Raw genomic sequence first — 144,179 nt, 5'->3', positions numbered from 1 at the left:
GAGAGCAGTAATGTGTCCCTGTCTCTATGGACAACCAACTCCCCTTTTTTCGGCCTGGGATTTTTTTTATTAGGGCTGGGTTGTCTTTCCTGTTGGGCATTAGAGTCCCTGTCAAGTGGCACTTATATTTTAGCAACTCCTTAGCAAGTGTTGCGCTTGTGTAGAACATATCAAGAAAGACATGAAATCCCTGAGCTTCAGGAAGAAATTGCTTCAATCTGCCATAAAGTTCTAGTACAATTTTTGAAGTAAATGGTAGGTTAGATCTAGCAAGGGAGTCAGACGTTACAGAACCGAAGTAAGGAATAAAAGAATAGGTGTAGCCACATCGGGAATCTGCGAGGACAGAGATACGAATTCCCCATTTGGTGGGTTTTTGGGGTTGTACGTAATGAAGCGCACTTTGCCCTTGAAACCCACAATAGACACATCCATGGCTATCTCGCGTCCTGGAAAGAATTTCACTCTGAACTTCATGTATAAATAATTAAAAAACGAAATGACCTTCTTTTTTCTGGTCCTTGTATCATTTATCCCCGCTTTTTCATTTTTTAGATTTAGCATCCAAAATATTTGGAAAAACCTTTCCCTTGTGAAGATTGCACGAAAAAATGGTACATGAGAGACAAACTCTAACGACCAATAATCCTATGTATTTGGTTGATGAATAATGCCCATTTTCAATATAATGCCGAGAAATCCTTCATTTACTTCGCGGTGAAGTCAGTCCAACTATTCCAAGTTAATCTCTTGGCTAGTATCCTATTTTGAAGTTTGCTCTGTGCATAGATATTTGTCTCACAGGCGATTCTTTCTATCAAGACTTCTGTAAAAAACAAACGAAAAATTTGAATGGGATTCACACCGTCATGCCTGTGGACCAAAGCACACTTGTCCAGTGGAGAAGGAAGGACCTTTTCGGAGATTGGTCATTCACACTGAAATCATTCCATTTTCGCGTCAGTTTTTTCACTTTGAATGCCAACGTCATCGCTTTCTTACTCATCCACGCAGTCACTAGAATAAGCAATTCTTTGTAGTTTTATACGTATTTTATGTGTAACTTGGATGTCACTATCACTGTCACTTTTTGTCAGTTCCAGCTGATGAAATAGGTGATTCCTCCTTTTTGCAGGTTTACTAGGGCCGGCAACAGGCTCAACTTGTGTAGATATATGACTGTTGGATAATCCACCTTCATCACTAGAACTACTTCCGGATGTATCTTCACTTCATTGTCACTGCTTTCACAAAGAATTTCATCAACAAATTTGCTGAACTTTTCCATGGCCATGGTTGAGTTTTGGGATAGGACCTACAAAAGACTACCTCCGTGATGGATTTAGTTCCCGTATACAAGGTGTCATAAAGGGAGTGTGTTGAAATGGTAACGAAACAAATGTGCAAAATGTGCACAAAAGAATCAAGTAATAGAGAAGAGTCATTCAAGCAGCGAGCGTATCTTATTCGGCGTGCTCTCGGAATAATATGCAGGCAAACAAAAAGTATCTATTTCATCGAAAGGTTTTCTTCGCTTGATAGGTATTAATAATCCTTATTTAAGCCAATCGCTACCTGCCAGCAAGGTGTTCTACGCTACCGCCATGCTGTGCTTTTCTTCAACTTCGGAATTTCTTTGCGCATGCGCATGCAAGCATTGCGTATAAAAATGAATAACGAAAAATTGTGTACCGGTAGTACCGTAATATTATAATACATATACCTACCATTGCAGATTCTCCCAATTTCAATGCAATGGATTTTTCAATGTAAACCAACCTCCTCTCCGTGTATGAATATTCGATTTACTTCCACTATTTTTACTACGGATTGTATAATACCTTCCGACCGCTTCATATCACAAAAGTCTCTTCTTCTCGCTCAGTGGTACCGTGACGAACGATTTTCCGCTAGCTTTAAGCGTTGTAGAACGACATTTTGGCACAAAACACACTTTATATGTAGATTTTTTGCTGGCATCCATGCTACCACGGACATTCAAGTCATTAAGCAGACGCTGTGAATCACTGGATTGAAGGACTTTGGGGAGGAGGGTGTTCAGTGTAGAGGAGTGCCCTACGTAAGGCACTGCATTATTGTTTCAATCATGATGTTAGCCTTCGTAGTCAATCGTTATTAATTACGACGCGGATCCAAGGCGGCTATAGCCATGTGAATTTCTTTTGCCAGTCGTAATAAATTGCTAATTATTGTATGGAAACTATTTGAAGTCACATCGTGAAGGTATTATGACCCAACAGTTAATATTTACATTATTGTAACTCAACACTAGTGTCGTAATTAATTTATTTAAAAAAGTCGATATTTGTGTTTTCCTTTGAAAGAAGAAAATATGCTTCTAGCCCTACCGCCAAACCTCGTCAGAATACTGTGAAGTATTTCTAATGAATTTTATACATTTCGACATGATATCCATCCAGCGTAATATTTTGCTATGATAAAATACAATGAATTTCCTCTTATTAATAGTTCTTCCAATCATATTCACTTCTGTATGTACCATAACCAATCGTTAACAATGCTTTTACATTTTTTATATTAAAGTAGACGTGCACCACTTTTGTCAATGCATTTAAAAATCTTGGAAGATCCATTACAAAGCGGTTATCTAAGATACTGTGCATTTGGAGTGCAGGTAAAACTTAGTTTTTCTTTGAGAAATATAGTTTTTGCTCGAAGCGTTGAAGGTATCCTCTCAGATGGTGCGTCGTCTGCATGCACACCTAGCAGCCTGCATCAAAGCGGCGCTGCGCTCTCTTACCAAGGTCACCTACCGCTGGCGTCACACGGCGATTACCCATCATTCATACTTATCGGTCGCGTTTTTGCGCGCTTGAAATTTTTCGCTTTTCATTTGAACGCGAAAAATATATATCTTCATTAAAAAATCTAAAACCGTGAAATACATACTCCATGAGTAAAAATCTTTCGATTAAGGCAATAAAAAAATTGGAAACCACCCTATTTTGCACTAAAACAAATATGCTTGTTTTTTGGGATGTTTCCGGGCGATTTGAAGGCTAAAGAGAAAGATCAACGTGTGTACAAAAATTAGAACCGAGGCCCACCATGGCCAAGAATCCTCATGGCTGATGGTGTAAATAAAATATGATATCCTGAAATATATTACGATTTACACTCTACACTTATTGCCCAATGAAGGTGTAGATTATCAAAAAATGTATATATACATTTATATACAAATAAAATGGGAATGGAACAAATTAAAATAATGGAAAATAGCGCGTGTCGAGTGACACTCGAGTTGGCAGTGAGCCAGGCTATGTCGAGTGTCACTCGACACCCGAGTGGAAAAGGAGTGAAAAATATGCCTTGAAAAAGCAAAATATTTTTCTTTTCCACTGTTTTATTTATAACCACATAAAAATGCCTAATTTAGTATTAATCATCATTATATAAATATTCATACAATATATAAACCCTTTCATATATGAAAATATTTTTTAAAAATTTGGATGTGAGGGCACATTACATTTTGCACAAACATATACTGTGTGGTTTTTACATGGCCTGCACCTTCTCCTTGACACATTTTTCTCGATAATATGGCCTACATTATCTTTTTTGATGTCTTCTGGTAAGAAATTACGAGATGGTCTGCCTTTATTCGGATTTGATTGTCCCTCTGTATGTGTATCTTCGCGATTGAGAAATCTTGTGCCTTGTAGCCTTCCTGTATATTTTCCATGAATTGGTGCACACACTATATATTAAATTTGTAAATTTCTTGTGGTACTTTATGATACCAAAGCATTTGCGGAGCTCGAGGAAAAGATAAATTATTATGAGCTCATAGGAAAAAAAATGAGCGGTAATAGGCCGCGTTGCGAGGTGGAAGAGAAGTAAAGGGGGGGAATTCTTTATTCTGCTCCTCACTGCGTGCGCCCATTATACAGTGTACTAATGTTTCCAGGTAAGGAATTATATACATATATAATATAGCGTAATGAAGCTACATGATTGGTAGTTACAGTTTAAACTCGAGACTACAAGACATTTGCGCAGACAACTCTCATTCTCGAAATCAACTAGGTAAAAATGGTTCACAATATTATGAATGTAGACTCTGCCTAATATGAATTATATTGGAAAAAAAACAATCACCCAGGTTCTAATGATGTAAAAAAAAAGTTAATACTCTTTCGGTTGATACCCTTTCGAGAGATTGGGAGATTCCATAAAATGCCAACAAAACACGACACTGACAGATAACTATTGATTCGCAGCTCAATACAGATGACTGCAACTCCATTTGGGTGACAGTAACACAGGTGGAGATATTAAACCACAATAACTATATACTCTAAGGTAACACATACGCTCAGAATGGAAATTGTTGATTTTTCCACAATGTGCCCGGAAACAGCGCGTGGACATCTTGTATCGATGGTGGTAATCAATATACGACTAAATCGCTTGCAGTAGATAGATCGATAACTATAAATCACGGGCGGGAGTTCGAAAATCAGCCCTCAGAAATAGGAAATAGAAAATCGAACTGATGACTTGAGTAATATCTATCGCTGGAAGAAGTACCTGATCTAGTATGTGTTCTTTCGCTCCAGTGGATCACGAAAAAGTCTTAAAACCACAGAGAGTTGATGCTGCTTGGGTGGATATGTGTGCACATTATAAGTGAATATGAAAAATGTGAATTTTTTCTTTTTAATACCTTATTCTATGATTTAATTTGATGAAACTGTATTCCATGCTGCAACTCTAATGAAAATCAAATATTCTCTGTGCTAGCTTGTGGTTTCGTAGCTGTTCTTGTCTTATTTTGGGGAATGATAATATTTCTAATCAGTCAGCCCTTAAAATTGACCAGATTCATCCTCAAATTATACTCATTGCACACTCTAAATGGAAGTTCACTTGAAAATTATGTGCGGAATCCCTTCGATCTTGTCTCTCAGCTGATAATTTCATTTCCTATAAAATTATTCCAAATTATTCATTTGCCACTTAACATCACTTTAATTACCAAGCTTCCAGTTTCATTGTTATCCAGAAATTATTTTTTGCACAGCTTTCAAACTGACCCTTTCTGTAAACCAATTTATATAAAAATTTTGTATAAATTTGTTTACATTGTATTAACTTGAGTAAATTGTCTACGGTGTATATATACACCTTGATGTAAACATTCCTTTAAATTGTATAGAAATGTATACAATCTACAAATTTTAAGCAGCCTACACAGCTGTATATAATTTTCATAAAATGTACAAACTTTATACAATGTACACATTTTATACAGCTTTATATGTACAAATTTATACAAAATGTGGACATTGTACACATTCTGTATGGAAATTATATACATTGTATACAATTTACACATTTTATACATTCTATACAAATGTATACAAAATGAGTATATATTATACATCTTGAATAGATATTGTTTACAAAATTTTCATTGGAGTTAATACAAAGTTAGTCCTTATTGTGAACAAAAAAAATCATCAATTATTACTAAACATTTCTGTGTTGTGTTATGTTGTATGTTGTTATCTCTGTAGAATCTAAAGCAAAATAAATTCTTGTGTTAAATAATATGAATGATCTGTTATTGATTAACCTAACTGCAGTGATGGCTGGCTTCAAGACCCATGCATGAACAATAAACCCTTCACCAAATGCACATGCATGTAGCAAACCAAATTTTCAAACATACACATTTAATTCCATAAACAACAAACTAGAATATCAAAAAACTTTGATTTGGTGTATTTAACTTTGCACCCGTGCGCGTGACTGCGTACAAAGTCACTTGTTCCTTCAGTGCTTTGAAAATCATGGCCGCAGACCAGCGGAAAATAAGGGTTTTTCACTCCGACAGTGGCTTAGTAAGCACGACCCTCGCCGCATGTGCCACAGTGTGGACTTGTGACGTCAACATCTTGTTTGCTAAAACCCATCCCGAAATTCACTCTGAGAAATAGCTTTGTGGTGTAACTGGTTAGCACGCCTGACCGGCAATCTAGAGTCTCGGGTTCGAATCCCGGCAAAGTCAAATATATTTTCATGGCGAACTTCATCCTTTGGTGTATTTAACTTTGCACCCGTGCGCGTGACTGCGTACAAAGTCACTTGTTCCTTCAGTGCTTTACTAATATGATGTTTGATAGCAGAAATAGTTCTAAGTACATAGCCTGGCATTTAACATAGATTGAACTTTTGAGTGATTGTTGGTTCTTTACAATTTTGACTTGACAAATCTCACAATGTCTTGACCCTCTATGAGGTCGTCAAGTTATTTATTCCATCGTCTTCGAAAAACTCCATTTTCTTGTATGGTTCCATAAATTTTCCCTAGGATCCTTCGGATCCAATGCTGCAAGATATTTAAAGGATGAGACACCCTCAAATTTATCTCCGTCGATATCTAATGTCTGAGGTCATCTTAGAGCTTCAGATGTGGACATCACATGTATTTTGTTTTGCTACAGTTAACTTTCAGTCCAATTCTTCCTGCGCTTTCCTTTAGTGATCCAAATATTTCTTTCAACTTCCTTGCAGATCTGGCTACAATGACTATATCATCTGCACACGCCAGTATTTGACTGCTCCGATAGAATATTGTTCCACCAGTGTCCACTCCCCTTACTGCCCAGTGCAAGGCCAATATGAACAATGTTGCAGACAAACCATCTCCTTGCTTTACTCCCATATTAAATGGAAGAGCACTACCCATTTTATTACCGACTTTGACCTTTGCTATGGTTTCCTGCATTGTCATTCTTACCAGTCTGATTAACTTCTTAGGCAAGCCTAATTCGTTTAGTGCTGCATACAGTGTGCTTCTCTTCACACTATCAAACGCTTGCTTAAACTCTACAAACAGTAAGTGTTAATCTTGGTTGTGCTCGAAGTGCTCAAAGTAAATATTTGGTCTGTTGTGCCCCTATCTCGTCGAAATCCACCCTAATATTCGGTAATGATGCTTTCAGCTCTTTTGCTAACTCTCATTTGTATAATTCCTGAGAGCACTTTATATGCAATGCTCAACAGCGTAATTCCTCTGTAATTGTTGCAGATCGTTTTGTCGCCTTTCTTGTGTATGGGACAAATAATTCCAGTTCTCCATTTTACAGGCATTATTTCCTGTCTCCAAATGTCTCTGATCAATTCATGCATGCATCTCATGAGTGTATTTCCGTCTTTCTTAATAAGTTCTGGGGCTATTTCATCTTCACCTCCATTTCAACTCCACACGGGACCAAACCCCACACTAATTTTCAAATTAACTCAGCAAGGTTCAACAATATTTTTTAAATTAATCCAATCGCCTAGTATGGGAACTGAAAATTCACGCTAGTCAATTCATGGCTCATATTTTCATAAGGTAGCGCTTAATGCTCCACTCACAAACCACTATCAATATTTATATAAATAATTAAAATAAATTATTAGCATTTCTTTGGTCAGTTAAGTCAAGTTAATCTCTGTGGCTTAAAATTTCCAATTCTTCTAAAGCGTCTAATCTCCGTCCTTTCTTCTCAAAATGCAGAATATATCCTGCTATATGTATTCTGTCAATTTACCTAAATCCTCACCTTGATAATGTTACTCTGAGCTAGGTTTACACCTGCGAGAAAAGTTGCGACATAAGTTGCGCGAGTGGTGTCGCATAGTGTAAACTCACAGATACAATTTTTCCCGAGAGTTGGACGCGAGTTATTTTGCGAGCTCTCGCGCGAGCCAGTGTCACTGTTGGTTGCGACAGTTGGTATGAAATCCGTTTACATGTGACAGCATTCGGTGCAATTTCAACTCGCGGAAGTGGTCCCTCCCGTATCGTGGTCAGTAGCTTTTTACAATGCCACGAAGTAGACGTGCGCAAACTGCCGCTACAATAGTGTTACTTTATTACTGGCATAGAGTACATAAACAGAAAAAAAGGAAGAGGAGTATCTGGGTTAAGGAATGGTTTGATAGAAGGCAACATTTGATAGCTTTCACGACTTTAAGTAAATGAGTTACAAATAGACGACTCTCAACAGTTTAGGAATTTCATCAGGATGTCTGCTACAGAGCTGGAGAATCTGCTCTACTTTGTTGGGCCATAAGTCCAAAAACAGGGCATAGTTTTGAGGGAATCGATATCAGCGAGTCAGCGGCTGATAGTTATAACCCCACGTTTTCTTGCCTCTGATAAGTATAATCGTTTTTATTCGTTATATTGGCCTGTTTACGCATGTGTAAATATCCACAGTAACCAAACGGATGGCACAGTGGTTCCAATTGCGAATCTAGCGGGACAAAATTATTTTTCTCAAAAAACTTAGATCTTTTGTCGTGAAAACATTCAGAAATGCCAAATTATAGACAAAAACACAAAATAACACTATCACAGGTCTTTTCAAGGTGGTTTTTATGAAAAAAATTAATTTAATTTGCAAAATAATTTCATGTTACTTAACAATTAGGAAATATGAAGAAAATCATTTTAAAAATTGTATAGTAATGCGCTTTTCTTAATTTAATGAACTAATTACGTTAAAAATATGCTCTTAAACACAGGATTTAAACGTAAAATCGTTTTTCACAGAAAGTGAACTGCGAAACGTTAGTCACCTTCATAATTATTACTCTCCCAACTCTCTTCATCTCCGACATTTACCGACTCCACGACCTCCAACTCTTTAACATTACTCATTTCATTAGGCGCAGGTAATATTGGTTCCCTGAGAAGCTGCCTGGCATCCATCGAGACGGAATAACAATTCCTTGGGTGCAACGAACTAATACTGAAAACATAAGGTCAGATGTGACTAATAGTAGGTTAAAAACATCTCTCATTGTGTCCTTTCTGGAGTATTTTAGCGCGTGATTTTCTTTGAATTTCCGAATATGCTTATTCCTTGCTTCTTGGGCCTCTTCGGAAAGCAATGCAATGGGGGCAATCAATCACTTTTGTCCCATGAATTATATTTTAAGTACCGTGAAAGGCATGTAATACCATGAGTATGACGCATGTACATTTCTTCTGTTTTTTTAGCATACTTCTCAAATTCACTTGTACTTATGGAGAAACCACAGGAAAGTGCCCTAAGAATTGTTCCAAACCAATGAAATAATTCCAACTCTACTCAACTAATGCCTGATGAAATGTCAGGATTCTTTTAACGTCAAAATTCTGATACTTTGTACAATTTCTTCCCGTTTATTTCGATGACCAAGGGCATCAGTGGAGATATCTGTGCCTTTATCTTTTGCACTTCTTTCCCAGTTACCTCATAACTTTCATCTTCCAGAAATAATTTAATGGGTCTACAATACCTGATCGAAGACGGCCTGGTATTCCGCCATAAGATGTTGTTTTTATCATTTGATTTTAGCGGAAGAGGTAACATAGAAATGGAGAACATATAGGAATCATCCACTGAACCTGATTCCTTCCGAAATACAAATCTCAGCTTATACTGCTTATGGCCACTACTTCCATGTTAACTCCACTTAAATATCATCGTATATTTGAATTCATTACCAGACCAAAGGAAGTTATGAATGTTCAATTATAATTTTCTTCAAATTTTATAAGAATACCTAATACTAGTAAAGTAGTAACATTGTCCATCCCAATCTACTTGAGAGAAAATTTGTGCCACTGAAGTGGTACCATGCATAGCTATATGTTTGGCGCTGTACTATCTATGCACTATCTTCGTCATACAATCTCTATTTTTAGGTGACTCTTATCATTCTCTGATGTATTTATTCTTCTTGCTAATGTCACGCAAAGATTCCTGATTTTTCACTCGGTTTCTGTAATCTTTCAGGGTCACATTCCACCATATTTCGCTGTCTTCATATAACGTAATAAGTTTTTTTGTCTCCAAGTCCGACCATTTGTAACTACTTTGCTCAGGGGATTTTCCATCCTTTTCCCTTCATCCATCAACAAAAGAACATGACACAAAAAACAAACAAAAAACAACCAATTACAGGAGACTCGAGAGACAACACAACTGCGCTTCAGCCCAACTTCCGCAAAAGTGTCGGGAAATATCTCCCACGGTTTGATCAGGCGACAGTGCGAGCGCGAGAAATTGCTAGAGCTTAGTTTCATGTTTAGACCTGCGAGTCGAAGTGTCAGACACTCCGCCGCCCAGCTCGCGACACTGCTCGCCGACCCGTTTACACTTGCAATTTTGACTGTCAGACAGTAAACTCGCGCAATTTCTCGCAGGTATAAACCTGAAACCATGGTCGGTGCTAATAAAATATTATGTGGAAATAGCAAAGTTGTTGATCCTTCAATTCGTGCTTATTTATATAATCATGTGTAGTTAAGAATATCTTTAAAGAAAGAAGTCACTTCATTCAAAGACTTTTCTACACATAAAAAATCAAGCTTCCTTACAATTCCCTCATTTAATGCGGGTGGACTGACATTCAGGAAAAAAATGCAAGCTATCTTAGCGGTTTCGATATGTATTTCCGCCAGTAGACGAATTTTCAGACCGGTCTAAAAATAACTCTTATGTCGCCCAAGCCCTTTTGTTGTTCATCCAAATGACAGGAAAATGCTATTTCGTTGCTCCCGTAGTTTGTGAATGAGAAATCATAACTGGCTTTAATTTGAAGTTCCCCCGGGGTATTAGCACCAAGCAGCAGTGGCGCAGCGAGGGGGGTTTTTGGGGATGAAAATCCCCAGAGCTCAGAGAAATATTTATTTTTAATCTAATTAACTTAATTGTATTAGGATTACTTATAGAATAGTGTTAGGATTAATAAAATATCCCTCAGAAAACCGTAAAACTCGCCATTTTGAACGAATAGTCTTAAAATTTTTCTGCAAGAGGGCCCCCACAAATCCCGCTTACCCTGGCGGGTATGCAATACCACAACATCCCTTAATATTTGTTGCGCCTAACCTCCCCCCAGCCTTAATTCTTAGCTGCGCCTCTGCCATGCAGTAACGTGAAACGGTCTTTAAGTGCTTTGAAACCTGACCCAGGTTTTTCTTCCCATGAACACACCGATGAAAAAATTATATACACCTTATAAATTTGCATACATTCTAAAACAATTGCCATGACAATGTATAAGAATGTATGATGATTTTATACAGCTTTATACAATATTTTCATAGGGGCATATATCAACAATGAATGTTTATGATTCTTTCCCACTATCGAGAGTTTTCACTTTCAAGACCATCCTGAGAAAAGAAAACCGAAATAAATCGACAAACCGTGATCGTTTCCTCCAGCCTCCCCAACTCTGTCACGGAAAGGACACACATATCCTTGAAATCGCGAAACCCTATCAGCTTTCTAACGCAGTGACAACACACTGCTTCCGGCAAACTGTGACCCTGTACAACCTGAAAAAGAAACGCCGATATCATTAATACAATCAGTGTTCATCTGTCGGGTCAGAATTATATACAATTCGACTATAGTTATCTGTGAACCGGTAGTTCTTTAATTCTATTCATTAACTACAATAAAAAAAGACTTTAATCCAGCACGTAAAGATGACTCTGGTAATTTAACTCTCTAAGTAATTTTTTCAATTCACTCATTTTTAATCCGTGTTGAAACCATTGATTCACAAATTTACTGCCGTACACCGCTTACTCTTATATCAAAGAAATCCTCCACAGCCTCGCTGATGGGCATGTTGAAATCTTCATTCGAGACGAAAAGGTTTAGGTAATATTCACGAGTCTTCATGCAGAGCCTGCAGGTATCAGTCTCTCCAACGTTAAATGGTAAATATCCAGAACCAGAGGTTTCCATGATTATCAACGTATCACGCATTCCACGGAGGGATGCTTGTTAAAATAAGAATTAGCGGATGGAGTAAACACTCACTCGATGGCGTGAAATTTCCCACAGGCAAATTAGCACGAGGACGAGATCATTCATCTTAATAAAAGGCGAGACTGAACGTAAACAGAAACATTTTATGCGACTTGTCAACATGAAACCACGTTTCTTTACTGATTGAGGAAGGAGTACGTAGCCGATTTTGCTAGGAAGCTACTTCCAAATTGCCCTCCACCAGTTCACGAAATTGAGATGTCCTCTGTTCCGGAGGTTTTATTTTTAATAAAATAAAAAAGCTATAAATATAATTTAAGAGGAAAAATTTATATAATTGTATTATAAATAAATTAAAATGTAGTTTTGGAGTTAAAATTTATTTTAACATGCGCAAAAATACTAAATGTATAAAATCTTGGCCTCATATTGGCGGCGTAATAATCGATAATGTTTGACCGGGCGACTAGCATAAAGGCGATAAAGGCCAATAAAACGAGGCAAAAATCCGAACTTCGAAATACCCAACTCGAAAACATTCTGCTTTGCTAATGAAAAGAAATGAAATGAATTGAAAAGAAGCAATACGAAAGTGGATTAATTTGTTTTAAAAGTAAGTATTTTCCGCAGGAAAATGAAAAAAAAACAATTCGAAGTGATGATGAAGTAAAAGGTGGGCAATTAAAATGATGGAGGAGGCTATACCGGGAACTGCGTACACGGCGAATTTTGTCATATTATATTTTAATGCTGTTTCAATGAGTGACTATCAATAGAAAACAATCGATAATAGTGCTAGAGCATCGGTCAGGTAAAATGGGTGTTTTTTATAAGGATCTCACTATTTTATGTGCCTTGCATTTTTTTCAATTTACCTGCTCAACAATGGAAAAAATGATTAAAAAATTGTTTTGGGAGATTTATAATCATTGAAATTTCTTGTTTCTTTGTGCATTGGCTTAGTGAGATATGACAATTTTTCTCGTGATATTGGTTTATACTTGATGTACAATGAATCCCTTATAGGTTTTGAATAGGATAGTTTCCTTCATCAAAGAAAACGAAATGAATTAGGCACTGATTGCGATTCGTGTCAGTTTTAATAAGTTATTATTAATACATGTTCCCCTGAGCTCTACGCCTCATACATGCATTGGTAACCTCAGACGATGCATAACTCCTATCCTCTCGTGTAGAAACTAGGTCCCTGTGACGTCACGTGGAGTGGAATCGCAGGGGCGCCAATGTGGCCCTTTTCAAATGAGGATAAAAATGGACCATTGCCATTTGTGTAAACCGGCATTTCTAAAACGAAATAATTTGTATATTATGAATACACTAATGGTAGGTAACGAATTGCAATTATTGCCTTTTGTTTTATTTGATGAAGGAAACTACCCTGTTTCCTTCATCAAAGAAAACGAGATAAATTAGGCACTGATTGCGATTCGTGACCCAACGTAAGTGTATTGTTGACATTTGTAATTTTCAGTTGTGTTTTGTCTCTGTTGGTTGGTTACCAAGATTGTTTATTGATCTGTATTTGTTAACAATCCTTATGTGTGTGAAGTTAAAATACGATACTACTATTATTGCATTTAATTCATTTACAACTACCAGTGCTTTCCAATAAAATACCAACAGAGGTTATGGGCCCAGCACTGGTAAATTATAAGAAGTAAGTGAAGTCTTCATAATGTCGTCTGACGCATCCGGTATATCGTCTCACATTAAGCCGTTGTGTGGGCGTGAAGGATATCCAACTTGGAAATTTAAGCTGAAGGCGTATTTAATAGATCAAAACTTGTGGCATGCTGTTGATGGATACCCAAATGATGATCATACTGATGCTGCTTCAAAGTCCAGGAAGGATGAGCGTGCCCTAGCTAAGATTTGTTTGTGCGTGGACGATTCCGCTATCATACATGTAAGAAGATGCAAAACAGCTGCTGAAGCATGGAAAGTTCTTGCCGATGCATATGAAGATAAGGGTTTTGCCCGGAGACTTAACCTTCAAAAGACTTTGTACCGGTTATCCCTCGGAGATTATACGTCCATTGAAGAGTACCTAACTGCCGTAATGGATACCGCTCAGAAGCTTGCTGATATTGGGAAGGAGATTCCTGATGAGGATTTAGTTGCTATTTTGCTTGGAGGTCTTCCTTCACATTACGACCCCCTAGTAATGGCACTCGAGAATTCAGGAGTTGAAGTAACGGTGAACATGGTGAAAACTAAACTCTTAAATGAAATGTCCAAAAATGATGGTGCAACTGAGACTGCATTTGCATCCAATGCGTCTCGAACTATTCCGAAGAAAAAGAAGTTCCCGAAACGCAACAACTCTCAAGATGGTATCGTCTGCTATGGATGCAACCAACCCGGCCATAAAAAACCAGACTGTCCAAACAAGACCAAGAAAACGGCACAGACATCGAGTTCAACCCACAAGCAGCTACACAAGAAACAATACACTTTATTCTCGGATTTAGGTGTTGGTGGTTGTGCTCAAAGCAATAAAAATGATTGGTTTGTGGATTCCGGGGCAACTGCCCATATGACTCCTCATAAAGATATTCTGTTCAATGTTAAAAGTAACTCTGGTTTGGAGATTGTGTGTGCTGATAAACGTAAGTTGCAGAGTGACAGTATAGGTGATGTCATGATTCACAAAAGTAATAACAACAACAGTATTAGTAGTATTTCTGAAGTTGTTCATGTGCCTAATCTTGCTACAAATCTTATATCTGTGTCAAAATGTGTTTCAAAAGGTTTTATTGTAGTATTTACGAAAGAAGGTGCTAAATTTTTTCATGATAATGATTGTAGTATTTCAGGGAATGTTTTAATGACTGCTCTTCCCAGTAACGGGTTATATAAGATAGAGTCACAGGTATCAGAAAAGTCCCTGGCTGCTACAACTAACCCTTCTCAGCAAACTCTTTGGCATTGGAGGTTGGGACATCTCTGCCGCTATGGTATGAATCTACTGAGAAATGGATTAGCTGATGGAGTTGATTACGCCCCTGAGGAAAATAGAACTGTATGTACTGCATGTCTAGAAGGGAAACAGAGTCGAGAACCTTTTCTTAAAATCAAAAGTAAAAGGGCGACTAAATGCCTAGAGTTGATTCATTCTGACCTCTGTGGACCATTCAGTGTAAAATCATTAGAAGGAAATAAGTATTTACTTGTATTTATAGACGATTACTCTAGAATGATATTTACCTATTTCATTAAAACAAAAGATCAAGTTAGAGTAAAGTTTCAAGAGTTTAAAAACCTCATGGAAAAGCAAACTGGCCAGAAAATTAAAATTTTACGATCAGATAATGGTTCTGAGTATGTTAATAGGGAATTCTCAGATTATCTTAAGTCAGAAGGAATTATTCACCAGACTTCCATACCCCGTACTCCTCAGCAAAATGGTGTTGCTGAAAGGGGAAACAGAAGCATTGTGGAGAAGGCTCGTTCCATGTTGCATAGTGCCAGACTACCTAAGTCATTTTGGGAAGAAGCTGTGAGAACTGCTACGTATCTCAAGAATAAATCACCTCATAGATCCGTTACAGGAATGACTCCAGAAGAAAAATGGACAGGTGAGCGTCCCAACTTGACACACTTAAGAGTATTTGGCTGCCGAGCTTTTGTACATATTCCAAAGGAGGAACGCAAGAAGTGGGATAGCAAAAGCAAGGAACATATATTTGTAGGATATAGTGAGAATAAGAAAGCTTACAAATTTAGGGATCTTTCTAATTATATGAAGGTAGTCCATGCTAGAGATGTTGTGTTTTTAGAAAATAATTTTTCCGGTGAGAGCAGTACTGATGCTCAAATTCCTTTGGATTCTTACAATGAAAATGCAGATTCAACAAAAGATGAAGCTGCGGCTGCTGTTAAAATTCTTTTGGATTCTCCTTGTGAAAATGCAGACTCAACAGAAGATAAAGCTGGGACTAATGTTCAAGAAACTGCTAAGAGTCCTAGATATCCTCAAAGGGTACGTAACAAGAAACAATTTCCTGATCATGTTGTTTTACAAGCAAAAAATTTCTTTGACAAAGAACCTACCACATTTGAAGAGGCTATGCAAAGTGAAGACAAAGAGCATTGGATGAAAGCAATGATGGAGGAATTAGAGTGTCTTAGAAAAAATGAAACTTGGAAGCTAGTGCGAGTTGCAAATAAAAGTGTAATACCATGTAAATGGGTTTACAAATTGAAAAGAGACAATGGATGAGGAAATGACAGCTGACATACTTACCAAGGGCTTAAATCGTATAAAACATGAAAAATGTATGAGAGGTTTAGGCATGGTTTAAAAATAATTTTAAAAAATTTGTAATTCATTTGATGGAAATGCTAAAGAGCTGTTTCAGCACATCTTCAATTACGGGGGGGGTGTTGACATTTGTAATTTTCAGTTGTGTTTTGTCTCTGTTGGTTGGTTACCAAGATTGTTTATTGATCTGTATTTGTTAACAATCCTTATGTGTGTGAAGTTAAAATACGGTTCTACTAAAACTTTTAAAATATGAAGAGTTATTGCATTTAATTCATTTACAACTACCAGTGCTTTCCAATAAAATACCAACATGTTTTCACTATATACAAATTATTTGGTGTTAGAAATCCCAGTTTAGACGAATGGCAATGATCAATTTTAAACTCATTTGAAAAAGGCCAGATTGGCGCCCATGCGATGCCACTCCACGTGACGTCACAGGGACCTAGATGCTATACGAGTAGTCAGGAGTTTAACATCGTCTGAGACTACCAATGCATGCATGAGGCACAGAGCTCAGGGAAGCATCTCCATAGTAATCACCTGTTATAATTGCCTATGGTCGGAATGTTTCCTTCGTTTGATAGGGGAATTATAATCCTTATTTAAGCCAAGCGCTACCTGATATCAGGGTACTATGCATCCTGCTAGCTGCGTACATCGTAGCGGCGATCATGGCTTCGCACTCAAGTGACCTCACACTGCGGAAGCCGAAACCAGAAATACGGCACACGAGATTTTCCCAGCATTCATACTAAGCCGTCGCGTTTTCGTGCGCTTGAAATTTTTCACAATTCATTTAATCGCGAAAAATAGATATCGTCATTTAAAAATCTAAATGCATGAAATGCGTACTCCAGGAGAAGTAATCTTTCGATTTAGGCAATTAAAAAATAATAGGAAACCACCCTATTTCCGTGACATAACGCGGAATTCACCGGCGGCGTGTGCCTCCCTATAATCACCCATGAGCCACGGAAGCTTTATAGTCAAGAAGAATTCGGTTAAGTTTACAAATTATATCGTTTTTTGAATTCGGTAAATAATTATTCCTCTTTGTAACCTTCATTAAAATTTGAATAAACAATATTTATGAAATTAAGTGATGTTGATTGAACTTAAAAGTTTCTGTGATCTCTATAGGGGGGTTTTATCCCCTCAAAAACCCCCCATCGCATAGCACACTTTCCCCAGTATTTTTTATTACCCATTGGTTAAAATGCCATTGCAAACGGCTGCTATAAACCATATTTAACCAGAGCCATATTTTACGCGTATTTATTTATTTACTCCATTGATAATAATATTTTGAAAATAAAAAATCTATTACATATACAACAATCGTGGTTACCTAATGATACTGATGAAATAGGGTGGTTTCCCATTACATTTTTTATTGCCCAAATCGAAAGATTATTACTCCTGGAGTGCATATTTCACGCTTTTAGATTTTTAAACGACGATATCTATTTTTCGCGATTGAATGAAAAGTGAAAAACTTCAAGCGCGCGAAAAAGCGACCGCAAAGTATGAATGCTGGGAAAAGCTCGTGAGACGTCATTCTGGTTCCCGCTGCCGAAAGTGAGGTGACCTTAGGGCGAGGCTTTGAGCGCTGATGTAAGAGCAGGATGCTATCAGGTAGTAGAGTACCCAGCTACATTGTAGCGCTTGGCTTAAATAAGGATTATTAATAAATACCTTATCAAACGAAGGAAATTTTCCGACCATGGGCAAATTTAATATGTGATTATTAAGAGATGTTTCCCTGAGCTCTGTGCCTCATGCATGCATTGGTAACCTCAGACGATGTATAACTCCTATCTTCTCGTATAGAAACTAGGTCCATGTGACGTCACGTGGATTGGCATCGCATGGGCGCCAATATGGCCTTTTTCAAATGTGGTTAAGATTGACCATTGCCATTCGCCTAAAATGGGATTTCTAAAACCAAATGATTAGTACATAATGAATACAATGATGGTGGGTAACGAATCGCAATCAATGCCTTTATTTCGTTTTCTTTGATGAAGAAAACTACCCTATTGTTGGACGGAGGATTGAGTAATTCAATTGGATGTCCTCATACCTCGACTATGACATCTACAAAGTGAACTGAAATTGAAAACTGCGTTCTAAATACTGAAGCTGATGAGTGCTAATAACTGATTTAAGTGACTAATACTCTGTATAATATCCGTGTAGCAGGGTAAGAGGGGTCCGGATAATGGCCTTAGCTGGGCCAGGTAAACTAAACCACAGGTCAAGTGGAGACTATTAATTTTTTACAACTTTTATGATGGTAGACTAGTTTCAGATCACCTGCATCATGGGACGATTTCTAAGATTTTGAGTAATAATCTTAGTTTCTTTCACTTACCTCCATAATTCTGTCCATTAATATGTGTACTCCAGACCAAACACTTACATTTATTGATAGCGACGACAACTCCCTCGTTCACACTAAATGACACATGCCATAATTCACACAAAAATAGTCACTATCTTATGCAAACTCATTCACACTTAATGATGGCGTTTCGTTCGTACTAAAAAGCACTCATGACACTAAATTAAGAACTATCATTCAGACTTTATTACATACTCTCAGACACACAAAAATTTACCCCTATCACTTAAATACCACATACCTTCAACCACACTAAACTACATCCTCACATCTAAGTTAAGTACACTAAATTAAGTACACTCTTTCAAACCAATAAAATAAATATAAAATTGCATTCACACTTTAATGTACACTATATATCATAATAAAAACAGTATCATCGCACTATATTACGTGCTCGCATTCACACTAAATATATACATATATACTCTGATCACACTAACCTACGTATACTCATTCACACTTAATTTAATCTCATTCACACTAATAAATAGAGCGCATCGCCCTAGATTACATACATTAAAATATAAAATATCATGTCAATCATTTCAATGCAGTGATTCACAATTAACCATACATTCTAATTCATACATGGCAACACTATCATCACCATAAATTAATCGCTCTAATTCGTAATAAAAAATACAAAGTCACGTTGCAAACTTTCATACATTCACATTCACACTACATTACATATTTACATTCATAGCAAACCCTTAAGAAAAATCTACATTAGTTGAGGCTAATGTGCTAAATAAAAATACGAATTTTGAAATTTAATTCAAAGAGAAACGCAAAACCATTTATTCGGTAAAAAAGTAAAATACAATGAAATTTACAATGTCTACAAATTAAACAATGAAAAAACGTTTCCTTGAACTATAAAATATAATGTGTACTGTAGAATTCTTATTTCTCACTCAAGCAAATAAAATAGGCAGATTTTGAAATTTATGCGTGGAAGAATATTTTTTATATATTTTATTGGAAATAGCAAGACCTAAACATCAACATATAAAAATAAAAATACAATTTTTCACCCTATCAGATTAAGAAAATTGATTTAAAAAATTATTGTCTCCCTTGCTATACATGCATAAATACAAATTTTGAAATCAGATATTGGCGCACTATTGAATCATATTGATAAAAACAAGGAAAAAACTGACTATTGAATGATACCAAGTCCACAGATTTTTGTCGACGAACATAATCAATTAAAAGTAGACTATTTTTAATTATTTATTACTCAATTAAACCCAGGATTTAAGTGGATGATTACTACAATAAATTATGGCTCTTTTAATATGTTTAATTGAAGGTAATATGATGCAAAATCAAACAGAAAAATAACCAAGCAAAGCTTCGGTTAGCCTTACATAGTATAAATTGGTAGTTTTTATTTTTTTTACGCCGAAGCGAATGAAGTAAAGAAACTCTCGATGTGAAACATTATAGTAAATCAAACAATTTCATTGGAATTTTCAAGGTTTACATAAAGAAAATTGGTTGGACATTGAATTGAAGTACATTAAGTGACGGGCTAATTTAACAAGAGGAATAAAAAATTATTAACAGAAAGATATTAAATTGAAATAAAAAACTGAACCACTTACAATTGTGAATAATAGAAATAAATGCGTACACACTCCGATACAAAAGTCACCAACTGCATTAGCCAGCGGAAAGCCATGCGTATAAAAACTAGTTCACCGGTTTTACATTTTGAAACCATAAATGTAGTTTGCAAGAAATCAAAGAATTCTGTGAGTTCTGTGAAAGAAAAATTAGCAGGATAAACTGCCGAGCAAAATTTCAAAAGTTTGTTTTGAATCACCATGGTAACCTCGTTGAAACATGACTGTCCGCTGTTACACCCCCTCTCCACGTTGAGGACGCAGTTGGATTTGAGGGGGACATGCACTACTCTACTATCTACTGTCTATGCTACCCAAGATCTACGATAAAAAAACAAGCACTACTTCAGCCATCCCATAACATGGCTTCCTCCAATGAAAAATAAATGGCACTTTCATTCACACAAAATATATTAAACCTTCATTCACACATTACGTAACACAAGGTCACTCGCAATATAATCACCACACCATCATTCACACACATACATCGATAATAAACGCTTAATTATAATAAATAATCCCCTCTCATTCACTCTCAATAACACAACCTCACTCACACTAAAGTTACGAACTAAAATCGCACTTACATTAATCTCTCATTCACATACCATCATCCACAAGAATAAAATACCTCATTCACTCTAAATATCATACCATCATCCGCACGAATAAAATACCGCATTCAGACTACATAATATAGCCTTATACACTCGAAAAAATATACATCATCCACACGAAATAACATATATCATTCACACTAAATAATATACCCTCATTCACACGAAATAGCATACACCATTCACATCATATAACATTCCACATCCACGCGAAAAACATACTTCATTCACACAAAAAACATAGCTCATTCACACGAAAAATATACCTCAATCACACGAATTAACATACGTCATTCACACGAAGTAGCATACCTAATACACATTAAATAATATTTCACATTCACACGTAATAACACGCCTCATTCACTAGAATTAGCATACCTCATTCATACGAAATAGCATAGGTACCTAATTCACTTCTCATAATATTCAACATTCACACCAAATAGCATACCTTAAATACACTACATATAATATTCCACAATCACACGAAAGAGCATACATCATTCACACAAAAATAGCATACCTCGAATTCACACGAAAGAGCATACCTCATTCACACGAAGTAATGCACTTCACTCAAAGTAACAACGCCATTCACAATTAATAACACACACTCATTCTCCATTAAGCACGTTCTCTAACGAACACTGACTCAATTACTCTCATACAAATATACTAAATACCATTCTCACATTCACACTTGATCTCATTCTCACACACAAACTTAATCTCATTCACTCATTGAAACACAAATTAAATCAAATTCATCAAGAAATACAAAAGGCACATATACAATCGAAATACGAAACAAAATATAATCTAAATCTTCAGACTTCGGACCGCCAATCTTCATCTCTTGACTCTTCAGTTCTTCAGTTCTCGATCTACACAATTCGTTTCCTTCTTCATAATTGCTGAGTTCCTGAATCACTTCAATTGGTTAATGTAGAGGCATTCCACGTTTTTTTCAATCCTAAAGCTGCTTCTTCAATGTCCAACATTGCAAGCTGCCTCCCTTTCTCCCCCTGGTGATAAAACAAATTATCCAATGTACTCATCCATGAGAAAGAAAGGTCACCTAGTACGGCGCAAAAGTTATTATTCTGGTAATAACCAAATGGTAAAGAATAAGAACATAATTGTAAATAAAAAAGGATTTGACTCAAATGATTAAGTTCTATAAATAACGGAATTGGATGTCAAAATTGAAAAAAAAAACTTATTCCGGGTAGTTGCTGAATATTAGGTTTCTGCATAAAGTTTATGATATCTAAAAATATTAATTTCATGATCCTTAAAAACAAGCAAAACGGAGACAAGGTTAAAAAAATTAACGAAAATCATTTCAAGAAACTACTTTTAAACTAATGGGGCTTGCAGGATATCTTTTAGGAAACGTAGAAGAAATATTCTCAGGATTAAATAGAAATGGATTGTACAATGGTAGGGGAAAATTCAGCTATAATATTCATAGATTCGCCCAGACTTTAGGGTTCATATAGTGAACTAGAAAAAAAATTGACGCATGCAAGGATTAACTGACATTTTTAAAGTTTGATAAAAATAAATAATTTGCAATTTTCAAAGTACTACCCAAACAAAAATGAAGCGTACCGATTTGAAAAATTAAGATTCATTGGTACACAGTGGTAAAATATGATAATCAATGCATTCTTATGATAATATTACCAAAAAAATTAAAGTGCACCAAAAAACGTACAAAACAAAAGAATGCGAGCATCGCGATACTTCCAAATTCACCTATAGTCACGTAGATTGACCAGTAGTCAATTGAAGCAAATAAGATTTTGTGCACGAAAAATCATTTCTTCCTTAGCACACAAGTCATAAATCATCATCTTGGATGAAACGGATATGAAAGATACGACTTTTATGGAAATTAACATTAATTTTTATTGTCCAAATACTGCGTAATCATTAATATTGTTAGTTAAAAATCTCTGAATACCATTGTCAATGTACGTAAAAAATTTAGATTTTGCCAAAAATTAGACGGTGTGACAGGCGTTTTTAGATACTTTCCTGTCTAATATTTTGCGAAATAATATTAAATTTTATAAGTTATTTAGAGTTACATCTTATCTGCTCCCGTAATGTGGTTTCAAAAATTTATAGAGACATCTCATTTTTATACATGAAATTATGTCCATTTATGGCTACAACGAAATTTTTTCTCAACCACAGCAAAAATCTAAATATGAGCACCTCAAATTATCTATTCCGATAACAACTAGACTTTTCGGCCAGGCACTCCAAAGAATTCAATTCTCCAGATCAAATTACAATCACGTATACATTTTTTGTGATTCTTATTTCACAAAGCTGGAAGTAATACTCGTACGACTGGACAACATTTGATAACTTTCTGCCGAAAACGGAGGAGGAACGGCTATAACATCACTTGCGACAATGTTTAATGAAAATTATTCTTTTTTTAAATTTATGAAACATAGAAGAAAAAATGTAAAGAAATCAGAAGAGCATGCAGCGAACTGGATGAGCTATTTGTAAATGCTGCCGATCTAATTTTTGAAAAGATTGGAAAAAAACTGAGAAAAAACAGAGCATTTTAATGAAAATTCGTACGTTTCATGGTTCAATGCTAATTTTCATCAGCAATTGATTCAGCTGACAGAGTTATTACCAAACTTTTGTTGGGCTGAATTTCGGACATCCACCCTGGCTGAATGAAAAATACTGAAATTAACGGTAAGGGATACTGCAAAGGAGTTGGAGAGATCGGAATAATGATTTCATTTTTGTTTTAATATTAATACTTCATTAATTAATTCTCCTTTCCATGCACTCTAAAAGAAACGACAAAAATTGAGGAAATGATTAGGTCTCCGAATAAAAATCCGTTGTTGCCAGCAGCACTTAAAGTCTCGTTCCAAAGGCAGCAGATCAATTGCAATATACTACCACGAGCAAGTGTAAGAAAAATAATATTACTGCATTATACGAGAATAAAAGTATCTTGTTTCACTTTGTGAAAGGTATTCACATAGCACACTTTTAAATTAAAAACGGACACACAGAAAAAGCGTAATAGAATGATTTTCTTACCTTTTGGCGTGATGTCAGTCCAGTATAACAATCCAGATTAGCGCCATTTTTCCACCAGTTCACTCCATAATCATCTACGATGACTTGTAGCTGATGAGAGATAAAAGGGAATTGATTAAATATCCGTGTAAAAATTGAAAATTGAAAAGGTGTACGTAAAAGTGATTTAAAGTAATTTCCAATGAATAGCTAGTTTGAGTAGCCAACAGGATAAGTGTTATCTACGAATACAAAGGTATTCCAATATATCTACAAAAATAAAAAATTTATCTTCCAAAATAAACTTTTGGAATTTTTTAAGGAAAGAGTCGATTTTATAAATAAGGAATGGAAATAAATCACGAATATGAATAAATGATTGCACATAATGCAGAGGTTGAGCATTCAAAAAAGGCTTCAAAAAAAAAGTTTTTTAACTGATCATGACGAATACGTGTGACCCGAGGAAAAAAGATCTCTAAACAAAAGGAATTCATTTAAATTCATTACTAAGATCAGAAAAAATAAGATGTGACATATCATAGACGCAGCAAAAGCTAGGGATGAATACGATATTCAAAATGGTATAACATGTATTACGAGTTTTTAAAAATATATAAACTCAATTGGATACATTAAAAAAGCATAAAAATTGCAATTTGTAAAAGGTTGTCGAAAAATCATATAGAATACATCCGCATAACATTTTGTAATGGTAGCATCGATTTTTGGTGCAATCATGTTTATTTGGCACTCAATTGAGAAAATAGAGTTAAATCACAAGGGATTTGCTAAACAAATTGAGGATCTTAATAGTTCATGGGAGAAATTATAAATATTACTGGGACACAAAACATTATAATATTAAACTGACGATGAAATAAAATATAAAACCAAAACACCATCTAACAGAGAAATAGAGAAACATTTACAACAAATAGAGAAATTTATTCTTACCGATTTCTATGAGAAGAAATTCCTGGTTAATTTATCTTCAGATCAATTTTCAGTTAACTGATTGTCTCAATCTTCAGCAGTCTTCATATATTCGGCCAAGGGAATATTTTCAGTCTATGAAGAGAGCGGGTTAGTACATACAAGTATAATAAAAAAACCTTTAACCCAAGAAATTACATACGCCCCACTACAATGCACGGGAAATCACCGTGACACAAGGAGGAAATGACCACTTTTCCATCCAAGTAACACAGTTTCATCCCCGAACACTGCAATGGTTTACAGCGCATGCAAAACCTTGGTTCGACACCAAAAAAACTAAAATTAACGCAAGCTAAATATCCTAGCCTTACTCTACGCAATGATACATAGCCTAAATGGCCCAAAAGCTAACCTAGTTTTGAAGCTGGGGTCCTCTTCACGTGAAGTTCTGATGACCTAGAGCCTGGGGAGAGGGAGAGAATACATACAAGGAAAATATGACCCTTCCCCCAAGGAATCGCACACGCCCCACTACAATGCACGGGAAATCACCATGACACAAGGAGGAAGTGACCACTTTTCCATCCAAGTAACACAGTTTCATCCCCGAACACTGCAATGGTTTACAGCGCATACAAAACCTTGGTTCGACACCAAAAAAACTAAAATTAACGCAAGCTAAATATCCTAGCCTTACTCTACGCAATGATACATAGCCATAATGGCCCAAAAGCTAACCTAGTTTTGAAGCTGAGGTCCTCTTCACGTGAAGTTCTGATGACCTAGAGCCTGGGGAGAGGGAGAGAATACATACAAGGAAAATATGACCCTTCCCCCAAGGAATCGCACACGCCCCACTACAATGCACGGGAAATCACCGTGACACAAGGAGGAAGTGACCACTTTTCCATCAAAGTGACACAGTTTCATCCCCGAACACTGCATTGGTTTACAGCGCATGCAAAACCTTGGTTCGACACAAAAAAAAACTAAAATTAACGCAAGCTAAATATCCTAGCCTTACTCTACGCAATGATACATAGCCATAATGGCCTAAAAGCTAACCTAGTTTTGAAGCTGGGGTCCTCTTCACGTGAAGTTCTGATGACCTAGAGCCTGGGGAGAGAGGGAGAGAATACATACAGGGAAAATAAATTACCCTTCCCCCAAGGAATCGCAGACGCCCCACTACAATGCACGGGAAATCACCGTGACACAAGGAGGAAGTGACCACTTTTCCATCCAAGTGACACAATTTCATCCCCGAACACTGGAATGGTTTACAGCGCATGCAAAACCTTGGTTCGATACAAAAGAATCCTAGCCTTACTCAACGCAATGGTCATGGCCCTAAAGGCTCAAAATCCAATCTAATTTCTTCGTTTTCTTCTTCGCGATGTCCTCTTCTTTTGATGTCTTCTTTTTTCTCCTCCTAAATTTGGAGGACACACGAATCACTCCAATCCTTTCGCCGTTCGTTCGATCAAAACGCAATTTTCGCTCTATCGCGCAACGCATTCGGATAAAACGCAATGTACGCACGCATTTCGTATCGCTTTTTTTATTCGAGATCTCATCGTTGTATTCTCTATTCCATCCTGTAACAGAGCCGATTAGTGCACATCAACATGAAATACAAATAAACATGTCACCCAAAAATCGCAAAACAAAAAAAAAACATATTCACACAGTAAAAATTACTCAACATGGTATCTTTATCCGTGTCAACATGAGTTTTGTATTTTAGGCCTCGTTTTTTTTACACTTTGGTACCTTTTGGTATTTTTGGCGCCTTTTGTAAATGTGAAATTTTTTACCATGCCGTTTTGTGAACTTTCCGTTCACGAGAATTCTCATAAGCCCATTTACTATATGGGTCTATAACCATATAATAACCTCATCTGCTCTGATTTTACGAAGAGCTGAATTCAACTCATACCACATAATACCAAGTCGTTCCTCTTATAATTAATATCTGAGGGAGAGACTTCATTTTACCACCATACCATGGTATATACCAACTATTTTATATTATACCATGTTATAATTTTTCATTTTAGGCCTCGTTTTTTTACACTCTGGGACCTTTTGGTATTTGTTGCGCCTTTTGTAATTGTAAATTTTTTTACCATGTCCATTTGCGATATTTCTGTCCACGAGAATTCTCATGACAAGACCCATTTTCTTTACGAATCTACACCACATAACCTCATTTGATGCGATTTTACCAAGACCTGAATTCAACTCATACCCATTTACACCAGTTCGTAACTCTTATTACAAATATTAAAGAGAGGCCATATTTGTAACCTATATGTCTTCTTATGTACATCATTCTGTAATGGAGCTGGTTAGTGCAGCACAGATATGTAAAAGTCAAATTCAATGTCACCCAAAAAATGCACCACAAAACAAATAAATCATAATCACACACAAAAATATACTCAACATGGTACCTTTATCCGTCCCAACTTAAGTATTGTATTTTAGGCCTATTTTATTTGCAAATTTGATACCTTTTGTATTTATGGCGCCTTTTTAATATTTCACTCTTTTCACCATGTGGTTTTGTGAACTTTCCGTTCACGAGAATTTTCATAATAAGACCCATTCACTATATGATAACCTTATGATAACCTCATTGGATCCGATTTCAACCAAGAGCTGAGCTAAACTCATACCTCATAATACCAAGTCGTCCCTCTTGAAATACAATCATCAAAGAGATAGACTTCATTTTACCATCATACTGCGATATATATATCATTACTAATTAGTTTTTCTTCCGATGAATGCTGTTGGGAAAGAAGCAACATATTAACAGCATGAATCAGAAATCACTGAATTGTAACAAAAACCTCAGCAATATGCAGCCTTCTGCTCATCACTGAAAACCACTTCTTCATAGGAGATCCATCAGCTGCAAACACTCCTTCCGTTGTCATAGAAACATCTTGTGTCATCTTGATTGTGTCAGCTTTCTTATTGCATTGATAACAGCACGATATTTTTACTCCTGGTAAACGGCTGTCTTTGTTCACCCTGAAATAAATAAAAAGTGATATTGTAATTTTGAAGTTTATTTTTAACCTATCGGTGAATATCAATATTAATCAATACATTTGAGTTATATGCCAAATTTTTATTGCCATTTAATGCTAGTTATTCACATATCAATTTGTTTTCAATATTTGTTATGTGTTCTCGTAATTTTAATCAACTAAATAGATTGCTGTAATCCATCAAACGACGGAAAAAGCCAGGACAATGAAGGATGTGTTCAACGCCTCTTGCATAAATATTTCATCTGTTTCTGATTAAAATTAAATTTTCAACAAAACTTTTAATGAAATGCGGTGATAAAAGATTAATAGCTCACATTTTACAATTGTTGTGAAAGGTTTCTTAGGGAAAATAAAGGTTTACCCTAGGATTTGTAAAAAAGGTATTACCGTAAGTATTTAAAGAGAGACATACGGGTGTATGCCACGTGATGTAATGATAAATGGCCCAAACACACAGTGGGCTAGAATCGATAAAATATTTGGCCAAAACCTCAAAATCGATTGTTTTGAAGTGAGTGTAAATTGAGTGTAAATATCGCTAAATTCATCCTCATGCAGTGGTTTCGTTAATAGTGTTATTGAAAAAAAGCTGTTATAACATCTTAATTAACACTCCTTCACCTCCCATTTGAAGGGCTGTTGAAGATTTTTTCATCATTCGACATTTTAATTAATTAATTTACTTAACATCTGAGTAACACTGTCTGTACGCCCGTAGCAGTTTTTTTGACTAACCGCCCAGCCTTCCTTTGTATTTTATTCAGTTCGTGGATTATATCTTTCTGCACCGGATCCCATGTGATATCGCTGCATATTCAAGGTGCGGTCGGACGAGAGCGAAATAGCACCTTCCTTTTACTTTCTCATCCAAAAATCTTCCCACATTACACTTGACGAATCCTGATTTCTTCAGGGCTGTGCCCCAAATATTCTTTCTGTGTGTTCCCCACGAGAGGTTCGAGGTTATCTTAACTTCTAGGTACTTCATTTCGCCTGTTGCTTTTATGTCAATACCATCAACAGCATGCACATTGTTATCGTTGGACGAATTTTGCAAGAAATGTACCGTCATGCATTTGATCAGATTAAGTTCGAATCCCCACTCTTCACTCCACAAATAAACGTTGCTCGGAAAATTCTTCTACAGCAAATCTTCTAGAATTTAAGAAATTAATTACAGCAATGTTATTGTATTGCAGACCATAGGAATAGCCTTAATTTTCCCCAAGAAATATTCCACAAACACAGTGAAAAAAGTTGTATTCATTATTATTACATAGCGTACAAGATAGTATACCATTTATGTTTCAATATTACGTGTCGTCAAAGCTTTGAAAATGGTATTGATATAAGGATTCATATTTTTTTGCAATGGGAAGTTGAATTACACGTCGACTTTTATAAATTGCCTCCGGTAATTTCTTGATTAAAGCTTTCTTAGCTCACGGTGATTAAAGATAGAAATACGGACGTGTATGCCGCGTGATATAAATGGTAAATGGCCCCCAGACGGACAGTGGCCTAGAATTGAAAAAAGAAATATTTTTATCCACCGGTAAGAGTTTCAGTCCCTTACCTAATTGAATAAAAAAAGATATAAGGGAAAAATCGAAGGCCAGCATTTTCGTTTCGATTTTTCTTGCAGGGAAATGGGTGAAGCGGAATGTGCATCATTGATTAATGTGACCTATATGGCAAAGACTATCCCCATATTTTTATTAATCTTTGTTGTTTTTGTATGTATATATATGCGTGATGTAAATGGTAAATAGCCCCAAGACGGACAGTGGCCTAGAATCGAAAAAAGCAAGAGGTGCAATGAAAGGCTTTCTTTCTTTGAGTGTATTCCATACACTACTATGGATAATGGATGTGAATCGTGTGCTTCAAGTAGGGAAACGGATTCTTTTATTGACAAAAAACTATTTCTAGGCAAGGGCCGTCGATGGTCAATGGCCTCCACTTCCTAACCTCTTGTACGTATTTAAAGGCTTGCTGACAACGGTCGTTTTATAGTTATGTACCAAATACCAATTCAGGAGTAGATGCATTTGACATATTGTGCAGCTTAGGAATGATGACGGCACAACATATTGTCCTAGTAAGTAACGAGGAGGTGTAAAGAAAAGTTGGAGAAAATAGAAATATTCTTAAAAAAAACCCTCAGACACATCAATAGGTTTGATGTCCTAGTGAAGACAACTGTGGAATGACAATTGGAAGGATTGAAAAGCAAAGGACGGCCCCGAATGAATTACATAAGACAAGTAAGACTAATACGACACCCGAACACGCTCACCAAATACCAATTCGTAAACATGTACAAACAACGAAGCATTATGAATCACCAACAAGGTCACATAAGCGGATATAACGCAGGGGGTAAAGAAATGTCGGTTCATTCATGGCTGCATCCTTTAAGGAAGGTTGAACACATTGCAACGGTGAGAAGGAGGGCAAGTATGTAACTCTGTTTTCTCCGAAAATGGGAGAGAGGAGATTCGTGAAGCTCCTGCGCGAGAAATGTCGCCGGCCGCAAGTCTCTAGCGCGTCCCGCCGGAGAAAGAAGACAATTTGTCGCCTTCGGAGAATACTAGTCTCCCAACCCAAGTCTGTTAGCCCCCTAAAGCGCCTTCCGGCTCCCCAGACGGCAGTCAAAATCCTTGCAAAAGTTTAAGATTTTAAACAGAGACTCGTCCGAGAAGCTATTGAAATATCCAAGGAAGAAAAAAACTATTTTAACAGGGATACCGGCATTAAAATTAGCCGTTGTTGGCAACCCGTAGTGGGAAAAACAATCAGCAACCTACCCCCCACCCCAACCTCCCGCTCCTCTCCCCCCCCCCCCCCCCAAACTGACACAGATACCTATATAAAAGATTTTAAATTCTCTCATCTCTTCATAATCCCTTGAAAAAGCGATTAGCATCTGTCGGAAAACGTTGGGGCCACCCAAAGAATTGACGCGGTGACTGTTAGCACACGCAGGTAAAACCTTTTATTTATAAGAGGTTATAACGTACATGTCCTTTGCGAACAAGAGAAACAGTTACATCCAAACATAAACATAACCTTGGCAACGCCTTTCCGAATTCCACCCAGGCGCTGCTTATTTTTGTTAATTTTGTTGTTACTCTAACACCTCACCTCGGGATTGACAAAAATAATAATTTGAAATATAAATCTCTTAGCACTCCTTAAGATTTAACATCTTACAAAATTCTTTCGTCTTGGTTCCTGACAGTGGCTTTGTTAACATATATTAGCGACATTATCATTTGATCCTACATCTCCCCTGTTTTTACTTCATCTACTGTTTCTACTTTTGTCCAAATTCCTGCAAAAACTCTCTCAACCACACAAGTTCAGTCACAGAATCATATAAAGCCAAACACTCAGAAAAATAGATGAAGTAGAAACACAACTTTGCTTTTTAGATCGCCATATGATAGGTCCTCCACCTAATGTGATTCATTTTTAATAGCAAATACCCACTTACTCCCCACGACATTGATCTCAGCGGGACGTTTGACTATCTCCCATGGCCACTGGCGTTGCATGTTCGCCAGCTCATCCTCCATCGCAGCCTTCCACTTCTCCGCATCTGGTTCACTCAGTGCCTTCTCTGCATCCTCCGGGATGTTGCTATCTGGACCTCTGCAGCAGGCGATGATTACCTCCCCTGGCCCCTGGATGGGTGTCACCTCCTCTGACTCTCCACCTCTCGCCTCGAGTTCCTCCAAGTCATCGTCTTCTCCTTGAGACCTATGTGGTAGACCACCCTCCACTCCTTTATAAACAGGCTCTTTTTCACAGGTGATGATTACCTCCCCTAGCCCCTGGATGGGTGTAACCTCCTCTGACTCTCCACCTCTCGCCTCGAGTTCCTCCAAGTTATTTTGATGTTCATAGAGGAGATGTTTTATCTTCTGCCTGAGGAACTTCATTTCAGAGTGATGAGTCACTTCCTCTTCTTCCATGTCACGATCTTTATTTCTTAGTTCGGCCTTAGTTTCTTCCAATTCCTTTCTAGTAATATCCCAGAAATATTTTAACTTGTCTCTTTCAATTTGAAAGAAGTTCCGCTCTTCTCTTTCCCTCTCCAGTTCTTCCCTCAACCGAAGACAATGAGCCTCAAGTTGCTTGCGGTTCATTTCTGTGGTATCTATCCCATACACCACGCCTCCACTACCTCCCTTCTTCTTCCCCAATTTGTTAAATTCTTCACTAATCTCCTGTATACTGATACCTCCCACAGTCGACACATAGTTAAGTCGAGCGACTCTAACTGCCCTGAGAATTAGTTTCTCCCTAAGATAGATGTTTGCTACGCCGTTGAAGGTCTCTATCTTGCAACCTTTCTCCTCGATTTGCCCGAGCGCAATTAAGCTATCTAATAGTGCTGGTATATAGAGAACTTCCTTAAGTTCCACATCTTTACCTCCGCATTCGTCCGATATGTTCAGCATCACACTTCCCTTGCCTTCAATTCTTAAAGGGGCGCCGTCACCAACCTCTACTTCTCCTTCCATTGGTTCAAGGTGGTGAAATAGTTCTCTTCGCGGGCAGATGTGATCTGAATCACCACAGTCCAATAACCACACTCCCTGGCCGCCGTCAGGTACTTTCCTCTTCGCACAGAGCGACACGAATTCCCTGGACACGATGGCTGTTGACGCCTTCTTCTGCTCGACTACGATTCTTTCCCCTTCATGTTCCTTCTTCCTAGCGCAATTCTTTGAAATATGTCCCTCCTTCCCACAGGCAAAGCACCAAAATCGTCGTTGGTTGTTGGCTGATTTCGCTAAATTGTACTTATAATCTTTCCTCGGATTACTTCTGTCCATCCTGCCTTCGTTAAAAGTCTTTCTATTCTGTTTAGAAGTCTGGACTCGAAAAACTACATGTCTTTCATAATCTCTTTGGAGTCCCAGTTTCTTTTCTGCCGCCATCAATTTTGACTTAAGGAGAGTCGTTGTAAGGTTAGAGCTCTCTATTTCCCATGATTTCACATAGCCCTGGTACGTCTCCGGTAGATTATGCCAGCTACCTGCTTGTCCGTCATCTCGAATCCTCCGTTGGCCGCCCTCTTCTGGAGAGTTTGCATCTTGGAAAAATATCCTTGGATGGATACATCTTCGGTTTTGACACAGTGAGTGAGTTCTTTCAAAACCATCATCGCAGTTGCACAGCTGTTCTAGAATGTTCCATGCCTGTTTCGCCGATGCACATTCCGCAATATTTCCAAGAAATTCGTCCCCAACAGTTTTGTAAATAACGGACAAGGCGATTGTGTTACATTTCGCACGACGCCGAACTTCATTCTGAGATAACACAGCACCTTCCACATCGGTATAACCTTCAATAGCCTCCCATGCATCCCTAAGTAATAAATCTGCTTTCACTCGCAACGCCCAAGCAAAGTGATTATTTGAGTTCAAACTTGGTATCCGGATCGCGAAGTCTTCGTTCAGGGATGCCATGATCATTCAAAAATGTACCAACCACCACTGGCACAAACAACCGTTTCCTACCTCGTTTTTCCCTTTCTCAAATCGCAGATCTCGCCTTTTGCAAAGCACCCTTTTCGCAGTGGAACCCGTTGTGGCTGGGCCCATAACCTGTTAGCACACGCAGGTAAAACCTTTTATTTATAAGAGGTTATAACGTACACGTCCACTGCGAACAAGAGAAACAGTTACATCCAAACATAAACATAACCTTGGCAACGCCTTTCCGAATTCCACCCAGGCGCTGCTTATTTTTGTTAATAACGTACTCTACCAGTGACATAGCCCATAAGTTTATAATCATAATGACGATCACCCGCGAAAGTTTTAACGACGCCTCCATGGGGAGGAATTCCGACAGCGATCGAAGGAATTCGACAAACTGCGAACCAAGAAGTCATCGCTTCCATGCCAGCTGTCTTTTTTCTACTACGTTGCCGAGACCAGCAGATCCTGCCATATTTTCTGAGACTGCAGCACCACCTTCGCTCTCGACGCACACCCCGGATTTTTCACAATGCCAGCAAGCAATTACTACGAGCAGCTATTCAAGAGACCCGCCGTGAACTGGACCACGTCGGCAAGGAGCTTTCAAATATACACATCATTCTCGCCAATGCCATGAAGAAGGAAGATTTGGAGAGGCTCGACAGGACAGGACGGCATCACACATGATCGCGGTGGCTAGAATTGGCGGTTAAAATTAGCCGTAGTTGGCAACCCGTAGTGGGAAAAACAATCAGCAACCAACCTCCCCCCCCCCCAACCTCCCGCTCCCCTCCCCCACCACCTGACGCAGATACCTATATAAAAGATTTTAAATTCTCATCTCTTCATAATCCCTTGAAAAAGCGACCAGCATCTGTCGGGAAACGTTGGGACCACCCAAAGAATTGACGGGGTGACATAGGCCAAAAGTTTATAATCATAATGACGAGCACCCGCGAAAGTTTTAACGAAGAAGCAATATATGGTAATGAAACGCAAGACATGTCCTTATTGTCAAAAGAAACTTATTCCATGACAATGCGACTGAGTTTCACCATTTCCTTTGCTTCACGAATACGACTGCTTAGCAAAACCGTCTGCACGCGACATGCGAGATCGCGAATCGGTTCCGCTGTCAACACAATACACAAGCTATAATGCACTTCAATAATAAATGAATATCCACAAACTAAATACTAGCACACACCATAAATATAAAGTGAGACATGGGCAAATTAAATAATCAAAAACTGCAAATCACTTTGTGACAGCTTTAAAAATCGAGGAAAGACACTTAAAATGCTAAAATGGAAAAGGGAATAATTATGCAAGAAACGAACTATAATTTCAGATTGGTCAGAAACGAGAAAATGCGAGAGATAATTCGCCCAAAATAAAAATAGGAATTTTTATTTCTTGCGCACAATTAATTAGTTGTTAGATAAACTAGACAAGCGTCGTAACACCCACAGCACACACTTAAATCTCTCCTCTAGGTTAATATCTATTAAAAGCCTTGTCATCCCCTACCATAAGCCTATTGATGCATCTTGCGGAGTAAAATATATGGGAAGACTATCAAACAAACTATTAAATTAGACTTTGAGAACGCTCTAACCGCAATCTGTGTCGATTTCATCTTCATCAACGTTATATCCCGCAATCCTCATATAAAGTGCGTGGCATGGGATGTTACGACAACAGCCGTTTAAGTATAAAAAGCTAATCCTCAAACAACATTACGAATACCATTTTTTTTACTTTTATGGTTCGGGGAGATATCCTAGGGTACTAATTGTTTTAAATTAATGGTATCATTCTGGAAATATCACAAAATATAAGATTTCTTAAATTCCTAGAGTGAATCTATTCAAAATTAAAACAATGGAAGAAAAAAAAACATGCAATGAAACGACCAAGCGAGTGACGCCATTTGTTTAATTAATCGAGATACCGTTGCTACCCTCAATATCACGAGGAAAGAATGACGCTTAAGGGGACTGGATACCACGCCAGAAAAGTGCCGTTGCAGCAACCTACCATTTAGGTCGCTAGGGGGGCATTTTTGCATGTAACGAGGAACTGTTTCCACTGAAAAACATAACATATATGTAGCCTTGGTTTGTATGTCTTCACAGTTGCACACGTAAAAACCTATTAGGAGGAAAAAATTGCAAACTTCCCAAAAAAATCGCCTTTTTCTCGTGAGAATTACTCCGCTCCAAATTGAGACTCAGAACTGATCAAACATTTGAGTCAAGGCTGCGTCTTTCATAATTTCAAATATATATACCGGTAGAGCGTGCATGCAACCAGATTCGCGTTATGTTCTTGAGCGTAATGGATGTTTTGGCCTTTCTACGGCTCGACGTCTATCACAGCGCTGGCGGGGACCTGGCGCTGTCGTCTTCCTGAGAAGGATCCCCCCACCTCCATTTCCCCTCTCTTTGGCGGTCTCTCTCCTTCCCCTCTCTCTCCCCCACTACCAATCCCTTGCCTTCCTTCCCCTCACACTGCTCCACTGCGTCGAACGTCATATTCGGAGAAAAAAAATATTTTGTTTCGGGTGACTGGAGAGTTCAAGCGTGCTACGAGAGCAAGATACCCTTGTGTTTTTCGACGGGTCAGTGTCGAGATTGATTGTGGACAGCAGATTATGGAAAAACCAACTCCTTACGTGAAGTGGAGATATCGTAAGGGTTACCAGCCAAAGAAGAGGAAATATCACCCTCCAAACCCTAAGGAAGCAGGTAATTTCACAGTGAAATTCAATTCATTTTGCGTTTAAAAAATGACTCTCTTGTATTAATAGTGTAACAATTATTTGAGCTTCAAGAAAAATAACGAGAATAAAAATTCTCTCCTATGCCCGAAGCCTTATTACACATTTATTTTGTAGCAGTTGAAACCGGAAGCGTTCATTCCGAAGAATCACCGCCAATGGGTTCCGGAACAGGTGTAGTGGAAAGGTAAATATTGCTGCAAAATAATTACATTTAATCTTATACCTACGATTTAGTTGATAATAGTTCAGAAATATTCAATGGAGCGCTTATTGCTAATTATAATTAACGTGTACATTACATCACCGTCAGCAAATTCGTTTTCAATCAAACATTCGTTTTCTCAAAATTAGTTTTTTCCCCTTAGGCCATCATCACCTCAGCCTGGATGCAGCAATTGGCATGGTCGACAAATGGACCCTAAGGAACAGGAAGAATATCGACGAGCTGAGCAATCAGACGTAGATGATTGCCTTCCCAGAGTTGAGGATCATTTGGAAAAAAACGGATAGGTAAATGCAATAAGACTTTGGTGGATTTGTTGATTCGATTAGGTTGAATTACTCGGAACATAATTTTGAATACGCAAACTCACAGAATTTAAAAACACATTTTAATGTAATTCACCGTCTCCTATTTTTACGCCCCTAGTTTAATATATAATGTCACCAACAATCCAGTAGAGTCATACAACTCTTACGTAGCTAATGTGCATAAAAAATTTGTTCATTAGAAGCTATATGCATTCATTTTCTTTCAATACTTTAGTTGAAAGTTAATTTTAAAACTTGCATATTTAATATATTTTTATCATGAAATCATTCACGATCAAACAACATCGCTCCCAAGCAATGAAATCCTCTTTATTACAGGTCATGGTGATAGTAGCATAATGCATAGGCTGTCTAGGGAAATGCCATATGGGAAGCAGTAACCAGTGCAAAAAGTAGAATGCGTCAACCACCTACTTAGAAATTACAGCAGTAGACTGCAAGATATTGCACGACGGCCAAGAAATTCAAAAGGGGCAGTGCCCGTTGGGAACAGGAGAACAATAAACAATAACTTGTAAAGATTGAGGGTAGCTGTGAGTGGGGCAACCTCCTTCAGAGCGAAAATGGCCGGGTCGGAAAGGGTCAAACTCCTACAGAAGGACATAGAGCAAGGACCGAATCATGTTTTTGGTGACCGTAATAAATGTGACAAATATTATTTGCAAAGGGCCCAAAGAAGGAGGGGAAAACTTGGTCCCTCATTTCATTAGTTGCGGCATATGGGAGGATATCACCTTTGCCAACAGTCTATTATCTCGTCACTCCGCTAGTTTGATATATAACGTGGCAAACAATCTTGCGGAGTCCTACAACTCTTATGTAGCTAAGTACGTAGGAGGAAAAAGGGTAAATTTACGTTTAAGGGGGGCCTATGAAACTATAGTTGTGCCATATAGGTGTGCCATTACATCGGTAGCCTTCAATGTGAAAGATGATGTACATGACATAATTCACAAAGGACTGACGAGCAAGAGCCCAGGAGAATACCCAAAAAAATTCTGTTTCCTCCAAAAGGAATAGGGAGTACATGAGAAAGCGACGACTAGAATTTTCTGAAACTTCAAGAAAGAAACGTCTGCGAATTGAGGAACCAGACAAACATTATGGGCTTGTTCCTGATGTACAAAGTGACATCGCATTGGCCAGCCAAGATTCCATGAATAATTTCCTATCATCAATTAAAATGGATAAAACCTCAAGGGAAAAGTTGGAGAGGGAAACACGGGAGCATATGCTCAATGCGACGTGGCAGGCGGAAATGTGGAAAAGGTTGACGGCCTCTTTCTTTGGCCGTATTTGCAATTTAAGGCCCACAACATCTAGGGAGAAGGTGGCAAACGATATTTTGTTTCCTTCCTTCAGAGAAAACAAGGCTACAGATTGGGGAAATGCTAACGAAAAATCTGCCATCAGGGAATATGAGTCTTCAATCAAATATATATATATATATATTTTTTTTTTCTAACATAGCCCTGAAGATGTTTTTAAAATAAAACGAAACGTTGGCTGCTAACTTTTAATTTATTGACCTAAACTCCAGGAAACATCATTTTATATATTAAAATAAGGTCAAGAAAAAGGAGAAAATATCAAATATAAAGTTTTACCCGCAGGTCTGGTAGGTCTGCTAGTCCTGATGGGGTAATATCTGATGGTGAAGGCTTGGTTGAAATCAAGTGCCCCTATAATTGTAGGGATATTACTCCTGAGAAAGGAGTTAAAAATAAAAGAGCTACCTTCATGGAAGTGAAAGAAGGAAAATATAAGTTACGCAGGAGAAACAGATATTTTTATCAAGTACAGGGACAGCTGGAAATATGGGATAAAAATATTGCGATTTTATTGTGCGGTCTCCTCATGGGATCATAATTGACAGAATTCAAAGGGAAAGCAGTTTTGGGCCACAGCAATGGTGGATAAATTAAAAGATTTTTACCTGAACTTTATGCTGCCTAAAATATGCCAGAATACACCTGGTTACAATAAATTATTGTACCGGAGTTGATTTTTTTTAATCAACACTTTCCCTCAACTATTTACCCTTCATTTTTCTTTGCACACCGGCCTCCTGGAGACTAAATATGGTAATATTTTATCCCTGTATATCGCGCAGCGGCCAACAGCAGCCTTCTGCCCCGGCCACTGGTTTTTCCTGGATTATCGTATATATATTATGGCATGGCTGAGTAAGACGCATTTTTCTTTTCTCGACCAATTTTATAAATTAATTAATATTGTAACAAATTTAATTCATAAGTGCTTACAATATGCTATACTTCGAAATAATTAATAGCTTTCAGCCGCGCGAACCTCATTGTTTATTGAGTCACGCGCGCGTCAAAAGTTTCCGGCTTTAGCCTTAAGGCCGTTTTACACGAGGAACGGAATTGCGCAGGTTAGACCTGCATTAATTTCTAAAATAGCGCGGAATTGCGCGAATGCATGAACGAAATTAGAACAGTGGCTATTTTGCCGTCTCGCATCCGCGCATTCTCGCATGTGTTCTAGCAATTCACCGCTTTACACGACGGAATTTTGATTGCGCCTTCGCACGTACGCCAGATAGCGCAATTCCGTGTACCGTGTAAAACGGCCTTTAGAGATGGGATTCTTACAGGGTAATGAGATCGCAATACATGAAGTTACTAATTCCACCTCTGAATACCCTTCACCAATTGTGAGCCGAGTCGAAATTTCCTGGGCTGCGGCGCGACATTAATTTTCTCCGGGAATTTTCAAACGAGTAAGATAAAAAAATGAGGATATCATGACTCCTCAGCTTCAGTGCCGATTACAGCGCTACAAACTTCAAAGATAAGAAAAAATAATTTTGCATGATCCCAGGGGAGTTGAGATTTAATAACTGTGTATGAATTTTTATAAATGTAATCATAAACACGTATTATATGTATCATATGAAATACACCACTTGTAAACATTTTCGAATTTTAAGACATACTTTCACCTTTCACACTTGGAGTTGAAGCTTTCGAAATAGAGGTAATTTAGGATTACTCCTAGCTGTACTAAAAATTATGCTGTCGTTGCCATCATAGGAAATAATTATAATTGAAGTGCGCAATAAAACGGAGCATTGAAGTAATATAAACGTGGATTTTGTGAAGGATCGCAACAACAAACGGTAGAGAGAAAAATGAAACTGCAATTAACGAAAGTGATATACGATTTCTCGCGTGCTCGTTTCGATCAATTATATTGTGCAATATTGGTTACCGGCGTGGAATAAGCCAAGTCATACGGTCTATTTTATTTTTACATTATAAATTATAAACTGCAATCTTATTTACGATGCATTCATTGAGGTACAGGATGAATAGAAATGGGACTCCGTGAAGAAAGCGAGCGGAATTCAATGCGGGAACTATCCAGAGAAAAAGAAACCGACCGAAGGGCTGATCAACTAAAGTAACACAAAAAACACAAAAAGAGTGATTTGGGCCTCAAGAGTTTTTTTGCAACACAAACAACTCCTTGAAGTCTGCCTAGGTCATCCGAGATCCAGACCGCCAGCGGACCGAAATCTGACACCTCAGAAGGAGAGCTCAGTCCCTCTCCACAACCATGAATTTTTCTTCGCTCTCGAGTCCCCCTTCCACCCAGTCAACTTCCCCTCCAATTCAAACTGCAGCGGTCGCTTTCGGAACTAAATGCCAGCGACCGTTGTCGCGGAGCTCTCCCGAAGTATCCTATCCCCTTAAAAATCTCTGTTTTCCATTATATTTATTTCTCTGTTTCCTTTATTGTCGTCTTATGATCAAGTATACCTTAGTTCGACAGCAAACCGAGGATGTGTTTCACGTCCACTAACATAAGAAAAGAAAACTTCTCCGCATTTACTTATTGTTAGTGCATATTCCCATGGTAACTCGATAAACATATTGAAAACGCTGCAATTTGTAACGAAATAAATTGACACGAATATGGCTGCTCTGAGCCTTACTATAATGCGGGAAAATCGACTTCCCTTCTCACGGTATGTCTTTCTCAGGAACGAGACGGTAGAAATTCAATTGAGGTCTTATTATAGCAGCCAAGGTTCTGACGGAATATACACTGTCCATCCTCTGCAAGCGTAATTCGTGCTAGTCTCTATTCATTCAGTATAAAACGTCATGGGGAATTACACTGTAAATGGATTATTATATGATAAAAAAAATATCCTTCGCGCTGAAAATTACAGTGAAAGCAATTCTTCCATTCATGTTATTCGCAAAATTCCTATTTGAAAATTGTATAGTAATCATGCGCTCAAAACGACCCATCGCCATGTTGGCTGAGCGTGACGTAAGAGTCAAGTAAACAATAGGTTTATGGGGAGCCAATAGACTGTTTGTCCCAGTTTAAGAAAAACCTATCTATCTCTCTATGCAATTAATTTTTTTACATGTTAATTCCATCGTCAGTCATGTGAAATAATTATCCTGAATAATATACAGGTATAAAGAATTTATAAATGCTGGAAGATCAAGCGCAATCTTGACAAATAGCGCTTATTACGTTTTCATCCTCCTCATCTTCAGTCAGCGATTTCAACAGTGTGAGATTATTATTCTCCCTTAATGTTCTGGTGTCACCTTAGCCCAAACAGTGCAAATGCTCAAAGTTATTAACACTTGAGCCTAACAAACTGCTGAAACACCGTATGTCTCTCTTCCAGGCCTTATGAATGCTTAGTAAATAGGCGTATAATACGAACCGTTGCATTTCTTCAAAACGTTAACTTCACCTATTCCAATATTGCACCAATAACACATTAAAAGCAATGAGAAAATGACATTGGTTATATGAGAGACAAACCCAGCCTTAGATTACTAGCGAACGAGATTATTGATTTAATTTATGTTACAATTCAATTTCGCGGCCTCTCAACTCCGCGCCGAGAAATCTTCCTTACTGGAGAAGAAATTAGCGGCCATGAATTAATCTACCTTCAGAATGTTCCCAGGATGCGTCTTTACGAAGTCGGAGTCAACCATTGCGCAATACAGGTACCGTAAAAACTTTTTAACTATTCACATCTGTTTTTCACACAGCCATCACGTTCTGAATCAGTATCGTCGTAGATGTTTGTTACCGTCGTTACTGTTTTGTTATTGCCGTGGAGCGAGTCTGCCTACTCGCATTCTGACGTAACAGAGCGTTTTTGTAGCGCGAAAGAATTTAGTAATTTTTTCAAACTTTGAAGCTCCCTAGTAACAAGAATATTGAGAATTATGAAGTCATATTTGGCATACGTTAATAACTTCAACTTACTTATCTAAACTTGTAAAAAAATTACCTTTTTAATTTTATGAGAGCACCCCGTTGTCGGAGCACCCTGGTTCATGTCAAACAAAAATATTAAGAAACACCTAAAACTAACCCCTCTCCTTTCCATTTTGAAATCATACCTTCCCCGGTTCGAGAAATCATTCGCTGCTACGCAAAACGAACTTTTGACAACTCTTTGGAACTCTATACCCCATCACCATACGCTAAGCACGAAGTCTATATAGCCTACGACACTATGCCATGATCATACCGAGAAAATTAATCAGCTGAAACCACCAAAAGTGCAGAACTTCCCAGCAGACGGATAAAACAGCTGGGAACTTTTAGCTACGATCAAATTCCGCGAAATTTCAGCGTAGCGTGGTCTCTTTGATGGCAGTTGCGCATTCGATATTCTATTGTTGTCAAATTGACGTTCTTTTCAACTTTCTCATCATCGCTTTCTTCCTCACACCTTCATTACGTCCCTGATAGTTTGAAGACAAAAATCTAGTCTCTAGACAAATGAAAGCGATAAGTTCCTCGGAGCGCAAGGAAGGAGATGAAGTATGACGATGGATACCGCAGCGTTTTTCACATTTTCTTTTCTTCTCGTGATCTCGTCTTCCGTGATATATGGATGCCACAGAAACTCGACGATTGTGGAAGAAACTAATTAAACTGAATTTTCCGAGAGCACCAAGTCGTGATCGTCAAATTTTGTTGGTAAAATAAGTGAGCATCAAGAATTTTTCTAATCGACGTTCGAAGAAAATTCAAATTTTCAGGAATCGGCATATGAGGATCTCCCTCATCAAATGAATGTTATTCACTAAAATAATTCCTGGGCCTTCATGCGGGGAAAACGCGTCTTACATTGCCAACTAAGGCATGAGGCGTGTTCTCATAAAATTATAGGATTGGAATTTGGATAGTCCTATTTTCAAATTTGTTTTATTATGTTGGTATACATGCACCTGCAGATTGCAAAAATAATTTGATCTGCATATATCTTGTACGATCTGCATATCTTGGGCACGATATGGTGGAAGTTCTTAATATTTTTAAAGTAAGACATTGAAATATTTCCACTGAGTTTTATTATTACACATCGCGTTTCGTCGCTACAAACTACAATTACAAACAACACTCGTAGTTACAAACAACATTATCAAGTGTCGTCGTTAGTAACAACACTTGATAATGTTGTTACTTGATAACAAGACGCATTGTGTAATAATAAAACTCAGTGGAAATATTCCACTGTCTTATTTGAATAATTTTAATAATTTAATACCTGCATTCATTTTTTACTTTCTCTTTTAAAGCCGCAAAAGGTTAGGAATGTTTTTATGAGATCGGCGATTTTCCGTTTGCACTTGATTGTTTGTTGGTGATGTATTTGGCCAATAGGAATGAAGTTATGAGCGCAGGACCAATCAGCTGACCGTTAGTACGGCGACCAGCTCACCATCGAAGGGGTGTGACGCGCGGCTGTATTGCTATAGCGGAAAAGTATTGTATTATTCCTGTTAAAATGTTGAGCGGACGTAATAATGGAAAATTATTATGAAAAATCCGAGAAAATATTTAAAAAATAAGCTACACCCCACCCGGCATTTTATTCGCTGAACGTGGCTCTGAGTGACATTTTCCTATTTCTAAAAATTAAGAGAATCTCAAAGATTTGTCGTTTCATAAGCAAAAAATAATCTAATCTTTCCCGTTACTTTCTTAAAAAACTCACATGTGAACGAATTGGCGTGTTACTGCGAGCAGTAATAATAGGGTTGGTTCCTTAATCAAAAGATAACGAAATGATTTGATTACGATTCCTAACCCACCATTAGTGTATTCATAATATACAAATTCCTTGGTTTTAGAAACCCCAATTTATACAATGGTCTATTTTTATCCTCATTTGATAAAGGCCAGATTGGCGCCCATGCGATACCACTCCACGGGACTTCACAGGGACCTAGATTCTATACGAGTAGAGTTTTATGTCGTCTGAGGTTACCAATGCATGCATGAGGCACAGAGCTCAGAGAAACATGTCTTAATAATCACCTATAAAAACTGGCTAAGGTCGGAAAGTTTCCTTCGCTTGATAGGGTATTAATAATCCTTATTTAAGCCAAGCGCTACCAGCTAGCATGGTACTCTGCTACCTGCTAGTATCCTGCGTCGTATCAGCGCTCAAAGCCTCGCTCCAAGGTCACCTCACTTGCGGCGGCGGGAATCAGAACGACGTCACACGGAGTTTTCCCAGCATTCATATTTAGCCGTCGCGTTTTCGCGCGCTTGAAAATTTTTAATTTTCGTTTAATCGCGAAAAATAGGTGTCTTCATTCACAAATCTAGGAGCGTGAAATGCGTACGCCAGGAGTAATAATCTTTCTATCTAGGCAATAAAAATAAAATAGGAAACCACCCTATTATCGTCGGCGCAAACAGCAGCTGACGCAGAAATCATAACACAGACAAGGTATTGGACCGGAATTACTTACAAAGGCAGCAAAAGAAGATGTTAACTAACGTGAAAACAAAAAGACATGAGTCAAATAGCGCGACGTAAAACTACAATTCCACTTGAAGTACTATTAGTGTATCGTAGCAATGGTGTTCCTTTCCCGACCGCTGGTAACTACTTAAGTAAGGTTTGTTGTAATTTTTAATTTTTGTAATTTTCAAAGAAATTCCAAAAAAGACAAAAAATTTTCCGAAAAAAACGAACATCACGATACTACCTAGTGCCTTCCAAATGAATGGCGCCTTACGTTCCATTGCATGGTGCTGCCATCATACGGCATTCAGTGAAGTAATAAGTTCGCTGAAACCATGTAGCGATAATGCCAGAGCATGATGTCAAAAATGTGTCGTTTGGGTTTAAGCCTTTACTATTTACAACCAACAGTGTCTCCCGATATAGACTGAAATAGACTTTGCACCGATCATCAGTATCTTTAGTATAAGTTTACCATGCTGTGTCTTGAGTAAGGGCGTACCCAGGATCAAAGCTAGGGGGGGGAGCAAGCCATGGTCTGGGGGGGGGGGGGGGGTACACAAAGTTGTGACATTAGTTTATGGGTTCATTTCCTTGAAAAAATAGTTATATTTTAGTTACATATCTTATACTAATACATTTCATTTTTCGTAGGCTCAAAGAAAATTTGTTGAATGCTTTCGTTTCAATTCAGTACTGATTTTGCTTAAAGACCTTTGCGATTTTTGCTTCTAAGGGGGGAGGGGAGTAGCAGCCCTGCCACCCTCTGCCCCTCGCTGGGTACGCCCATGGTCTGAAGAAATTTGATACGAAAATTTGGCTAGAAAAAAAACCGAAAGAAAAGTGGCCTATTCCCGCTAGCTTGCCTAACATGGCCAACGGCTTTGCGTGACCACCAAGAACTTTAATAGTTTAATACTTAGACAACTTTATATATACAATAACTTTCGTTAAATAAGTACACACGCCCACCTGGTTTTCAACACCAGTGTATGCAAGATGGTGCTGTAAATTTGAGGAGACTTTTCAATTGGTTAAACTAAACAGTAGCGAACTAAACTGTAAGATTTCCGGATGAGAAATTAAAAGAAAGGTGCTATTTCGCACTCGTCCGACCGCATCTTGAATATGCAGCGATATCAAATGGGATCCGGTGAAGAAAGACTTAATCCGCGAACTGAACAAAATACAAAGGAAGGCTGCGCGATTCGTCAAAAAACCACTACGCTCGAACAGACAGCGTTACCCAGATGATAAGCGAATTAGGCTGGGAACTGCTATACAGAATCGGAGGCTGCGCGCTAGGCTTAGATTGCTTGAACAATTGAGAATGGATATCTTTCAGAGCGACACAGAGAACATAATATTAGAGCCACACTATATTTCCAGGTGCGATAGAACCGATAAATTAGGAGAGATGTTTTGCCGAACGGCTAGATGTGGGAATTCGTTTTTCCCTTATCAATAAAAAGGCTTAAATAAATCCTTGGCGTCATTTCGTTGGAGAATTTCCTTTTTTTACGCGTAAAAGGCTGGTGTCCTAACACCCCTGCCAAACCCCTACTGATTCATTACGTTGAATATAAACTTTTAGGCATTATCGTCGCGTCAATTTTTGGGCGAGCTTTCCTTTGGGAAAGCTACCAAAATCTGTCGGGAAACGTTGGGTTCAGCCAAAAAAAGATGCGACGCAAAATTTATAACGAAGAATTATCCTATCGATTCGGCTTGCGGGGTATTGCTTACAGTCGAATTGAAAAATATCGCTACGAATTGCGATAGCGGCTCCACTTTCACAGTGGTACGGAATGGAGTTGTATTATTTTCTGTAGAATTTTTAGGAGGGAAATTTGAATAACATTCCCATCTCCCGTAATACTTTTATCGCTACAGTATTTTCAGGAGAATTTTCACGAGGTATGTAGAAGAGAAGAAGTCAAGACTAACAGTAAAATAGGGAAGCAAAAACTGATAGAGGTGGATGAATTCGGTTGTTTGGGAAGCAAGATAACTAGTGACGGGGGAATCAGCAGAATAACCCAGGCGAAGAGAGCATTTCACCAAAAGAGACACCTGCTTACAGCGGGAAACTTAAATATGGAAGTAAAAAAAAAACTATTTATGAGGACATACATTTGGAGTATGCTCCTATACGAAAGTGAGGCGTGGACAATGACAGCAGCGGAGAAAGCAATGATAGAGGCCATCGAATATATGATTCTAGGCATAATAATGATGAAGATACAACGTCATGTTACGATTTCGTTGGATTTTGTGATCTTAGGAGGCTGGTTCTCTCCCGTGCACTGACTTAAGAAAACAGCATACTCTTCCGTATTGCTAACAAAATATTTCAACGCGGATAAATAAAATTTTCTGTGAAAATCATGAAAATAATGTTGAATCGTAGGCTTCCGTGAAATGAACAGTAGAAACAAATTGTGAAAAAAATGTCGACTCCGAGTAACGAACCTGAGACTATCGGTCGAGACTCATACCTTAACCACCTTGCTACATAATTAAGTTAGTCAAGAGGCTGTTTTTAAGGGCAACGGGTTTCTAAGAGGAGGCAGTTTGTTTGAGTACCGACCCCATCTGTAACGTGGGGCTCGTGGGTGACTACGTATTATCGAAAACAACATAGTTCATAATAGTTCCTAATGCATACTCGTTCATATGCCTCAACGAAACGGCAATACCTGATATCGGATTATCTCCTCAACGTCAACCAAGGAATACCACAGAAAGATTTCTTCTGAGAGAAAAATAGATTAGACAGGCTGATTAGATGGCCTATGCATGCGGAGACGGTCAGAAGACGTCAACGTTTATCTAATTAATTTATTAGTGGCCATTAAGAAAGGCCCTTAACAATCACAGTCTCGTTCTTGGATACCTGAAAACAAAACAACAGTCCTCCTTGGCAACAATACAAATTATAATAAATCATTATAGTTGTCATTGGAAGCCTTCCTTTGGATTGTCCTTCACGTGCCACAGCGCACAGTGGGCTAGAATCGAAAAAAGCTGGCCAAAACCTCAAAATCAATTTTTTTGAGCTAGGAAGTTGAAACTTCGCATACACATTCTCAAATAAATTATGCATAACTAACCAGATTATTTTGGTCCTGTGTTTTCACTTTAACAATATATGAGAGGTCAAAGTTGAGCAAATTTAGCGAAAAACGACCACCCTCGATTTTTTTCTGAAAATTGCCAACTTTATCCTCGTGCAGTGGTTTTATAAATAGTTTTATCGACAAAACTGTTATACCATCTTAATTGACACTGCTTATTCTTTCATTTAAAAGGTTTTTAAAGATTTTGTTTCATCAATAACCATAAATACATAAGATAATGGCAGAGCCTGTTTTCAACCCATTTTTTTTACATAAACGTAGAAAAAAAGTAGACATTGTCACCGGCTTACACTAAGTAACTTATATCATGTCGTTCTTTGAAGCTTCTACATTGTGAATCTAAAGTCAAACCTTGCACCAATTTGCAACCCCGAATTTTAAATCGTTTTTTCGAACGCACGGACGACTCCGGTTCTGGCCGGCGGCGGCGGAGAGTACGGCGACGCGGCAAGCGGGTGGATGCAATATGGTCTCATTCACTTTTATGTGTGGATAACAGATATATTAGTGACAGAAAATAATCACCAGAAAGTAAAATTTATAAATATTGCTACGAATGACTCTCATTATGCAATCGTTGGGCACTGCAAGAGGTGCACTGAAAGGTTTCTTTCTTTGAGTGCATTCCATGGAGAATGGACTTAAATCGCGTTCTTAAAGTGGGGAAACGGACTCTTTTACTAACTAATAAACTTTTTAAAAATAACAGTTAATATATTCCTTAAACGTGATGGAAAATGGCTCAATACAGTACTTGATTTTGCCGAATTTTGCCAAATCAGGTACTGTCTTGGTGCTTGAAGAGCTCATTATTCTTATCCAGTAAGGTTATTTAATTTATATTCTTGATTTAAAGCAATTAATAACTATTCCTTATGCAGCACAATTTACATGTTGCTCTAGTTTAGCCAGTGCAGATGGACGTCAATTCATGTTTTCAGGGTTGTATCGAAAGTACGAATAGGAGGAAAACGAATGCAAAAGGAAGATACAGTGACCATCCTCGGAGGCAAGAAGAACTCTTGCCAAGTGGATAAAATGCAACCCCGAATATTATGTTATGTCAGATTAAGAGGCCCTCTCAATAAGTAATTGTGTCCATGCAGCTCACCAAATTTCGGTGCAAGAATCTTCGAAAATCTGAAATGCCAGGGATATAATATTAACCCCAGCGATGAGAGAGTGACGCGAGCATATGATTTCATTTACCCGAGTGAAATTATTGTCGCAGAGGTTATATAAGAAGTTTCCAAAAATGGTTCTGTTCTCTTACTGCGACTCGAATCTTAACGTACATTTCCACAGATCCTAGTTTCGCGTCGCATATAAAGTGCACTTTAATCTGCAAACATGGCTTTGATAGCAGTGAGGACATGCGAAATATAATTGCACGTGGGAACGAGGGCCTATGTCTCATGAATTATTGCTCGTGAGCACCTTTGTGCCTTCTTGTTTAGGTAAAAAATGCTGTTCGTTAGGCGAAGCATGAAACAGGCACGAGTATTCAAAAGTCATCACAATTATTCTAGATTTCCTCTCCAAATAATTTAATTTTCTCTCTCTCTCTCACTGACGCTTTTAATACAATTATGGTATGCCACCAACCGTGCATAAGGTCTTCATTCAAGGAGCTGACATTGCAACAGAGTCCATATTTAATTGCGACAACTGACAGCGGAAGCAATATAGGCACGATATAAGGACGTGAGAAAGTTCCGTGAACGGTTGACTAGAAAAATGGCACGAGTGGCCACAAATAGGGATATATTTCGAAGACAACTCCTAATGTCATAACTGATAATGACAAAAATTATGCCAATTAAACTGGAGGAAACACACAGCTTACCGAACAATGTAATGGATCTGTTTTTGAAAAAGGAAAACAATGCTTTAGCTCAGACAGTGAAAGTGATAAAAACTCGTCAGATAGTGAATGAAAAACAGTAACCTTTTAATGCTGACAGTGCTAATTGCAGAATGTTAGTTGGGAAAAGCGTAAATTGTGTTGCTTTTGTTTATGTTATGTTTGTATGGTAAATTATTCCTGAAAAATAACCATTTTGTCAGCAGCGCAGTTCATTAAGAATAATGACGTTGATATATAGGTAAGAGATTTAAATCAATACTTTATATTGAGCATAAGACATAGATTAAAATGAACTGTTATTCTTAGAAAGAATACATTATTCGATGTGAGTAATATGCCTTCAGAAGCTTTTGAAGCTAAAAGGAGTTCAAACCAAAAACAAGTTCGAAGGACTCGGCACTACAACAATACTATAAAACGACCGTTGTCCGAAGGCCTTTAAATATGTATGACAGGTTAGGAAGTGGAGGCAATGGATTATCGAGGGCTCTTGCCTAGAAAAAGAGCTTGTTAGTTAATAAAAGAGTCCGTTTCCCCAGTTTAAGCACGCGATTTAAGTCCATTCTCCATGGAATGCACTCAAAGAAAGAAACCTTTCAGTGCACCTCTTGCAGTGCCCAGCGATTGCATAATGAGAGTCATTCGTAGCAATATTTATAAATTTTACTTTCTGGTGATTATTTTCTGTCACTAATATATCTGTTATCCACACATAAAAGTGAATGAGACCATATTGCATCCACCCGCTTGCCGCGTCGCCGTACTCTCCGCCGCCGCCGGCCAGAACCGGAGTCGTCCGTGCGTTCGAAAAAACGATTTAAAATTCGGGGTTGCAAATTGGTGCAAGGTTTGACTTTAGATTCACAATGTAGAAGCTTCAAAGAACGACATGATATAAGTTACTTAGTGTAAGCCGGTGACAATGTCTACTTTTTTTCTACGTTTATGTAAAAAAATGGGTTGAAAACAGGCTCCGCCATTTTCTTATGTATCTATGGTTATTGATAAAACAAAATCTTTAAAAACCTTTCAAATGAAAGAATAAGCAGTGTCAATTAAGATGGTATAACAGTTTTGTCGATAAAACTATTTATAAAACCACTGCACGAGGATAAAGTTGGCAATTTTCAGAAAAAATTCGAGGGTGGTCGTTTTTCGCTAAATTTGCTCAACTTTCACCTCACATATATTGTTAAAGTGAAAACACAGGACCAAAATAATCTGGTTAGTTATGCACAATTTATTTGAGAATGTGTATGCGAAGTTTCAACTTCATAGCTCAAAAAAATTGATTTTGAGGTTTTGGCCAGCTTTTTTCGATTCTAGCCCACTGTGCAGCGTAACGAAAATACCTGATCATCTCCTCAACATTCCCCCTCGGAACAGGGGCGCAGCTAGGAATTAAGGCTGGGGGGGTTGAGGTGCAACTAATACCAGGGTGTATGGCGGTTTAGAATACCCATCAGGATAAAGGTAGGTGCGAGAGTAATAAATAGCGGAATTTTAAAGATAAATGGTTCAAAATGGTGAGTTTTACGCATTTCTGAGGGATATTTTATTAATTCCTACACTATTCTAGTAGTAATATCAATCTAATTATGTGAAATGGATTAAACTTTAAAATTTCTCTGAGCTCTTGGGGGGGAGGGGAGGATTATCACCCTAACCTCCCCCTCCTCGTTGCGTTACTGCTTCGGAAAACCACAGAAAGATTTTTCTTGTGAGAGAACAAGACATTGTACTATCCAGGGGTGCTGACTTACAATATATATTGGGGGGGGGGCAAACCGGGGACTTTGCCCCGGTACATTTTATAATTAGTGAATTTTAAGTTTTTTAAGCCTTTTAGAAGAGTCATCTGATCAACATAAGAACCCTGATCACTCGAATCTCGATATCTGGCCGGGGAAAATCTTCTAGCCTGACACATTTTTTCCTCACATCTGTGACAAGTTTTTGGGGGGGACTCGGTCTCCCTCAGGCCCCATGGAGTCTCGCTATTCTGGGACTAGCAGATTCAATGGGTTACGAATGTTTAGGTGGATAAGTCAGAAGCTAACCACGGTTATCTAATTAATTTATTGGTGATTATTAACACTTTGAGTTCCGGCTGCTAATTTTAAAGCCCTACTGAAAATTCCAGCCATTTTAACTAAATTCGTACATTTTTTAAAACATTTGCATCAAAAATATATTTATATCGATGTGCATTTCAGTAAAAATGGACTTTTCTCTTCTTTATGAATGAGTTGAATAACATTTATTGCTAATTTTTAAATACATATACTTTAACAATGAAAACGTACTGTTTTTTGAAAAATAAAAATAGTTACAACATATGATGTACTGCCATAACATACATAATAAGTTTTTTATTATGCACAATCTGAACTATTTAAAGTATGGAAATCATAAAAAAGCATTGTTCCAAGCAAAGCATTATAAATCCTGGATGACGAAAAGGGTCACTGCACCCTCAACGAACGGTTCTTTCCGCAAAATAGTTTTCACACAAAGTGGACTAAGATAAGGATGCCGGTAGCTACAGAGGACTTTTCGTCCTCAAGTTAACATTAAGTGAACTCTTTTTCCATCGAGCAGTTTATTTTTGAAAAAAAACAGAACCACTAATCAGTAAACTGGAAAAGTACCACGAAGGAAATATTACGGCTTTACGCATACAAAGTCAATTTAATAGAAAGACGTAACATTACGTCCATGGCAATCTTCAGAAATATTAACTAGACGTGATGTTACGTCCATGGCACGGAAAGTGTTAAGCAAGGCTCTTTTAGCCTCTGGCTTGGATACCTAGGAACAAAACAATAGGCTTCCTTGGCAACGATACAAAATGGCGGTTAGTGTTGCTCTCGTGGGTCCCACCGATGTTCCGTTGTCTCTTTAACGACGGTGTCCGGGAGGGCCCCCTCTCATCAAGGGCCACGTGTAGTACATTTCGCATTTTACAATTCTCTTAGTGCCATCAACGATTTATTGCCTCTATCGTCATCTTGATCACACCAGAAATACGGGCGTTCTTCGATCGTCATTCTACGATGATTTTTCAAGAATTTTGTCCAATCGGCGACTAAAGTCCCCTTCTGACTTGGCAACTTTTATTTCATTTTGTACTCTTATGGTGAATTCCAATGTGGATATCAGCCTCATATGTTATTTAATAAAAGTATTATTAGCGGATTCTGAGCAGAATATCCAAGTGTCCAAATATAATGACTTGCCACGAAATAAACTCGTTTACCTACAGATATGAATTCTTCGCCGTGAGACACTAACTTATTGACAATTGAGTCATTTGATTCTGGGTTCTTGTGATCAAAATAAAAAAAAATCCTTCTGAAATTCAATTAACGATTATTAGGATTTCTAAAAAAAATTACGTTAATATCAACGATAAAACAGTACTTTCCTCTGTAACAATTCTTTGCTTGAGATTTGAGTGAATATTTTTATAAGTATATACGAAGTGACAAAATCAACTTATAAGGATAATGATATGATATAGTGATGCTTTCATCATTATTATACATCCTTCCTTATGCTCTGATTAAATGTTTCAGAATAAATGAGAAACCACAAAGATAACTAACCACAAAGTTTTCTAATCCCATGTACGAATGCCTTCCTTAACACTAGAAGGACGGCAGGGGTCATTAGACCCATTTTCAGATTTCAAATTTATTTTTTTCTTATTAAAATATTTTTTTAAATTTTGAAAATTTTTGACTTTGTTCATTTTGGTCTATATTTTGATAAATTAGTGAAAATTCAAGAATAATGTTTTGTTTTAAATTTTTTATGATGTGTTATACCTAGAAGGACGGCTAGGAGTCATTTGACCCACAACTGGTTTTCGCGCCATTTTCTTGCCCGTGTGCACTTTAGTGCCATGTATATCATATAATCAGCAAGAGGCTATTGTGGAAGATGATTTGCTTCATTTTGAATCTGGAAGTACCCGGTTCAATGCCAGTTTCGTCCCAAGGGATCCTATTTGTATTCGAAAACCTAGGCATAGCGACTTGTTGTGCACAATTTTTCGATATTTTTTGGGCAGCAAAGGGAAATAAAACCTTTTCAATCCTTGGAGACATTATTTTCAATATCGACCCATCAGGTTTACGAACAACTTTCATTTTTCTGGCCTGACGGCACTTTCCTTGACCTGGCCAGCATTAGTGCCGCCTGACTCCTTCGGGGTTTCGGGCGGGTTGACTGCACGCTGCGTCCTGGGGAAAAATCCTTTCTCTTTTTGAGAGAGTGGAGGAATTGGGTGGACTGTAAAATTCTACTGTAAATCTTACCCTTGGAATCCGCACGTAGGTCGGAGAAGAAGCATTACTGCAAGTTCCTGGAAGATACGAATCAGTTGGCGGTTGAGTCCCTGCCTGTCGAACGGCAATTAGCGTTACTTCTGAAAATTTTGTCCTTTTAAATGAATTTCTAATGCTCTCCAGGTCTCTATACTTTCAATGCAACTACAGAAGATTCTACCATAATGCGCTTTCGTTATTAGATGTTTTGCATGCATACCAGTAGCGAGTTGAGGAAGAAAGTAAGAAGTCGAGAAATATATCAAGAGAAGAGAATCGTCGCGATTCAAATAGCTTTAGGGAATATTGAAGATCAGTCTGGAAGTGAATCGTAAATATCAGTTCAAGGACATTCTGACCAATCCATCAACATCTGCGTGTGATGGAAACGACGAAGTCCAAGATAGTGAATCCGATGGTGACTTTGGCGTGATAGCAAATGCACAGCTCTATCCAACAAAATGCAGCTGTCCTTTTATGAGGTAAATTCCAAATAAACCAGACAAATTTGGAATCGAGTACTGGGTTTTGACAGATGTGAAATGAAAATACAGCCTAAATGAATTTCCATATTGTGGTAAAGATGATGATTGGCCATAAAATCAAGCGTTGGGGAAATAAATAGTTACTTAAGTGACCGTAACAAGAATTCAGGAATAAATGTAACTTGTAACAATTATTTTCCATCCATCCAGCTGGCAGGAAGTCATAAAAAAATGGAAAACTTCTCTTGCATGGACGATCTGAAAAACACGCGTGACGCACAAATATCCATCACCCCTAAAATAGCCATGTAATCCATTCAACGCAAGTGTTCAAAAATACCTTTGGCCATACTCTTACGTAGAATCAGGCAAACTAGAACAATAATGTACTTTCACTCAGCAGCATGATCTCAAACGACACTATTTCCGAAACGAATAAAAGAATACCAGAGACCATCCTATTTCATAATAAAAACAAAGCGGGAGTAGATATGATGGATGCCATGTATCAATTTATTTACACGTCTCCAAATCCAACAGCCATATCTCCACGGGCACAAAAAAGAAAAAGGTGCCAAATACCATCAAATTGAATCATTGCACCAATTTCCTTTCCATTTTCCAAATTCCTTTTCATGTACAAATGGCTGGTGTCTTAACACCTCCTGCCACACGCTTTTAAGCGGCTTGCGGGTTAGTGTGTAGATTTAGATGTAGATGAATAAATCGACCAATGAACGCATTCAGCGCAAAAAAATACTTTGTGGAAACAGCGCTGAAAAAATACTGTCTGTCTGATATTTACAACAAAGTAATAAGTTTTAAAAATTTTAATGCAAATTTTGTAAACCCAGTTCCCCTATTGTTTAAACATGTAACGCAACTTTTGTATTGAGTGTATGTATTTTCATTACTTGATTTGTATTCGGCTACTACACACGGTTTAATTCATGATTCTTTAAAATAATTGTTATTAACTTTTGACGATGGAAATAATATTTAATAATGTTAAATAGTGTTTTTAATGAATTGATTCAACAATTAATACGATTAAACTGAACATTGGTTGAAAATTAGGCGTTTTATTCCAAAAATACATTTTAGGGATCCAATGACCCCCAGCCGTCCTTCTAGGTAGCGCGAAACTCCCGTCCTCCTAGTGTTAAATTTTACTGGCACTCTGAACTTGTTTCCACTTTATGTTCTGGCCTTTGTAGGCCCTATAGGCACAGTGCCTACTGTGCCTAATTGATGAAGCTGCCCTGGACAGCAGTGGTCAATATTCGTTAAAAAGGGTAAGAGAAATATGTTCCTGCCATCTTATGCATCAGAAAAAAATTCTTCGGAGAGGTTGGAATCATCCGAATTCATATTGCTACATCACCTACTTAACCGCCAAGCCAACATACTAACTGATTCATATAGTGTCTCATTACGAGCTTTCCTAAGTCATGCAAGGGAACGAACCATTTCTCTCTTGTTTATGAAGAAAACTGATTTTAAACACACAGTGGCATCATTTGCAGTTATGTTGCGGCGGATGCATACGAGGGGAATATAAAAAATAGCGTTAAAACATCGATTTACATACGATGCGATATCTAAACACGAGGAGAATTTCAAATTTAGCGTATTTTTTTCCATTTAGAATGTCTACCAAACTCCACTCGAATAAGGATTACAACATGGCCGTAGCCAGGGGGGGGGGGTATGAAAGGGGATCGATCTCCCCCCGAAATGAAAAAATTAAATAGATACTTTATGCTCGCTAGGTATGGTATGGTATTTGTAGGAGGCGACCGACAGCTGAGGTCACTTGCGCCATGAGGGTAGGGTATGGAAGGAAGGATGGAGAGAAACCCGGCGTCGGCATTAGCCTGCTCTTAACGAAAGGCGCCAAGGGGACCACGGCTTAACGTCCCATCCGACGGACGGAGTGTTGCGCTTGAAATGTCTTCCACACAACACTCAAGCAGTGATTGGACAGTCTTCGAAAATTCTCTGCCACTGCCGGGATTTGAACCCGAGCCCGCCGGGTGAGAAGCCAACACTCTAGCCACCACACCAACCCGATCCCCTGCTCGCTTGGTGCTCACACGAGGATATTATATAGCAGCGGAGGGACATCTAGTAGTCCAATGCGACTCAAGTCAATAATTATCTAAGCGAATTTGTAGGTGCATTGTGCTTAGTTGTAGTGCAGTGTGCGTAGTTGTAGTGCAGTGTGTGAAATAATAGTGCTGTGAATTAGTAGAGAGGTGAGTGACTTATGAGCCTCCTGAGGGACCGCAGAATTGACATCGACACCGAGGAGTTAATTCATTTGGTCGCTGCAAAAAAAAGCTTAAGGTTAAGTTCAATTTTATATTAATATTTTTATGTTTTCCTTTAAAGGGATTATAATAAATGTATACGTTTAACCGTATACGCTAATTTATTTATCTATTAAAATAATTTTATGTTTGTCTAATATTCCAATTCCCCCTCTCCCCCTGAGAAATTTTTTTCTGCCCACGGCCTTGGAGTACAATAAAGAGGAGTGAAATAAAGAGATACCAAACATCTTCGGTCAGTATACTCCAATTCGATTTGATTTCTGAAGTCCGTAAAACGAGACAAAATATCTTAGCATATAATAGGGTGGTTTCTCATTATTTTTATTGCCTAAATCGAAAGATTATTACGCCTGGAGAACGTATTTCACGCATTTAGATGTTTTAATGACGATATCTATTTTTCGTGATTAAATGAAAAGTGAAAATTTTCAAGCGCGCGAAAACGCGACGGCTAAGTATGAATGATGGGAAAAGCCCGTGTGACGTCGTTCTGGTTCCCGATGCCGCATTGTGAGGTGACCTTGGGTCGAGGCTCTGAGCGCTGATACGACGCAGGATGCTATAGCAGGTAGCAGAGTACCCAGTTACCATGTAGCGCTTGGCTTAAATAAGGATTATTAATACCTTATCAAACGAAGGAAACATTCCGACCTGACGCAGTTTTAATAAGTGATTATTAAGTGATGTTTCCCTGAGTTCTGTGCCTCATGCATGCATTGGTAATCTCAGACGATGCAAAACTAACTCCTATCCTATCGTGTAAAAACTATGTCCCTGTGACGTCACGTGGCATCGCATGGGCGCCAATCTGGCCTTTTTCAAATGAGTATAAAATTGACCATTTACATTCGTCAAAACCGATATTTCTTAAACCAAATAAATTGTATATTATTAATACACTATAGGTGGGTAAGGAATCGCAATCAATGCTTTCGTTTTCTTTGCTGAAGGAAACTGTACCCCATTACGTAATCGATCAAACTTCCTTGCACCGCTTTCTAAAAAATCGATTTATTTAAACCAATAACACCGGTTTATAGCAAAAGGGCGAATCAACTGTGGCTGATTAAATAAATTAATCAATCAATAGCAGTTGAGCGTGCTCTCACACTCTCCGTCGTAGCCAACGCGTGCATTCCCATTGCTAATTCGTGGATCTACCGATTCGATCGATAGATTTTTCTTCCTCATAGGAAAATCTACTAGAATTGGTAGAAGAAAAATTGCGTATGCTTAGTTTCGCTAGGTAGGGCCTCCTTCGCTTCTGTAGCGCTGGAGTGTTTTATCCCTATTCCCCTCCCTTCCATTCCTTTCCTTTCCCTGGAGGCGTCGGCGGGCTCCGATCGCGACGGCGCCTCTTTCCCTTTTTCCTTCCTCTCCAGCCCCTCCCCGGGTGTCCTGGCGTATAAGCCTCGGGCTTGGTTCCGGGCCCCGGTGCGTTGTACCCTTAGCAGGGTTCGCCTTGAACCCTCAGAATTCTTGCTAATTCGTGGGTTAAACTCTCGCAGCTACATGAACTATTATTTCGACCTTCGGCTCGATCAAGTAAAACTGTTTCTTACATTGCGCTTAACCATGATACTTATCAGATAAATAAATACGAAAAATTTTGATGAGTTCATCTTCTATATTATGTCTATTGTATAGATACCATTTCTCAATTTATACGCAACCAAACTCTACAAATGAGGTACCAAAATGCACAGAAATTATCAGAGAAAATGGGACGGCATATCTTACTTCCTAAATATTGCTATTGTTTCCTTATATTGGTTTTTAAATAATTGAAAAAAAAACAAAAAAATAAAAACCGGTAAATATTCCTGACGTTAACGGCACACAAACTGATACATTTGTTCATTTGCAACAATATCTCGCATTCATACTCAAATAACTTTTATCAAAATGCGGCTGATTCCACATTCAAGTCTCCTGTTAATACGTAAGTATGAGTCATCATGTGCGTTTAACAAAGGATTGCGTAATTACTTCCAATGTTGTATATAAAGAGGTCCTCTGAATTCAATTTGTACATGAACATTCCAATTTAATTTGGTCGTAAGACCCTGTCTTTTTTTTCTACATTTTAAAATTAGAAACGCGCCTATCCCTCAGTGGACCTGCATTGAAAAGAGCGGGGGAAGCCCGCTGGGAGCGGGCGCAGCACGCTCGTCTTATTTACACCACCAGAATTGATTACAGAGGTTTACTAATATAGTGGGGAAATGAAATCGTTTCGACTTAAAAGCATGATGAATCCTATGTGTGCATGTACCAGTAGTTTTGGGTAGAGCTATTTTTATAGCGAAAGCGTTGCAGTCGCCGAATACAGCACTACGCAAACCTTAGGTTCCCTATCGTGTTTCGATTTTCGCAGTTCCTTGCCCCTCGGCGTCGCATTGACCCATTGATGCATAAAGTTATTTTTGTCAAATATTCATTTCAAAAGTAATTATTCCGGTTAATAAGGTTCATTTTAAATTATTTCTGCAATTTTTTAAATCAATAGTTTAAATAATGGGCGATTCCACGCGTCACGGACTGACCGTCACAATCGGTTTTTGAACTTTCAAAGAACACACGTAACGCGAACGGACTGACGCACAAAACTTTTTCAACTTTCAAATTGCTGCACAACGGTGTGAAGTTTAACTTTGATTGATACACTACTTTGTCTTGAAAAATACAGAACTTACGTGGCTTAAAATTCACTGTCACGGACTGACAAAAATGAAACGAACTTTCAGCTCAGAGTAAAACCTCTAAGGTTTGCTCTGAAACAAAGAGCGATCAGAGTTTCAGTAAAATACATCTCAGAACACCAAATGAAAATTTCATAATGCTGCAAAGCCCATTACAATAACTGATTTTACAGAGGGGTAATTCCTCTTGAAAAGTATCGTCACGGACTGACCAGAAATGTCACGGACTGACTTTTGTGATTCCCTTCTAGTATATATTTATTCACTGCCAAAATATTTTACATAATAACTTCTTTGATTAAAAATAAAAAAACAAATTTGTGCGAAAACCCTTAAAATTATTCAAAATAATGAACGAACCTCAAAATAGAATAAATTATGAATACAGTGGCCGTAAAAATCAATTAGCGAAACAGGTGTTTTATGCGCGTAGAATACTCATTAAATTTAGTATGTGGCTAAAAACAGTGGTGAGCACATAAAAAAATTTCTCTTATCAGAGACACACGCGACTCATGCTAGTGTCAGCACTTAATAACGAAAGTCTAGACTTTATAGCACAAATTTTGATCCATATAAGAGCCTAAAACCACTCTTTTTTTAACCAGTCAGTATGACATTTACGTGGAATTGCTCTAATACAGCCCCTTCGATATATCGGACCAGGGACGCAGCTAAGAGTTAAGGCTGGGGGGAGGGGGTTTCAGGCGCAACTATTACTGGGGGGCTTGGGGGTATTGCATACCCGCCAGGGTAAGCGGGAGGTGCGGAGTCCTTCCGCCGGAAAAAAATTAAGATAAATGGTTTAAAATGGTGATTTTTTACGGTCTTCTGAGGGATATTTTATTAATCATCACCCTATTCTATAAGCAATATTAATCCAATGAAATAAAATAGATTTAACTTTAAAATTTCTATGAGCTCTGGGGGGGGGGTTTATTCACCAAAACCCCCCCTCGCTGCGCCACCGTATCGGACTGTCAGTTTTCAGTGTTTATTACAGATTCAAAATAGTACGGAAAAACTTCATAATATAGAAAATATAAAAAGATCAACCTATGGAAGAAAAAGGAGATGAAAGTTATCAACATACTAAGCAAGATACTGCGATAAAAAATAATTTACTTACCCCCGTGCGGGTGACTGAAAATTCTTTCAATGCCATGTCTATACATAAATGCTTCTCAAGTCGATAAATTCAACGAGTCAACTAAAATATTACCGGAGCGGTGCAGACAGACATCCATTTGATCTTAATATAGCATCAAAATGTAGCGCATGGCAATAAGAGCCCAGAAAAAAATTGAATACGCTCATCCAATATGTCGGACACTGTGCACTAATGGGTTAAGTTACTCATTGGCATGATAATAATCGGCTCGGTATCCATTGGCGATGTGGGTCACGATTGTCGTAAGAACAGCTGTCTGTCATTAAGTTTCTGCAAGCGAAAGTGCTACCTTTGATCGAAATTCATCATCAATTTGAAAGAAGTTTACTGCCCAAAGTGCATACGCTTGAAAAATGTTCGGGAGCGGTGCAGGAAATTTAATGCTCGCCGTCTCAACGTTCACGAAATTCATTGGAATAGGGTGGTTTCCTATTATTTTTTTACATGCCTAAATCGAAAGATTAATACTCCTGGAATACGCATTTCACGCTTTTAAGTTTTTTTATGACAATGTCTATTTTTCGTGATTGAATGAAAAGTGAAAAATTTCAAGCGCGCGAAAAAACGCGACGGCTAAGTATGAATGCTGGGAAAAGCCCGTGTGCTGTGTGAGGCCACCTGGGTGCGAGGCTATGGACGCCGCTACGATGCAGGTTGCTTGCTGCCGAGCACGGCGGTAGCGTGGAGTACCCCTCTAGCAGGTAGCGCTTGGCTTAATAAAGATTACTAATACCTTATGAAACGAAGGAAACTTTCCGACTGTAAGCAGTTTTAATAGGTGATTATTAAGACATGTTTCCCTGATCTTTATGCCACATGCATGCATTGGTAATCTCAGATGATGTAAAACTCCTATGATGGGAAAAGCTCCTGTTGACGTATTTCTGGTTCCCGATGCCGCATTGTGAGACAACTTTGGGGCGAGGATATGTGCGACGCTGCGATGTAGGCTGTTAGCAGGTAGCAGAGTACCCTTATAGCAGATAAGGATTATTAATACCCTATCAAACGAAGGAAAATTTCCGACCTGAGGCAGTTTTAATAGGTGATTATTAAGAGATGTTTCCCTGAGCTCTGAGCCTCATGCATGCATTTGTAATCTCAGACGATGTAAAACTCCTATCTACTCGTATAGAAACTAGGTCTATGTGACGTCACGTGGAGCGGCATCGCATGGGGGCCAATCTGGTCTTTTTCAAATGAGGTTAAAATTGACAATTAACATTCGTCTAAACCGGGATTTCTAAAACCAAATAATTTGTATACTATGAATACACTAATGGTGGGTAACGAATCGCAATAAATGCCTTTCGTTTTCTTTCATGAAGGAATGAAAGGAAACTACCTAATTCTCATATCATCGGGAAAGATCATTGGTTTACGTATTCCGGGTCAGAAAGTGTGTCCTGCTGATCGATTTCATGGCCAAGGATACAAAAGTCCACCACGCGAGGCACTATGCGAAGTTCTTAGCAAAGTTCTGAGGGTAATCCAGAAGGAATTACGCGGCATTTTGACAAAAGGCGTTCGATTGCGCTAATTCACAAGGTGTGATGTCCACAAGGGACAAGGATGTGGTCGTGGTAAATTTCAAGGTACTTTAGTGGGCCTCCAAAAGGCCCTAAGTACACGAGACTCAAGCCAGGTGACCAAATTAGTACTTATATAGTAATAGCAGCAGGTGCAATAGCACGCAATGCCTTGGAAGGGATAGTATGACAAGTATTCTCTCAAATATGACGACCTTTTTTACTTTTATATATATTCGGCGGCTTTCTGGATAGATTTTCTTCTGCAAAGGCATAGGAAAGACTCCAATAAACACTATTCACGGAATAATTAAGAATATAAAGCAAACTTCTTCATTGGATTGGGATCACTATAAGCTCAAACTAAAAAAAATAGATAAATACCCGCCATGGAAGATCATTCATCGGATCGAAAAAATATAACAAATTCTACTCTCCGATAGATATACTGTGTATTACGTCACTCATTTTCTATTCGCAAGATGTTGATTCGTAACTACGTCTTTTGAAATTAAAATGACACAAAATTCACACAAAAAGACACAAAATATAGATATATGTAAAGCGTTACTCATTTTTATTGCGTAAAATATTGGTTCGTAGTTAAGTCTATCGAACTTAAAACGGCACAAAATGTACATCACAAAGGTAAATGTAATAAATTTACACGCAACTTAGCATCATTATTTTATGACCTCATTATTGATACAAAATTCCCGCGCATGAAATAAGTCGAGAATAAAAAATAATTTCAATATAAAAGTATGGATTAAAAAAAAATAGAAAACGCTCACGGTAAAATATTAACCAGATTTCTAAGTAGGTAACGTTGCCTCCATCATAATATTTACCTATATCATTTTTGACGTGCCACGTATAATCTATGCACATATAATACTTATCTCCTCGCAAATAAAACATATCACTATGATTAGTCCCGTTTCTATGAAGAAATTCCTGAATAGTTTTGTGTGCTGCGTGATGATGCATGCATATAATTGTGGACACTAAGAACGATATGGATGACATAAGTAACCAAAATTAAACTTTCAGGAATTTAATTTTGTATAAGTACAAGAACAAGGTGGACCTAAAGAAAACTAACGGAGGAAATACCAAATGACGTCCAATTTGTAAAATAATTTATAAAAAAATATGAAAATGAGAATGTATTTGATTTAACGCAATCACCGCCTAAGAAAGTGGAGGAAGCTTAAAATGACAAAACCGTTTTCATTACGATAGTAACCAAAGCAAAGGTACGCTACGAACTATAGAAAGAAAAATGAAGAAATGTTTGGAAATGAAGTCATGTTTGTAGTCATGGCATCTACACCAAAACAACCTTTAAAAGAACACTCAAAGACCTAAACTCACCAGTCTTTGGAACCAGCAAAGCTTCGCGAAAGACAAAAATCCAGTCGATTAACTGTGAAGGTCAGCGTTTCCATATCACATGGGTGTAATCAACCAAGTTAGAATTATTTGAATCGTATTTTCAACCATATTTTGCAGAACGTTGTGTTTTCTTTTCTTATTACGCAGACAATCAAAGGGGCAAGTCGTGTGGAATTTATACAAGGAATACTTGAATCAGAGCTCTGACGAAGTTAGGATTCGTAAAGCGTATTGTGGGAATATTTCCGGATGAGAAAGTAAAAGAAAGGTGCTATTTCGCACTCGTCCGACCGCACCTTGAATATGCAGCAATATAATATGGGATCCAGTGCTGAAAGTCTTAATCCGCGAACTGAATAAAATACAAAGGAAGGCTGCGCATTTCGTCAAAAACTGCAACGAGCGTACAGACAGCGTTATTCACATTTTAAGCGAATTAGGCTGGGAACCGCTGGAGACTCGGAGGCTGCGCGCTAGGCTTAAATTGCTTGAATTATTGAGAATGGATATCTTTAAGAGCGATACGGAGAACATAATATTAGAGCCAAACTATATTTCCAGCTCCGATAGAATCGATAAATTATGAGAGATGATTTGCCGAACGGATAGATATGGGAATTCGTTTTTCTCAAGAACCATTAATGATTTAAATTAATGCTAGTCGTAATTTCGCTACAGCATTTTCTTTGTTTGTGTAAACGGTTGGTGTCCTAACACCTCCTGCCACACGCGTTTTCCATAAGAAAAGAAAGAATAATAGTCCACTTTTAGTATAAAAACAGAGAAAATAATAGTTCAAGAGAAAGAAAAATTCATCTGTCACTTACTCAGGCCCAATCTCTTCATTTAGAAAAGGTACTAAAGAAGAAATAATTCGTAGAAAAATAAAAAAATGACGATCGATAATTCCATACGTAAAAGTTTTTGCGATAGAAATGAGATTCAAACCCAACAATGATTCAAAAAACGAAAGAAATGTTTGAAAATGCAGTTAAGTTTGAAGTCATGTCTACAGCAACAAGGTCGACCTTCATGAGAAGAAGAACCTAAACCAAGCAGTGTTTTCAATCGGCGAAGCTTTGCGAAAGACTAAAATTCAAGCCAAGAAATCTGAAGGTCAACGTCTCTCTTTCGTATAGGAATAGAAGGTATCTTCATTCCATCGTACTCTCAACCATCTATTTTGCTTAACATTATGTTGACTTTTTTATTGCGGAGGCAATTAACTCCAAATCTGGAATATGCGACGGAAGAATGCCCGTTAGAATGATTTCGTAAAAATATAAAGTGACGGTAGGTGTCTCGCAGTGTAAATGAAAACAGCTGAATAGGTTGTTTGGGAGTTAAGCTTGTATATCTATAGCAAGGATTTCCTAATGACAAAGAATCCTTAGCTTATTTAATAAGAAAATGCATTCGGAAGAAGTAAAATTTATGTTAGGAGCCTTCGCCATGCTTTCAAACATTCAGTAGAGATAGACGCAAGATCTTATCAAAATGTATATCCGTTGCAAAGAATTAGAGGCTCATTAGAGGCTAATGAGTAGGTTTTCAGTAAATGCCAACTAGAAAAGACTATTTAAATTACTTTATCACGTTAACATTTCATCGAATAACAGCAGGCGAATCAATAAGTAGCATTGAGGCATAAACGTGTTAAATGTCACCAAGGAAACAATCCACTGTCCCCAAATAATAACAACAGCGAAATGAATATGGTCAATCCTTCACCAAGTGTAAACACACCCAGAAGATCGCTCAAAAACCCCATTCATAAGACGCTAATATCCACGACGAATACTCAAGTGTAGATCAAGTTTTAGAAGACACTATGGTCTAAAATGATTTATTTTGAAACTAGTTAAATAAGCTAGGGAAGTTTAAAAAATCAGCCACCTCCATTTTGAGATCTACAGAAAAAACTTAAACGCACACAGTTCTATCGATCTCATTTAGTAATTTTCCCTGTAATTGTTTTTAATAATTCTATTCACGGAGGAACAAGACAAAGAAAAATAAAATCTTCAGTTCGTAGACTAAATCATATAATCCCGTCCATGTAAAAAAACAATTGCTTCAATTTCAAGTAAATATTAACATACCAATGGCAACTTTTTGGCACATAACATAATGAAACATTGTGTAATAGTATAAAAAAATGAAATGTACTTACCATTTCTCCCCTCAGGATCCCTCTCCGACGTAATATAATTCCCAGAAATCCCACTCGTGTAACTGACACAGCACTATTTTCACGCGGAAACAATTTACTGGAAATAATAACAAATAGACACATATTAACATAACGCTATCATGACGCACGAAAAAAAGTACAGTATGCACAAAAGCTGAATAATTATCTATTATCGAAATAACTACAGGCTATTGTGAAGACGGAAAAGTTTATGTTGGAAATTAAAAGTTAGTGAGAATTATAATTAATCCACTTAATTATTCATTTCAATTCTTATTAATTGCAGCAGTCGTGTGATTCAACGGTAAAGAAGAGAAAGTTAGCGAAGAAAAATGAAAAGTCTTTTGTTGGTTGCATTCAGACGAAATGTTCGCATAACTACGATAAATTTAATCGATCACTACTGCTTACCGAAGACACAAAGGAGAGAGACGTCTACTTCAAATATCAACGCGAAATATATTTTGTAATGAATGAAGTGAGATCTCCTCATAACCTCTCGCGACTGAAAGCTTCTAAGTGTAGCAGTCGGCGGTCAAATGGGGCAGCCTTGCGAGAATTCCATCACCTCGGTGACAAGCCCCATAAAACTCGGAATATTCTTGCGGCAATAGCTACGAAGACGAGAATGCTAGATAATAACAATTGCTTCCACCCAACGATGAGGGACGAATTCCTTCATGTAAGCTATTCTCAAAACCTCTTAAGAAATCACCGGAGGAGTTAGTTCGTATGACCTTAGGGGAAAGCACTTCCTAAGCAATTCACATATTATCGCAATCATGTCTAATCAATCAGAATCCGCTTTAGAGAAAATAAGATCGCAATATGACCAATGGATCGCTGCAGCGGACAATTTACGAACATCTGATATGCGAGACATTCTGACGACATTACTGAAACTAGATCACTAAACATCGAACTCAATTGATGAACAGTTTAGACGTATCTCCTTTCGAAATAGCAATCGAAAATCTTATGAAAGCGAATAAACGGTGAATGTAAGGGAAAAATTGGAAATCGAAAAAAAGAAAATGTATTCCCAATAAAGTCCTATAGTTTGGCAGGAACAATGGAAACACAGTAATCACTGGCTAATATATCACAATTACGCTACCTTCAAACCTTTGAGGTTCTTAGCATTGTGTAATAAAAACAATCAAAGGCAGGATAAATCACAATAAAGCATAGAAATTCGCGAATTATTATAAGCACTTATAAAAGCAGATTCACTCATATATTAAACACTAAAATGATAGAGCAATGACATATGCAAAACATGGGGAAACTAAAAACGTATGAATGGCTTGCTTACTTACGTCTTCACTACACGGCGGTTAGCAGGAAACTGAGAAGGATAGGAGCTCCGTGGATGCGATTCGTCGAAGGAGTGAAGGACGTTTATGACGTCACGAAAATTTTAGTCTAATTTACTTCGTAAAAAAATAAAAATAGAGTATCAGTGTTCAGATAATAAGTACTAAAAATTTAAATTAATTTTTAAATGTAATATTTTTAATAAATTTATCTAGTATAAGTTGAAAAACTATTACGCCACTTTTTTATCAACGCTTACAAACACCGATTGGCTTTTGTTTTCCTGACGTCACGTCTGCTTTCCTTGTTATTGCGGAACAAGTTCGGCTGTCTCAGTGTCTAGGCCCTTTTGACTCTCTGACGATTATAAATGCTCTATTCAACTAAGGGTCTCTTCATTCTATTTCGAATCCTCCCCACCTCCTGAGTTTCCTCCCTCACCCACAACTCAACGGTCTTCAAACCGTCATCACACTATATGACTCGTTATCTTACGTGTCATTTCAAACTGCTTGCACACTGCTATGGCGTAATATTTTCTACATCAACGGACAACTGTTTCTAACTCCATTGACGTCTGTATGACGACCCAATGGATACACTCATGCAGAAACGTGATCATTTCACTTACACGCAGAGTTTGCTGGAGAAATTTAAAAACAGTGAAATAACGTGTGCATGAGAGGTCAGAGTTGGAAGAAAACCTGGTGCAAACAGCGGCTTGCTGGGACGACATTAACATGATTGGCAGTATTTGGGAACGTGAGTAAAATATTATTATTAATGTGTATGATCATTGTAATTGCCATCGTATAATATGCATTTCATTGCTTGATTCGTCGTTGTTTGGCTAATGACCATCAAAATACAATAATATGGCCAACTGTTGGGATCTAACTTTTTGACTTGACAACACATCATAAATATCTGGCCGCCCTGCGTTTTATCAGCGGGATAATCGGTTTCCGTTCTAACGGTTTGTCTTTCTTAACGTATATTTAAACGGTACATTAACACGTACGAGTTAATGCGTGAATGCTTGGACGAATTCGGTCGATATGAACGGAACATTCATGAATGAGTGAACGTAATTATTACAGGTTCTATTTTCTGTTGTTGCATTCGCTTAAGTTAAGTATTTTACACGGTGCATTTTCGTGCTCATTCAGGCGTTAAAAAAACATTAAGACGTTTAGTCGTAATGGTAGATGTTCCGTGAAAACAGGATGTAATTGTCGGTCTCTTGTGTGTATTTTTACAGGTATAAATTCGTCATCGCCGTTTTTCCGGGAAATGATCCTTAGGTTAATCTGCTTAACTGCTTGCAGAGAATTTGGGGTACGGAATGAGCTGTTGAAGTGTTATATCCTCTCCATGTTTACGTCTATCCATAGCAACCTTCCGTTTGAGGCAGCCATTGAGAGATCGATGACATTATAATTATATTCGTGTAAATCCCCTCAAATACAGTTCTATGCCCCTCCGCAACAATTCAATGCCGCACTGTGAGCTGCTATGTCAATAGTCATCCCTCGTTAATATTCCATAAACTTATCGAGTTGCGTTGGATAGATTATCGAAATTGTTTTTCACAATTCAGTCCCATAATATATTACAAGTACTTTATTCAGTTTCTCGGATATACTACCTGTAAACGTAAAAAACGTAAGTGACCACGTAAAAAATGTGGTCACTTATTGCATAGAGTAAGTATATTCTCTACTTACTCTACTATTACTATTCTCTACTCTATTACTATTCTCTACTTACTCTACTATTACTTACTCTATGCTTATTGACATTTGAGATTACCATTGCTTTGTTTAATCATCTTATGAATATATTTCTAGCAATTGATGTAGATAACGATAATTATATAAAAATTAATCCACCTATCCGTTTCGTGCAAGGTCTAATACTTATATCTGCATTCAAAAACATTTCTAATGCTGTATATATTCTTTGGTGTAATTTTACAGTGATGCTGTACCCATCGTATTTCCTGGGCATTGATCCTGGTGTTCGTCTGGGCTGCTATAACGGATATGAGAAATAGGTAGGGAGAAATCATTGAGTCCACATTTGGTACGAGTATGCCATCGGAGCAGAAATTCTCTTTTTAAAAAATTTATTTTTATTGGTCTCACAATTTTTGTATCCTTGTAAAGAAGTATTGAGATTGTTCATAGAGGGAGTTACTTAGCTATATTACGAACGCCAACATACTAAGGTAGATCAGATAATAAAAATAAAATAAGAGTTATAGACTGCGGGACACATTGATTCAGAATATCGGTTTTTCCACGATAGATAACACGAGACTATAAAGGCAGAGTTTGGTTTTACTTATAAATAGGTTTAATTAACTTATATTGTAGACTACTAACGTATTTTACTTCTTAATACATGCTTCTGAATATTATTATTATTATTATTTCTAACAGCATTCTTTGCATATTATTAAAATTAAAAGCGTAGTTATTGGTATATGTGAATGCCCGCGGAGCAGAAATTTTTATCTTTCACATCCGTGTTAATTCTTTTCATTCGCATGTTTCACTATTTGCTGAAATCAACACGAATATTCGTGATTACGTAAGTGAAAAAATTAGATTCCGCGTAGTTACAAGTGAAACTGCAATCTTTGTACGGGTTCCATCCCCTCCCTGTCTCCAAGACGACTGATCGCCCTCCCAAACCTCACGACTAATGCCACAACACCTACATCTACATCTACAAATTACCCTGCGAGCCACCTCTAAGGTGTTTGGCAGGGGGTGATCAATCACCAGCATGCAGCATGCATTTGGACTCCCACATGCACACCACACCGTCCAAGAAACGTCCCGTATATAACAAACTATACTACTATATGCTGTTAGAAATAGAATATAGAATAGAAATTCAGAAACATGCAGTAAGTTTTACATAGGTTAGTAGGCTACCCTACAAGTCATGCAATCTATTTACGCGTTCTATTGCTGCCGTTATAATCTCTTATTGATCGTGGAAAAAATGACATTCGGAATCTGTCTGTTCTGCAATCTATCTCTCTTATTTTATTTATATGATCTGATCTTCCGTAGTACGTTGGCGTCCGCAAGATATGGTTAACTTCGTCAGAAAAGACACTGCTCTTGAATTTATCTAAAAGGTTTAGTCTATTTTTCAATCTACGGTCCGACAGAGATTCCCATCCGAGTTTATGTAAGAGGTCAGTTACACTAACAAGACTATCGTAACGACCTTTCACATACCTGGCAGCTCTTCTTTGCACGCGTTCTAACTCTGTTATTAAGCCTTTTTCATGAGGGTCCCAAACACTGGCAGCGTATTCCAAATGTGGTCTAACGAGGGAAAAGTAGCTAATTTCTCTCACTTTGTCGTCGCACTTTCCTAATATTCTTTTAACAAAACCCATTTTACGATTAGCTTGACCGGTTATTTCTCGAATATGTTTATTCCACGATAGATCATTATTGAGTCTAACCCCTAGATATTTCACAGATTCAACTGCCTTTAACTGCGTGCCCCGAATGACATAGTTACGCTGTAGGGAGTTATTCTTCTTCCAGAAATTCATTACGACGCATTTTTCCAAATTTAATTCTAACTGCCAAGCATCGCACCAAGCTTGGATAGCAGCAAGGTCATTCGTTAGTTCATCTATATCTTTGCTGGAACGAATTTCTCTGTAAACTACAGCGTCGTCTGCAAATAATCGTAACTTACTCTGCACTACTTCGCCAATGTCGTTTATATAAAGAAGGAATAGGAGTGGGCCAATGACACTACCCTGAGGAACGCCAGAAGTGACTCTAACCTCATTGGAGACTGCACCGTCTAATACTACTCTTTGGACGCGGTCGCTCAAAAATTCTCTAATCCAGGAAATGACATCTTCGTCTAGACCATAAGATTTCAGTTTTATTATTAACTTTCCGTGGGGTACTTTATCAAATGCCTTTTTGAAATCAAGAAAAATCGCGTCTACTGGAATGTTGTCTTCCCCGGAGACTAAAATATCGTGGGCGAAAAGCGCTAACTGAGTTTCGCACGATCTGCTTTTCCTGAATCCATGTTGATTTCCCATTAATAAGTTTTGCGCGTCTAGGTGTTTCATTACCGAGCTGACTACGATGTGTTCAAGGACTTTGCAAGAGATGGACGTTAAAGATATCGGCCTGTAATTAGATGGCTGTTCCTTGTCTCCACTTTTAAATATAGGCGTTACATTAGCGATTTTCCAGTCATTAGGTACTTCGTGTTGCTTGATGGATTTACTGAATATTAACTGCAAGTAGGGGGCAAGTTCTGAGGCTAGTTCTTTATATACGCGAGAAGGGATTTCGTCTGGACCAGGTGATTTATTTGGACTAAGCGATTTCAATATATTTTCTATTCCGAGCGTACTAATGTCAATAGCTGGCATCTTATGTAGACAGGGATTGTCATCGGTCTCGGGTGAGTTTTCGGAAGGCTCCGTGAACACGCTCTTAAAGTAGGAATTTAATAAATTGGCTTTATCGTAACTGCTTGTCAACACATCTCCATTGTCGTTTCTCAGCGAACATACGGTAGATCGTTTACCTTGAACTTCCCTAACATATGACCAAAATGCTTTTGGGTTATCCTGTAACTGCTCTACTAGTGTTTTTCTTTTAAAATTCGTGAACGCATTCCTGAACGCTTCCTTCGTGGCGGCTTTAGTCATCCTATATTTTTTAATTATTAGCTCGCGTTCATTAGCGGATAAATCCGTGCTGACTTTTTTCATTTTAGCATGACACGCTCTCTGTCGCCTCAATGATTTTCTCAAAGAATTCTAAATACACTCATATTGGTTAATAAAACCTTACTTTCGCTTTATTAAAATTAGATGGAAAATATAGTGTCCCTAAAAATTTTCATAGAATTTCAGAAGGGGTAGATACCATGATTTTCTTCGTATCTAGTCCCGTTCACACCAAACATTAGTATAAATCAGTAAGTCAGTGGTAAGAAATGGATTTTATAGTATAATTATTCTACACCTTGGCGATAAAGAATTCTAAGTACACTCATTGTGGTTAATAAAATTTTATTCCCTCAAGCAAGAGTATACATAAATATAATGTAATTAGTTTTAAAAGATGAAAATTATCCTTACTTGCTTATTTATGTATATTTGGAGCCATTAGACGCTTTCCACAAGAAAGAAGCCATCTCGTAAGTTCCGATAATCGTTTGATACTTTACTTCCTTAACTTATTAAATGTTAACCCAACAAGCTACACAATACAACACAATCACCAAAAGGTGCTTCCACAGGTATACCATTGAACACACTTGACACTATATGCACCATGCGCTAAACCAGAGATTTCCAAATACGGATTATTTTATTAATCCAACTTCACTTTGCACCGCGAAAGATTAACATCTTATAAAACTGTAAAACACTTCCTTCATGTTATGAGAACACAGGAATAATTTCTTCACTAAACAGAAAAGGCACACTCAGGAATAGAACTCAACACTCTCGTCACACGGTTACCCAGCAACTGAACGATGTTCAGAGTCGCTTCGCATAGTCGATGCGATATTTTTTCTCCGCCCTCAACTCTGAATTGCGTCATGCCGAAGGCCTATACACAAACGATCTCTTCCTACGGTTCGTACGTGACCACAGTTCACTGCATTTTAAGCAAACATTGACGAAAATGCGGCCAGCCGAACGGCAGTTATTCGCCATGTTAACCGCGCGACTGAAAATATTAGCGATCATTCACGATGACTTCGTACGGGATCTACAGTGATTCTTTGGGTATGTGTAATGCTAATCTACGCACCTCAGTGATTGTGGTATAATATGTAGGGTTAACATTTATCTCATGTTTGGTGAAGATTCGAAATATCCATGCTTAAAACTTCGAAATAATATTGAATAATGGAATAAATAGCATTCGACACTCCCATTAGAACCACTCCTGCATATTTGCACACCTATAAGCTTCCCATAAACAAACACAAATTCCAAATCCCAGGCGTACTGCCGCTTTCACGCAGAGAAAATCCAACGCGATAAGATTTTTCTGCGAGGACGTAGCGAGTTGAACTGCAGTGATGCATCGTGTTACAACCGCTCGTGTGAATGCTAGCGATTATTCACGATGTCTTCGTGTACGGAATCCAGAGAAATATTTCCCATTGAGCGCACTGCCAAATAGTTTTTAAAAGGGGATTGCATGTGTTAGACCTCCCAATGGGAGAATGATTATTTAACAATCGGACGATTCGTTAACCATAAAAACCCTCATCAATTTAATCACCGTGGATCTTACAGTAACAAGACTTTTTCGACAGATTTCGTCATAGAGGAAAAATGTGGGAATTCGATCTTACCCCGAACCATAAAAGACTTTAATGAATGCTGGTCGTAAATTATTTTTCTCGAGCATTACCTTTTTATATAATTAAATGCTTGGATTGCCTGAACAATTGAGAATGGATATCTTTCATAGCGACATAAATAGCCGTATGATATTTATAGGTCCGAAAGAAACGGTAATATAAGAAAGATATTTAGCTGAACGGATATATATGGGAATTCGTTTTTCCTCAACTAAGCATAGCAACGGGTGATTCGTGTGTTGACAATAAGTGCAATCAATTAACAAACAAAAACATTGCGCAATGGCAACTGCTTTCAAATTGACCAAACAGGACTAAAAGAAAACTATAAATAAAGCGTATAGTAAAATTAATGATGCTATAACTTAATGTTATTTATCATTAATGCTAGTCGTAATTTCATTGGAGTGTTGCCTTTTTCATCTGTAATCGGCTCTTGCCTTAACACCCCCTTCCACACGCCTTTTTGTGGCGGCTAATTCCGTGGTAGTATGTAGCGGTATTGACTGATATCTCCTGTGATAGGTTTTCAGGGACATTGAATGTGATTGCTCATTGACCTATCACTTTCTGTATCATCATTCGGTCATTCACATTGACTGCAGTTTTTTTAAATCGCTTATTCCGTCTGTTTCTGAATTTAGCCCTGTCATTCAATTTAAATCCGAGCGTGGCGTTACGATCGATGTGAGCAGCCGTGCTTTCCTGATTGACTGAAAGGCCGTGCCAGCGATGGGAAAAGGGGTATGCCCAATGAAGGGATAAGGGATGGAATTGCCATCCCTATAGAGCATAGGCGGAAAATGGTGATATAAGCGAAATGGTCATTTTTCCACTATCACTTATGCCATCATTTTAGCCTGTCCCTCGAATAGGATGGAAAAAATGATAGTTTCAATCAGGCTTTCGTAAGAAAACAATAAGAATGGTAAGAAAATAAAATCTCTCCGAAAGAAATCCCGAAATAATAAATTTTCACCTGCGAACATCAGTAGCCTCCATTTCAATCGTAAATTCATTGACGATTTTTTTCACGATAATTCCGAGTAGACTCATTTTTTGGAGGAAAAAAAACTTTTTAATGTTTAATTATATTAACCATAAAAAACCTTCATCAATTTAATCACCGCGAGAGCATCCGTAAAATTTAACTCTTAGCTGCGCCACGACGAACTTTCCACTTTCAAAATTGCCATAAAAAGTGTTATTGGTTCTCTTGGATATCACACAATTACTAATAACACTTCATTTTTACAGAGCGCGAACCGGGACTGATTTATTGCTAAATGTAAGGAACAGATGGACCAATTGGATAGATATTGTGGAGTGTATTCATTGAAAAACAGCGCTTGTATGGGTTTATACGTGTTGCAGGCAGGAATAAGTTTTGAAATCAGGAAGAAAGAACATTTAAGTGCTTACAAAAACAACAAAGATTAAAAAATTAATTTTGCTAAACATTTAATTTGAAACTGCCATAGGAACGATTTCAATATGAATATTTTAAAATTTTGCAATTACCGCCACGAATTGGACTCTACACAGAGTAGTTAGAAACATTAAAAATTATTGAAATTCAGGACAGTACTCTTATAAATGAATATAATTACCCATCCTTTTCCCCTAATCTGTCGTCCGTTATAAAATTCATCACGTAACTAGGTTACAAGAATAAGATAAACAAATCATAATTTGTGCCTGAAGATGATATGATAGCTCATTGAAACCCGGGTCGCGCTCTGTAATAAAGAATTGTTTAATATCCAGGAAAACTTATAATGGAATAGCACAAAGTTAATCAAGAGTTAGTGAATTTTGTTGAGTGTTATTGCACTAGTGGCCAAATATTAGCCTTTACTTTTAAATTCAGCACCTTTCCTAATAATCGGAATGAAAATCAAATCGGTGGAAAGTTTATTTGCTTTCAATTGAAGCAAGAACCACATTGGGAAACTTTCGTGGCTTATTATCGGGTCGCGCGGCTGCCAATATATATATATAGAGAAAAAAATAGTAAACCTTTCGATGTTCAATTATTTATTATATGAAAAAGTTATTGAAATTAATATATACTTACGTATTATTCTTAGGAAACGTTAATTCCTTCAGAAATTATGCTTACAAATCAATAAAAAAAACAAGCTTATCGACTCACGAGCGAAAGTAAAGACTCGATTTTTGCGTAAATTCCGATTGGAATTTTTTCTATTATTTTTTCTCATTTTTAACGGCTTCTGGTGACTTTATGGATGAACTCAATATTTAAATAGCCATAGTTCCTCAATCCTTAGACATTATATTATCATACTGCTCAATTTTTACTTTACATAATTATATTGAAAATTTAGGGTTTGTGAATGTTTTTTTGATTTCCGTCACCACTGTTAGCCGTAGAGGAGTAGATTGGCATGAAAAAAGGTAAAAAATAGCATTTTTGCCAAAAATTAAAATTGTATTTCGTATATACGTATATTAGGGTGATAGAGTAACTTGACTTTTCTGATGCTGCCAACACCCAAGCCTCGCTTCCATAGAAAAACATGCTCCATATGTAGCATCTGATTGTTTCCTTTCTTCTCTGAAGAATCGCCGTATCTAACATAAAAACTTCTTTTAATTTCTGTGAACGCTTCGCATATTTCTCTTCAAACTTTCCTCCAAATATCGAAGCAAAGGAATTGTTAGATCAAAATGCGAGGGCCGTTTCTTTTTTCAAACTCCGATAGCTCAGCAAAAAATGAATACAAGCAGAGGTGCCGACGTGCAAAAAATATTTGGGGGGGCCCAAACCGGAGACCTTTCCCTGGTAAATTTTATAAGTAGTTAATTTTCAGTTTTTTAAGCATTTTAGAAGAGTCATATGGTCAACATTAGAACCCTGATCACTCGAATATCGATATCTGGACACTCCGGGGAAAATCAACAAGCCTGGCACATTTTTTCCTCACATCTGTAACGAATTTTCGGGGGGGCTCGGGTCCCCTCAGGCCCCATGGAGTCGGCACCACTGAAAACAAGCGACATGCGGGTACTGCGCAGGTAGGACAACTGCGCGTCCTCCATTCCACACGCTCATGTCATTTCTGACCGTAAGTTGTTAGTTTGAGGTTACTATAGCAATCTTAAAATGCCAAAAAACACACTTCTTCGTTGATGCAATCTAGTATGTATCTTAAATTTAAAACATCTAAAGGAGGAAAACATCCAATAAAGCAATGAATGTCACCATAAAATCATCAACCTTATAAATAACAAATAAATTCATTTTAAAAATGTCAGCAATCACAAAAATGAGATAGTTAGACATAATACATGGTGATGCGCAGACAACTCAACTTGAATTATATGAGCACCACTTTTGATTCTGCAGCACTACACAATTTTTAAAAATACCAATCTAATTATTAGGTAATTATTCCTGAAATGATGCATAAAAACTCTGAAAATATTCCCATCCCAAGCAGCAGTGTATATCCATCAAATGTCTAAATAAGGATGATATATATGTAGGTTTGCAACTATGCATTTTCTTTTGAAGAATGAACTTTTTTCTCATTCAAATGAGGACGCTTTTCTTAATTTTCACCATAAAACAGTCCAATAACGAGGCCAACTTGTACTCTCCTGTTAGCACTTTTCTCTTTTTTAAGTATTCGATGTAGATTATTCCTCTATTCCAAAATGTCGTTGCCGTGACCTAACCGCCATATTTCACCATCTTCGCTTACTCTGGAGCCTATTCACCTTCCGATTCCATTGTTTCGACTGTTTTTGTCTCTGTAGATTGGAAATGAATCTATATTTCATCTACAGCTATGTATTGACAAGGAAAATCCTCCGCATTGTGACGGAAAGGCGCCAATACAGCCTTGGAGTTGACCACATGATTTCGTTTGTTCTCCACCGCGAGTAAAAGCGGCAGTTATATTACCGAGATACCAAAGTTTTCAACAAACATTCTTTAAGCCCACGAACAATGAGACATGTAACTTCTTCTTCATGAGACAAATATTCTTTTTTTCGAGCAAATAATTTTTATAACTAGAAAAGCGCTGTTATAATTTTCTTTAAATATTGGTTTTATTCACCTTTCCTTGCTAAAAGGTTACAAATTGAGCGACCATGGCTCCCCCCCCCCCTAGTTTTGATCCTGTAAAACGCCCTTGTTACTAGTTGCTAAAGTAATTCTACCTCCGTAATGGTCACAGCCCATAAGTCTTGGATAAGCTCTGTTCGTACATTCTAGGACCAAAATAAGAAGAATCAAGCGTGGTAGTGAGGAAGTTTTCCATATTGAAATAAACACTTACAATTTTCCACGATTATAATCTTTTATTCCTACCCAGGATTCGATGTTGCTATATCGTCTTCAAGGTACAAAATGGTTGTGAATGAACCATTTTGTACCTTGAAGATGATATAGTAACATGGAAACCTAGGTCAAAATAGAAGTTTGAAATCGTGGAAAATGGCAAGTGACCATTCCAATATTCTAAGAACAAATAATTTATGTATATTTCCCAAACCGAAATGTTTTCCATTTCAATTAATCATTCAATTTCTTTACGTGGGCCCAAACATTTAAAACTGCTCGCCAAATATATTCAAAGAGATTATGAATATCTTTTTCGTCGAAAAGCATGTTTAACCCTGGCTATTACAGCATATATTATTATGGGGGAAAAATTATAGGAGATATTTCATGGAGATTTTTAGCAAACGATATAACTTCATTTAAAAAATCAAATTTTAGTTACTTTTTCTTACTGTATCATTATAACATGCTTCTTAAATAACAACAGTTCTTCAAGAGGGCATTGTGTTATTGAAATAACCGTTATTAGTTTCCGGAAGTGGTCCCACCAACAGGCGGAAGCCTATCGTCGACGGGCGAGTTTTTGGGAAGAAAGGCAAAGGACGGCCCCGAATGAATTATATAGGATATTTTACTTGGGATGCTAAAGAGACAAAATACACAAATATGAAAAAGCTTATCAGATTGGAGGGTAGGGGGGAAAGCTGCGTCAAACCAATCTTCGGATTGTTGACTTAAGATTACGATTGTAGAATTTCCTCGAAAATGGAAGTTCATTTGTTTCCCGTTAGAACGTTTCAATGATACTGAACGTGACGTGAAAGACGCTTTAGCAACACAGGGTCCAGATCAAACGAAGCCGTCGTCAATGAAGAAATACTTCTGTCGCCGAGAGAATTATACCTCCAATAACCTACACATCAGTTCGGTTGCATTTGCTAATCTATTAATTCCCAAGAAAGTGATATCAGAAGCTTTTGCCTCCTTTTATAGCTCTTCGCACTATCTTATTGTATCCGAATAGTGGAACATTTTATAGCTGCTCAATTCCAATAATTCTGAAATGACGTGTCCTGATAATATCCACTTGTATTTTCTACGGCAGTGACGCATCCGTTAATTGAAATAGATACGTCTTCTGAGGCCTTAAATATATTGTGATATCACGGAGTATATAAGCCTTTGAATACTTCTTCACTTTTCAATCGAAGTTAGTCAGCCTTTCCCAAGAGACCAACACTGCGGAACCAATGCAGGTTAGTGGGACTCCGGTGATTGTGATTTTAAAAATGGGTTAAAAATGGTTCTGTGGAATGTCAAAACAAATATGATATCTAATGTACTGATTTATTATGCTATTTTATGTCATAAATTTGATGCTGGCTGTTAAGTGATAGCGTAGTGGTTGGGTTCGAATCCCAGCTAAGCCACATGATTTTTTCATGACAAATTTCATCCTTGGATTATATAACTAGAGGTTTTGTTATCGAAATCTCACTGGGGCGATGTCACAAATATCTTCGGTTTTTTCTTGAATTATAATGTTAAAATGCACTAGCCTTCCACATTTCTCTTACTATGCGCAGAGTGGATTGTTACCCTGGAAGGATAGCAAACCCATGATGACTTCCTCGGCATTTATTTTCCTGTTGCTGTTGGTCGAGGTTTTGAGTCCAGGAAACGGCAGCGTCATCGTCAAGCCAAGTAATTATGCTGGATTTTTGCCATATCACACTTACAAATAACAACTGTAAAAAGCATTGAAATAACTGAAAAAAGAGCTGATTTTTTCCCGGCGTATGTTGGTAGGGAACGCTGTTAATAATAATAATAATAATAATAAAATGTCTTTATTCGGGCGAGGTTGAGACTAAAAAGTCCCCTCTTCCACCTAACCCCTCGATAGCGTCAATGCAAGCATATTAAAAAATGGTAGACAAACGTTTACAATACAAAGAATATACAATATACACTTGTGAAATTTCAAAAATATAAGCAACTATATGTGAAAATTTTGTGTAAAAAAGATTTCTGTTTTTGGGAAAAAAACATGAGGATAAGGGTGTAATATCCTTCAGCGAAAAATCCCACTGCAGGAAAACGCCCACACAAGAAGGGGGGCGTGAAAAACCTGCGAAAACCTGCTGTTCGGGTGCTTCATCGGGTAATCTCCTTCAAGGCTCCCGACGTTTCGGGGTTCGAGTCGTACTCCATTCTCGGGGCTGAATTCTCGGAAAGTGTTCGTCTCATATATCAGTACCGGGATCTTAGGTTCCCTCTGATTGGTCCTTGGTATTAGCCAATCGGATTTTATACAATACGGGTTTCCAGACGTTACTGAGGGATTAACCGCCATCTCTATTGAAGCTATTGTCCGTTAGCCGCTTCCCTATGGCCTCCTTCGTAATCCTTTCCAAATATTTCTTCTCAAGAGAGATGATCTTCACATCTTCCCAATGAATGGCATTGTTTTGGTTGATGCCGTGATCGGCCACTGCAGATTTTTCAGGTTGACATACCCTGAAATGCCTTTGATGTTCCTTTATTCTCGTGGAAATTGTCCTGCCAGATTCACCCAAGTAAACTTCTCCGCATTCACAGGGAATCTGGTATATTCCGGGAGTTGCGAGGCCACAGGGATCCTTGGCTCTAGCTAGTTGGCCCCTATGCTTGACGGCAACAGTTCAGTGTGCAAAGGTTCGAAGCTGTGTTGACACAACTCAAGTTGACTGCTGTGAATACCTTTTAAAAAATCATCTTTGGCCTTTGCCTTGTGCTGAGGTGCAAAATTGCACTCGTATTTAATTCCTTATGATTTTTTCCTGTTTCAATTTTTTTGCTACTTTTTTGTGCAAGTAATAGGCAGCCCGAGTCAGTGGCGCAGCGAGGGGTGGTTTTGGGGGATAAAACAACATCCCCCCCCTCCCAGAGCTCAGAGAAATTTTTAAGTTTAATCCATTTTACTTAATTGGATTGATATTACTAATAGAATAGTGTAAGGATTAATAAAACATTCCTCAGAAAGCCGTAAAACTCACCATTTTGAACCGTTTATCTCAAAATTCCGCAATTTATTAATCTCGCACCTACCGCTTATCCTGGAGAGTATTCCGTACCACCACACACCCCGGTATTAGTTGAACCTAAACCCCCCTCAGCCTTAATTCCTGGCTGCGCCCCTGCCCGAGTACATCTCTAGACTTCAACTTTAACTACCTTAATATCTGAAGTTTCCCACTTTTGCTTATTTACAGGGGGTCTAGGGATCCAGTGTAACGGGGATGAAGACTGCATGGCTATTGAACATTCCCACTGTCAAAGTGGCCTTGGGTCTTTCTGTGAATGCGATGACGGATACCGCGACGTTGATATGACCTGCTTGACAGGTAAGTCTCACGCTTGTGAATACGTATTGACCAAAATGGCACCTCCCGTTCTTCCAATGATATAACTAAACCTTAATCCTTAACTGCATGAATTTCTAAATGCGTACCAATTTTTTTTTCTTTTTAAAATACAACTTGAAACGCTTCGGTTACCTCATTTTAATATTTTGTTCGGCTATTTTTTTTATTTTTAAGGGAACATTTTAATATGTATCACATATGATACATTGTGGTTATAGACAACTTTTACATTAAATAGATATTTATCACAGATTTATAAATTTTCCACAAAAGGTTTTCATTTCACTTAGTCATTGAAAACTTCTCGTTGGCGCATGATGGTTAGTGATTGCACGTGTAGATATCACTCGGGTAAATCCTCTTCCTCGTTTATCATGCGGGGACAGAGATGCGGACTTGCAAAAAATATTTGGTGGCCCAAACCGGGGATCTTGTCCCGGGAAATTTTATGAGTAGTCAGTTTCAAGTTTTTTAAGCATTTTAGAAGAGTCATATGATCAACATTAGAACCCTGATTACTCGAATCTCGATATCTGGACACTCCAGGAAAAATCGACAAGCCTAACACACTTTTTCCTCTCACCCATAATGAATTTTTGAGGGGGCTCTGGCCCCATGGAGTCGGCGCCACTGTGCGAGGAGCTGACTTCCTTCAGCATAATTAGAAGCTGATCACCTTTGGCATCAACTGACTGCTTCGAGAACCACATACTTGACGATGTGTATCGTATCTGGTGCACCATGCGTTGGAGAGGAAGAATAATAATAAAAATAATCGGAAATAAACGGCAAAAAGTGTAGTGTTTCATTTACGATACAAAATGCAGTGAAGGGTTGAAAATCAACAGCTTCCGCACGCAAATTCCTTGCCGTCATCCTAAGCGTGAATCACACCATCATTTGTCCCGTCACTCTCGGAGATCATTCGCTTTTCGCGACCGGAAAAGTGATCGCTCGAGTGATCATTTTTCTGAATCACACGGTCCCTACCGCCGTCGCTTTTCGCATCATGTCACTAACAAGACTATTGTGAGGAATATTCACGTACTTGGCAGATCTTCTCTGCACGCGTTCTAACTTTTTTAGCCTATTTCGTGAGGGTCCCGAACACTAGCAGCGTATTCTAGGTGTGGTCTAACGAGGGTGAAGTGGCTAATTTCTCTCACTTTGTCGTCGCACTTTCCTTTATATTCTTCCAACAAAACCCAATTTACGATTTAACTTGACCTATTATTTCACGAATATGTTTATTCCACGATAGATCATAATATAGTGTGATTACTTGATATTTCATGAATTCGACAGTCTCATATTGGGTACCCCGAATGATATAGCTATTTTGTGGGAAGTTATTTCTTCTCCAGTAATTCATTACCACACATTTTGCAAATTTAATTCTAACTGCCACGAATCACGCTTGGATAGCAACGAGATCGTTCGTTATTTCATCCCTAACTTTACTGGAACCGATTTCCCTTAGAAGGAGAGAAAAGGGAAAAAACGTAGTCGCCGGAAAAAGGAATTTGAACGAATTTCTTGACAGTTTCGTTTTTAGAAAATCTAAACAATGACGAGTGACAACAATCATATTCTTAAAGACTACACTAATTTGATTGCTTCTATGGTTTTCAGTCAACCTTGGGGATCCTTGCAGATTGGGAGGAGCAGATTGCAAGCATATCCCAAATTCTTCTTGCGACAGGAATGGAAAAGATTTTATATGCCAGTGCCTACCAGGATACCACGAAGAAAATCAAAATCAAATCTGCGCGGAGAGTAAGTCTAACAATGTGGTACAATGTATCAATATATGTACCACGTGAGTTCAATAAGAAATGCAACACAATTTTTTTTCCATGGCAAATTTTGGTTAAAAATGGACATTTCTTGGGTTTTCAAACATCCCCACTTCATCTCGCATGACAGCATTGACTTCAGATGGCCGACCGCTAAGGTTTTGCTATTTTTTTCCCCCGGACTTTTTATTTCTACCTCTTAAAATATGCTATGAGATGCAGAATGGATATCCTAAAAAATTTCTGCCCGATTTTTTGACGTTTTTAGGTCGCTCAAAGAACACAGATGCAATAGCATTCCACAATTTTCCCGAGTTTAGGAAATAACATCACTATTTCACAGTTCTGTAGGACCAATGTTCGCTCCAGTTTTACGACCGCTCAGCAATTTTCCAGGAATACTATAGTTTTGGCGAGTTACAGCCGCGAGTCACAGCCCTGACGTCGAGCTGGTCACTCGCAGGCCGCATTCAGGATCAGCTGATAGGTCCTGCGCCCCTCATTGCCTTACGCCCCCCTTCGCGACTTCCCTAACTGACCGCGCTATGCGGATATGTTACAGTCTATTCACCTTGTGTTTGCTTATGAGCTTTCGTGAGAGCCCGGACACTCACGGATGGCTTCGCTGATAGGCGAGGGGTAGTACCAAGAGAGAGATGAGGAGCGAACTTAACGTTGCCAAATGTACGTAGCCGCCCTACTTTGTCACTGAAAACGTGTGAGTCATGGGTGGCCACAGGTATTTTGGCAAAATCGCCCCGCGGGCCGGATAGTAAATTTTCCGATAACTAAAATATTCGATACCAACGTCTACTGAAACATCCGGTGGCGTATTTCTTATTGTTTCTTATTTACGAACAGTTTACGGCAACTTTGACGTGAAGTAGAGCGCTGTGATGCTCCTAGCGGCGTCTCACAGAGTTAAACGAGCGAGAATCGTGCGCTACTTGAAACGAGTGCGCGGGCCGGATGAAAGCCCTCCGCGGGCCGTATTTTGGAGACCCCTGATCTAGCTAATCAAATTACCAAAACTCGTGTATGACAGCATTTTTTCCTCCAAAACACACTCTACAGTTCCCTTCAAATCATCCCATGATCGGTTTTCTATTTAGTTTGTTTACATAGCGGGTTGGCACTGTAACAAATGCATTTGCATATTTTTCACTAAAAACTCCAGTGTTGGAACATACAGAGAATGAACATCTTCACGTTTTACCTACATTTTATTGTATACACGTCCGAGAGAGGTGGACTTCAGTGATCTCTGTTCAGACGTATGATATTGCGGGGTTCGAATTTCGATGTTCCAGAGTGTGGCGAGGAATTGTATAGAACAAAAGAGGAAATTAAATATCATCCATTATCTCCTGCGGCACCCCTCTATTTATAGGGGAACGTTTTGACTCTGAGAACAACAGGTTAAGGATATGGAAAAAATGGTGAGATGATTACACGGAATCAATCCTTTTTCCATTCATCGAAGCCAATTGTTTTACTTCTTCGTGGTACTACTCTCATGCCTCATTCCTCGCCTACTAATTCCTAGAATCATGTTAATGTCAATCATTAGGATTAACAAATATTTCAATTTTTCCTTTAATCACTATCTTCCTAACATCTTTACTCACAGTTGTCGTTGAAGGGAGGCTCACGATTGAGTCAGACTCGGTAAAAAGTCCCTCAAGTTAATTCTGGGAGCGAAGACTACTTCAGGAACTAACTTTGACTCAATTCATTTGAACCAAAATAACTAGGGGCAGGTTCAGTCGTAAAATTTCTAAAGTAATACATTTTCCAAAACTATTGTCGCCCATGGCATCCTGCTCATCGCATACTAGCATTACTTGTGTAAAATAGTATTACAAATTGAAGTAACTTACAAGAGATATTTCATTTTAAACATGTGAGACGACAGAGGTGGACATCTTGAAATTTGACGACTCAATGTCAGTTTGGACTCAACTTATCAATTGTGGAGTAGAGTCTGAGCTAGCTTTGGGATTCGAGTAACTTCTCGTGCAACCAACGTGGCAACGGATTCTAGTTTCAGTAAGGATCAACATTTGAGTAAAGTTCTGGAATACGGCCCTGAATCTCACGGCAATGGAAATCCTGAACTCGCTAGCCTCCTCCGTTTAGTGCATGGTCAAGAGTCAAGGTTTGTCCTCAAAAGGGAAGTCCTTCAAGTGTCACCATGATATCTCGTTCACATTTTGATAGGTCATTGGAAATAGATACTCATGAGGTGTAGTTTTTGTTTCGCCAACGCTCATTACTTTACGAGATATTAGCGACGGAAATCATCAGGAAATCGCCTAAAGGTATGCAAACCGCATCGCAAGAATACACCGTCAAAGGTCTTCATCATTGCATGGAGTATAATAGGTCTGATTATACGATGCATTAACACGTACGAGTTAATATCTAAATGTGTGACCGCGTGAATGAACGTGAATGTGCACCGTGTAGCCACGGAACTTGTGCGAATGCTTGTACAGAAAATGGAACCCGTTCTAATTTGGTTCATGTATTCGTACATGTTCCGTTCCGGTCCACAAAAATCGTTCATGCAAACAGATTTTAACTAGTGCGTGTTAATGCAACGTGTGAACAAGGCCTTAAGGGTCTGTTGTTGTTCTGCGAGTTGCATAAAATTAGGCGCTTTCCTGGTACTTTCCGTCGCAAATATCTCGAAAAGTACTGAGCATTGGCGGTTGAAACACAAACTACACCTCATGCAGTGGCGTTACTAGGATGCCTTGGGGGGAGATGGGATGGCGACCCCCCCCCCCCCGGCAACCACCGTCCCCCGTCCGGGAAAATTAAAAAAAAATGACATTCCTTGATATACATTTTACATTATTTTGGTCCTAAAAATTTTACTTTAAGCAGATACAGTTCTTATATGTCAAAACTAGACAATGGTTTTGAATATTTTTTTTATTTCTCCGAGGCTTTGGGGGTATCTATCCTCTCCCTCATCCCCCCTCCCCCCGTAGTTACTCCACTGACCTCATGGGTATCTATTTCCCATCATCTAGCAAACTTTGGACGAGACACTTGAGGGACTTTCCGCATCAGTTACAATTCTCGTCTATTTTGTTTTATAGCGGGACTCGGAGATCCATGCTCCAGCAACGCGGACTGCAGGGCGGTTGCAAATGCACAATGCAGGTTGAAAAACAAGGATTTCTACTGCATGTGCGGCGAGGGATTCCACGAAGAGGGCGAACTCTGCGTGAAAAGTAAGTCGCAAAGATGAGCTGAAGTGAAGCAACTTGGGTTGAAAAGATGGAATGAAGAAATAAAGCCGAAACTTGAAAAGTGAGAGCTTAACCCTTTGCGGTATAATGTCGACGCCTACTCTACCGCTCGGTACGTTATCACGCACGATTTGATGTCTAAATGTATGAATGCGTGAAATGCGTTTTGAATCTTGGCGTGTAGGTCTTTAAATTGAAATTTAAATTTTGCCGACGTTTCCTTTCATTTACAAACCATTATCAGGGCTTAAAATGAAATTGAGCGAATAATTTTGATACATAGGCTTATTAAAGGGTTACATCAATATTTCTTATTATAGAAATATAATAAAAAAGAAACATTCACTTGTAAATTAACAAAAAAGAAGAGATCATAGCCTAATTCTATAGAATTTTATACATATTTTTGCAATATTTATGGAAACTATAAGGTTCATTGTTACCTGTCAATTTCGATTAATTAAATAATAAAATATGCTTAAGTTGTCAATGTCGATCTTATATTACAACTTTTTTTAGTTTTGGAAATATATAAGATATCTTAAAATAATCTTTTTGTTAAATTATCTTCAATGTCTAAAATAGAAATAGTTTTATTTTTTTCGAGGAGCCGGGAGTCTCGACGGGTATCAAGAAATCTCGAAGGGGCGATACTTCTCGACTCTCGTCAAGACTCTCGACCCAGGCGAGACTCTCGCCTTTCCCGAGAGTCTCGTCCCGACAATGCCGAGAAATGAAATTCTCGTCTCGACCGTCGAGACTCTCGAGTGGTCGAGAGTCTCGCACAGCCCTAGTAACCACCCAACTTGTGCGAATGCTTGTGCATGAAATGTAACCTGTTGTAATGTGGTTCACATATTCCTACATGTTTGTATTACGACGAGTTTAGCACGACATCGCAAGACGCTGCGATTATATTAAGGGTCAAGGGATTATACAATATTTTAAGGGATATCACACATCGAAAATTTTCCAAGAATAAATTCTTTGACACGGATAATATTAAAACCAGTGGATTTTTACTTAAAACAATAAACTAAGAACATTTAGAGGGAAACAATCAATCCTTTTCATTATTTCTTTTTTTCTAAAAACTATTTTGAAAAAAAAATACTCCCATAAACAAATTGGACCAAGAAGGGCTAAGGCACCGACATTTTTTCTCGTTTATAGAGGTTTCTCACATACCAAGTTTCGCATTTACAAAGGTTCCAGAATGGCATCTCTCACTTATAGAGGCAAAAATAAGCAAGTGGGGGGGGGGGGAAGAGTGGAAGGAACCCACAGTTACTGTCTGTAAAAAAAAGGAAGACACCTGAGTTTGAGGAGCTCTATCGTATAAACGAAGCAATTAATTTCAATGCAACAAAAAGCATACGAAAGAAAATTTATTTATAAGTTGGATCGTATACTTTTAAAATCCTCAGCTCCATAGTGTTTCTGTATTTCATTTTTTTCTAAAAAAATTACCAGTTCCAGGAACTTGCAGTCTCGATTTAAAAAAGGCCTGATCTATTAATCACAGTCTGTCGAAAACAAATTTATTATGTCACTGATGTTTATTTTAATTGAAATTGAACGAAAAATACCGGAATACCAAGCGCTCAAAGTTGGACGAATTGATTTTACGAGCGAAAAACGGGTGCTTTTTTGAGAAAAAAATTAAGTACACGAAATACTATTGAGCCAAAGAGTTTTAAAGGCATATAATCCAACGTAGATTCTCTCTCTTATGCTTTTTTTTATTGAAATTAATTGCTTTGTTCAGACGCCAGAGCTCCTAAAACTAGGGTGTCTTTTTTTACAGACTAGTATACATATACTTATTATGCATGTAATTTTCTATAAGTTTAAATTATTTATGTTTATTTAAATAAATCAGTTGATGCCTTTTGAGATATTCTTAATATACTATTAATTTGTTTTTGATATCATTTCTCTTATCAAAAATAGACTGTTAACTTTTAAAACGACTCTTCAACTGCATGTCTTAATTCCCTAGATTCGAAGATAAAAAAGTACAATTTTTTGAAATTTTCTTCGAAAAAAATCACTGTCTTTCTCCCTTAACTTCCGTTCAAGTGTGTGTTAGGAATTGATAGAGTCATGAAGAATGTGTTCCATTCAAGTCAAAGTTAACTGTATTGTTTGCACATACTTCCTCGTCCGAAGTCGGCCAAAAAAATCTCTCACTAAGAGAGGTTGCTAGATTCTCCCATATAGAGGCTTCTAAGGGTAAAAATGACGGAATCTGACAATGAGTCTTACTCTTGCTTCTCACTTATACAGTTCACGCGAGGTTTGACTGGATACCTACAAATAAGTTATCAAAAGCCATTGCAATGATGATTGCTCGCTTCCGGGTTCTCTAACCGGGTTTCTTGTATACCATCAGACCACTCGGAGTTGCCCGGGAAGCATAGTACCCAGAGGATTGGGAAACTTGGAATTCATGATCACACGACAGGATATTGTTTTCCTTGAGCGTGTCGAGCGGTGTGCCTACCCGGCAGGATGTACAACCGCTGAAGTTGTTTATTATTATTATTACACATTGCTGCAAGTAGGCTATTGCCTGGCAGCAGCATTATCAACCTATCGAATTCAAAGTTTAGGAACAGAAAAGACACCTATGGAAAAAAATAATACATCAATTCTAATGTCATAATACTAAGAATTTAATATTGTCCCAATAAACCAATTGCAAACAATCCATTAAATACATTAATTCTAATATAATACAACTCACATATGAACATTGACCCAATTAACCCAATTTCACACTCTCCCTATTAAACCACTATGTAATTAGTCAATTAGTGATGAACACTTATTCCTAATAATTTTCGCATTTGCAGGGAAGATCTTAAAAATAACTTCAGGTAGGTCGTTCCACTCCTTTATTCCTCTGTGTAGGAAGGATTTTTTTGGGAATGTCAGTTTTCTGTTTATTTAACTTGATTTTAAATTTATGGTCTTTCCTTCCTATGTAGCAGGGTGAGTCCAGCTTCAGACATACTTCTTTCCAACCCTTTGTAAAGGCTTTGTACCCCTCGCATAGCCTATTTATGGTTCTCCTCACTTTTAGAGGCTTCCATCCTAAGCTCCTTAGCATAGCTATTACACTTTCCCCCTTCTATGCTTCCAAGAGAGTACCTAGCTGTTTGACGTGACGTTACAAATTTTAGGAAAAAGTTCGCAGCCTTAGAGGAGAATTGATTTGAAAGTGGAGGTAACTGTATTTAATTCATGAGCTATGAGAGAGTGAAAATAAAGGGGATGATAATGAAGAGACTGCTTGCCTCACTGCGAATGCTTTGGTGGAGCAATTTTTAAAGTGATGATGGAAAGTTAATTCTTTGTCGTTATACACACCGAGGAATTAGTGAGAGGCTGCTTTTTGTATTCGAAAGTTTATGTCAAAGAGTGTGTGTAACAGTATGCGAATTTTTTTTCCATACTACTTAAAATCGAAAGAAACTAGAAATTTACCAAAATAAATTCTCCTTTTCCTCCTGAACCTTACAAAATTAACCATCATTCACGACATCATTTCTACCCATAAAATCTCCAGAGTCAACCACTTCATCTCGGTGTTATTTGATAATTTCAATTCCAGGGTCGGGGCAACTCTTTACTTAAAGATATTTGGAATTTTGATCCTAAAACATACATACTGCCTCATCGAGTTCCTATTTTATGAATCTTTCCGATGCCATTCCTTCTTCTAGTTTTTAATCCGTCAATTGTGGCATAGTTTTATCGCTTGATGAATTATGTGAATAAAAGAAAATAAAAGATAACAAAAAATACGTATGAACTAATACATGTATGCAACTATGAAAAGAAAATTTGGAGACCTTACTTTTCCTACACGTATATTTACTTATATTTGCGAATAACATTTCGCTTGCTCAAAAACAAGGATACCATGGTACCATCATTAACAATTGAATATTCGTATTCTTTTCCAGCGGAATTGGGTGATCCTTGCACTAGCGACCTGGACTGCAAGGCGGTCGCGAATTCAATGTGCATGGATAGCGCCAAGAGTTTTTGTGTGTGCAAATATGGATTCCAAGAAGAGGGAAACCAATGCGTGGCCAGTAAGTATCAAAGATTTTCATGATTGCCGTCAAATTAGCAAGTGACTGAGCTAAACGAAAATTCAGAGGATGAACCTTGGCCCCTTATCCCATTGGCCACCGAGTTGCCACCATTATGCTCGTTTTTGAAAATTCCTTTCTCCCCCAATGTGCGTCTTCCACAACCGATAAGAAGGTTTCCTATTCCTAATTTTACGATGCAGGCTGCTTGCTGCCGAGCATGGCGGTAGCGCAGAGTACCCTGCTATCAGGTAGCGCTTGGCTTAAATAAGGATTATTAATACCCTATGAAACGAAGAAAACTTTCCGACCTTAGGCTATTTTAATAGGTGGTTATAAAGAGATGTTTCCCTAAGCTCTGTGCCTCATGCATGCTTCGGTAATCTCAGACGATGTAAACCTCCTATCTTCTCCTATAGCATCTAGGTCCCTGTGACGTCACGTGGGTTGGCATCGCATGGGCGCCAATCTGGCCTTTTTCGAATGAGGTTTAAGTTGACCGTTAACATTCGCCTAAACTGGGATTTTTGAAATCGAATAATCTGCATATTATGAACACCCTAATGAGGGTAACGAATCGCAATCAATGCCTTTCGTTTTCTTCCATGAAGGACTCTACCCTATTGTTTCTTTTCTATGCTCTCTACTATCTCCTTTGGCGAGCAAGGTCTGCATTTTACCCTGCCATTAAGCATTAACATAAGCATTATGAAGAAGAGTCCGTGAAGGGTTCACAAGTGGTCATTCCCAACCTTGACATTGAATAATAATGAAGAAGCAGGGGCAATTTCCACAATTTTAAATCCATTGGTACAGCCGGTTGGTACTACTACGATTATAGCATCATCAGTTGATGATGCTATAAGCGAAACCGGTAGTACCAATAAATATGAAATTGTGGAATTTGCTCCTGCTTCTTCATTATGTTGCGTTTCCACTCCATCTCGCCTGAAACCTCAGATTATATTCTTGACATTGAAGTGTTCACGCATGCATATTTCTCAATATCTTTATAGCATGCTCATACGCAACATAATACGTTTGGTGCCATTGTGAAAAAGTTTTGCTGTTCGTGTATTGTACTTGTCATCTATAAACTGTTGAATTTATTTGACAACTTAAGTTGCCAGCAAACAGAACATCATTCCACTTCCATCATATTTTTAAAAATTATTTTCCCCGAAGTAAGGTACGTATGGAGAGAAATATTCTGATATTTGATGAAAATTCTCCAAAAAAATTCTGTGGTCAATAATGCGTTACCAACCTTCTTCGGGGAACTCGTCCGTGGCTGTGTAATCCAACGCCTTAATCTGTGCTTTTTTTCGCAGTCGGACTTGGAGATCGCTGCTCTAGCAATGAAGACTGCGTTCTGGTGGCGAATGCAATTTGTGACGGAAACAGCGGCAGTCTCTGCGAATGTGAAGTTGGATACCATGAATACCACAAACGGTGTGCGGAAAGTGAGTCACAACACGCTTACAATAACCATGGTGATGATCATCAACATCACTAGTCAACAATCCTGAGATGGGCTTCACGCAGCTCTCCATTCAATTCTCCTCTCGGCTAATCTTTTCACACCTACGAACTTCTTATCTTTCACATCTACTACAATAGATAATAAATAAAATAATTCATTTATTTTCGTGAACCACTGGCCCATGAGAAATTAACTTTACATTACACTTCATACTAATCACTAAGCAGCAATCCTAAGATTGATTTGATGCAGTTCTCCGTTCCTGTAGAACAGACAGATTCAGAATGTCTTTTTTCCACGATCAATATAAGAAACTATAACGGCAGCTTTAGAACTCACAAATAGATCAGATGAATTTTTTTTGTATCTTACTAACTTTTTCATACTTTAGTGCATGTTTCTGAATTTGCTTATTATTTCTAACAGCATGTTTTGAGTGTTCTAGCATTATTGGCAAAAAACTTTAACGAGTAGTTTGCAAGTTTTGCCTATGAATGAATGCGGTAGTATAATTTGTTGGTATTCCTAACGTTTTTTGGACAGCGTGGTGTGCATGCGGAAATTCTATTGCATGCTGCATGCTGGTGATTGATCACCCCCTGCCAAACGCCCTGGAGGTGGCTCGTAGGGTATTATGTTAATGAAGATTCCTCCCTCTTATCCGCTTGTCATTTCATAGCGAAGTTTTACTTCTCTATTACGTCCTTAATAACTCTTAGCAATTGAAAATAGTTCCGTGCATCAAGAAGGAAAAGAATACAGATTCAAATAGATAGCGTTTGGATGTCTCTGCGTCGTCATCAGAATTTGAGTCCAAATTCGGTGAAAACAAAATAGGCCCCCTTGAGTATTTAGGTGGCCGCGGTCAAGAACATCACTAATTGTAAGCAGAATTAAGAAGAACCGAATTACATGTTGGTTCTCATTTTTACTTGCAGCGGGACTGGGGGATGTATGCAAAGAAGATGAGGACTGCAAGGCGGTTCAGAATGCGCATTGCAAGTTGGGAAACGAAAGCTATTGCGACTGCAAAGACGGATTCCACGTCAAGGATCATCTCTGCGTGAAAAGTAAGTGATGAAACTCTCGAGGGTTCAAAAGTGTTTTGTTGACTCGATTAAATTTTTTGGAACCTGTATCCAACAGATGAAATAAGTATAAATGGAATATTAACCTGTTTTAAATAGTATTTTTGATACTTCATTTTGAATTTGTTGCACTGAAGCTGAGTTTTAACTCCCTGTGTCTAAAAATTCCCTCAACCTACCAATAGACCTTTTCTCTATGTATTAGGATTTTTGCATCAAGTTAATTTTCCGAATTCGTCCATTGATGCACATAATAATCATGTGGTCAGAATTTTAATCACTGTCGTAACTCAAAATCGGATAAATGGGTGGAATTAGTCACCTATTAAAAAACTATGCACTCATTTTAAGCCTTACATAAAAACACTATTAGTGTTCCTTAATAAAAAGTACATTAGGTAAGATAGTCTCTTCGTATGTAGTTAAAGCATATTATTTTTAAATGATAACTATCTGCATGAATTTTTGACATGTTTTAGCTCGCATGCATGAATAACTTCCTACGCTAAATTTTCTGTTTTTTTATTACTAACTAGAAGTTTTTTTTTCCTGTTAGCATGTCCGATTCCTTGGTTCTCTCCTAGTTTCTGGTCTGATCGGGTTCATTGTCCTAGGTGCTTGGCCTGTATTCGGCGAAAATTTGTGTTTCTGATTGATGCTAGGATGAGTGCGGCAACTGGCAATTCCTGGCGTGGAATCACCCCGTGCCACACACCGTGGTGGTGGCTTGCATAGTACCTTGTAGATGTAAACAAGATAAAAATAATTTCGAAATTTTCTGACTTAATACCTGTTGACGGTAAGCGAATACACTGAATTCCGTTCGAAGAGAAGGAATAATGGCCATAATCTCATGATTCCTGCTTTTGAAGTCCTGGCGTGTTTGTGAATAAGATTCTTTGTCGATATCAACTCTCCAATTTACTTCGTATTATGAATCTCCCTTAAATACCATTTTTCCAGTCACCAAAAATGCCTTTGGTTCACACTAAAATGTTTGTATGCTGCCTTGGCACAGTGTTTGTAATCACGCGGTAGGTAGTAGATGGGATTCCTCGAATAATGGCCCATTTGTACTGTTTTTGTTACAGTCGATATATTAATTACACTGAAAATGAACCTCACTTGAAATTTCATTTTCTCTCCTTTTAGTGAATCTGGGTGATCACTGCACGGACGATAAGGACTGCAAATCCATCGATAATGCATATTGCAATAGGGAAAATGGGTACGTTTGCGACTGCAGAAATGGATTTCACAACAAAGACGGCCTATGCGTGGAAGGTAAGGGGAAAAAGTCCCAAAAGCACGATATACACACATTTATTACATTATTATAAGTACAAAGGCAATAATTTAAAGCTGATGGCGTCTAAAAAAGTACTGAATAGAGGAGGCCCAATTCCATCCCATAGTAGGTTGAATTCTGTTGCCACTTCGGGCGCATTTTAATCTGCTTAAAAAATGTCCGCCTCGCTGTGATGAGTGCAATGAGATCCTGTTTTATCCAATATTTTGTATTTTAATGCTTGCGATGATGGGATGAGAAATTATGTTGAAAAGTTATGAGTTTGATAGGTCACATCATCATGCATATGAATTTCGGCTAACACCCCTAATTATATCATATTTCCCCGTGAAAGTCGGATCACTTTGTCCGTCAGCGACGCGAGTGGCGCCTTATGTAAACCCTTTAAATGCGAGGCGTGTGACAACCAGGGATGGCAATCGAAACAAAACGAAAGTTTAGAATGCTGCTACTCCTTTACTGAGTGAATCCAAGAAATTGCGCACTTGGCCATCTTGAGGAGTACCACTAAAATGGCGCTCCACTTCAATTAATGGGATATCGCGCAATTTTGAACTTGTCCCACTGAGGTCGCATTATTTGGATGGAATTGCGGCTTGGAGCCCACATTACAGCTTTTCGCCACAAAATTCTTCCCGATCGAATTCTACGCATTTCCATGCATATAAAATATATGAGATTCTGTAATGTTTGGAGGCCACCACGGCTCTTTACACATTACGAGTGCAGATGAAAAATTTACATTTTTCTCGTTTCATGAGTAAATGTTTAGTCTGTTCCTCAAATGTGCATTTTGAGTGCTTTTCGAATGACTATTTAACACGTTTTTGAACAAACTGATTTTTAATAACCTTCGATTTTTTCGATTAATCGATATATTGGTTCAAATTTCGATTTTTATTAAAAAAGATAAATTTTAATTTCGATTTAAAATCGATAGCTCAAGAAATCTATTTCGATCGACATTTTTCCATCACTAACTGTACCTGCGGAGACGGATGGGGATAAAGTTGAGAAATTACAGAAAATAAGATCTCCAACAATAAATGAAGTCCCTTATGTAGACATGTGGGAGTTTTGGTGACAGTTAATTAGCCGTTTCCCAAAACATATTTTAAAAAAACAAAGAAGCGGTTTCAAGGTTATATTCTCCTTGTCACTCTGAAAGACATTGATTCTCAAAAGACTGAAAAAGCCAATGAAATTACCAATACGATTATAAGTCGATTAAAAAATTCAACAATGTATATATGTATGTGCCATTAGCTGTCATTCGTCACTGATTGATTGTATCATAGCTCAGTTTAGCTCCAAATATAGGAAAATTTCGTAGAAAATTACTTACAATTGCATCAATCTGCACGCAATCGCTTCATGAGTTTTGTCGTAATAAGTAATTATCAGTTGCATAAGGAATAGAAAACTTAGCCGTAGAATTTTATTTGGATGTTTTAATTAAGAAGTTATATGGAGGAATTATATAAAAAATAATTATATATAATATTTGATTCAAATGTTGCGAAAATCCGGCTCTTAAATTAAGAGAATCCGCGTTGATGGTAGGAGAATATGGAGTGAGCTTTCCACTAGAATTGGTATTATAAAATATTAAATAAAACATTTCGACTGCTGAGTCAACTGATATCTCCTATTTTTATAGCGGGTCTTGGGGATCACTGCACGGAGGATGTGGATTGCAGAGCAGTTGGAAATTCATACTGCAAGTTGGGGAATCGGAGCGTTTGTGAATGCAGGGATGGATTCCACAAAGAAGGCGAACTGTGCGCAGAAAGTAAGTGTGACACTGAGGGTATAAGCATCTGGGTCTTTGGATTAAAATTATCTAACCTATCTCATGCATACTCCAAATTCTTCGGTAAGTAGAACTTTCCTGGTTTCCTTCCACGTTTATCCATTTTACTGGACAATATTTCACCAACGTTCCTAATGGCTTCTTCAGGTCTACTGAAGTGTCGATGCAGAAATTTAGTCGTCGTTTGGTATTTATTGATCATTGAAGCGCTTGGTTTAGAATTTTTGTAGTTCAAAACGGTGCGTTTCCGACCTTAACATCGCTTGTATTTTTGGTTCCTATTGGCAGCAGCTATCCAGGGTTAAAATTTCGGGGAAATAATTTTTCTCCACCCTGTATAATACACACACATATGTGAATTAACAGAAGTTGAAAGAAAGGTATAATACCACATCACTATTAATGGGCACGGACAAAGATACCGTGGTACATAGTAAAAGTCAATAATCAGAGATTAAAAATGTGGCCTCAGTGGGATACGAACCCAGAACCTATATCTTGCCGGACGAATAGGGTGGTTTCCTTTTATTTTTTTATTGCCTAAATCGAAAGATTATTACTCCTGGAGTACGCTTTTCACGCTTATAGATTTTTAAATAACGATATCTATTTTTCGCGATTACATGAAAAGTGAAAATTTTCAAGCCCGCGAAAAAGCGACGGCTAAGTATGAATGCTGGGAAAACCCCGTGTGACGTCATTCTGGTTCCCGCTGTCGCCGTGTGAGGTGACCTTGGGGCGAGGCTTTGAGCGCTGATACGTTACATGCTGCTTGTAGGTAGCAGAGTAACCCGCTAGCAGGTAACGCTTGGCTTAAATAAGGATTATTAATGCCTTATCAAACGAAGACAACTTTCCGACCTTATTAAATATGCGCCAATCTGGCCTTTTTCAAATGCGGTTAAAATTGACCATTGCCATTCGTCTAAACTGTGATTTCTAAAACAAAATTATTTGTATATTATGAGTACACTAATGGTGGGTAACGAATCGCAATCAATGCCTTTCGTTTTCTTTATTGAAGGAAACTACCCTATTCGCCTTTCTACTGATCATAAATATCAAGTTATTGTTAAGAATCAGATCGGGATCGATGCAATGTATTAAAATATGATTCTGCCTATAAATAAATTTGAGAGTGATATAATGAATTAAACACGCCCTTGGAATGAATATATTCGGTTTGTCCCTTACATAAAGCAGAATATCTTAACTGACTGCAGGAATGAATTACACAAAGAAGGCGAAATGTGCGTAGAAAGTAAGTGTGACGCTGACGGTATAAAAAGCTGGGTTGTCGAGTTAAAATTATCTAATCTCTCTCACGCATACTCCAAATTCTTCATTAGGCACAATTAACGACAGATCACACGGGAGTCCCTTTTTTCCATTCTGCTTTGTAATCCAAATCATTGAGCACATAAGAATTCATCCACTCGTTCAGATAGATCATATAGATTGAAATTCCACGCCTAATGAGAATTACCTACTTCTTGCGACCTGATTTTCTAAGTATTTCTTAATATCATCTCTGAGTTAATTTTTTGCCCAATCTGGCGATAGGTTTCAATTGGTTTACGACTTCTAGCAAGCGGAAACCTTATCAAACCTAGCACTTCACAACCAGGAGTGGTCTGAGTGGTCTAAGTCGGCTGGTCGGCGATCGCCGAGGGCCCCGACCTTAATGGGGCCCCAAAACGCGCGTGTCTATCGTGAAGGGTATGTGAGAGGTGTAATAAAAACTCTAATTGAGCAAAAGTTTTTTTGCTGTTGTAAAATTATAGGTTCTCCATAGTTGCTTTATTTACAAAATACTCGGTTTATACATGATTATTAAAAAAATAAATAAAATAACGTTGAGAGAATATAAAAGAGAACCTGATGCTTATTTTTTTCCAGCCTTTATATCAACTCACCAACCTGTCTGTTTGTTTGTCTGTTTGTCTGGTACAAATCTTGTAACTGAAATTTGACTCACTTCCTGTGAAGCAAAAACGCTGAAATTTTGCACACTTCTTCATTTCCGATGAAAATACATGAAAATATAACTTTTTCTCTCCAATCCCTTACCATTCACTGAAAATTTAATAAATATAGTGACTTTTTTAATACGTCACTTTTGGTTTTTCGGGGTCACTGAGTTTTTTTTGCTTTGTGTCATATATAAACGTTGCTCATCCCCTGTAATCTAAATATAAAGGCTGGTTTTTAAAAAAAATCTTTTTATAAGAGCTTATTTTAATGTTTGTTTCAAAAGGGTATTTTAGAGGTTTTTTTTAGATTTCAGTGCAGTTTCAAGGAACAAATTCACTAAATAGAGAATTGACCCATAATACGTGCATACAATATTAAATTGTAAAAGCTGTGAAATTCTCACTTTGTAATATAAATATATTTTCGCCGTGTCCATTGTTTCCTAAAATTTTTAATTTAATTTTGAAATTTTCAAACTTATGCAAAAGTTTAGTTTTCGGTCAATTTTTTTAATCAGGATGATAGAACGTGATAGTCATACATTTTAAAACAAAGAAAACGATTTTACAAAAATAAAAACTGGAGGTATGGTTAAAACTATATGAAAAAAATATGAAAAAAAAAATTCGAAACTGTATTATATTCGATTGTACAACATTAAATTGTGAAATTTTCACTTTTCTTAGTATGTTTTTATTTACGAAATTGCTATTTTTTTATCAACTTCTATCTAGTTTTTAAGAGCTAAAATAGCGTAAAAAATCCATTTCCGGGCATGAACTTTCCTGTTATTTTATGGGGGAGGACCCCCGATTCCCGCGGTAAGAGGGGGTATGATGAGCCCCAGCCGTGGGCCCCGAATCATCTGACATTTCAGGAAACTGTAGAGAACAAAATTGGAGAAGACGCGACAAAGAAATCTGAGACAAATGTAAAATTTACATACATTGGCTGCCGATTGACCGCTATATAATACACTGGCGCAGCGAGGAGGGGTTTTGGGGATAAACCGCCCCCCAGAGCTCTGAGAAATATTTAAGTTTAATCCAATTTAATAAATTGGATACATTATTGGATAGCCGTAAAAATCGCCATTCTGAACCATTTAACTTAAAAATTTTCGGGAGGAGTGCCTCCAATCAAGTGCAAATCACGCTTACCCTGGCGGGTATGCAATAGCCCCACTCCCCTTAGTATTAGTTGCGCCTAAAATCCCCCTAGCCTTAATTCTTAACTGCGACCCTGATGTAATATACAGGTAAAATACATCCATTCTCACAACGCAATAAAATGGATTAGGGCAACTGTACTTTGTCACACCAGCCCCAATAAGAGGGTACAAAAAATATATGTATGCAAACGAAGAAATGTTAACAAATTTTAGGATAGAATTTCGTTTAAACATTCGTCGAGCGACTAAGCAAACACAGATGTTGAAATTGAAAAATTACATACAAAAGTATATGAGACGACAAATTCGAAAAATAAGAAAAACATAAACTCTAAGTAATTCTGTTTTCATTTAAATCATGCTCAAGACCGCACCATTCTTTCATGATATTTCTATACAGGGTGGAGAAAAATCATGTCAAGAACTTTTAACCCTGAATAGATGATGCCAGGGAGCATGAGGGCCCAAGGGGGGCCCTTTGAAGGATACAACACACTGGGGTTGGGACCCAATAATTCAATTGATACGCCCGGACACCCGGAGAGGGGTTGAATTTGAAGGAAAAAGGGTAGAGGCGCCGCCGCGATAGAAGCCCGTCGACGCCTCCGGGGAAGGGATAGGGATGGAAGGGAGGGAGGGATAGGGAAACACCCACGCCGCCATGCACACAACCGTACAACATGGCCCTTTACGAGCGAAACCATTACTTGATTTACCAACGACATTGGCAGATTTTTCTACGAGAAGAAAAATCCAAAGATCATTGCGTTGGATTGGGGATGCCATTGGAATCCAAAAGTACCGATGATGTTTACGTAGAAAACGCACCATTTTTCAAGTACAGAAACTATGAGCCAAGCGTTTTGAATGGCCGAGATTTTTCCCTGTTGCCGGATGTTTTGGACAAAGGCAAATGCTGGAAAAGCATTCGAAGCCGTGAGTTGTCGAGAGCATCTGGCAACAGGGCAAACTCGCGGCACATTGGAGCGCTTGGTTTAAATTTTCTTTTGTTTAAAAATGGTGCATTTCCGACATAAACATCACTTGTATTTTTGGTTCCTATACGCATCAGCTATCCAGTGTTAAAATTTCGAGGAAATAATTTTTCTCCACCCTGTATAATACCATAGAGTAAGTATATTATAGAGGGCTCACGGCATAGGAGGAAATCGTATCGACAGTTTTAATTCTCAAAAAGCAGGAAGGTGGCACGAGAGTAGCTAGCCAGAGGCGAGAGGGTCTTTTTCTTCAAGGTCATCTCGCCTATCCCCTTTCCTTCCCGCTCCCCGTCTTCCAAACTCTGTCAGTACCCCAAGCATCGAAGGAAGGGAAGACTGAGAGAGCATAGAAGGAGAGGCGGCGCACAAAGGCCCAGATCGCGAAAAAGTTTGACCAAAATCATATTTTCGTTGGATGTCTTTGAAAATTGCTCTCTACACGTTTTTTGGCATGCTACTTTCATTTCTGCAGTTATTTTTGCGAAAAAATATTATTTTAGGCGATACGTGGAACTTTAACTTATTATATGGCTAATCGTAACGCTGACTGCATAGACGAACGCAAATCATGATAAAACATGAAAATAAATGATAATTAGTTATGAAGTATGAGTTAATGATCTTTGAAATTAGTCAATAAATAAAAAAGGCTAAAAAGAGGGTTGTTGGGTTCATTGACTTACGTTAAAGAGGTGCGATTTCCAGATTTCGTGAGGTTCTTCTGTATGGACTAAAAGTAATTTTTAAATAAATGTCAAAATAGTATTTAAGTGACTCTTTTATTCTCATATAAGCATAGTTAATGATTTTTTACTTTACGGATTATGTATTATAATTATTCATCATCAGATTCTTCCCAATCCCACCCATCCCTCTCTTCGCATTCGCTCGCAGAATTTTGAGACTCTAGCAAGACCAAGATCACGAACCTCCTGCGAGAGATCTTTAAGGCCCCGACATTTGTTCAGTCAGCTCCTAATGTGCTAATAAAAGGGTTCGATGTCAGGATCAGTCACCGGAAAATATCCTCATTCGTATGAATTCGAGATATTTTTCTCGTGTAATGCTCGCGGTATTTTCTAATATCTTTGTTGCGAGATTCCTGGGCCTCCTCCTTTGTGCGAAAATGCATGCTAGCGGCGGACCTGCAATACAACCCGTCCAAAAGGAGGCGGGTGGAGGGTTTGACCGTTGGATATCGCACAGTGGGTGGTAATCGAAAAAAGCCGGACAAAATTACAAAATGACTTTTTTTGAGTTATAAACTTGAAACTTCGCAGGTATACTCAAAACTAATTGAAATTTAAGGATATGCACTTAATTTTACAAAGATCCTACCCGATTTTGAGATACACAGGCTTAAACGTGAGCAACGTTCCATAAAAACGCCCGTCTTCAATTATCTCTGAAAATCTTCCAAAGTAAGTAGAAGGTGAAGTTGTAGGTGGATTCATGCAGAATAAAAAACCACATAATCTGTTGGCATGGTTTTCTTTCTTTAATTTTCCGTAATCTTTAAGAATATCATCGATCAATTCTTACCGTGCAGTTACAAAATGGCGGATACTGTTTTGCGACAAAGTTCTACATTGAGGTAGAGTTTCAAATGATTTTTCGGCAAAGTCACGCAAAGTAACTTATATGAGAGCATTCTTTGAAGATTTTTTTAGGTGTTTATGCAGTTATCTTGGAAATAAGTTTGCGACGCCGAAAATTACATTGATTTATCGATCGTGCGGCAGGGTTCGTCTGCGCGCGTCGGGAGTTGGATTAGCCGCGACGCGGTAATGTTATTGAAACTGTATGGGTTTTAACGCTCAGCATTCGCCGTTTTTATGTTTTGCTTCAAGATACCGATTCTCAAATGGTCTGTGGTGAAGACAGTGCAGGTATTTTAGCCGAGGTGAGTGCACGTTTCATTGAAGTTCATTTCGTTTTCTTTGGATACGATCGAAGACCATGCTTCTATTAAAAGCGTTCACACTTCGAAAAAGTGACTTGTTTTCCCGGGAATCATACAAAAGACCTACCAGAAAGATACCAGCTGAGACTAATACCTTCTTTACTCTCCGATCCCTCACCCTAAGGATTTTACTGCGAAAACGGACGTTTTATGACACCGCGTAGTGGAGCCTTAGACCGTCTTAACGGGGTATGTCCACGGGAACATCTAATATCTAATAAGAATATTTGTATAAATTTGTACTATTTCAAACTGCTCTAAAACATCAAGCCTTGTGCCGTTACTGAAGGGGTGGAGAAAATTCTGGTTGAAAATAACAAGAATAAAAATTCTGTACCAAATGTTTGGCGATAAGTGACGTTTCATCCCAGTTTCCTGCACCTTCTATGTTCTTTCATTCTCATAATAAAACTTCTGCCTGTTCGACCAATGAAACTCAAGTGGCATGATTCACAATTAACTTTGTAAATGCCGGATTGATGGATGGGTTCTATTTTGTCTTTGTTACGACACAGAACTTCACCGAGAGTGCAAGGGTTGTAAAAAGAAACATTGAATTTATTTTTGGGGAATTTGTTTGCAAGCCTGTTGGAAAGGTCTCCCACAAAAAATGACCGGCACCAATTTTTAGTATTAAAGCTGTAGCCATTTGAAATTGCAATTGATTTCATTGTGGATTTTATCATTCATATTATATTATTGTGTGAAATTATCTAATTGTCTGACAATTCCGGTCCAGCGGCAAATGATGTAGTCAACATACTTAGCGGTACCAGAAGATGTTAGATGAGATAGAATGCCCGAATCAAATAATTGGCGTTTTGAATTGTCCGTAAATATTTCGGCTATTACAGGTGAAAGGGAATACCACATCGCAAGGCCGTCTGTTTGGTGATAAATATTCTTATTGTACAAAAAATAATTTTGGCTGGCACTCTGTTCCATTAGGCAATGAAGTTCACAAGACACACTGATTTTAATATTGTGGTCTCTCAATAAGTAACAAAGTTGTTTGTACAGGTACAGAAGTAAATAGATTTTTTAGGTCAAATGAAACTAGCTTGGAGTTGGATGGTGACGTATGAGGTGTTGAAGTTTCTGTGGCAAAATGATGGGGCTATTAATATTATATTTTGGTGAAAAACCAGGCAATTGCCTAAAGATGATATTTAATTTAGGGGCTAATTTATAAAATTACAGCAGGAAGATAAAGCTTTTTAACACTTTTTTGGAATCTATCCGTTGGATCACGGGGGAGAATCACGAATGAGGTATCCTCCAACACAGCATCACATTTGGCGATGCATGAGACCTTATTACGGATTAGCACACGGTTCCTTTTTCTCCTTTGGAAATAGTAAAATCTTCTTCGTTTACCTTCTAATTGATTGATCAAAATCAACTTGGTTGTGATTAACTTTCATACGGGGAGATTTACTTGGATTAGCAAAGGTAATATAATTATATATATTGCACAATTTTATTTTCCTACATTCTCGCGCCGGAGGGCTACTTGTACGTCGACTCCGTCGAAATGTTTTTACATCAGATGGAAGTTTTTTAACCTTCTATAAACACATCACTAGTTTTTACTCGTCGGGACATAAGTCCCCAGCAATGGAGGAAAATGAGGGTTACACCTCGGGAAAATCATTGATAGATGACATTTCAGCCACTCAGAGGAAGTACCTCCCGAAAGGCTCGTCAACAGGTCGGTTGCAGTTCGAAGTTTGGACTTAAAACTTTATGTTGCATGATCTCTGCCTTCTCTTCGGGTTTCCACCGCGTCCGTTGCCTTTTGGCGAGAACAGTTTCGACAAGAGCCAACGGACGCGGTGGAAACCCGAAGAGAAGGCAGAGATAATCTGATCAACGCCGCGAAAATCTTCGAACCTACTTTATGTTGCATGATTATAACAAATCCTGTATTAGTGTTGAAAATCTGTATTTAAATGAATAACTTGTTATCAAAGACAAAAAATAGGTTTTGGACTGTTAAAATGTGTACGAAAAGCAATCAATATCTAATATACATAGAATCAAATGTTTTATAACAATTAATGAATGGATAACTCAAGATTCTAACGCGATAACATATTTTAGCCTACGAATTAGGATTCCCCATGAGGCCTACGAAGCAAATTTTGCTTGCAGTTTCAATACGCAAAACTGCATAATAGGAGGTTTAATTCCGAAAAAGGGGAGGGCGGATAGTTTTGAATCGCCATATTTTTCTATTTAGTTTTTCGGCCCCTGGGAGAAGGGATTCATTCATATAATGAGGCAAGAATTTAAGCAATGAGTGAACCCGGGCCCAATCGCAGCCGCTATTTGTTTTACTTTTAAGAACCTCAACTAAATGCTAACGCTTAAAACAAAACTTTCCTCAAACGACAATGCGTCTTGTTATTGACGAGACGACGATTATCACAACTATGATCAGAATAAGGTCTCAAGGAAAGACAAAAACATGCATTAGATGATCCCAGGCCCCATACGTAAGACCTGAAGTAGAAAACTGGTACAGCCGAAAGAAACCTTTCCATTTTCGACGTGGTAACAGAATGGGCCATTACTCATCCCGCTATCGAGCAAACAAATCAAGGTCACCGACCACCCCTATTCCCAAAAATGCTACTGCTGATCCATTCCTCTTTGTGTTCGTTTGAAGCTGCGCGCTTAGGAATTCATTACCAAATACTTTTAAGCTTTAGTTACCAACTGTGGTGAAGAGGCTATGACCGTTAGCGAAAGGCAAACAGTGCATTGTTGTTCAGTGTAGAGATCCAATCTCGCATTCCCTTTTTAATGTAATATTCCGGCACTTGGTGTTGTAAATAGCATTTACACTTCACCAAAGTGAGGTATTTCCTATCTGAAGATCTGAAGCACACTACGCGAAATGTATTTCATAAAACCCTCGCCTCGCCAACCTATCTGATGGCAAAACGAACTCCTTAGAAGGCGGGAGCTTTCTGCGTAGACCCAGGCCAGTAAGGAAAGCCTGACGAGGTGCGGCCATTAAAAATGCATAACTCCCTTTGTAATTGAGATAAAGTTACAACTTTTTCACCAAAAATAAATTTATAGTTTTGTCCAAATTTCATACGCAGCATATATGGACCTATATCGTAAGATACGAAAGTTAGCAGGCGATTGATTTTTACCCTGCAAAATTCCAAATTTTTCGTCCGAAAGATATATAAACACTTATAACAACGTTGAAACTGAGTTATGAACAAATTAGAGTTTACTAGTATGGAAAAAAATGTGCTATGAACATTTCCTGCAAGTTTCAACTTTATACTAAGAACAGTCTGCCGGAAAATGGATTAGGAATATAAACTCGGAAAAGTCAAGTAACTAGCCGAAATTCGAGAAAATATTTTTTATAACAATTGTTATAAATAAAATCGAATAATTAATGTCTCCACTTAATGTAGCAACCCTTTCTGCTTCAGAATATATTTTTAGACTTGTGGAACGAGCAAATTAAAAAAATTGCCAAAATTCTTCTAGTGACATCTGGTTAATCGCTCTAGAACTACACCAAAAACGTATACGATTTTTGTACGTGTGGTGAGCTCTCTATATATACTTACTCTATGATAATACATACACACATGTGAATAAACAGAAGTTGAAAGAAATGGATAATGCCACATGACTATAAATGGGCACGGACAACGATACAGTGGTACATGGTTAAAGCCAATAATCAGAGATTAAAAATGTGGTCTCACTCGGATACGAACTCAGAACCTTGTGCTCGCCGGACGATTTCTCCGTCCCAGTCAGGCCGCATTTTTATCCTCTGATTCGTGGCTTTTTCCGTCCAAATTAGAACACTCTTCAATGTCCGTCTTTGAATGTACCCGTCGCTAACGTTTGCATCATTTCTTTCCAGTTGCACTCTGGGACCGCTGCTACAGGAAAGAGGACTGCAAGTTCATAGCAAATTCATACTGCAATGGGGCAATCGAGAGTCGATGTGTGTGCAAAGCGGGATATCATGCAGACGAGAACAAAGCCTGCGTGCCTAGTACGTGGATAACAACAATTTTTCACTGACCAAGGGAGCCCGCACGTACCTTGATCCGGCTTTTTCAATGCCGTATTTTTTTATGGCATCCGGAATGACGAACACATCTCGGAACTGATAGTGGTTACATTTAATGGGCCCAAGTTGGGCTGTAATTAATAAATTTTCAAGCGCTACTTTTAACAAACCTTACATAATTCCAAAATGGACCGTACTTCCTCAGATGGGTCAGTTGGTGTAGCGGTTGGCGATGTCGACTCTCACCTCGGGGCCCAGGATTCGGGACTCCCTCTCGGCAATATGTTCCGTGGTCTTCATTTTGATCATACGGCGATAAGTCAAATATAAACTTTAATTTCAGCATGCGGAGGCGAGAGAATTTTTTTATCGTCATGATGGCGTTTATGTATTTAAGAAGTGTCATTTCGAACGCGGAGATATGAATACTACACTTGCTACCCTCCTGAAAACAACCCTGCCCTCCTCGACAACGCTTACCACTTCACCAACTGAACCATCCGCAGAACCACTACCATTTCACAGATGTGTTCGCCATTCCGAGTGCCATAAAAAATACAGCATTGAAAAATGCGGAGCAAAGTACGCGATCTCCCCTTGAGAGTTGAATATTTGCCTTGGTTGTGGAGACAAAACGTCCTTATTTTTAAAACTTACCATACCACCACGATCATCTCCTTTAGAAAATAAACTGGATCAATGAGATTAAATTCAAATCCAAATACTCATCATCATAAATTATTCAGCAATCCTAATATTGGTTTGGTGAATATTTTGCAATTTTTGCATCTAGGGGGTTTCAACTGCCCCCTCTTCCCACCCCCCCTATGAAAACCGACCACAATATGTACGTAAGTGCCAATCGGTAGATACTTATATATCTTTAATTATCATTCCCTTTCATGCACCGAATTATTTTAATAAATCGCAATTTCGCTTACAAGTGAACGAACTTATAATAATTTTTCTCTTCCAAGCTGAATTGGGCGATCCTTGTTCCATTGATAATGACTGCAGGGAAATAGCGAATGCATCTTGCAAGTGGAATGATGGGAGTTTTTGCGCTTGCGGAAATGGATTCCGAGAAGAGGACAAACATTGCGTGGCAAGTGAGTACCTCAAGGCGGCGAACAACGACGGGAATTCTTCAAATTTTACTATTTGAGATTGTTCTGTGCACAAAAAGAGGAAATTATTCGGCGCAATTGGTTTTTAATTGGTGTTCTTACTCACTCATCCCTATTTGATCATTCAAAAGCAGAAAATGTCGATGTTATGACACACCATATGTTTTCTACCCTTCCCACAGTGTCCACGAGTAAGGTGTCTTTTAAGTCAGACGGGCTTATAAGTTCTCAGATACCTGTTCTGAAAACCGTCTTTACATCTGACATCGTTTAGGGACATGGTATTAAAATAATGTTAATATTTTACAATTAATTACCTTATGAGAAAAGAAAATCGATTGATTTTTTGGCATAAAGTTTACATACCTACGACGCACCAAAGTTCAGTTTACATTTCAGAGTAAAGGGAAAAAGGGGAGTGAAAACTCAGCCAGCTATTTACCGATCTAAATTTTCATGGATCACATTAGCAGAATGATCATTTCAATTCTTTCAAAGGTGGTAACACCCTGAAATATCGCATTTATATGTAAATTTATTTTTACCCCATCTTTTATTTTAAAGCAGCTGTTTTAGATAAATTGATTGCTGTACCAGCATTTTAAAAAATTTGCCACCGAAGGTATGAAAGCATTGCCAAGCAAAAAATTAGCCCGACGCCAAATTGTACAACAGAATGAAACAATTAGCTAAGGTAGCTTATATTTCTATTCTTTCTCGGTGAAAATTTGTACGAAAATTTTTGATAGTTTGATTTTTTATTTATATTTTTGATGTCTTGAGCATGGCGTATTCTGTGGGAAAGAAGAAAGGCAGTGAAAAACACGCAGGTAATACTATTCATCGATATGATCATATGCAGCATAGGCACACAATTTTAAATTAGAAAATTTATTCCTAAAATTTGGTTAGTATATATTATGATAAATGTCTTTTTAAAACATTTAAATATGTACAATCATATTACTATAATAAGACTTTATTTTTGTATTAATTGCTTGACTTTTATTAAGGCCAATTCTTTGCTTTTTATCTTTGAGAAAGAACAGCACATCCAACGTGATGGGAAGCCAACACTTGCTACCACAACAAACTCAATCTCTTGATTTAATGGATAAATAGTGGTTCCAGGCGTGGGGTCTTGGTGAGGGCATTTTACCGACAAAGCGACAGCTGCACGAATCACAGAGTCCCCTGGTTTTTTGAACCCCTCCCCCCTGAAAGAAATTCCTGGCTACCACCCCGGCTCTTCAAAGGGAGTTCTTTCTTTTTCTCAGTCAGACTCGGAGAAAACTGTACTGGTGACGTAGACTGCATGTCGGTGGAGCACGCGCATTGCAACGACGACAAGAGCTTCTGCGAGTGCGACAGTGGATTCCATGAAGAGGACTTTGTCTGCGTGGCAAGTAAGTACACTACCTACCACGGGCGGCCTGACCAGGTCGGCTGGTCGGCAATAGCCGATGGCCCTGACTTTTGGGGTCCCTACCACAATGCTCGCGTCGATCATAAAGCGTATATTATTATTAAAGTATTCTACCTATTAAGGTAGGTTCCCATGGAGTACCTACTTAAAAAGAATTTTGGGAGCCTCACCTTCTATCAAGACCTTCTATCTCTTCAATACACAATAAGGCCTACCTCCTTTCATCCTATCTAAAAATCCTATTCTTTTCTTACTCTCCCTCGTTTACCTAACATTCTTCCCTCTAGCAATGTGTTCAACATCCCCTCCCCGCTATGTACTCCCTCCATCCATACCTTCTGTCTCCTTCGCATCTCATCTAGAAGCTGCCTCTCCTCACCCACCATATACAGCACTTCGTCGTTCCTCTTCCTCTCCGTCCACTTCACCTTTGTAATTCTTCTCCACACCCACATCTCGAATGCATCCAGTCTTCTCTCATCCTCCTCCTACCTTTGTTTTTAACGTGGACACTAAGTAAGCGTATATGAAAGGCGTAATAAAAAAACATATTCATTGTCTGAATCAAATTTTTTTTCAAGTATCAAATTCGGCGTTTTCAGCGGTTGATTTATATAAAGTGCCACGCGCTTCTTTTCGCCTCCCCCTCCAACGACGGAGCTGCCGGTACGCGCATAGAAACATCTAGATAAATAATAAGGGATATTGACGCTATTATTGATATTTTATATACATTTTATATGTACTTGCATTACTAACATTCTACGGAAGACAACAGTACCAGTCAATTTTCAATTGACTCACTGGTTTCAAAGTTAGCAGTGGTTTGCGTTTTTTACCACAACTCCATTAATATTAGCGGTATAAACAAGTTTTTCGGAAAACTGCTAATAAAAGATGTGGCTTCTTTATATCAAAATTGTAAGGTGTAAGAACGAACACTACGGGAATGCCAAGCGCTCAAAGTTGGGCAACTTGATTTTACGCACAAAAAAACGGGTACTTTTTTAGAAGAAACGAAGTACATGAAATACTTTTATTGAGCCGAAGATTTTTTAAAGTACATGATACAACGTGGAAATAAATTCTCTTTCGTGCTTTTTGTTGCATTGAAATTGATTCCTTCTTTTAGAAGCAAGAGCCCCTCAAAATCGAGTATTTTGCTTTTTTTACGGACAGTAATTAACTAATTCTAATTAACTAATTCTTATTAATATTCTATTGAATGCAGTCTCAATATCGTCTTGTTTCAAACAGCTTCTCTAGCTCGAAGAAAATGATTTTCTCCCTAAGAGCCCATGTTAAATTATCCTAATTTCACCGTCAAATATCTCAAAAACAGCATGTGGGAATGCCTTTTTCTTTGCATGTGTCAATGAAAGTGCGTCATTGAAAGAATATGTGACCATTTTGAAGTTTCATCAAAATCTTGTTACTTTTACCGAAGCGCTCTATCTACCTTAAATCATATTATTGGAGTGAAAATATAAATGTGCTCTTTTTTTTATTGATACAGCGGGTTGGGGCGATTCCTGCACGGATGATGCCGACTGCAAAGGAATTGAAAATGCATATTGCAAGGTGGAAAATGGGACTGGAATTTGTGAATGCAAAGACGGAAGATTCCATTACAAAGATAAACGTTGCGTGGAAAGTAAGTGGCACAAGTCTGAGAACATGAATCGAATACAAATATAGTCAGATTGAATATTCGAATGCATTGGAATGACGTTTCAAAAAAGGAACTTGATACGATCTGAAGAATATGATTTATAAATAAAGAAGCAATGAAACGCGTATCACATTCGTCATCATCTATGGCTAAGTTCTAACGACACGTATCTCAAAATTCAGCCGGTTTGAGACAGGGATCTTAAACAAAGTGTAATAAAATTAGAAAAAATAAAATTCAAGCCAAAAACAACTCTTTTTTTGCAAATGAATGCTTCTTTTTCAGTTTCGTGAACTTTTGGTTTTTAATTTCAGTGTACATTCAAAAACATAAGTCGTTTCTTTTTCTTTCATGAATAGTTATTATTTTTGATATACAAGTTGTTAGAACTTAGCCATCGATATTGACGACTGAGAAATATATTGTTGTAAGTCAGTTTTTGTTAATTCTGAGAAATCCATGGTAGCGTACTCCAAAATACACTATCTACCTAGAAATAATTGGTACTAGTCAAAGTGAGATTTGGTACTGACGGATGACAGCACATACTGGGAGCCCTAACCACAGGTCCAACTTCTTTACGAATTATTATTTAATTATTGGAAAACTTTGAACTTGACCGACACGAATATGTTTTTAATTCCTTCAAATAATATTAAACAAAACACCCTAATAAAAAAGGATATTGCTAAAATATTACAATGATAAATCTGCTGATAAACACTACAAATCATTTGCATCCAGAGAGTTTGCTTTTAGTATATGAAGTGTGACATTTATAACGCTAAAAAAAACATGCTAAAAGTTGAAAAATTCTATTACAAATTCAACGATGCAATGTCGTTAGGTTTCACACATCATCATGCACCTAACTATTACAATAAAAACGATAGAGACAAAATAGAAATAAAAAATGACGGGAATAAAGAAAATGAATCGCTGCAAGATATCATTCCGTTCAGGATCTAAGAGAAAATTTAGCCACATCTTTTATTAAAAATTTCTAAAATAAAATTTATTAAATTTCTAGAAGGAATAATGCAAGAAATTGCCTCTGCCACAGGTTTTAAATGAAAAATATAATAAATATTTTATAAATCCGGATTGCCGTTGGAACGAGCTGTTGATAAGTGTTGTGGTAGGCATCCATCTGAAAACGTAGTATTAGTTTTTCAATGTCATGGAGGTATGCCGTACCAGATTGTGTATGATGTAGTTTATAGCCTCAACGGTTGCCTTGTTTTTTAGATGGCTTGGGTGACCACTGCATGCACGATGAAGACTGCCAGTTCATAGATAATGCACATTGCCATAGGGTTGTCAATGGGAGCTCAATTTGTGAGTGCATAGAAGGATTCCACAATAGACACCAAGTTTGCGTGAAATGTAAGTGAAGCAAGACACGTTAATATTAGATTGAAATATGAATCTACCATTAGATATTTGCTACAGCATTCATCTTCTTGCATTTTATATCTGAAGAGTAAATGATATATAAAAGAATATACGAGCCTTATTTTGCTGGTAAACGGCAACTCTAATTTTTTTCCAAGTTAATTTAAAAATATATATAATGAAAATTGCTGTCTTGGTTGAAACGTAGAAAAGTTTTTAATAAATTGAAATGCTGAATATATTAAAGCCTTTTTTCAGAGTTCTAATTTATCATCACCAAAATCTTAAAAACATATGTTTTACTCTTTCCGAAACACAATGAGCTTTAGATTAAAGTAGAAATTTTATATAGAGTAATGGAAAATACACATAAAGGGTCTAGCAGATGAAGGTAGTGAGAAGTTCATGGAGGTATGCCGTACCAGATTGTGTATGATGTAGTTTATAGCCTCAACGGTTGCCTTCTTTTTAAGATGGCTTGGGTGACCACTGCATGCACGATGAAGACTGCCAGTTCATAGATAATGCACATTGCCATAGGGATGTCAATGGGAGCTCAATTTGTGAGTGCATAGAAGGATTCCACAATAGACACCAAGTTTGCGTGAAATGTAAGTGAAGCAAGACGCGTTAATATTAGATTGAAATATGAATCTACCATTAGATATTTGCTACAGCATTCATCTTCTTGCATTTTATATCTGAAGAGTAAATGATATATAAAAGAATATACGAGCCTTATTTTGCTGGTAAACGGCAACTCTAATTTTTTTCCAAGTTAATTTAAAAATATATACAATGAAAATTGCAGACTTGGTTGAAACGTATAAAAGTTTTTAATGAATTGAAATGCTGAATATATCAAAGGCTTTTTTAGGAGTTCTAATTTATAATAACCAAAATCTTAAAAACATATGTTTCACTCTTTCCGAAACACAGAATGAGCTTCAGATTAAAGTTGAAATTTTATCTAGAGTAATGGAAAATAGACATAAAGGGTCTAGCAGGTGAAGATAGTGAGAAGTACCCCCAGATATTTTGAAAAATAAAAAATATACACTTAAAGTTCATTAAAAAAATTATGTGTTTCCCCAGTGTTTCAGGCCTTAACAATGGAAATTAACGCTCAAAAAATTGAAACACGATTTCTAGTTTCATAACCATATCTCCCTCCAGTTTTTATATTTGTGAAATCGTTTTCTTGGTTATAAAATGTATATAATATTACGTTCTACCTCCCTGATTTTTTTCAAAAGTTTTTGACCGAAAACTAAACTTTAACATAAGTTTGAAATTTTCACTATCAAATTAAAAATTTTAGGAAACAATAGACACGCCGAAAAAATATTTGTTGTTGCCCCTACATCAAAGTGCACCCATGCCTTGGTTAGCGCAAGGGATGCGTTCCTTGGGATCTTTGCGCTATACGAATTTGCGTTATATGAGAGCATTTTAGCATTGGGATGCGTTCCTGGCGTTCCTTGTAGCATAGGTGTTGGGTATCGAATTTCCTATAAACCATATATATATTCCTATAAATAGCCTTAGAAAACCTTACTTATATAAACGGTTATAGTTTAAAATATCTTTAAATAAAGTAGGCATGCATTCAAAGACTTCAATTCACGTTTAAAAAAATTCCTACGTGCTTTTGAAACTCCCTTCTGTCGTGCGAGTGGGCTAACATCTATCCCTATCAGGGGTTCGTAATGGATTGCCGGCAGTTGACGATTTTTCAAACCAGTTTAATAACAATTATTGTGTCACCCACGCCCTTTTGTCGCTCATCGAAATGACAGGCAAATACTACTTTGAATCTCATTTCATAGCTAGTGGAGTTTATGAATGATAAATCATTTTAATTTGAAGTCCTCCGTGGCATGAGCTTCTACGTGAAACAGTCTTTAAATGCCTTGAAACCTGACTCAGGTTTTCCTTCCCTGAAAATGAATGAACGAGGTTGCATTCTTTTCCAAAAAATTATCGTCTCGTAAACACTAAAAACTAGTTGAGGGGGAAAGGAGCTACATTCAATCACAGCTTGGGAGTTAATCATAAAATGCTGCGGTGACTGCGCTATCAACACTTGCAGATTCACCTGATATCGCCGCACTGAAAATACCTGCTTACCATTTAAAATTCTGGAACCAACCGGAGCTTTCACTAAATGTCTCGGAGCGATTACCGCCCTCGTCTTTTTGTACAGATTCACAATGAACTTTCCCTATGTGTTGACCGCTTGGTTGACGTTGGTCACTGACGTTTTAACTTCGTCTTAATTCAGAGTAATACCTTTTGAGTTTAAACTTATAAACATGCATTATCGATTTGACGCTCTCCATTTTCAAAGAAATTGATCACTTTTAATTTCTCTTCTAGGTTTCTGCTTTTTCGTGATAACTTATTGATTTTTCTCTCCGCATTCCTATTTTTTGCCATTGCCCTCTTGGTGGTTTGGCTCTATCGAAATCACCTCCTCCTAATGAGCAACTGCTGCCCTGTATTCCTAAGATGCAGAAGGTCTACGACAGCTGGGAGGGAATGAAGCCATTGTGCTTGAGACTGTCTAGCGGATCCTATTACGGGTTGATGCTATTCATACACAACTCGGCCACCACTCCATTTCTCCCCCGTGAATACCGATGACCTTGAAGGTTTTAGCCATGGCCCTATATAAGGGCCATGGTTTTAGCGTAGACGGCGTATATTCTCTACGTGGAAGTCAATTCGCCCAATAATCTATGACGGCAAAAATTACGTCTCAAACCGCATTGATTTCAAAGCAACTCATTTCCTCTAGCTCCACGCTTAATTAATCATCTAAATAAACTAATGTCATTCTGTTAAGGAGAACAGATAAATTCCTTCGGTAGGCCGGCTATCTGGACCATATGACGAGCAATGATTGCTCAGCAAAGGATTTCGATTAACGAGAACACGAACAAAGAGGAAGATTTGAGGCAAGCAATACTATTTATATGCGTAAAATGATAGCAATTTCGTAGGTACTTAGCGCAAGCTCACGTTTTATCATGAGAGCGTTAAAGTTATTTGATTAGGCTACCCTGCGTTACGATGTTTCCCCGATGAACGATATTGCGCCATATCGAAATTGCGCAGTCATGGGTGTATGTATAATTCTAATTTTTTCAGATTTTTAAAATTAAAGCAGTTATTCGTGTTTTTGACTGTGTTTCGCCAATTTTAAAAATCTGAAAAAAATGACAATTACACTTTGATGCAGGGGCGACGAAATATATTTTTTTCGGCGCGTCTATTGTTCCTAAAATTTTTAATTAGATTTTGAAAATTGCTAACATATGTAAGAGTTTAGTTTTCTGTCAAAATGTTTGAAAAAATCAAGATGGTAGAAGGTAATATTATTTACATTTTAAAACCAAGAAAACGATTTTACATTAATAAAAACTAGAGATATGATTTAAAAAACTAAAAATCGTGTTTCAATTTTTTTAGGGTTAATTTCCATTGTTAAGGCCTGAAACACTGGGGAAACACATAATTTTTATGAACTTTAAGTGCGTATTTTTTATTTTTAGCTGAGCCACCACAAATTACAATGCTAAAATTATGTTTTTCGAATCACCATACTAATGTGCTTTTTTGTTTATTGTCAGCGGGTTGGGGAGATTTCTGCACGAATAATGGGGACTGCAAAGAAGTTGAAAATGCATATTGCAATGTGGAAAATGGAACTGGATTTTGTGAATGCAAAGATGGATTCCGCCTCGAAGATCAACGTTGCGTGAAAAGTAAGTGGAAAAGAACATGTGTGGACTACAAATGTTGCTAAATGGTATACTCGAATGCATTGGGAAGACGTTGCAAAAAGAAGAAACTTGATACCATGAAAAGAATTCAATTTAGAAATTCAAGAACCAAACTAGTATCACATTCGTTGTCGTGAATAAAAACATATCAACTTGAAAAAAACACCAAAAAATAAATTTATCGCCAATTATAACAATTTATCGCCAAAAACATTTGTAAAACAACTTTTTTCTCGTAAAAAAAGTATAAAATAATTTTAATTTGAGCCTCACACGAACTCAGTTTCGTCATATACTACGAAATATGTAGGGCACATGTAGCTTTAGTATGGTACATATTTCATTATATATTCTCAAAACTCCTTTACAGAGCTATAAGTTTATACCAAATAACGGTTTTCGTTGCATATGAAGTAATTTATTCAGAGCTGTTTCCAGGTTCTCACGAAAATTATTTTCTTCTTTTAGTTTGAGTAAGATGTGGGTTTATGAAAGGTCATTTCATAATGTTATTGTTCTCTTATTCCTAACTTCATTTAAAAAATCAAAAATATTTTCATAGTTAAATATACTTAAAATATTTAAATAATTTAATTCGAGCTAACCCCACCTCGAGTTGAATCGTCAACAACGTCACTACCGTGTGTTGTAAACAAATCTATAACCAATTGTTGACTATCGAAAATGAAAGTGTTCCGGTCGACAAATCGAGAAGACTGATGAAACTTTCTCGGAATTTTTGCAATTTCGTTTCATCATAACATGATTTCATCAACAAAAAGTGTTCCCGAAAATGATTGATAACCACAATAATCACTAATGGTTGATGAACGAGCGATTTTGGCCACCAAGAGCGAAAAAAAAAGAAGCAGGAGCAATTTCCACAATTTTATATTTATTGTACGACCGATTTCGCTTACAGCATCATCAGGTGCTTACAACTGCACATTGTACATATAACAATAAAGGCTAAATAAAGGTTAAATAGGAAGGCAGGATGGGGGTGGTAAGACGGGAAGATTGATGAAGGTAATGTTGAGGGAGGCATTACGGAACTTAATTAAGAAGTTAACACACACATTGGTCCGACTTTTCTGCCATGCTGGCATTACGAATATAATCTGAGGTTTCAGGTGAGATGGAGTGGAAACGGAACAACAATAGGAGTAACTAAATTGTTCATTGATTATTATGCGGTGAGAAGTTCGCTGGGTCAGCGAGCTCATTGAAATTAAATAATGACAAACAATTTTTTGCGAATATATGACATAAAAATACTTCAACTACACCCCTTTACATATTTAAGGCCTTCATTAGAGCTTCCTTACTTTATGCCGAGCTATTTATTATTACATTCTCATCATTTAAAATTCAAATGTCATCGTTCTGTTAGAACGGCTGCTTTTCATGTTAAGAATATCTTTATTTCTGATTAGTTTAAGTCTTAGGTAGTTGTTTGGCTCAAAATAAAAATTCTCGCTGCGATTGCCTTCATAGATGCGTTTTCATTTTAACTTCGGTAGCTCACATAAAATAAGTATATCAAGAAGGTTTCTTCATGTGTATAGTAATACTTGTGAGCCATTATAGTGACTGGTGCATTGTTGTACTCTCAATACAAACGCCTCTACATTAAACTTACAGATTTCTGCGGAAATTATTCCTTTACCTTTTAGTGCTAATGTCATTAAAGATGCGTTGAGTCTTTTACGCGAGAAAGTAATCGCTTAATTACTCATTCAAAAATATTATTCTTTTAGTCTCTGCGAACTTAAAATATAACATTAACCTTGGGAGAACTTTGTGAGTGGGAAGCCGCTTCAATCCAATCTTCAGATTGTTGACTGCTGATATTGCGGAACCTTAGATCACATTTAGGAATGGAGTGTCTATTTCGGGTATGAGCAAATATTCCGAGTTGTTCCCGATAAAAGTCTTGACTGTGAATTTGTTTTTTAGGAGGCGGACTTGGAGATCCTTGCCGTACTCAGGAAGACTGCCAGTATTTGCCGCACATGCTTTGCAAAGGAAACGTGACCGCAACATGCCAGTGTGCTGATGGATTCCATGAAGACGGTAAAACTTGCCGAGCCAGTAAGTTTCCCCTCTACACTCGATAATCAATTCACGAAAAGGATTTCAATACCTACTTTCATTTCTATCAAAAATTGAAGAAAATGTATCCTTCTCAGCTCTGAAGGCCGTTTTATACGGGGCACGGAATCGCGCAGGTTAGAGCTGCATTAATTTCTAAATTGGCGTGGATTGCGCGAATGCATGCACGAAATTAGAACAGGGGCTATTTTGCCGTCTCGCATACATGCATTCTCTCATGTGTTCTAGCAATTCACCGCTTTACACGACGCAATTTTGATTGCGCCTTCGCACGTACGTCAGATTGCGCAATTCCGTGTACCGTGTAAAACGGCCTTGACGCTCTGAGCTCCTGGATAGGGTGGTTTCCTATTATTTTTTATTGCCTTAATCGAAAGATTATTACTCCTGGAGTACGTATTTAACGAGTTTAGATTTTTAAATGACGATATCTATTTTTCGCGGTTAAATGAAAAGTGAACATTTTCAAGCGCGCGAAAACGCGATGGCTAAGTATGAATGCTGGGAAAACCCTGTGTGACGTCATTCTGGTTCCCGCTGTCGCCGTGTGAGGTGACCTTGTGACGAGGGTATGTGCGCTGCTACGATGCAGGCTGCTAGCAGGTAGCAGAGTACCCTGTTAGCAGGTAGCGCTTGGTTTAAATAAGGATTATTAATACCTTATCAAACGAAGAAAACTTTCCGACCTTAGCCAGTTTTAATAAGTGATTATTAAGACATGTTTCCCTGAGCTCTGTATCTCATACATGCATTGGTAATCTCATACGATGTATAACTCCTATCTATTCGTATAGAAACTAGGTCCCTGTGACATCATGTGGAGTGGCATCGCATGGGCGCCAATCTGGCCTTTTTCAAATGAGGATAAAAATTGACCATTGCATTCGTCTAAACCGGTATTTCTAAAACCAAATAATTTGTTAATTATGAATACACTGATGGTGGGTAACGAATTGCAATCAATGCCTTTCGTTTTCTTTGATGGAGGAAACTACCCTATTATCCCTGCGGTTCCTAGAGATGCTGCGCGATGCACGACGGCACGATTGATGCCGCTGTCGCATCGCGCAGCAGTGGCCTCCCGGGCAACTCGTGCGTGTTTCAACTGCGTGGCGTGGTGCCTGTAGTTTCCGACGTTGCGCATTGATTTTGATGCATTCTTGCAAGTCACTTTCCTGCACCTCAATTATGTAAATGTGACAGCGACGACGGCGATAGATGACCATCACGTTCTCCTATCACGTTCCGCTGTATCGCGCGATCATGTAAGCCACCGTCATCGCGCGTATCATATAGGTACGAGCGCGTGAGGTTGGTATCATTGAGAAATCTGAAGAGCCAATGAAATCCTTCGACACATCTTTGTCCGAGAATTCGTCGTCTGCGGAGTCTTTGAAATAACATTAACAAACAACGAAAACATAAAATGGATGCAATTCAAAGCTAAGTACTTCGCTTCGCCAATAGATAATAGTATGATAAAGTACTCGATAATGGTAAAGTTATTGGAAAAGTGTAGTATTACTTTCCGATGTGTGATAACGTAATCCATTATGCTAATGCTCGCCGGGAGATGCTGCAGTCATTATATTTACTATATCGTAGAGAATGGCCGAAAAGTCGTGACCTTGGATTGAAACTAATTAATGTTGAAATGATAATGGAAGTGTAATCGCGCTAGCGATTTGAATGTAAGTAGTTAATAGTTGATTTATGATGATTAAAAAATCGAAAAGGAGTTTAACGATGTTCATGGTGAAACAAAACTCAGTACTATTCCACAAACTTTTATTTTAACAGTCTACTACTTTCGACGTTTATACCGTCATTATCAAGACTAACCTGACTGTTAAAATAAAAGTTTGTGGAATAGTTCTGAGTTTTGTTTCACCATGAACATTTCAACTTTCCAAGAAGTTACGCCCAAATCAGTTGAGTTTAACGATGTTGACATGTTGGAGAACGTACTTGGCAAATGTTGATAATTAAACTTCGTTATAAGTAATTGACGTTTGAATCACGGATGTACTTCAATTAGCAGTACTTTCCAAGTTGTTGTGTGGAAATAAAGCAGCTCAATAGAATTCACTACCGTGCGCATATAACAATTGAACAACGTGGACAACTAATAATGTCAAGAGAGCACTCCAGTAGAAATAATTAAGGATTTCATTGGTTTTTAATCGATCATGGGGCATTTTTAAATTAAATAAACAATAATTTTTTCCTAATATATGCATTTAGTGCTCGTTTTTATGTCAGCATATGCTTATCACACTGGGTTTCGAACGTGATAGGCCGATGACGCTGGCAGCGTGATAAAGAGAGCGATCACGGTTTCATAATCGCTGCTATCACCTTCCGTCGTGGGAATCGCGTTGCCCCTGGCAACGACATCGCTCTCACCCTTCTCACAGTTACATAATTAGGGTGCTGGGTCCGTGATCTCGCCGCCATCGGGCAGCCACAGATGCGTGATTCTTGGAAATATGTACTTGTATATTCCGTAACTGTTCGCCCAAGACGAGAGTATCACCAAAAATATACATATAAATTCATTTTTCCTATTCCATAATATCATGATTTTCTTCGGAAATTCAAAATGTACATTTTTTATCCTAATCATCGTCAAAATGTAAGGTACGAGTGAGAAACATGGCAAATGACATCATTACGCGATATGAGAGAGCTTCTTAAACTTCAGTTATTATAATTAACATATATGTTACTTTTTCGTGGGCATGGATGTATGAAATGGCTATTTTAAGTTCTAGGAAATCCATGCTCGCCTTCTATTGGGTGCGACGATCCAACAATGGAGTGTAAGCAGACGCAGAGCGGGGAATATAGTTGTGAGTGCGTGGATGGCTACGAAGATGACGGCATTGTTTGCAGGAAGGAGGGTGACGGTTTTCACATACACATTCACACAGTGGAAACCAAGGACACAGATATCGATATTAAACCGTTAAATTTTCAATAGTTGATTCAATATTGAAAACTGATTGATTGAGCGATCACTGTAAGTTATGAAAATAAAATTGTTTCATATGTTTTGAATTATTATTTGGAGCACGCTACTGGTATGTGAGATCCTAATCAGGTAGATTCCATTATTAAGATGGAGCGTGTCACCTGGTGCATGTGTCATCAATGTATGCTACAGATATCTATGAGATAATTTTAATTAGCAAAAAGAATCAACTACAACAAAACCCAAGAGCAACATTGCCTGAACGTCGCTGAAACTACCTCTGAAATAATTTTCATGATGAGGAAGAAACCAAAAAGTGAACCTTCGTAGAGCGCTGAGTTATAACCGCAATTTTTATAGGGAAAATAGTGAGTACCAGGAATTTTCTTCATCAACATCCGAAGAAAAGTCAGCAGACGAGGAATCATCCGATTTGGATCTCTACGCTCATCATCAAATGAATATTAGGCACGCAAATCAGCCTGGACCTTCTGTGGGGAAAATGTGCCTGCCAATACCAAATGTTGCAGAAGCATGTACAAGAATAGAGAAGCAGCATATTTCGTCAGCGCAGCTATAGAAAGCGCAAAATTTAATACCCCGGAAGACACATCCAAGGTAGTGGATTGGCATTATTTGCGCAAGGAGAAGAACATTTTAGATACTGTGAAAATACAAAGAGAGGAATCAAAATGCATCATCAAAAGGCTCCATTTTGATGGGAGGAAGAACTATACACTAATGCTGATAAAAACTGGCAAGAGGTCTTATCAATCAAAGGTTAGAGAGGAACATGTGGTGTTCGTAAAAGAACTGCGGTGTTCCACCATTTGGGGTTTGTCTCACCCAGTGGCGGATTCTGATGGGGGAATCGCTCAGGGATCGCGCGCCCTCCCCTTGCGGGACCGCCCGTATTGCATAACATTGCAGAAACACAGTTTTAACTTCTTTTTATCATAAGATGGCATTGACTTGTATTTTTACATAATCATACTTTAATTAAAACCTTCTTAAACTTTGAATGTGACATGATTATTATTATTACGATAAAAGTAAAGGTAACTCAAGGTATCTTTTGCGCCCACCCCTAGAGTTGTTTCTGTATCCACTACTGGTCTCAACTGCAGAAGGATCAGCAATAGTCATCAAATCAGTAATTCTTGATTTCTTTGCGAAGGAAAAAAAAATGGATGCAGCAAATTCAAAAGGAGTTGGATACTATGGTACCTAGGTGAACAGTGGCGCAGCGAGGGGGAGGAGGGGTTTGGGGGTTAAAACCCCCCTCCAGAGCTCAGAGAAATGCTTAAGTTTAATCCATTTTACTTAATTGGATTTATATTACTAATATAATAGCGTAAGTATTAACAAAATATCCCTCAGAAAGCCGTAAAACTCACCATTTTGAACCATTTATCTTAAAAATCCGCAATTAATTAATCACTCACCTACCGTCTATCCTGGTGAGTATTCCACACCCCAAAACACCCCGGTATTAGTTGCACCGGTTGCACCTAAACTCCCCCCCCCCCAGCCTCAATTCCTGGCTGCGCTCCTGTAGGTGAATACCGGCCAGAAAGGAGGCATCATCCACCTTCTACAAGTACCTATCTCTCCGTAATACATAGGTCTACTTGTCACTTCCACAGACATGGATTGACTTAAAATTGCAACATAAAAATTGGAAGGGTCAAATAGGGGCCCAAATTTATATGGAGGAACTATTTCCTCCTTACTTCAAGACTGTCACAACGATGATTTCGTGGGGTTGAGATCAAAATTGTCTCCCGAAATTTCCTTGAATACGCTGAACACAGATTGGCAGTGTACTTTGGAAGTTTGCATTGCTGTGTCTCTAGGAATTTTATCCAAACTTTTGGCCAAAATAACTCCGGGAAAAGTGCTCCATTCCCGCTGGCTCACAGCGGCCAATCGGGTTTCACAACGTGTCCACCAAAAATCCAAGCCACACTTTAATGTTGTACTGAAGTTCTCATGTTGTATTTTGTACGCCTGTATTGCTCATATGTAGTCCAGTGTTCGTCTGTCTCTTGTTTTATGCTGAGTCATTTAAGTTATACTTTTGAAATAAACGTGCTCTGATTTATCCTGAGTTGTTTAAAACTATCCTGAGATAAAGAGAACCAAGAAAGCTATACAGAAACGCGATTTCGACCGAGTTCAATTTTCGGCCGTTAGATGGCAGCACATTCGTGCACTTGTTCGTGCATCCTCTCGGCATCTCTTTAAGTGCGGCGGTATCTCTTTTCCGCATCCCCTAGGCCAGGGGTCGGCAACCTTTTGAGTCGGAAAGGCCAAAAATTATAATTTACAAAATTTCAAAGTTTTAAAGAGCCACAAAAATTTTTCTTGCCAACAATAAATAGCACTCGCATAACTATTTTTTTTGATAAAAAAACGAATCTATTCATTCATAAGAAAAATATCTATTTGTTCTTATATAAGTAGTGTTTGTTACAACAAATTAGGTAATATATTAGGTGTGTGTAAAAGTCTTTACCGGATTTTTCGCAAAATAAAACACGTTATTTCAAGTATTTACTTAAAATTTATTTAATCAAAGTATTGACCATTCGATTCTATACATCTGAAGTAATTTATGGATAACATTCTAAAAGAATTGTAACTCCTGTGACTTAAACCATTAATTAACCCATTTTTTAACTTCTTTTAAATTGGCAAAGTTTTGCTCTGCAAGCACATGTCCTATCGATGTGAAAATAAAAACAAACAATAAAATACATTTCAGAAATTTAAACTTTATTAAACAATGTAACTTGTACTTAAAAATAAAAATATAAAAATTCAATGGGAGCGTTAGCTTTGCATGGTTTTAGAAAGTTCGGATAAATTTGGCTCATAACTTGTTGTTTTAAGTTTCATACACGACTCCAAATTTTCATTTGTTAGTTGGCTTCTTACTTTACTTTTAATTATATTCATGCAAGAGAACGCTTGCTCGCACGAATATGTCCATCCGAAGATTGTCAGTACCTACTCCAAATGCCAACTTCTTCACCTCACTGTAGTAATCTGGAAGACTATTCCATGCGTCGAATATAAGTGCCTCAACTCGCGGCAATGGTTATTGCGGTTAAGGTGCGTTTGGTGGGGCCATGGAGCAGGTAGTCCGAAGATGGGCGTGGTACACCCTCGGTAGGGTCCCTAATCCCGAACCCTTTCCTCGACGCATTCACCCTCGCTGGCCCATCTCTTGGACCCTCCCAGCGGAGGGCCTCCCTCCCGAAAAGTAACCGCTATGCCTGCAATTTGGAAATCAATCAATCAATCCAATAACCAAAAAATGATTGTTTGCATCGTACTTCTGTCAATCGAGCGATCAAGTACGTCTTTAAACCGTGTTTCTGCGATGAAAAATAACGATTTTGTTAACTTTGGTAAACTGGTGGCTGCGGACCACCGGAAAATGGCAACAGCGCTTTGGAATGGGCAAGGTAGCGGGCTGTTTGAATGAGTTACGAGCATGATTTTGCCATCTACTACCGCTCATTGCACTCAGTTAAGGCTTCAGTTAATTTACCTACAGTTCCACATAGTCTCCGATAGATAACCTGCGTCGAGATAAAGGGTCAATTATTCCATGAGTCGGATATTGAAGGGTTAAAGTAGTCGAACGACTTCGAAAAGTCGAAAAACACCGTATAGGTGGCTAGGCTGTGTGAGTTTTAGACGGTGACTGCGAGTCCAACATACGAAGACATCCATTCTCAATTGTTCAAGCAATCTAAGCCTAGCGCGCAGCCTACGAGGCTCCCTCTTAACCGTTCGGGAGTCCATTACACGGCCGAGTCGGCTAGTCGTGTAGCGAGTAGCATATTTAAGCACTGTAGGTCTTTTTTAGAGTAGAAAGTAGGGCAGAGTGTAGATATATTAGTGGGTTGAAAAATAAAGGGGTAAGTTCAAAACTTTTCACAGACAAAAATTCTTCCAGAAATGAGAATAGAGCAGTAGAAAGAAAAATCAGCATTTCAGAATCAGCATTACCGATTTACAATAATACAGGTATTACTTTTAAGCACGAGAAGCGTCAGTCGAGCAATACTTTCAAAAGCAGTCAAGGCTCACGTCATTTTAATAGTGAGACAATAACAAATGCATTTCCGTTTATCAGTGGTATAGAGCCTGTGAATAGTCTATTCGACAAAAACAAATCAGAATTATTCCCGAATCGCAATAATACTAGTTCCGAAGTTTTAATGGTGGCTGTGGTTAATTGCCGTAGTTTAAGAAATAAGATTCCCGAATTCCACCATTTAATTCACAGTACGAAGTGTACCGTCATTTTTGGAACAGAAAATTGGCTAACAGATGATGATTCAGACAGTGAGATCTTCCCAAAATCGTTCACTGTTTATCGGAAAGATAGAATTAATCGAGTGGGGGGCGGAGTTTTTATAGCTGTAAAGAATTCAATGGTCAGCCAAGCGATAACCATAACTGAGACCAGCGTTGAATCTGTGTGTTGTTTAATTAAATGTCCAAAATTCAAAACTATTTTCTATGAATTAGCCAGATGATGATACGCTGTATCGAAACCGATCGCAAATATATTTTATTTTGTGAAAGAGCGAAGTCTTTTCTTAACCTTTGTGCATTAAAACTATTTTATTATGCTCGTATTACAGACCATCTAACTCAGATATAACGTCAATGTTGGATTTTCAAAATCAAATAAACAGCGTAGCATCCAATTATCCTCAAAGAAACTTGATTGTAGGTGGAGATTTCAACGTACCTTCTTTAGATTGGGAGACTTATAGCTACATTCCTGGTGGGAGGGATTAAGTGATCTGCGAGGTTTTATTGCACACTTTTACATCTAATTCATTGTTTCAAATAGCATCCGCACCAAACAGAGGAGAAAGTATTCTTGATTTATTAGCGACAAATATACCACATCAGGTAATAAACGTTCGGTGTCCGTAGGTCTTGACTTTTGTCGAAAGCGTTGATCCGTGGGCGTAGCGAGTGTCTGATAGGTTGGCGATACGCGGGTCCGTATTGCTGAGTTGGAGCGAAGTCGGTTGGAAGGCGAAGGTCGGTTTGAGTAGTGACGGACGATGAGAGCGACAATTGCTGGCTTACGTCGTGAACCGTGGTTCGCGCCGGACTGGCCCCCACTTCTTTCGCACATCCACAGCACAGCGGCGACGGCGTCATCCGAGAGCTTGCTTCTACCATACTGACGACAGTGACAACGCGTGTCACGGGGGAGAGGTGGAGTGAAAAGCAAGTACAATGGGCTGAGAGAGGGAAATGGTGCCCAATCCTCGTTAGTCGATTGAAAATCGTTTTTAAATGTTTTTTTAATAAGTAATATTTGCGTATGGAACTAAAGAGCCGCAGTTTCATATCCAAAGAGCCGCATGTGGCTCGCGAGCCGCAGGTTGCCGACCCCTGCCCTAGGCGGCGGTCCGGCATATGGATGGCATCTATATGAAAGGATGCACTCATACTCTTTGCATCTGGATGCCATCCAGCTGCCAAAAGGAAATTTGATGGTTTGTGCCGCCTGGGTCGCTTTACCCCCATTCCTACCGTCAAGTGCTAGCGGACAATCCAAGGTGTTTTGCCAAATACACGCGCTTCTCTGCCGGATTTTCTTCAATTATTTTCAGTCCATCTTTAGAAGTTCTCATGAGATAGGCGATGAATTCGAATCGCTAGCAGGAAGAAACCAAATATCCTGAGAAAATATCCCTTCGTCTGTGACTGTAACAATATAGAGATTTATAGCACATCTCATAAATTGTACCTTGATGTATGTTTTCGGAAAAAAATACCGCATCAACCTCCGAGAAGCTCTGCTGCTCATATCGAGCCTCGCCAGAATGCTTCTCCGTCGTATTTCATCGTTTTTCCGTCATTTATTTTCATGCGTAAAATGCTTAAACAAAGTCAAAAATACGTCGTGTTTGGTCTTATTCTTTTTTAAAATACGCGCACATTGCTAATATTTCAATCCAATAAATGTGTAATACCAATTGCCGGAAGTTATCGTTAGACACCTTTTGGGCTAGTAGATGACTCGTGCAGCAGTTGACCTTCAGAAATGGGGAAGGTAGGCAGGTTCGAAGCAGGTAGGCAGAAAAAGGTCAGTGGGTGAGAAAAGGGGGAGGGCTTGAAACACATTTTTATTATTCTCGTGTAACTTAATATTTTTTTCGAAGCTAAGGTCTTCGTAATATGATTCCTGCGCGAGCTGGGACCTTTTTTTATTTCAAAGAAGAGGAGAGCCTCAGAGGGGGGGCTAGTGCTGAATGGAGGGGGATAGCGGATCTTGGGAAATGCGCTAATGTAACTACAGTAGATTCCGTTTAATGGGTCCACCGGTTACTTGGGGCAGCCGCTTAATTGGGGCAGATCTTGCAGAACAGAACCCAATAGAAGAATATCCCAGAGTATAGGGAAGTACACTAGTGTTTCAAATGCACCAAACACATTTTTTAAATTAGATTTCAGAATAATATAATGTCGTAAATCCACAGTTTAAATCCTAATAGTGAAAAATTCAAAGGCCGCTAAAACGGGTGTCCATGTTGAATATTGGCCGCGACGTCACGGGTGCGGTCCAATGAATGCTACTTTCGCTACCAGACGCTACAGACGTAAGTGCTCTACGGCGCTACGTTCGCTACGAGAATTTCTTTTCGGACCGGTCAGGAGCGAAGTCAAGATGGCGGAAATGAACGAGGGTGGGCAAACTGGGATTATGAAATCGAAGATGTGGTTTTAATTGCGAATTGAGGTGGCTATGATCATTGAATATTAATAAATATGTTTGAATATCATTAAAATGAATTTTATTTTTCAATATCGAGGCTCCACAAAGTAAAGGAAGAAACTTTGGACCATATTTCTCACACCAACCCTCGCCTACCCTTCTCAATGAAACTCATTACCCTAGTAAAGGAAAAAGTAGGTACTCTACCGTTTTCCCAGTTGAAACATATTAACTTATAATGGTTAACGACTATTAAAAAACATTAATCTATTTCATGTATATCCTATTTTTCTTCAGATTTTAATTTATGGCATGAGTAAATTTGTCGATATATGTTCTTACAATCCTTTCTTTATATTACATGCCCCTTTTAATAATTTTTGTTGCCTTTTGTATGTAAAGGCTGCTTCCAAAGACATTTGAGTTCATTTTGGGGGAGATACGAGAATGTTTGCGGATATTTAGTTCTTGCTATATATTTATTTAAATCACAATTAAATTTACATCTATTTACTAAGTGCGTCTACTCCGTTACTTCGTAGTCACTTATATAGGAGAAAGGCGTCCGCATTCAGCGTCCATCATCTGCAACGTGAGTAAACTCTCCATTGCCTCAGTGCATTCCCTTCGAATTTCCGCCAAAAATTGACTCGCTCCTCCGCTGACCCAAGTTTTCAGGGGAGCGTCTGGAGCTGGTCCGGAGCGAGGCGGGAAACGGGTGTATGACGTTTGCCGTGACGTCACAGCATAACCTGTAGCGCTCCGTAGCGAATAACGGACCGCTTGGTGGCGCTCCGAAGCATTGGTGGCGTTCAACGGACCGCACCCCACAAGGCAGTAGCAGAAGGCAGCTTCTACGCCGTTTAGTTCTACCACTATTATTGCATAGAAAAATTACTGAATTTGAGGATATCCGTTTTTTGCTGTCATAAAATATCTTCAGAATATGTGGCTGCTTCTCTTTTGAGTAAATGACTTCATCATTTCGTAATATATTAATATCCATTTACGAGTCAACTTCAAGTTTGGAAAGAGTAGTGCGAATAGCACATTGAATCTTTAATAAATAGATGATGGTATTTATTTTTCGCTGGGTATATTTTGGCACAATGCCGTTTATCATGCCAAAACTTTTTTGTAAGAACTGAGTCAAACTAATAATCCTATTTCAGACGTTTGCTGCAAGACTTAGGGTGCGATTCATAGACAACACTGAAATTGCTCACTTTACAAAGTCTCTCTTTACGGTAAAGTGAGACTTTAGCTAAAGTTCGTTTCAGAGTCTTTCCAAGGATCTCACTTTATAAAGTGGCACTTTAGCTCCTAAAGTCTCGATCATGCATTGAAATTTTTGAGTGTTGGCAATGAACGCTGCGAAAAAGTGACGAAAAAGATGACACACGATATTAAATGCGTACTTGTTTACACATTTTTGGCGACTGGGTTTTCGTGTTGTATTTAGCTAAGATTTATGAAGCTGCATTTTCTCGTTTTCTCATATTATGTACAAATGTAAATGAATACTGCGTCATTGAAAGCTTTTCCTCACTATCTTTTTTGTACGTTAATGACTGAGTTGGCTGAATAAAAGCTCACTTTTAATTAGCTTCGTGCATTGGGAGGGCCCTTCGATGTTTCCAGCGAAGTAAACATTCAAATGCTGATATTTTCACGTCATTTTATGATCATTTTGTGTGATTAACTGCATACGGTTGTTTGGACTACATGTTAGTCGAAGTTTGATGGTGTACGTTCATTGAAGGTGGGTGAAATAGTGAAATTCTCTCGAGTTAACTTGAAACTGTACCAATTAATTTGAAGATTTACCGATCAGTGGTTTTCTCAGTTGGACGCATATTTTGAATGAGGTATGGGTGTTTGTTGAATTCTTTTGTGCTTACCAATATTTTAATTCTTGGAATGTTGACGTAAGGGGTTATATATTCTAGAGAAATGGACGAGAATGTACATTCAAGAATATCGATACCATCAAAACCAATGAATGAATGGCCACGCAATGAAACATGTTGAATGTGAGAATGGACTTATAACAATAAATATCTCTTTGTCTACTTTAAAAGATGCCTGAGAATACCCAACCCGAGTATCCATGCACGAATTTTGCAGTAAAAAATGTCAGTGAAATCTATGGTGCTGTGTAAATAAAATTTCATACCAATCCTACACCCTCGAGAAAACATTGCTTTTCTACTGATAATATGACCATGAAGTTAAGTAAGTTTTACTTTTTATTGCTGCCTTTCATGACGAGATCTTATATCATCATTGTAAACATTCAAATGCATACTCGAAAAACGAAACAGAAACTCGACTCTAGTTTCAAAATCACAGAAACATGTTAAACGTGATATGGAGGCATACGGAAAGAATACGTAAAGCGAATATTGAATGAAAACGCTTAAAATGCAATGCAAGGTATGGAAACTAGCCTTTGGCTGGCCAAACGACATGAAAATCAAATCTTTGCATACGAAGGCTATTGACGCCAATGTAAACAGAATTTTGCTATCATATTCAAGTATCTTTAAGGAAAATTCTAGAAAATAAACGCATTAATAACCTAAGAACTTAACAATTAACTTGTACATAAAATCAACATAAATTATGCCAGCCGGTTCAACCACTTACTGTGTTGTAATTATCACACGACCGATAGAGTTAAACTTCAAAATATAAGTAATGGGTCATCTCCATCAGTACCGACTCGATATATATTCAGGGAAAAGACATATATTACGTGTCTGGTTATTTCTTGAAACGCGCCAGTTTGCTGCTGTGTTCTCACCAAAAAATTAGTTCCTATATTAATTTCCGTAACCCAAATATCTTCATATTTCAACATCAATAACAGCCGGTGCAGCCATATTTATTCGTCCGTAAAGGATACTTTAGCCCTAAAGTGAGCTCCGGTTGGGCACTTTACGGTAAAGTGACGATTCGGCCATTTTTCTTCTAAAGTGGCGTTTATGAAACGGAAAAAGCAGACTTTAGCCCGGCTAAAGTATACTTTAGCCTAAAGTGCCGTCTATGAATCGCACCCTAAGTTTGTCTGAATTTAATTTTAGAGAAGTTGAGTACTTACCCAGACAGCACACTGGTAACGGTATACATATACCGTAAGTATACCAGGTGTATACTGTTTCCTTGAGAAACTGTATACATGTTTTAGATTCTAAGTATACATAAACAGTATCCTGAAGCGTATACGTATACAGTATACGAAAGGTATCTGTATACCTTTCATATACTGTATACATATGTGCTACATATGGAAACAGTATCTGAGAGGTATATGTATACCTTTCATATACTGTTTCCATATGTAATCTCAGTGGCGGATGCATATCGGAGGCGCGCCCCCCAACCCTTTCCTGGCCGCCCGCATAACCAAACATTGCAGGACTACAATTTTAACTTTTTTATGTCATGAGATGGCTTTGTATTTTATGTGCGTATAATCAGTTCAAATAACACTTTCTTAAACTTTGCATCTGACTTGATTATTTTTTTAGGATAAAAGTAAAGGTTGGTCAAGATATCTTTTGCGCCCCCCTCTAGAGTTTTTTTCTGTATTCGCTACTGTGTAGCCATTAGTAAACAATTAGTGCCCTTTAAAGGTTACTCTGTCCGTATACTATTTCAATATGTAGCCTTCAGTATACACAGCGTCCTTTCCAATGGGCTAAAACCTTTCCGTTACTTCCGTGCTCCTATGACCCCAAGAGCTACACTGACAGGAATAAATCTAAATTACCTCAGGAAGGGCCACTCACGCCAAATATGTGGAAGGGTAGGAGCCAGACGAATGGTAGTCCACGTGATGGTGTCACATGAAAAACACTGTTGGAATTTAGTTGGAAAACCTTACCAGCTAACTCTTCCCTGAAAACATGGAGTGGGACCTGTTCGCAAAGGGCAGGTGTCATTCACGGCAGCGAGGTTGGCAAAGCAAATAATTACGTTTGTACATGTATCTTCATTCTTTGTAAAGGTATCGGCTCGAGCCGCTACTCTCTTCTTATTCTCCTTCTGGTTTCATTAGATAAAGACGTCGTCTCATTTAATATCTTTAAACTGATTCATCAGTGAATTTATTTTCCCCGGTTGGCTTCAAGCAGCCCTGGCAAAAATGAAGGAGGCTGATAACGGTGCTGGAGAGTTTTTTTATCATTTCTGTTCGGAACACCCAAGAACGCCGTCCGCCTGGGTTATTAAGAAATGCAGATTAATTTAAAAAATCAATGAACTGCCTTAAGATGTAAAAAATCCTGCCATGAAAAGTTCCTATTTTCATAAAGAAAAATGCTCTTCGAAATGTAATTTCAATCGTGCTTTTTTATCTACTGAGGCGATGAAACAAAAAAGATATTTTTCAGTGGAATTTATTCCTCAAGTCATAACGCGAAACTTAATTTTTTTGAATGCCAAGATTTGGACTCCCGCCCGTGATTTCGACCTATCGATAGTGGATTCCGTCGATAGTCGATTCCACCAGTAGTCGATTTCCACAGAAACATATGCAAACATAAATGCGTCCAATGGACGCCGTCCATAACCGCTTTCACAATCAAAGACCCCGCGAATAATGTTACGTTCACTGTGTTGTGTTCGTCGTTTGCGAAATTGATCCTGCCGAAGTTTATCAGCCTCTTAAGTTCTTCATTTACTTGTTTCACCTGCACCTAGGCAATCAATTACCGTTATAACTTAACTTTGTAGTGTTGTGTTTGCTGTTTGCGAAACTTGTCCAATGAAAGTTTATCAACCGCTCAAGTGCTACTTTCGCTTCCTTCATCAGAATCTGGGTAAGTAGAAGTGTTGCCATTGCCACATTTTTTATTTTAAATGACGCAAATTCTTAATATTTTCCACCTTCTCACACTTTCTGAGACTGAGGGATCCATCTTCTATTGATTGAAAAACTTTGCATTTGCGTAAACTTTAATTTATTTATGTGCTTGACGCATTTAATCACCGTAGTGTGGGAGGAATGTGAACAAACATTTCTTGACTTTACTATTTATTTAGTCATTTAAAGTTATTTACATTTTTTTAATTGGCTGTTGTGCCATTAGTGTTGCTTCCTTTAAAATGTAATCATATTTGTTGGAGATCAGAAGGTATTTCACTCTTTAGGTTTAGACAAATTGGTTTTAAATTATTAAGAATTAAATTCTCAAATTAATTTAGTACTTCGATTATTCAAGGTGAATAACTTATCGTTTTTTACATATAGAACTGATGGGGAATTTTTTCGAAATATCCTTTGTTGAATGTTGGTATTTATATAGCTTAAGGGAAAATCCCATGAATAGAGATTACTTTTTAACAAAGTGACTTACTTTAACTAGACAAATTAGATGTATCTGTAAGCGCGTGGTTTCTAATTGGGTTGGCACTCCAGAGGAATTATGGAATCAACTCATTTCGTGAAGGTATTTATTATCAATCACACACCGTGCGTCGCACACCTGGCCTGCGGCCTTTACACATGAGTACTTTTTGCCGACTGCTCTCTGCCTTTTCCACACGTGGCCTCCGGCTTCCCGGAAGGTGCTGATGGCAGCATCACTCCCACGCACTCACATGAGTGACTAGGCATGGGGATCAGAATAGCATTACCATCCGGTTTCACGTCTCTGCGAACTCAAGATGTTCCGCTTACAACTATACCCCCTCCAAAGTGAATTGTTGAATATCCTAAAAACACAACAATTCAATACTAGAATACATGGAAACCATTAAAATCACAATAAAACAAAGAAAGATGAAAAGTTACCCAATGATAGATGAAAGAAAGAAAAAGAAAGAAAAAAAAACTTAACGCACTTAACAGAAAACCGTACAATTTGAAATATATGAATCAATTCAAGTGGATGAATAGGTCCAGAGTTCAATCTTCGGCCGTGGCCTACACTTTTTTAGAATCACAAATTCCCACCCTCCCAAGCACTCGTCATCTTTGCACGGGAATCCCTGGATTTTAAAAACCCTCTTGGCAATTCACTGCCCACGACCCCGCCCCACACTACTGATGCACTTCACACATTACACATTATCACTGTTAAGCAATACCCTTCATTTTTACAACCTTAAATCTAACATTGCATACCCATTATCTAGGGGTCCCCGCCCCCCATCACGTATCCTCCCCTTAGCTCTGTCAAACAATTGACCTATTAATTTATACTCATTATTCATTCCTTCAAATCAAAATTAATTACCACCATCCAATCGTGTTCTATTAACCCTACATCTTGTCCACGATCAAATACCAAACCGTTTTTTTTTTTTTTTTAATGGCACCAATTCTTGAGCCATTTCAAGTCCCGCTATCCCAGCGGCGACTAAAATGGCAAATACCAAGGTCATTGTTCTTGTTCGTGTTCCTCTAGAACCGTGGACAAGGGTCCTTGTGATCGGAGCGAATAGGAGTGTGAGGGCGCTGGAGAAGGGGACAGGGGAGGGGCTGCGATTCTCTCAGCTGTTCGCTGTCTGCTGCGGAGGGGGTAAGGGGACCGCCTTGTGAGGGGAGGGGAAGGCGGTGGAGGGGAGGCTGCTTCGTTCCGCTGGGAGGAGCTCTCCTCTTGGTGGGGAGGGGGGAAAACAACTCCTTCCCTCTTCGCTGGCGCCTCGCCGTCTGGAGTGGGTGAGGGAGGGGGGTCAAACCCTTCCCCGCTATCCGTTCTCAGCTGGCTGGCCTGTGGAACGTCGGCGTACCGCCGCGGCTCCACAGATTCGAACTCTATTTCACTGCAAGGGGGTAGAATTGGGGTTTGGGGAGGAAGGGGTGGATTCTTCCGGGGTCTTCCTCGGGGGCGAGCACGTCTCCTTCCTAGATCCGGGGGTGGAATAGAACCTGAGTAAGGTTTCACACGATTCACATGCACCACAATTTTTCGAAATGGAAGCTCCAACTCTAAATTGCAATCGGACAAAACTCTTATCACTCGATACGGCCCTTCCCAGGGGTAATGAAACTTTTTCACTTGCCCTGGCTTCAAACACGGGTCGCGTAAATATACGTAGTCGCCCACCTCGTATCTGCGTTGTTTTCCCTTTGTTTTTACCCCCTCTGCTTGCGTCTTTTGTGCCCTCCGATTGTTTTCCTTGCAAACTTCCCACAACTTTGTTAGTCTCGCACACAATTCTCCCACAGCCGGGTGCTCAGACGGAACACCGTTCGCCGCCACGACTTCAAAGGGGGAGGCCATCGGAAATCCGAATATCACTTCGTGGGGGGAGTACTCTGTACTACGGTGCTTTTTAATATTATACACAGAGACTGCATAGTCTAATAAAGAATCCCAATTGTTGTTATTGTAATTTACGTAATGGCTCAGTATTTGGGCGATCGTGCGATGCACTCGCTCAACCCTCCCGTTCGCCTCCGGGTGATACGATGACGTGCGTAATCGCTTCACTTCGAGCAGTCTACACATCTCGCGGAACAACTCCGATTCAAAATTGGTTCCCTGATCGGTGAGGATCGTCTTTGGAACTCCGAATCGCAAAATCCAGTGTCTAACAAGCGCCGCAGCCACCGTCTCCGCAGTTTGGTCGGCCATGGCCGTCATGACTACATACCGTGAAAAGTGATCCACAATTGTCAATATGAACCGGTTTCCTTTATCTGTTCGCGGCAAAGGGCCTACAATGTCTAGCCCTAAGAACTCAAACGGCCGCGAGGCATAAGGCACTTCCTGCAAGGGGGCCTTAGAGCCTCCATACGGGCTTCTTCGATTGCACGCAATGCAGTGCTTGACGTGCTCCCTCCCGGCTCTTTCGATACCTGGCCACCAATATTGCGATATTAGTCGAGTCACCGTTGCTTCCCTACCTAAATGTCCCGCCATTATATGATCATGGCATTGCTTGAGTATTTCCTCCCTACAGCTTCTCGGCACCACAGTCCTATTCCCCCGTTTCGTTTTCCTAAACAACACGTTGTCGATTACCGCGAAATTTTTGTCTTCCCTCCACCCTCGGCACTCCTCATCGCTCCCTTGCACATCCGCGAAGTCTATCGCTCCCTCAGCGACCACGCCCCTCACTTTCCGGCTGAGCGTGTCGGCATTTAAATGCGCCTTCCCGGGCTTGTGCGCTACTTCGTAATCGTACTCGCTTAACTTAAGTGTCCAACGCATTAGCCTGCTGCTTGGATCCTTGAGACCAAACAACCACTTAAGAGCAGCATGGTCAGTTACGATCAAGAATTTACGGCCGAACACGTAACACTTAAACTGTCGCACTGCCCACACGACAGCGAGGAGTTCCTTCTCCGTTGTAGTATAGTTTATTTCGGGGTTTTTCATTTGCCGAGACGCGTATGCAACGGGGTGTTCATCCCCATCGATCACCTGCGATAACACGGCCCCTATTGCGAAATTACTCGCGTCCGTAGAGATGATGAAAGATCGATTGAAGTCGGGGTAAATTAATACCGGACTACTCGTCAACGCTTCCTTCAAACTCTCCATAGCCTTGTCGCACTCAGGCGTCCAATTAAAAGTAGTCCCTTTCCGCAGCAACGCCGTCAGTGGTCGGGCGAGGACGGCGTAGTTATCCACGAACCGGCGGTAATAGTTCGTAAGTCCTAAAAATGACTGAATTTCCTTTGCCGTTCTCGGGGTTGGGTAATCGCGCACCGCAGCAACTTTTTCTGGGTCGGGCCTGATCCCGTTGGCGCTGATAACATGGCCAAGGTACTTTACTTGTGGGAGGGCAAAGTGGCACTTAGCCAATTTCAACGACAGGCCGGCCGCTTCCAACTTTTCGAATACCTTGCTTAGCCGTGAGGCGTGAGTGTCAATCGAATCGCTAAACACGATGACGTCGTCTAGATAAACTAAACATTCCGACGGCGTCATCCCCCGTAGCACCCCGTCCATCATCCGTTGGAATGTCGCGGGCGCGTTTCTAAGTCCAAATGGCATACGGACGTATTCGTAATGGCCGCTGTTTACGATAAAGGCGGCCTTCTCACGCGAGTTCGCGGCCATCGGAATCTGGTGATATCCGCTAGTGAGGTCGAGGGTCGTGAAGTACTTACATCCGCCTAAATATTCCAAAGTCTCTGTGATATTGGGAAGGGGGTAAACATCTGCTTTAGTGATAGCATTAAGGGCCCTAAAGTCTATGCAGAATCGATAGTTTGGCTTGCCATCCAGTGACTTTTTCGGAACCACCACCACCGGAAACGCCCACGGGCTATTGCTAGGCTGGATGACCCCCCCGTCTAATTGCTCTTTCACGAAATTCTCTATCAGGGGCTTCAGATGGTGCGGGGTCCTATAGGGTTTTTTATAAATCGGGCGGGCATCACCCGTCGGAATTTCGTGCTCCACTAGATGAGTGGCAGGGGGCCCGCCCGTTTGCGTAAACAAATTCTGAAATTTCTCAATCACTGGGGCTAGTACTTCTCGTTCCTCCCCTTTCAAGTGCCCCAACTTATCCCTAATGTCCCTTCCGAATTCCTTCACTTCCATTACCCCAACGCACCTTTCCTCCCATCCAGTTGTCCCCTCTTCGCGGCCCGTTTGAATGTCCTCACCCGAGTGCACCTCGCTTACTCTCGCGATCAATGTCCCCTTGTTTAGCGTAAGTGTATCAGGTCCAAAATTACTTACGTGTGTGGTGACGCTTCCCTCATCGCTCACCAAGCACACACACCTGGCCACCCAGCACTCCTCCTCCTCCAGGGCAGATTCCACCAGGCACTCCTGACCCGGCCGCCAAACTTCGGTGTCCAAGAAAATAGGCAGGAGTCGCACGCTTCTACCCGGAACGATTTCAGCGCGCAGGAGTCGAACCGGTACGTCAACTGCTCCATGGCGATGGCACGTCCTCGTGGGGTATCCTCGTGGTATCTTTTCGCCCCCTCTCTTCGCCGCGTCGGGGCGGAAAGGAAGATCACGGTCGGTCGCCGCCAGCACCGGGTCCACTACCGGTGAGAGCGGGCTCCTCGTCGCCGCTAGGGCGGCCCCATCAGCCGGGGGCGATGACGGCCCGTCGGTCGGTCTCCTCCTTCCCCCTCTCTCCTTGCGCTGGGGCGAAACCACGCCCACTTTTCCTTCCATCCCGTCGGACGGGGCCCGCTGATAACAACCCACCGCGCCCATCGCCGCCTCCCTCCTAGTCGACGCACTCTCTCGCGCGTCGGCCAAATGAACTATTTTTCCATTCAATACCAACACTCCCCGAGCGAGATCAATCACTGCACCGTTTTCTCTTAAAAAGTCCATCCCCCACAGTCCTGCATAGTCGCCCAGCGAGTCCACCACTTGCGCACGCAGCATCAGTGACATGCCACCAACTCTCAAAGGGGCCACCACTTCGCCGTAATTTCGCATGTGCCCCCCCGAAATCCCTCGTATCCTCAAGGGCGAGAAAGTAGGGGTCAAATTGCCACTGCACTGTCTAGTTATTAGGGAAACTTGGGCTCCTGTGTCCACTAACACGGGCCACACCCGTCCGTCCATCTCCACTCGTACTACCAGTCCATTTGCCTCGCGGAGCGAGCAAACAGGTGTGATCGCCACCTCCTGGGGGGGCCGCGTTCGGCGATTAACTCGGCCCCACCCTAGTTTAAATCCGGCTTCCTGTCGCTCGACAGCCGCGGAGTACTCTTACAGTCCCTCGCAAAATGCCCCTGGCGGCCGCAGGCGAAGCAGGGCCCTCGGGGGCGGCTCGGACATGAGCGTGCGAAATGACCCTCCTTCCCGCACGAAAAACACGCCTTTGCCGTCGATGCAAAGACTTCCATCTCCCCAACTGGCCTCTTCGCACGCCGTTCCACCTCCACGATGCGCGTGGCGTTCTCAATGGCGTCATCAAACGTCGCTGGCATCCTCAGTCGCGTTTGTCTGCCCACCTCGCCAGAGAGACCGTTTAAGAAGGCATCCAATGCCCTCTGGTCGGCCTCTTCCCGGATGGCAGCCACCCTCTCCTCAGTGCCTTCGACAGAATAGGTCCGTACATTCGTTTCACGAACCCGATCCGCGAATTCCTGTATGGTCTCCCCCGCCTTCATCCGCAGAGTGGACAGCAACTCCCGGTAATACCGCCGGCTTTTACTCGACCTGTATCTCTCCTTCAGCAGTCCGGTAATCTCCGGATACGTCAATGCCTCTCTCCCCTCGGCCTTGGCTCGGCAATACGTATCCGCGGCCCCCTTAAGTCGCAGCCTGATCGCATGCTGTTTCTCCTCCTCCGTCCACTTACTCAGCAAGGCAGCCCTATCGAACCGTTCGAGAAAGGCATCCACATCCTCCGCTGGTCCGCCGCAGAAATTCTCAACCGAGGCTAAGAGGGCGAAATTCGGTTGTCTATCCGCGTAGTTCTCAGCGGTCGGGGCGGGGAGATGCATAGGTCTCTCGGCCTCTCGAGCCCTCATTCTAGCGTTCTCCTCCTGCAGGTCCTTTAACTGCGCAGTCAACGTGTCTAACGCGCGTTGGAGATCCATTTCTTGGCCCAATATACTGACCCTGCCCGTCATCCTCACTTACCTTCACTATAGACTTGATTCCTCTTTTTGTTGGAGGCCAACGTCGCACTCTGACACCAGTTGTAAGCGCGTGGTTTCTAATTGGGTTGGCACTCCAGAGGAATTATGGAATCAACTCATTTCGTGAAGGTATTTATTATCAATCACACACCGTGCGTCGCACACCTGGCCTGCGGCCTTTACACATGAGTACTTTTTGCCGACTGCTCTCTGCCTTTTCCACACGTGGCCTCCGGCTTCCCGGAAGGTGCTGATGGCAGCATCACTCCCACGCACTCACATGAGTGACTAGGCATGGGGATCAGAATAGCATTACCATCCGGTTTCACGTCTCTGCGAACTCAAGATGTTCCGCTTACATATCACTAATAGATTCTAATAAATTTTATGTGATATTATTTACAGGTGTAGTAAGGAAGAATTTTCCAAATTGCCAATGATGAAGAAATACGAGGAAAAGTGAGCTTGTTCTTCATGGATTCTTGTGACCTTAAGGAAGGATAATCAGGCAATAACATGTATATTGATCCTATTGGCCTTTATTTTCGTTTACATTGAATAAAGGCATTTCTAACGGTATTTGTTATTTATCAACACTCAACAAAATATTCAGAAAATATTTGTCTTGTTATATTTGACATCTAAATTCTTACTACTTCTTAAATTGACTTTTAACTTACTATGCTTAGTGAATTTACTCATACGATAAGATTTTTTTTTTACATTGGATGAATACTGATTAAATAATACTGTGAGAGGATCCGCTAAAACCTCTTGACGATAATTAAGCACAAAATGTGGCTTACCGTCCGGGCTTTGCCCCTTTATTGTGTCTAATGAATTCAATCTCTTATGTATTTCTGAGATTGTGTGGTATATTAGTAAAAATATGTGTAATATTTAGTCAAATATAATTATTTTGTTTTAACGGCACACATGTGTTTTCCATTTCCTCTGTAGACCCTGTAAGACCTGAATTTCACAGATTTTTTTCTCTATTCAATTTATTGTCAGCAAGAAGTCTCAAACAAACTGGTAAGTGTTCCCACAGAACAATGCAAAACACACTAGCATGTTACATTATGTTTATGAACTCTCTCTGCTGCTTAGACAGGATGTTCTCAAATGTAAACACTCTGAAATGCTGGAGATGTCACTCACACTAAATGACAAAATGGATGTACTAGTACTTCCACGCTTGCACTAAATACACACTGGCACCAGAACAGAGATTTAGTTTCTGTTTTGCTACTTTAATTTCAGTTTTAATACAGCAGTGCATGTCAACAACTGCATTCAGGATTTTGCTCAATCAAGAAAAATATAGTCAGGGTGTTCAGTGATTGGGAATCTGGAAATATGCATGATTTTTGGTCCCTTCAATTATCCATGAATTTTTGCTCCTACTTGGAATTTCAAATCTTTTATTTCAAACTCGTTTCACATGAAATTTGTCAGTGCAAGGCCAATTTTCAGGCCTATTTTATATACTTACATGCATGCTTCAAAATGCATTGATTGCATTTTAAATTGCACTTTATGAGTGCAAACACTGATTAGATAACTTTTTCAATTTTAACAAATTTGTTGATATTCCAAGTGTTGCATTCATAAAATAAGTGAATAATTTCTTTTAAAAATGTAAGAATTTTAATTAGGATAATACATAATTATAGAATTAATTAAAAGTATTAAGTAAATGTAGTGTTGTAAAATTCGTATACATAGCTTTTATCTCGTAAGATTGACCTGGAATTTAGTAAAATTTCCCTAGAAAACCTGGAATTCTGCAGGAATTTTTCTGCTTTCATACATATATACGTCTTGTATACTGTATATATATATATGTCTTGTATACTGTATACGTATACTGTATATGCGCGGTAGGAGGACATTTGCTGCGTTATATACATTTGGTAGATGGTGGGTAGAAGGTTTTTATACGTATACAGTATACGTGTATCTTCTACTGTATACGCATGTTATACACTACGTATACGTATATTTAATGTATACAGTAGCATGTGTGCTGTCTGGGTTACCTCCAGCAGCAGAGTATAAATAAAGATATGTCTTTTTTCAACTCTCTCGTGCTTCGCAAGGAGTAGATTGCGAGTCGTCGAAATCAATCGTGGAAAGTTGATTCATCGCGAACCACACGGATTTCAGCAAAATCGACGATATCACTTCACCCGCAAGAAAAATTCCCGGCTAAGTAGCTAATTTTGATGTAATTGAAGTAAAGTTCACTTCTTCATGTTCTTAGCGTCGATCTTACATCGACGTATCCATCGTACAGCGTAGAATTCAGAGCACGTAAACAAGTAATGTTACAACCGGTTCAACACCAATGCTCTATCAAAGATGGCTGAGTATTGGCGGAAGTTGTTCTTTTGACCATACTTTACCAAAATAATAAGCAAGCTGGAGCTATGCATTGCCGCTGTAATGTCAGCATAAATTTTTATATAATTTAGGCATTCATATTCTCATGGAAATGATAGTTGATCGTAATGTGAAATAATATAGAAAATACTTTCTCCTGTCAATGACTAGTTTAAGTCCAGCCCTGTCGCAGTGGTTTGAGCCATAGTACAGATCCAGTCATGTTACCCAGCCCAGTCACAGTCCACTTTTAGCCACAGTACACCTCCAGTCATGTTTTCTAGCCCTGTCACAGTCCAGTTTGAGCTATAGTACAGTTCCAGTCCAGTTACCCAACCCAGTCACAGTCCAGTTTGAGCCATAGTACAGCTCCAGTCATGTTACCCAGCCCAGTCAAAGTGCAGTCTGGGCTCTAGCACAGTTCAAGCACAGTGATCCAGCACTGTTACAGTACAGTTCTTCTCAAATTCTAGCTGCCATAGTACAGTCTAGTACAGAAAAGTGTACTGTGACTGTGCTAAACACAGAGTTTAGTCCAATTACAGTGCAGATTTAGTGCAGTCGCAGCACAGATTTTTTTGTATGGGACACGATGACTGCTCAGATGGAATCTTATCTTCATTGATTACTGTCCAGAAAAAAAAATTAAAGGCAGAGTGAAGCACATGGCTCCTTCGTTTAGGACGCTAAGGACTAACGAGGCGGACCAAACACACTTGGGGCTTGAGGTGACGGCAAACAAGGGGAAGATGGAGAGAAGGCATTGAGCTTAGAAGATACCTACCGTATCTCAAGCTAAAGTAGCTGACCCTTCTTGACGTCTCTCAGGCATAATAGACGGAAGTTTTCATGATAAAACAGTTGAAGGAAGGCATTGAGTTTTTGGACCGAAGTCATCAACGTGCTGGTTTTATTTGGAATTTTATCGAAGCATTTTAAAAAAATCTTCAAGGCATTAAGCCGCTATGAATATTTTATTGGAGAGGAAAAACATTTCTTCAAAAGATAGAGTAATTAGTTTTAATTTAATATACAATATCTGGTGGAGAAAAAATATTATAAACAGTAGGTCAGGGGCCTAAGTCCGTAACTTGAATTCTCCTTTCTCCGGAGAAAGTGTATTCTCCCGTAGTTTTCTCCCGACTGTAGTCCGTAACTTGGCGGAGAAAACATCAGTTCCTGGCCGCTACCGGAGAAAACTCTAATTCTCGGAATCGGATAGGAAGAGCAGATAGGTATGAAAAATATTGAATCCGAAGCCGGCGATACCGTGAAGAACCAATAGAAAAGCTTTGTTTCAAATAAAAACACGAGAGGGAAATCAAACGATTCTCACCTGTAATAAGGGCTACACGTTCATCATAAAGTTAAACTTTCAAATAAAAGAAATTGATGCATCGAAATTATAATTGATAGTGGATAAATCGATTTAAATCCATCGCAGATATATTTGTTCATTAGTACACGCAAAAGAGTATATTATACCATCGAAAAAGGAGAGACTAATGCCAAACACCAAAGCATTTTTATGTTTTAGATGTAGGTAATCTTGTATACAAACGGCCGCTGTATTCATTGATGATATATATGGCATATTTTTTTGCACTTCGGATGCTTACTTTCATTGGTGAATGCATGATGAGTATGGAAAAACATAACTATCAACGTCAGTATTACATGCATTTATCCTCGAAAAGCTGAAATACACAATGTGGGAGTGGAAAAAGAAAATTGAAAAACTTTACTATGCAGAAAAGAATCGTAAAGAAAATAACGTTAAGATAAATGTGTAAATGGTACATATTTATTCTTGCAAATACATACGTGCCAGCAATTAGTAACATATGTTACAATCTCCTAAAATGTTATAGTTTAGGAAACACAACAACCTGCCTCGCTACTTTTAAAAATTTCAAATACTGACAGCGTAGAATAGCGAAAACATGGGGAAAATGGTTTACTGGAGGTATATATAGAGAAAACAAAGCAAAATTACCCTTACTTGTACATATTTATTGCTCATCATATCACATACAGCACTACAACGCACACATTTCTACCTTTTTAATACTTATAATCAGTGGCGGCGCGTGCGTATACGCATGTTAGCAAGTGCACACCCAAAGATGAATAAATTATAAAAGAAAACTATTTCTTTGCAACGCGAAGGATAAAAGTACTGTCTGCATATGCAAGAAACGTGAGCCTCCGAACGCTACAGCTATCTCCTTTTCGAATTCACCGCTCTACAAGTGTGCGATCCCGTGGCATCATGCCGGGCGCATTTTCGGTCTGTGCGATCGCTTGAGGGAGCTCTGGCGGGACGAGGTAAGCGGGGGGGTATGTGCTTTTCAAAGGGGCGATGGGAGCACACTCAAAACCATGCGAATGCGCACGCGCATGTTTTTGGTGACTGACTAGCAGGTAGTGTAGTGGTGTAGCCGCCACCTACACTACCTGCGCCCAGGATCCTAGTCCGTCTACAGAGCCATCTGTATAGCCGTTTTCTACACTACTTCCTCATAGGGTGTAAGGAAAAGAGAATGAATTTCAACTACCGTCACTTGTAAAGGTGTGTTGAGAATAATTATTTTCATACATGCTAATATTATTTCTGTTCATGCAATTTTAAGGGTAGAGTGTACCAGTGATATGTTTTACTTGCTATGTATTCTATTACGACGAAATATGACGCTCATGGATTAGGATTAACATAATATAATTAGATCATCCTATATCTGCTCTAATGCACACCCTAGATAAATTACCACCAGCCGCCACTGCTTATAATCATTATATTCGGAATCGACTGTTTCAATAAATATCTTGGCTCACAATAAATATAAAACACTATTATGTAACACTAATAAAACATGATAATCGGTTTTCCAATCACTTTGCACACACTAAAAGAATTTGCACTCCTTGAAGTTCGAAAG

General features: G+C 38.6%; 2 protein-coding genes and 1 long non-coding RNA gene across 5 annotated transcripts in view; all 3 read left to right on the top strand.

Annotated features, from left to right (window-relative positions):
* The window catches only part of LOC124164333 (cell death abnormality protein 1-like), a 53,519-nt gene extending 50,628 nt beyond the window's left edge, over positions 1-2,891 (top strand). For both annotated transcript variants that reach the window (XM_046541606.1, XM_046541605.1), the window contains one exon: positions 1,136-2,891. In XM_046541606.1, the coding sequence (XP_046397562.1) occupies position 1,136 (1 nt within the window). In that variant the 3' untranslated portion in view covers positions 1,137-2,891. The remainder of the gene's footprint in view (positions 1-1,135) is intronic.
* A 75,933-nt stretch (positions 2,892-78,824) lies between these two features.
* Positions 78,825-120,644, top strand: LOC124163963 (cell death abnormality protein 1-like). 2 transcript variants are annotated; one of them, XM_046541098.1, is made up of 19 exons: positions 78,825-78,893; positions 79,224-79,341; positions 80,892-81,023; positions 82,677-82,820; positions 85,951-86,085; positions 90,078-90,209; positions 91,541-91,672; positions 92,631-92,762; positions 93,933-94,064; positions 95,750-95,881; positions 105,916-106,050; positions 107,046-107,177; positions 108,473-108,601; positions 110,138-110,275; positions 111,542-111,679; positions 112,162-112,299; positions 115,324-115,458; positions 117,436-117,570; positions 120,360-120,644. In XM_046541098.1, exons 1-19 carry the CDS (start codon positions 78,888-78,890, stop codon positions 120,572-120,574), a joined length of 2,490 nt encoding a protein of 829 aa, XP_046397054.1. In that variant the 5' UTR covers positions 78,825-78,887; the 3' UTR covers positions 120,575-120,644. The 2 variants fall into 2 exon arrangements, with proteins under 2 accessions (XP_046397054.1, XP_046397056.1); XM_046541100.1 differs by lacking the exon at positions 112,162-112,299.
* Positions 120,645-131,780: 11,136 nt separating this feature from the next.
* Positions 131,781-139,434, top strand: LOC124163966. The gene is made up of 2 exons (XR_006865896.1): positions 131,781-132,154; positions 139,261-139,434. It is a non-coding gene; the product is annotated as an uncharacterized LOC124163966 (long non-coding RNA).
* Positions 139,435-144,179: the final 4,745 nt, after the last annotated feature.

The sequence above is a fragment of the Ischnura elegans genome, chromosome 8 (assembly GCF_921293095.1).
Source record: "Ischnura elegans chromosome 8, ioIscEleg1.1, whole genome shotgun sequence".
Lineage (NCBI taxonomy): Eukaryota > Metazoa > Arthropoda > Insecta > Odonata > Coenagrionidae > Ischnura > Ischnura elegans.
This window is presented reverse-complemented; position numbering and strand designations above follow the sequence as displayed.

Excerpts from the sequence above, each read along its gene's own strand:
- LOC124163963 (XM_046541098.1), top strand. Across the intron at positions 107,178-108,472 it reads GGACAAACATTGCGTGGCAA|TCAGACTCGGAGAAAACTGT; the intron begins GTGAGTACCTCA and ends TCTTTTTCTCAG. Across the intron at positions 108,602-110,137 it reads GGACTTTGTCTGCGTGGCAA|CGGGTTGGGGCGATTCCTGC; the intron begins GTAAGTACACTA and ends TTATTGATACAG.